A 137,202-nucleotide genomic window follows, 5' to 3' on the forward strand; every position below is an offset into this window, starting at 1 on the left:
TTCTTAGGGGTGCATAAGTGAATGAAAACTTTTTTTCTCAGTGCCAGTACTATGGTGGGCTGGGAGGGGAAACTTTTACATGTAGTAGGCAGGTGGAAAAGTGGGAGTAAGCCACAATGTGACCAGAAGAGGGTTTTCTGAAGACTAGAGATACAACTGCACATTTCAGTGCTCATGAACATGCACATCAACCTACTAAAAGCTTAATATAGGTGGTCGTGGAACCTATTTAGTCTCAAACTTTTTTTTTTTTAAACCACCAATGGAACCCTTCTTTTTTCCCTTACATAATTAGGAACACTTCTCAAGACTGTCCTCATACACACTTTGAAAATGGTGTTCTTGTTCCCTTCTCACAACAAAACCTGGCTCTTGATCAAAAACCCTCAGTTGCATTTTGCTTTGTCACCCTCTAGAAGGTTCCCTGCAGCTGAGCTGGTTGGTGTAAGGTAGTAGAGATGGATGAAGCTGATGCTACTGTGTGAATGGGTAACTTAGGGTAGCCCAAAGTTTTGAATTCAATTTTAATCAGTCTTAAAGGGTTTTACTGGTCCAGGGACTTTTTGAGAATGAAATTAAAATTGGGTTGAAACTGCAACTGTGTGCCAACCTGTCACACAGGTGATGGTAAAATCCTGTCTTCCCTAAGGAATCCCACTAAACTAAAAAGAAACGAATGAAACACATACATACACACAAAAGCAATGGAGCACTAATAACACAAGAGGCACTAATCCTTGCTTTATTCACGCAGTAACATTGGACATTGAGAACTGTGTGGGCGTAGATACAAAAGAAGGAAGATGGCAGCATAAACAGTTGAGCTCATCAGGGCAGTGGTGGCAGCTCAGCCAATGTGGTCACCTTGGGCCCTACTGGGTCAAGGAAATACTCTGCTCCCTCCACCACTTCATGGCCAAGGTGTTTTACACTAGGCCTGTCCTTTAAAAATTAAGGGTCACAGTGATTGAAAACAACATGGTAAGACATTCAGGGCTGAGTTGACTGCTCCTGGGGCCACAAGACCACGAGGAGAACAGCATTACGCTCTTATCCTCAAGTGTGTACAAGGGAGATCACAGCAGACACATGAAATGATCTTTCTCCCTGTGCTGAGCGGAGAAATAACCTTTCAGCCAAATCCTCAGGAGGCAGAACTGGAGGCACCAAGAGTACCACAGGCACCATCACCTCTTGGTTTCTCATGGTCACGCTGAAAAGCTACTTTTAATATAGAAAACAGAAACATTTGTAGTGGGTGTTTATCAAATCCAGAACAGACGTTGGGAAAAAGAACTGCTTTCTCTAGCATCATAGTTTAGACTCAGTTCTCTGAATGCTGGTTATAAGACTTACTTAAAAGCTATTATGTTTCTAAGATTTTATCAGTGGCCAATAAGAAAATTCTGAGGAGGGGAGAGTACCTAGCACCTTGTATTCCTTCACGTGGTAACAGCTAGAGGACTTGGCAGTGAGGTAGCAGCAACAATCCTCACATAATGAAAAGAATTCAAATCTATGCAGTTGTTTGTTGGACACTGAAAACAGGCTGTCCTCCCAGATCTCAAGCTCTAACCACCCCCTTATGTGACACTTTATATCAAGAGAAGCTGAGAAGAAAAATAGCTGCCCAGCTGAACCTGCCAATGTCCAGTTTCTCAGGATGAGGATAAAGAGACCTCGCCAGAGCCCAGGCACAATCTTCTTCCTGAATTCATTAAGCACAATTTTTATAGAAAACTGAAGGACAAACCAAATTGAAAGAATCACTGTTATAATAACTTTAATTTATCTTGCATTTTACATAAGTCTATGAACGATTTTAAAAAAGCACCGCCTTACCCCATCATGTTTTTCTGACAGTTGTTAAAGTAGGCAATGAGTATGTCAACAGCTTGAGCATCAGCATCTTGCAAGGATTTCAGACCAACCAGCCACACGCCAAAGAACCTGGCAGCTTTTCTATCTTGTTTTTAATACAGTGGTATATCCACTCTGATGGTAAACCTGTCCAGCCAAATCTCCACAACACACTTTGCAAAATCAGTGGTGGTTAGCCAATTAGTTAGCTTTGGCACGGAGCTGTGCTCGCTTGCCTGTGACAGCCTGGAAGCCGGTTTTGATGCTGGCAACAGAGCATCGAGAATGACAAGTTTCGCACTGTAAGAAATAGAGTCGGGTGTCCTTTTGCAGGATTGTGTCCGGTGATCGGCACGTATGACAGGTAACGTATTCCTCTGCAGGAAAACATACAGAATTACCTGGTGGTTGCAGTGCACCAGAGGTTTCTTCCCTCTAAAACATCCTCTATAATGAACTCCACAAGCCCAGTCTGGCACCCAGACCAGGAAAAGCTTTATCTTAACTTAGATATTCTAGGGGTAAAAAGACACAAACTGTTTGCTATAATGCTTTACGTACTAAACCACGGGTTGAAAAAAGACTCCAGATAACCTGGAGGCAGGGATGCTTGCCAGATGCCATTCCTGGTTCTACAGGAGAGCCACTCAGAACTCATTAACTTTCCTAGTTGGGAATAGACTGGTCAATTTTAAGTGATTGGGAAGATGATAAAGGCAGGCAAGGCCTGAATGCAAACAGATTTCCCTGACTTGGCCTTCAGCCTAGAACTAACCAGCAGCTTGATCTGCTGGGCTTTAAATCCAAACCCTTCTCTCTACCCCTAAGCAGCTTCCAAGAGTCCCCTTGCTGTCCAATCCTCCCATATTTTCCCTCAACTCTGAAGGCCAGCCTTTCTAGCTTCATTAAAAACCTTTGGATCTCCCCCTAAATATTACAGTATCATTGAGAACATTTTAGAGTGATGTAACATAATTATACACTTACTGATATATCTTCTCAAAACATTTTCTATCTGTTTCTGTTGGAATCTTCCTTTGATTACAAGTTGATTATTACCATCTATAGAACCACTATGAGAAAAAAAGAGTATCTCTGTTATTGTTTCCTATAAAAAACCAAATTCCAGGACTTTTATACACTTAAATTTCAAATATATTCAATGGCATAGGACAAGTTCTAGGAGTAGTGCTATATTACCTGTTTTTTCAAAATTTAAGTAGTTGGTGCCTGATAACCTACCCGTATTTCCTAACATTAAATCCAATTTCAACCAATTAAGTTTCCACTGACAGATTTATGATTAAGTCTAAAACAAATTGATTCCTTAACTGTGAGATGGTTCATTCATTGAACAAAGGAAAAACACACTTCTCCTGAATGTATACCATGTACAAGGCAGGTATGGGGAGGGGGTCTATAAATATAAAAATAGGAAGGGAGCTGTATCTCTAAAAATTCCAAGCACCAAATGTCTTGATTCAGTCACATGGTTGATTAAAATATCCTAAAATGGGTTGTGGTAGTAGTTGTTCAACTATGCCAACGTATTAAAAACCATTTGTACATTTAAATGTGTGAATTTATCCTATAAAGCTATTACCAACAAAGAAGAACAGATGAAATCCCAGGTCACATATTGATCAATGGTGCTTAAAAACTTTGAAAAGAAGCTGCTGACAAGCACTTTTGATAAGGTAAAGCTCTGGGCTACACATTATCATTTGTTACAAATCACACTGAACAACAAAATTCATCCAGGTAGCATTAAATTTATATTTGTTTTGTATCTCATTATAAAACTGACTTTTGTTAAGAACCTCTCCTGTGATTCTCCTTTAACTATAAGGCTTTATTATCCTCCATGGACTGTAACCCTTAATCTCCAGGCTACGGTGACTCCAATGCTTGATGTAGGAAATTTTTTCCATTCACTGTCAAAAGAAATTGAATTTTCTCAACAACCCCATAATATTTAGCCCACTGACCATAAAGTTCACTGGTCACAACCTATTATAATACCCCACCTCTACAAAAACTAAATTATTCTCAGAAGCAGGACACTGCTAGCTTTTATTCCTTCAGTTAATGCAAGTTAAAAATAATTTACATTTAAAACAATTCTTCTACAACAGAACCTACATATCTACCACTAGTCAAATCACTACTTAACCCCATAGCAAGTGTAGCCAATTCCAACAAACTGAGTTTTAAGTAGACTTGAGTAGGGAGAGACCAGAACACCTTAGTTATCTCTATAAGCCTTTTAAGAGCTCAAGCTCTAGAGAAAAGCAGCTAAGTTTACTATCTTGACTATATTATTAACTAGCTTATGTGACCAACTACAACTCAATGAACCTGTTAGATGGGTGGTATTAATTTCTATTTAAAACTCATAGAACTATTTTAAAGACTGAGATAGTACCCAAAAAAGTGCTTGGCACAGAACCTGACATACAGTACGCACTAATTATGTGTTATCATCATCATGCTCCAGGTCTACATTATTTTTAAAGGGACTTCTGGATTCCTAGTACTTATGGCCATATTCATTGGAATGGGCTCCATGGGATACTGGTCTCCCTGAATGAGGATGGACTGGTTCAATGCCTTCAACATGTGAGCCCTGAAGACAGGGAAATAATTATCAATCTCTGTTTCCAATGTTTTCTCCTGAGTCACTCAGCCTATTTCTTTGATAGCCTATTCACAATTTAGAAGATAAATTCTGACATAAGAAAATGGTTTCCTCCAAAGTCTAATATTTGCTCCATAAAAAGACACAAAAATTCTATAATTAATGACAGGAACACCAGCAGGCATTTAGACAAGCCACTGTCAATGCTGTTCACTATTCCTAGCACCTAATCTCTCAGGAATGATTTCCCTCCCTGGCCAAAAAGTTACTGTTATCATTATGTGAATTTTTTTCTAAGGGTGTGATGTATCCTTTTCAAGTTATGAGAAGTTCCTCTGAAACATCCAGTACTACTATATATAATTTTATATAAATGTGAATATAGTTTCTTACCTTGTACCCAATTCAGCCAATAAAAATGCAAGAAGATGTTTGGGCTGACGATGTAATCTGAAAAGAAAGTGGAATATATAAACTTTATCCTTCATTAGATATCTCACCAAATGTCAAAAAAATCCTGTTCACTGTTTTTATCTGTAATTACTCAACTATTTGGTGAATTTTAGTGCCTAGTTCATCAAACCCTGAAATAAAGATATACAGATACCATTTATTTAAATTTTAAAGCCTATAAAGCAACACATTATTTATAAATACATATGTATAAGTATCTAGAAACATGTTCAGAAAAGGTAAACACCAACCTTAGAGGTTCCCCTCTTTTTCTGACAAGGACGGTGGTGAAGGGATCAGAAAGAGATACATGGATGTCCTTGATTGTAACTATAAAACTCTCTTTAAAGAAGAAAGATAGCTGAAGCATATTTGTCAAAAGGTCAAAACACACCAAACCTAGGCAATGGGACATTTAGCTATTTATTCTAATCCCTACAGATTTCCCTTTTGAAAATTTTCATTAACAAAAAGGAACAATAGAGAAATACTTCATGGTAGTACAAGAGCAGGAAAATTGCAAACAGCTTAAATATTCACCAACTGGGAAACAGTTATCCAGTCTATCCTGCTTTTAGAAAAAGGCAGGTCTCTATATACACACACAAAAAAAGTACACAGGAAAAAACAAATACAAAGCAATACCATTCATTATTTTCAACTTTTTTTTTTTTTAAAGAAAAGATTGATTTATTCATGAGAGACACAGAGAGAGGCAGGGACATAGGCAGAGGGAGAAGCAGGCTCCCTGTGGGGAGCCTGATGCAGGACTCGATCCCAGATCTTCGGGATCACAACCTGGGCCAAAGGCAGATGCTTAACCACCGAACCACCCAGGCATCCCAGTATTTTCACTTTTGAATTCTATCCACATGGGGGGTGCTTGGGTGGCTTAGTTGGTTAAGCACCTGACTCTTGCTTTTGGCTCTGGTCATGATCTCAGGGTCCTGGATCAAGCCTGGTATTGTCAGGGAGTCTGCTTCCCCCCTCCCTCTACTCCTCCCCCAAGCTTGTGCTTGCTAATAAATCTTTTAAAAAAAAAATTCTAATCACTTGGCATTGTTTGAACTTGTTCTAATAACTAGGTACTACTATTACAATCTTAAAGTTATTCTTTCCCAAAGTGTAGTGAGTGAGGATTGGTGAAAATATAATAGAACAGGTAAGCTCCTACATTGCTAGTGGGAGTATAAATTGGTACAAGTTTGTTGGAAAGCAGTTTGCCACAAAAATAACCCATTCCTTTTAACTCAGCAATTCCATCCTGGGAATTTTTGCCCTAAGGCTCTATTCTGAGTTACTGTCAAGATACATATATCAGGATGTTTTCTGAAGCTCTGGCACTAATCATGAAAACACGAAAGCAACTATATCGAACTAAGGAACTGTTAGAGTATGTTGTGTTGCTACTAAAAACATTTATGAAGACTATTTAATGACATGGGAAAAAGTTTTGTGATATATCGAAAAAATCAGATTAAAAACCAGTATGATTCCAATTTATTTACAAATATCTACATGCATAAAACTACCTAAACATAAAAGTATTAAACTATGATAAGAATGTGGACTTACAGAGCTTTCATTTTCTTTAACATGTCTATTTTCTAGTTTTTCTAAAATAAGAATATACTACTGTTGTCATCAGCCAAAAAATCTAAAACATTTTAAGTAATGCCTAAAATGAAAAAGTGATTATCTCAAGGTGGCTGAATTTTTAGTGATTACTCTTCTTTATTCATCAATGTCTTGCCTTTTATCTGCAATAAGCATGTTATCATTTATGAAACTGAGTAACAAACAGTAGAGAGAGAAGGTCAGTTGCCTTAAAGAGCCTGTCAGAAAAGATGCAGCTGAGCTGTGAGAAGTGCCAGGCCTAGAGAGTGACCTAGGAGTAAGATACACATGGAATGTGATGGTCATTAAGAAAGCTGAAATCTCATCGATCATGTCTTGGCAATGAGCATCCAAGGAAGAGGCACACCAAATTCAGCTGCTTTCCTGGAGCTCCCTTTTGCACTTGTTTGGCAGGCCCACCGCAGCCTGATGAGCTTTTCCACCTCCCCAGGCTCTCTAGGCTCCTGTCTGAGGACTGCATTCAACCTCCTCCCTCTTCACTCCATCTGGTTAGGATCCACTCTCATGGGTCAGCATGAGTTGGCTTCTCTCACCTCTGGATGCCTGATAAAACAAGCCCTAAGACCTACGAATAGAAAGAACTGACATACTTGAACTACAACCTCACTCAAACCAACCCTGCCACTTGTGTATTCTTTCTTTCTACCTGCAACAAAGTGCACAATAAGGACATTTCACATATACTGCACTGACAATCTGGTATTTGGGGTGGAGGATTCTCCATTAACCAACTTACAGTTTACAGATATCTGTAAAGTTGACAAAAGAAGTTTTCTTTGTTCCTACTCGGACAACCTGTGGAGGTTTCATGACAAATTTCCTTTTTTCTCCAGCAACCATATCTGGATTCTTTTCCCTCATAATGTTGAACACTCGATTCAGTAGCTATAGAAAAACAATTGATATTCACATACATTCTTATTAATAGGAGTATAAAGTTCCTACTTGAGTCACTCTGTTTTACCTTCAAGCAAAGCAAACATAATATTTTACTAAGCAGTAATCACTTCAGCAGCATGTATATACTTTTTACTAAACACACACACACCGATCATTGTATGTTCTGGCAGCACCTTAAGAGCAGGACTCAATCCTCAACCAGGATCTGATCCATTATGGATACTCACAGATACCCAGTTCAAAGTTCAATGAATGAATGAATGAATGAGCTCTACTAATTTTGCTGTTTCTATGGGAAAGTATATGATACGTGGAAAAGTAAGACTCAGGACAGCCCAAACTAACTTGACTTACTCTGGCCCTAAATTAGTTGCTCCCTTCCTCTATTGCTCTCCCAATTCAAAGAGGCTCCAGGTCCTCAGAAGATCATCGACTCAGATGGAATACTGAATACCATAATGACTGCTAAACTCTGGGCAGGCTGCCCCACTTAGGGGTATCAGGCAATACTGTGCACTGATTATGTTACCTCTCTGGGTCTGTTTCACTATTTGTTCTTTAATGGCCCTTCCAATTCAGTATAAAGATCATGCTTTTCAGGGGTGTCTGGGTGGCTCGGTTGGTTAAGCATCTGACTCTTGATTTCAAGCTCAGGTCATAATCTCAGGGTCATGAGATCAAGCCCTGTGTCAGGTTCTGCACTCAACAGGGAGTCTGCTTGAGATTCTCTTTCCCTCTGCTCCTCCCCTACACCGTGTACCCACTCTAATAAGTAAATATTTTAAAAAATACATAAAAAAAAATAAAATAAAATAAAAAAAAAAAATAAATAAAAAATACATAAAGATCTTGCTCTTCTTTGAATTCTAGTGAACACCTTAGCCATTTTTCATAACAGAATTTGTCTTACCTCCTCATACGTGTAGTCTCTTTCGGAGCCTGCCCAAGCAGGACCTGTCTGGTTACTGAATGAGATACCATCATCTTTTTTGCTGTCTTCATCTTCTAAAGCTACAGATAACAAAGACTGTAAGAATGAGGGGTAGGCAGTAACAAAGTGGGAGGAGGCAGATCTAAAGAAATGAAAGCTTCAAAGACATCTGTCGTCCCTCTCGCATAATAGCATTAAGGCTCACAACCTGTTACTGCCTCAAGACAGGGATGTTACAACTTTCATAAATAACCCTTAACAGAGACCTCTCTAGGAATTTGTGATAACAGATACACTGAGTTATTTCTTGATTTAAGAAACACAAGGTAACATAATGTTTAACATAATTAGCGGAAAAAAGCCCAGCTATTCTGAAGCACTTAAACATCAATATCCATAAAAATCCATCTGTTGATTACACTAGTTTTCTAACTCAGAGCTAATAAAACAGCACTTTTAACAAAAAAAAAAAAAAAAAAAAAAATTTAAACTTTAAAATCCAGTTACAGTAATTTCCCCAACAGCCTTAATTAGCATGTTTTTAGTGTAATCATGATTGCCAAATTCTTCCTCCATGAAATTTTGAACTGTCATTATCAAATTAGATACCTTTTCCTTTCAGCTTCCATTATCAGGCAGTAAAAATAAGAAGGAAAAAATAAGAAAGGAGCCTGTTCAAAGAGACTAGGCCAAAGTCTTGAGTAACCTAGAAATGAGCTGATGAGCCCCCATATTACCTTCATCTTTCTCTAGTATTTCATCCTCATCTGGGAACTTAACGTTCTTCTTTTTCTTCTTTTTATTGCCAAGCATAATGTCAAGGTCATCCTCTGGTTCAGCTGGTTCTTGGATATCACTTTCGATCTTAAGATCCTAAAAAATTGAGATAAGAATCAACATTTTGATACTACAACTATGTTTTAAATGATACGGGCTGACATAATTTTGGAGGAAAACATATTCACAATTATAGATCAGCAGTGTCTCTCACAGGAGAACCAAACTGGCTCAGAAAGTCTGTCATTTAGGAGCACGTGGCTCAGTTAAGTGTCTGACTTTGGCTTAGATGATGATCTTGGGGTCCCAGTATCAAGCCCCACATCAGGCTCTGTGCTGGGGTGGGGGGAGTCTGCTTGTCCCTTTCCTTCTGCCCCTCCCCCTGTTCATGCCCTCTCTCTCTCACATAAATAAATATTTTCAAAAAATAAATAAATAGGGGTACCTGGGTGGCTCAGTTGGTCAAGGGTCTGCCTTCGGCTCAAGTCATGATTCTCAGGGTCCTGGGATTGAGCCCCATGTCAGGCTCCCTGCTCAGCAGGGAGTCTGCTTCTCCTACTTCCTCCATTCTCTGTCTCTCAAGTAAAATAAAATCTTTAAAATTTTTTAAAAATAAAGTCATTTTTTTCAAAGATTTTATTTATTTATGAGACAGAGAGAGAGCACAAGCAGGGGGAACACCAGAGGGAGAGGAAGAAGCAGACTTCTCACTGAGCAAGGAGCCTGACTCAGGACTCGATCCCAGGACCCGGAGATCATGACCTGAGTGGAAGGCAGGCACTTAATCGAATGAGCCACCCCAGCACCCCCTCCTTCTTAAAGATTTTATTTGAGAGACAGTGTGAGAGAGAGAGAGAGCACAAGCAGGAGGAGTGACAGAGGGAGAAGGAGAACGAAGGCAGATACTTACCCAGTTGAGCCACCCAGGTGCACCAAGTCTGTCATTTAAACTAGAAATTCTTGGGGCGCTCCTCGGTGGCTTAGCGGTTGGGCATCTGCCTTCAGCTCAGGTGGTGATCCCGGGATCTGGGATCAGTCCCACATTGGGCTCCCTGCATGGAGCCTGCTTCTCCCTCTGCCTGTGTCTCCGCCTCTCTCTCTCTGCCATTCATGAATAAATAAATAAATTAAAATAAAATTTAAAAACTAAACTAGAAATTCTTTAAGACACTTTTTTTTAAGTAGGCTCCATGCCCAACATGGGGCTTGAACTCACAACTCTGAGACCGAGTCACGTGTTCTGACTGAGCCAGCCAGGTACCCCTCTTTGGGACACTTTTGTGTCATCTTTTCCTTTCTTGAATCCATCAACCTTGAGATCTTATAGTTATTGCCCATGTTTCCAGACCAAGCCACTGGTCAAAATCACCTGGGAATCTTTAAAAGATTCCCATATTGGGGCACCTGGGTGAGCATCTGACTCTTGGTTTGGCTCAGGTTGTGACCCTGGGGTCATGAGATTAAGCCCTGCGTTGGGCTCTGCACTCAGTGCAGTGTCTGCTTGAGATTCTCTCTTCCTCTCCCTGTCTCTCCTGCTCGTGTAGGTGCTCTTTCTCTAAAATAAAGTTTTTTAAAAAAAAGATTCCTTTATCTTCTGATTGACAATTTTTAGCAGGAACAGGATTCGGGAATATTTTAAGGACGTTTCTAAGTATTCTGATGCAATAAATGGAAACGTTTTTTTTCTTCCTGACACCAAATACGTGGTATTTTTCCAAAGCTATTGTCCAATTCTCATACTAACTAGGTGGCTTACAATTCAACTCAATTCTGACACTACCCGGGCTCAGTGACAGACCACCGGTTTAATGGCTCAGTCCCATAAGACTGTCCTTCTTTAGGGGTCAATGCAAGTACAGGGTCTCCATGTTTTACCCATACTTAGTCTTACTTGACTACAAATTCAGAACACCCCTCCCACCTCTGCCGTCATTTAATAATCTGCTAGAACGCCTGAGACTTGGAAAAGCACTTTACCTAACTATTACCAGTTTATTATAAAGGATGCAATTCAGTAACAGCCAAATGGAAAAGATGCACAGAAGAAAAGAGAGGGAGGCAGGTGCAAAGGCTTCTCTCTCTGGTTATACCACTCTCCCAACAACCCAATGTGTTCACTAACCCTGAAGCTCTCTAACCCTCATTGTTGGAGGATTTTGATGAAGGTTTCATTAGGTAGGCATGATTAATTAAATCATTGCCCATTGGTGACTGAACCCAATCTCCAGTCCCTTTCCCTGGAGGAGTGCATACGTGAAAGTTCCAATCCTCTAATCACGGCTTGATCTTTCTGACAAACAACTCCCACCCTGAAGCCAGCTATCCAAGAGCTCCCAGCCACTAGTCATCTCAAAAGGCACTTTTATCACTCAAGATGCCAAGGGTTTTAGGAGCTGTGTGCCAGGAACTGGGGACAAAGACCAAATATTTATTTTTTATTGTACCAGTCAGCCTGGCACCAGACTGTGAAGAGGTCTTTGGGCATAATTTCAATAGATGATGTCACAGAAGAGGGAAAAGGTAGAACCCAGAGAATTACAATCATCTGATGAACAGATGGAGACAAGGTAAAGCTTGATCTCAAGATTAGTTGCTATAGTTATGGATGTAAATAGGGTATTAAAATGATTCATACACACCCCAGAAGATCAGAAAGGTCCAGTCTCAGTCTCCAGTCTTCTAATTTCTCCATTCTTTCCCACCCTGAAGTCACTATTACCTATCAACATCTGTTTTTGCGTGCCTATGGACATGCAGAGAAATCCTGACTTACTCTGTAAATTCATAAATCTTAGCAGGAAAACTGGAATAAGCTAGGAGTAAATGACGCTCAGCCTTGAGATCCCAAATCCAGCTATGTGGCCAATGCCACATTTGGCCATCAGAAACCAATCAACTTGTGTATTAGCTGGATAACACATAAACAAGAAAGCAGGTATTAACTTAGTCTGTGGTACAAGCTCTTATGTTATGACTTCAATAGCAGAGAAAAAAGTAAGCACTTCTAAGAGCAGAGCTTATAAGTGACACTTTGACAAAAGCTACTAGAAGAACTGACCAATAAAACCTTGCTAACCAAGACCTTGTGTAGAGTATCTCTGATACGTCACGTTGTTACCCAGGATATTTAAACCTCATTTATTCAGTATAATCTGAACATGTCTTTCTCAATTTCCTTACAATAGTAGGAAGAGAAGAGAATCTCCAAACAGGGAGAGAGTAAGATAAATCCAGGTAAAATCATTTTCTTCTAAAGGACTCTAAATTATACCTGAACTAAAATAATCTCTGAAAACAGGAAAAACATCTCATTCATTTCAGTACCTTAGCAATTAACACACAATGCCTGACTCACTGCAATTATCAATACATATCTGCTGAATTAACCAAGTTATCAACATTATGACATTGTTTCCAAAACTGAATGAATTACTATATACATTTCCTGTTACATGTGCGATACACCTTATTTACTGGAGTTTGAGCAAATTATTTATCAAAGAAAAACTGGGGTAGAGGGCATAAAATGGGATACTAAGTACATACTAAGTATGAACTATGTATGTTCTCATGCTTACTCCTTTCCACTTGTATACACATAAAATTGCTATTATCCTGGATTTTATTTTTTTTAAGATTTTATTTATTCATTCATGAGAGACACAGACACACACACACAGAGAGAGAGAGAGAGAGAGAGTGAGAGAGTGGGGGGGGGGGGGCAGAGACACAGGCAGAGGGAGAGGCAGGCTCCATGCAGGCAGCCCAACATGGGACTCGATCCTGGGTCTCCAGGATCATGCCCTAGGCCGAAGGCAGGCACTAAACGGCTGAGCCACCTGGGGTGCCCCTATCCTGGATTTTAAAAATAGATGTGTGGGCTCTGCTCAAGATTACTGGGCAGAGTTTTTAAAATAGTAGCTCTAAGTAAGGCAATAACAGACTTTAGCTCCTTCTTGATCCATCCTATTTACCCACCTACCATCTAGTTACCTATCCTTGTTCAAAAGAATTTTGAGATATTTATATAGGAAACTGATCCAGTAACAGGACAATTGCAGGGCTTCATGTCCCTAAAAGACCAGAGAACCCCATAAAACCAGCCTACGTGCTCCCGTTCTACAAGCCAAAAAATCATCAGCCACAAACCATCATAAGCTGGGGTTCATTTTTTGCTGCTCAGAGGAACACGCATAAGTTTGTATACCTTCAACATACTACCAAAATTTTAACAGAAGAAACTGTAAGAATATATGCTCCAGAGGATTTCTCACTTATAGACTATATCTCTCCTCACCCAATCTGAGTGTGGTTAATGACCAGCAACATCATCATAATGGCATGCAATACAATGTGTAAAATCTCATTTATATTCCTTTAAACCATAATCCCTTTAAGACACCTAGTCAGACACAATCCCAAGAAAACGATCTTAACCCCGATCAAGTACTCAATAACAAAAGCAAAACTGTTAAGAGACAAGACACAAAGAGAAACATCAGCCATTAGCAACCTTTCAAGAGGTCAAATTTTACCTTCAATAAGAAAGCAATACTACCTTTACACCTTCTTCAGCTTCATCAATATCAAATATCTTTTTTGTTTTTTTCTTCTTTTTCTTCTGATTAAAGAAGTTCAAGTCATCTAAATCATCAGAAGCATCTAAAAAGATAGTTAAGAATAAAAATTAACAACTAGCAGAAGGTACAGCATCGCATCGAGTTAAACCAACAATTCAGCTATTAATTAGTCAAGTCATCAGAATAGAGTTTGGAAATCAGTACAGTGGTCTCTCTACAACCCAAGGTTATACGGTTCTTTTTTTTTTTTTTTGGTTATACGGTTCTGAAGAACACGATGGCAGGCCAAGTCAAGGCTTCACAGGAAAAACCTGGTTAGGGGAACATGTTGGGAATATTTATTTAGTAATCTGACCATACCATGCCTCACTGTTCCCATGCAAACTTAAGAGTTCTAACACAATTTCCAAGGCTCTCTAGTTTTATCTCTCCATTTCTGTCTACCTTCTCATCTACCAACTCTAATTCCTGGTTCCAGTCCAACTAAAATACTTCCACTTCTTAGTGTAGTATGTGTGGTCTCTTACCTAAGCCTCCCATGGGCCTTCTCGGATGGCTCGTATCTTCAGCTCACTGGATCTTGGTTAGAAGTAACTTCTACAAGAAGCCTTTTCTAAGCTTATCCTCCAACTAGGTTAGGTGCCCCCAAGTATCTTGATATAACCTCTGTTACTCCAATAGAGGTATTTACTGGCTTGTCTATCTCCCTACTGGCTACTAAAGCGCTATACTTTTTTCATCTAAAACTTAATGTTTAGCTCAGTGTTACTAAAATCATTCAATCGACAAAAGGCCTTATTAGGGCAGCCCCGGTGGTGCAGCGGTTTAGCGCCGCCTGCAGCCGGGGGTATGATCCTGGAGACCCTGGATCGAGTCCCACATCAGGCTCCCTGCATGGAGCCTGCTTCTCCCTCTGCCTGTGTCCTCTGCTTCTCTCTCTCTCTCCGAATAAATAAATAAACAAATCTTAAAAAAAAAAAAAAAGGCCTTATTAAAGTATATGACATTTGTTAAAATAAGCCTACAATTTGGAACTTTATCCACCATTAGTAATAATGGGTTTATTCAGTTAAGTCCTCCATTTGTCCTGCCCTATTGTACACTAGGGATATTTTAGGATCCTTCTGCTACAATGTTTTTCAAGGAGCTATTTATGAATTCAACTTATCTTATTACAATAATAATTTACTTTTCAAGTTTAACATGTACAAGACGTTTAGCGTATGGTAGATGCTCAATGTCAGTTCTCCCTATCACCAGCAGTGTCTTATGTTCAACAGACATAAATAATATTTACTAAATTATTTACTTCTAGTAATCAAATGGTGTCTATGTTAGAGCACAAGACGGAATACTAATGCTGGTGTCTAAATCCAAACATTTTAGGCTCTAATTTTAATCACTTTTATTACAGATTTTCAGATTTGCTAAGACATAAAACTGCCTATTTTGCTCCTATGTCTTTCTGCTTACACTCAAATACAACCACAATTAAAACTAGAGAAGAGATCTGACAGGTCAAACTGGAATAACCAGGCCAGGAATGATGAGGTTTGGTCATCTCTGCAACTTGTGGATTTGGGAGGAATTTCTCTGGAATAAGTCTATCATAAATCTGGCAAGATCCAATGCACACAGCCTGTTAATAGCCTCAACTTCACTTACCAGGCTGAGAGGTCACTGTATGCACAAAATCCAAAACCCTCATGGAAGAGAACCAGGTCTCACAGGACAACAGTGACTCTTCCGTATCTACAACTCACCCTTTTTCCTACTGTCCTCTTCATCAGCTTCTACATCTTTGTCCTCAGTTGGCTCTGGTTCTACTTCTTTTGTTTCTGAGGGCTGGGTTTCTTCCGTCTGGGCATCCCCTTCCTCATCTAACATAAAAGGCTTCTTCTTCTTCTTTTTCTTCTTGCTCATAGTAGGATCAAAAATCATCTGTTTAAAGGACAATAAAAAACAAAAAGGAACCAAGTAATTGTTTTTAAAGATATTCATATTCCAAATATGTTGTATCCTCAAAAAGTATACATTTGAAAGTAAAAGTGTATGATGCACTGAAGTCCCTTAAGAGGATCTTACACACACACACACACACACACACACACACACACACACACACACAAAGGCCATCCAACAAACTTCCTTATATTATTAAAGGGACGGGGAAGATGGGTGTGGTTTGGAAACATGCACATGCCTTTAAATTTGTAAGTTCTCACGAGATACAGCAACTTCACTTTTAAATTTCATGAGCAAATTTGGAGACTTTATAAATGCATCATGGAACCTGGGAAGGGACCTTAGCAATACCTTACACCATGTCCCCCACTTTATGGATGAAAAAAACCAATGCTTTGGCAGGTTACACTTTTTTTTTTTTGTTTAAAGATTTTATTTATTTATTCATAGAGACACACACACACACAGAGGCAGAGACACAGGCAGAGGGAGAAGCAGGCTCCACGCAGAGAGCCTGATGCGGGACTCGATCCAGGGTCTCCAGGATCACGCCCTGGGCTGCAGGCGGCGCTAAACCGCTGCGCCACCAGGGCTGCCCAGGTTACACGTTTTATTTAAGGCTGGTAACTTGGGGTTGCTATGCCAGGAGACTTGACCTGATAAAAAATTAAAACAGAAACAAAAACTTCTCTTGGCCACCCCCTGAAGTTCAGATAAGTCTTTAAGAAAATCCATCAGCAATCCTTCCTATAGCAAATCTCCGAGTAAGAGAAACTTCCATACAACCTTTTCCTTTGCTTTTTGTTTTGGGAACATTAAAAGTTTTCTTATTTTATTTTTTTAAATTTTTAAAAAAGATTTTATTTATTTATTCATGATAGAGAGAGAGGGAGAAATAGAGAAAGGCAGAGGGAGAAGCAGGCTCCGTGCAGGGAGCCTGACGTGGGACTCGATCCCAGGTCTCCAGGATCACACCCCGGGCTGAAGGTGGCACTAAACTGCTGGGCCACCAGGGCTGCCCAAAAGTTTTCTTAGTTATTTTAAATCTAACGTCCACTAGAGACATCCTCTAGAGAATAAATGAAAAACCAACTTATAACTTGTTTTAGACAACTTGTATACACTGATCACTTGGAAAAAAATAAAGATTGTTAATTCAGACACAACAGTTTAACAACATATAGGGTAGATTCCTGGTAGAATGGAAAGAGGTCTTTTTAAATAGAATTGGATTCAAATCCCAAGTATTTTTCTCTAAGCCCCTTACCAATCTTTGTCCAAATTCTACCACGCTTAAACTTAGCATTTTGTCCAATGGTCTGCTGTGGCAGAGAAGTACTTAAAAGCACAGGTCTCGAGCCCAACTGACTGAATTCAAATCCTGACTCTGGCACTTACTTGCGTTACTCCAGATAAGCTCTTGCCTTCTGCATGCCTGATGTGTAAAAAAGATAGCAGCAGCAGAACCAAAAACCAACCTCACAGGGTTACTGGGATTAAATGAGTGATTAAATATAAAACACTTGGCACAGCACCTGACACAAAAGTACTCAATAAATGTTAGCAATTATTATGATTTATATAATGCTTTATAGTTCACAAAGCATGGTATCTCTTCATTCCTATCACTGAAATTTCATTAAATCAGGGTGATCAAATTTCCAAGACATATGAAACTCTAAAAAAAATTCCCCAAATTGATTCTAATTAACTTAAATTTCTTTATGACTCAAGTACATTAGAGAAATTGAGCTACACTGAAACCAAACTGTAATCAAGTAGGGTCTGTAATCAAGTAGGGTAGTTATCATTCTCACCCAATAAAGGATCTGCAAGACATACTGGAAATTGATATAGCCTCATTTCAAAGATTTCCTCTCCTACCTTAACATAAATTTAATTGCATATCAAATGAATAATTCTGAAATGCAGTCAGTCTGAAGAACATTACTGAGCAAACTTAAAGAGTATATAAAAAAATAAAGAGGATAAAAGACAGGAGGAAGTTCCCCACTGCTAACCTACTGGGTCTTGGGTCACTGTACATGGAATGTTACAATCTATTTCAGGGATGTTATCTAGTTTATCCTCATTTCTGAAATATGGAGATTTGGCAAAAGGACAGAGAAAGCACACTAGGCACTAGAAATCTGGTTGTCTGGCAGGACTTAAAATTTATTGAATTTTTTTTCAAGTATCAAGTTCTCTGGAATATTAATTATCTTTTGACTTTTGTTCAGCAAGACAGACCAAAGATAGGAGGGATTCTCAAATCAGAGGACAGCCTCACAACTGTCTTCTTATCCTCTGAAAAACCATTTGTACTTAAGTCTACAGGGAAAGAGTCTGGTTGTAGCCTTGTAAGAGTAATAAACACGCAAGAATTATACACTGAAATAATTAACATCTCTCTCAATTACTGTGTCTGGGTACTTAAGACAAAGTCATTGCCTCATACACTCACACCACGTACCAAAGTAGAATCTAAAAATAAGGAAACCAGGGATCCCAAAGTAGGACTCCCCCCAAAATAAAGGCCAGGTCAGTCCTGAGTAAAAATTAAAATGCCCAATTTACAAATTATTATATTCAAAATGTTTTATGACATTGTTTATGACATTTTATGTCAGTTGCTGACAGCACATTTATGAAAAACCACTGAATCTCTTAAGCTATTTTTTCTTTTCTAAACCCACAACAAAGCTTTCAAAAACAGTTTTCCACTTTCCACTTCCCAGGTTGGGTTGGGTTGGAGAATGCCAAAATGCTTCATGAAAGTAGTAACCTATTCTCCTCCATCAAAATTTACCCTAGATGGTAACTTTATGGCCACACCACACCCAGGAGGCAAGTGTTAGTTAAAAAAGAACCTACAGAAGCAAGGTGAGAACAAATGCTAAATATGGCCATCTCTGGGTGATGGGATCCTGGGAGATTTTTATTTCTTTTTGTATTACTCTGTTATGTAAACTTTGTACAACACACATTCCATTTTTAATCAGAAAAAAAAAACTTTTTTTAAAGATTCTTTTGTAAAACATCCTACCATGTTGCGTGAAAACCTAATGGTTCTGACACCTTGTAAATAAATGGGGCCTGGTAATGAGCAGTAATCTTAGCTATTGACAGCACTTAAAATGGTCTGAAAAATAATGAATGCCTGCAGATTAGGGAATTTTTCCATAATTCGAGAACACTGCTTTTTAAAGGTCATGATTCCACTAGTTTAAAGAAAGTTATATTTTGGTGAGTTTCTGGCTTAATTACCAGGTTTAAAAAGAAATGCATGCAATTTATTTTATGTCAACTACACACCAATGAAGTATTTCAAGAAAAAAGGAAATGTGAAGAAAATAGAAAAAAATAACAGTAGGTTCCTTAACCCTCTATCTTAGCCTAGAACTTCCACTCTTTTTTTTTTTTTTTTTTTAATTTATTTATGATAGTCACAGAGAGAGAGGGGCAGAGACACAGGCAGAGGGAGAAGCAGGCTCCATGCACCGGGAGCCCGATGTGGGATTCGATCCCGGGTCTCCAAGATCGCACCCTGGGCCAAAGGCAGGCGCCAAACCGCTGCGCCACCCAGGGATCCCTAGAACTTCCACTCTTGGGGAGAGTTTGGCAGTTTATAAATCATTTCCACGTACAACTTTTCACTTGATTCTTACAAGTCTATAAAGTAGTCAGCTAGTTTCCTGCCTGTAAGATGAAGTTGGACTGACAGACCTGTGAAGTGCTAAGCTGCTTAATACTTTACTGGCTTTCAAAGCCCTCTGTTGGAATGCTGGTTCTGCCATTTTTGCTTGACAAAATCTTGTTCAACCTTCAATAATTTATTCACATTCCATTTCCTTCAAAACCTGGTCTCACTGCTAAAACTGAATCCTCCAGCTCCCCAAATCACTACGTTGAAATGGTCCTATTTTTTCTAACCGCTGTAACTATTAGTAAATCTCCCTTACAACAATTGTGAGTACTTTACCATAAACCCTATACACAGAATAGTACCTATTACATGGGCACTGTTAAAGGCTTACAAAATGGGGGATCCCTGGGTGGCGCAGCGGTTTAGCGCCTGCCTTTGGCCCAGGGCGCAATCCTGGAGACCCAGGATCGAATCCCACGTCGGGCTCCCGGTGCATGGAGCCTGCTTCTCCCTCTGCCTGTGTCTCTGCCTCTCTCTCTCTCTCTCTCTGTGTGTGTGACTATCATAAATAAATAAAAATTAAAAAAAAAAAAAAAAGGCTTACAAAATGGAGAGAAAAAACAAACACGAAACACTGCCACTCTCGGAAATTTTGAAATACAGTAGCCAGAGTAATGTCTTCGAGGTCAGAGCATGACCCCTAAGCAAGAACCACCTACTTCATTTAGACTCTGGGTTTCTCTCGGAACAGAGCTAGGGCCTCCTGGTTTCCTAGATGGAGGCAATACTGCATAGATCTGGAATTCTACTACTGGCTCTGCCACTTAATCTTTAATCACGGGCATCATACAACTCTCTAAGCCTCAGTTCTCTCATCTTTAAAACGGGAATAATAACAAATGATATCAATGTTATACCATTGTTACGAAAATTCAATGTTGAGATTTGAATCTCCTCCTCCAGAAAAAAATCCAAATTCCTTAATTTGGTCTTCAAAATCCTCCCATTTATTAGCCGCCACCTCCATTTCAACTCTAACCAAATTGAAGAATGTCCTTCCCGTGAGCACATGTACTCGCCTTCTTAACCACTCCCTTTACCCTGTGATCAGGCCCTTCCACTACTGTGGAACTTCTAAGCATCATTCAGGGTCTACCTAAAAACCAACGCTCGGGAAAGCCTCGTGGATTTAAAATCAAATTTCATTTTAAACCGTTTGATTTTACATAAACTGAGCAAATCTGTCTAAAAAGGACTTGAGAAAATTTCCTGAGGTACAAGCACGATGGTGGAAAAAGATCCAGCCAGTCGCAGCCCGATCTTCCCGCTCAGGTCTCTGTGAGCTCTCTGTTCAGGAAGGCTCAGGGTCCCCCGCCCTGAAACTTTCCGAGGTGAGTCACTTTCTGAGGCTGAAGGATCTTTTCCTCTGTCCTATCTCCCTCACCCCTCGGTCGTAAGAAATAATGCTCAGGATGAGGATAAGGGTGGATACCGACCAGGACAAGCCAGCCTGCAAAGTTTTTAACGAGGCGCTCCGCCGGAGCTGAGGAAGGCACGTCTCAGCACTCCCGGCGCCTGGTGAAGAGAGTTAGAGCCGCACTGTCAAATCGAAAGGAACGCAGGGGTCGCCGGCCCAAATCCCGTTCTTTTGGGGGCATTATCCCGGCATTCAAGCCCCCTTCTGGGAGGGCGACTCAACGAGCTCTCAATTCCGGAAACGCCGGCCACAGGAGGTCGCAGGCCTCGGCGTGGCCCGGAGGAGAGCCGGGCGCGGCCAGGCCCGCGGCCCTGAAGTCCCCACCAGCTCTACCGCTCCCAGCCGCCTAGGCCCGGCTGCCCCACATGGCGGCAGCCGGCCGCTAGGCCGCAGGCCCGGTCTCCCACACCAGGGTGGGTTCGGCTCTCCGCCTCAGTCCTTGGCCCTACAGCCAGGCTCAGGCCCTCACCTCGTCCCCGGACATGGCTGCGGCTCGAGTGGGCTCGGCACGGACGGGAAGTCGGACGGGTCAGCCCCAGGCCCCGGTGGCAGCACTGCTCCTGCCGACACCTCTCCTACCACCGCACTAGACTCTTGCATCAGCGAAAGGGAACGACACCCCGCCCTCTCCTCCCAAGCGTTGGAAATACGCCTGCGCAGAGCGTGCCTAGGCGCAGGCGCGCGGAGGAGGCGACCTGGAGCGCTCCGTCTGGCGCGAGTTACCAGGCGACGGCGCGGCGCGACGCCAGGCAAGCCGGGACTTGTAGTCCGCCTGGAAGAGGCGGGCATTTGGGGGACGGCCGCCCAGCTGTCCGTGCGCGTGCGCGACGTCTGAGGAAGCCGGACAGAGGGCTGGTTTTTGCCGGTGGCTGCTGTTACCTCAGTCTTTCTTGGCGCAGAGGTTTCCGCGCTGATATACACGGCTTGTGGTGTGAATTCGGGGCCATTTCTACTGGGTTAGGGTGGTGGGTGAGACGCTCAGTGATATGAACCCGTTAGGGCGTTAGTTTCCTTGCTACTACTCGACCACGCGCCCTTGTGATGCTCTAGTGCTTGAACTCAAAAGTTGGAAGTGGAGGCGCGCACGTCACTAAGAGGTTTTACTTAATGAGAAATTTAACGTAATATGCTGGATTCAGGCCTGGGAGGTCCGAAACCAAAAATGTCCTCTCAGTAGTCTTAAGGAGAGAAGATGTCCCCTGAGAAGAAATGGCCTGCCAGCAGTCTGTCAGGAAGCCTGAAAATACTTGTTCAGGAAATCTCTGCTTGAACACTGTGGGTGCACCATGCAATTAAATCCCCGTGAAGCATATATAGTAATAGCAGTTACCACTTAAGGGACTCTCACAAGTGTGGGTGGCTTCCAGCTGAAGACCACCTTAAACACCAGTAGAGTTTAACAAAGTTGGGCTTATTGTCTCCTCACAAGGAAGGAGACACACCATGAAGGACAGAGACATTTCAAGAAGAGGGTGCGGAGAGAATTTACAGGATTTGGGCTTATGTTAAGTAACTTCTAGGAGTGTTCAAGGAAGCAGGCCTTCTCTCTAGACTGGATGCTGTTAGGAAATGGAGGTAATTCAATGATGGGACATTTTAATAATTCCTCTTAAAGATTTATTTATTTTAGAGAGAGACTGAGCGGGCGAGCATGGAGGAGGAGCAGAAAGAAAGAAGCAGACTCCGCTGAGTGCACAGCCTGATGCCTAGATCCATTTCAGGACTCTGAGATCATGACCTGAGTGGAAATCGAGAGTCAGGCTTTATCACCTGCCCCACCCAGGTGCCCCTTTGATTCTTATCTACAAAAGGACAAGAACCAAGCTAAAGCTATGATTGATTATGAAGCAGCAGTACCTCATGTTAGCTAGGAAGGAAGAAATTTGTTTTATGTGCATGTGATTGGGACACGGTTGTTTGTTTGTTTGTATTCAGACATGATTATGGAGTGGTGGTTTTGTCTTAATCCATTCTGGTCAGTGTCTTTGATGTTGGTATTGCATGAAATTGTTTATGATCAACAGGCAACACCTACCAGTTGATGGTACCAGCCTAATTCCCATTATCAGAGGCTGTTTTTCTCCTTTTCACTGTGCTTCATATGACCTAAAAATGTGCTATGCTTTAGGCCTCAAAACAGCTATGTGAGACAATCCACAGATATTTAGTACTCCCCATTAGATACTAGTCCCTAATCTAAGCATGGCAGGTAAAATTAGGTCCCTGCCTCCAAGGAATTTACAGGTTATGAGAATACTTTATTGCCCCTTTTTCTAAATGAGGAAACTGTGCTTTCATGGTGTGGAGTAATTAGTCTAAAATCATACAGCTAGCAAAACAAGGAACCTTGTTTTGGGGATCTAACTCCAGACAATTCTGATGTCAGTGTCTGCCACTTTATCACCTTGAGAGTTTGCATCCCTAAGGAGGCTCTAGTGCCTCCTCAGTAATCTTCAGCTATTGATATCTGTTTATACCTGGGTTTCTCAACAGCAGCATTATTGACATTTGGGGCCAGTTAATTCTTTGTTGTTGGGGGCTATTTTATGCCTTTTAGGATGTTTAGCAGCATCCTTGGCCTATCATGTCAGTGGCACCTTACCCTCATTTTGACAATCAAATATGTCTCCAGACATTACCATATCACCCATGTTTGAGAGTCACTGGTGTATACCATTTATATCTTGGGTCTTTGAGAGGTAACAAATTTGAGGGGCATGAGAATCCCTAAATCACTTTGGGGAAATCTTAGAGAAATAGTGTGGCCTATTTCTCAGGTTCTGAAAAGCCTGTTCAACTAGAAAAATGAAGACTAAAACAAAGCATAGACAAATGAAATGGGGAGAAACAAAAGGAAATGAGAACAAATCAAAGTGGAGAGGAGCTCATAGGAAATCACCCTTACGTTATTCAGCTCACACAAAGACACAAAAAACCTTTTTTTTTTTTTTTTTTTAAGATTTTATTTATCCACGAGAGACACAGACAGAGAGAGGCAGAGACACAGGCAGAGGGAGAAGCAGGCTTCATGCCGGGCGCCAGACCTGGGACTCGATTCCTAGTCTCCAGGATCAGGACCTGGACTGAAGGTGGCGCTAAACCGCTGAGCCACCCAGGCTGCCCCAGACACAAAAAATCTTAATGTGGCCTTATAGTACCTCTGCTTCCTGTTTGAGAAATGCTATTATGCTTAGTAAATAGTCTTGGTCACTTTTCTGCAAAAGCTTTTCCTTTACAGCATGGTCCCAGGTCTGACCTCCCTGAACTGGCTACTTGCAAGAGACTCTTCAAAGATTTTAGACATCCCCCAAGGTAGTAGTTTGTTTTCCAGGAAAGCCAAGATCCCCTGGGAAGCTGGCAAAAATTACAAAGCTTTGATAGCTAAGTTTTTCTAGATTTTCCAAGAGATAGTTTTACTTAGACTAAACTAATAAGAACATCAACACAATCATTTGTATCTTCCTAACCTCTTTCATTAGGAACTTCTGCAAAATACATAGTCATCTATTAATTTTCTTCTCATTACAGTGAGAGAATCATTATGATTTTTCTGTTTAATACATACAGAAGGCAAGTTATAGAATCCACAAAAATGGTAAGAAATCCAGAAATAAACTATTGGAATCTTCATTTGGGGCTATTCTTGATGCTCAGCACCACTCCAGATCTTCCGCTGCTCAATAGTAAGTAATGATAATTCTTTACAGAAGAATATACTAAATTTTATGTTTTCATGGGCTTTAAAATAATCCATAGTTTCTTCTCTTGACCAATAAAATAGCAGGCCTATATAGGCTATGAATTAAATAAAATTAAATAGTGGTGATAGTATTGAACTGGAACCTAGATCTCATGATTCTTAGTCCAGTACTCTTTCTACTTGGTAGGCAAGCCCATATATCCTTGTAGTGATACTTAATTTACAGAGAACATAAAATATTATTTTTTTAAAGATTTTATTTATTTATTCATGAGAGACACACAGAGAGAGGCAAAGACAGGCAGAGGGAGAAGCAGGCTTCTCACAGGGAGCCCAATGCTGGACTCAATCCCAGGATTCTGGGATCACGACCTGAGCTGAAGGCAGATGCTCACCCACTGAGCCACCCAGGTGCCTCGAGAACATAAGATATTCTAATCTGCATAGAAGTCCAAACCTATGCAGCCCTTTCATCTGTTGGTACTCCATTATGTGGGATCTTTTAAGGGTTGGCTTTGGTGAAGAAAGAGAAAAGTCACTGAGATATTAATGAAGCATCTGGTAACTCTGAAATTAAATTAACCTTTAGATTGATATAGTAGGCAGAAGGCATAGTGAGGCTCCCACTAAAGAAGCCTTAAATAGAGTTAACCTTTAGGAACTAAATTAGTAGGAATGAATTCTTAATTATTTAGCCATATGTAAAAATGACATATGAGATAATATGTCACTGAGATTTAGGAATCACCAATTCTAAGCAATTTGACCAGGCTATAATATAATGAAAATACTGTCTCTATATACTGTCGTTATATTAATGATTCCCAAATTATATTTCCAACCCAAACCTCTCCACTGAGTTCCGGCCTCACATATCCAAGTACCTACTTTTCTACATTTGCTTATCTTATAGAAATCTCAAAGTCACTGTATTTAAAACAGAATTCTGCATATTTCTTACTGCACGTCTTCCTCATCTCATAAATTAAGGGCACTGCTGTCTACTCAGTTGCTGAAGTCAGAAACCTAGGGGTCGACTTGATTCCTTCCTTTTCCTCACCTTCTTCCTCCAGTTCATTATCAAGTCTGGTTGATTATGTGTCCAAAATAAATCTCAAATCCAACCACTTCTTTCTATCTCCACTGCCACACTATTTTGGTCTAGGTGACTATCAGGTCTTTCTTGGATACTACAACATTTTCCTCTTGACCTTTTCCTTCATTACACTTAACACAATTTGTCTAATTTATTGGTCAATTGTTTACTTGTGATTTTCATAATCTCACTTCACTTCTAGAATGTATATAAATTCCTTGATAATTTGTTGAATTAATGGATGAAAGTCCAATAGTGTTAATTTTTTTAAAAAATTTTATTTATTTATTAATGAGAGATAAAGAAAGAGAGAGGCAGAGACACAGGCAGAGGGAGAAGCAGGTTCCATGCAGGGAGCCCAACATGGGACTCAATCCCAGGTCTCCAGGATCACACCCCTGGCTGCAGGCGGTGCTAAATCGCTGCGCCACCAGGGCTGCCCAGTGTTAAATTTTTAATGTAATTGCTTACTTGGTGTAGTTGAAGTTGGAGCCTTTATTTAGTCATATATGGTAAAAAAAAAATTACTGAATCTAACATAATTAAAACCAATTATATTACAATATGTCTGAAAAAGTGTATTAGAATTGAAATGGTTTACCTGGAACCTAGAAAGAGAAGACTCTGCTTGGATTGGATTGGATTGGGTTTTTTTCTTCTTTTCGTACAAAGGAGAAATAATCTTTTTTATTATTGTTATTGAAGTATAATTAATATAAAGTGTTATGTTAGTTTCAGGTGTACAATGTAATAATTTGACAATTCTATACATAACTCAGTGCTCATCATGATAAGTGTACTCTTAATCCCTTTTATCTATTTTACCTGTTTACCACCCCCACCCACCAGTTTGTCCTCTGTATTTAAGAGTTTGGTTTTTTGTCTCATTTTTTTTTTGTTATTTCATTTAGTTTCTTAAATTTCACATATGAGTGAAATCATGTGGTATATGTCTTTGTCTGACTTATTTCATTTGGCATTATACCCTCTACGGCCAACCATGTTCTTGCAAACAGCAAGATCTCATTCCTTTCTATGGCTACTATTCCATTGTATATACCATGTCATTTTTTTAGTTTGATTCATAACTTTATGTATTTTAATTCCAGATAAATACCACATCTTTTTTTTTTTTCCATTCATGTATGGATGGACACTTGAGCTGCTTCCATAGCTTGGCTGTTATAAGTAATATTGCAGTAAACATATGGGTGCCTATAACTTTTGGAATTTGTATTTTTGTTTTCTTTAGGTAAATACCTAGTGGTGAAATTACTGGATCAAGTGATAATTCTTTTTTAATATTTAATACTAATATTTAATATATCAATATTTTAATATTGTTTTCTACAGCAGCTGTACCAATTTGTATTCTCACTAACAGTGCACAAAGTTCCTTTTTCTTTTTCTTTTTTTTTTTTTAAGATTTTTTTATTTATTCATGACAGACACAGAGAGAGAGGCAGGCAGAGACATAGGCAGAGGGAGAAGCAGGCTTCCTGCGGGGAGCCTAATGCAGGACTTGATCCCAAGACCCCGGGATCATGACCTGAGCCAAAGGCAGATGCTCAAACACTGAGCCACCCAGGTGCCCCAGTTCCTTTTTCTTTATATCTTCACCAATACTTGTTGTTTCTTGTGTTTTTAATTCTAGCTATTCTGGAAGATGTAAGGTGATACTTCTTTGTGGTTTTGATTTGCATTTCCCTGATAATTAGTGATGTTGAGCATCTTTTCATATGTCTGTTGGTCATTTGTCTTTGGAAAAATGTCTGTTCAGCTCCTCTGCTCATTTTTTTTTAAGGGGTGGGAAGGGCAGAGGGAGAGATAGAATCTTAAGCAGGCTGCACATCTATCATGGAGCCCGATGCAGGGCTTGATCTCACACGACCGTGAGATCTGGACCTGAGCCAAAATCAAGAGTTGGATGCTTAACTGACTGAGCCACCCAGGTGCCCCACTCTGCTCATTTTTAAATCAGATTATTTGTTGTTGTTGTTGTTTTTTTTTTTTGGTGTTGAGTTGTATAAGTTCTTTATGTATTTTGGATATTAATGCTTTATAGGATATATTATTTGCAAATATCTTCTCCCATTCAGTAGGTTTTCTTGCCATTTTGTTGATGGTTTCCTTCACTGTGCAAAACCTTTTTATTTTGGTTTAGTCTCCATAGTTTAATTTTGCTTTTGTTTCCCTCATCTGAATACTTAGAAAAATGTTTCTGTGGTCATTGTTAAAGAAATTACTGCCTATGTTTTCTTCTAGGAGTTTTATGGTTTTAGGTCTCACACTTAGGACTTTAATCCATTTTGAGTATATTTTTGTGTATGGTGTAAGAAAGTGGTCCAATTTCATTTTTTTTGCATGTAGCTGTCCAGTTTTCCCAGCATCATTTGTTGAAGAGACTTGTGTTTTTTCCATTGTATATTCTTGCATCCTTTGTTGAAGACTAATTGACCATATAAGCATGAGTTTATTTCTGGGCTTCCTATTCTGTTTCATTGACCTATGTGTCTGTTTTTGTGCCAGTACCATGCTGTTTGATTACTACACTTTTGTAGTATATTTGATGGCCATGCTTGTTTTCCTCCAGCAATGTTCAGGATAGAGAAATCATAAATCCAAAAAATATTGTTAAGCTAGCCATTATAAGGCACACTTGTTCTAGAGCACAAATACTTTCTTAGGCTTACCTGTGGCTGGAATGAAATGGATTTTAAAATCATCTGACTCTTTATTTTCTGGTCATTCACCAAACAATATTTTGATTATCAACTTAAATTTCCGTAATGAATTGCTCTGGATAGCAAACATAAATATTCTAGTCACCGAGAAAATATATTCCATGCTAGAATTTAACTCTGTGAGGGCAGGAAATTGTTAATCACATTTGTGTCCCTACAACCTAGGACATTGCTTAATACAAAGTAGATTTGTTCTATTTGATGAATAAATGAATATTAGTAAATTAGAATTACATTTATACGACATTTTCTTGTGAACTTGGTTATTGTGAGTCAGTCCTCAAGTATTTCTTCCATGAGAGATGCATTAGGAAAATCAGATTTCTGGGGCACCTGGGTGGCTCAGTGGTTAAGCATCTGCTTTTAGCTCAGGTTGTGATCCCAGGGTCCTGGGATTGAGCCCCACATTGGGCTCCTTGCTCAGCAGGGGGTTTGCTTCTCCTTCTTCCTCTGCACCTCCCTACTGCTTATGCTCTTTCTCTCTGCCTCAAATGAATGAATAAAATCTTTTTAAAAATATTAGATTTCTGGGCTTGAAGACCAAATATGAGATCTTGAACTCTAGTGCTTTACCACAAGTGTCTGTAAGACTCTATTTTGGTTAACCAACTGACGGCCTTTGATGTCTCCTTCTTGGTTCTCTTTGACTCCAGTTCATCCTCCATCTAGCCTGTACTTTTATTTTTTAAAATTCCATCTTATTGCTTCCCTGCTTAAACATCAATTAATTCTCTGTTACCTTCAGATTAATAGCTATCTACAGTCTACCTCTCCAGCTCTTCTACTACTCCACTCTCTGTCTCTACCTTTCTTGCTATTCCCTATCATGTGTTATAAGTTCCAGCCACACTAAATTACTTATTATCTCCTGAACATGCTGCTCCTCTGGCTGGAATGTCCATTCCTCTTCCCAGTGAGCTCCTGCCATCCTTTAAGATCTAGCTTAGATGTTACTTTTTTTTTTAAGATTTTATTTATTTACTTGAGAGAAAGAGCAAGATAGAGAGAGAGAGAGCAAGAGTCCAGGAGCAGGGCAGAGGGAGAGGGAGAAGCTGACCCCCCCACTTGCTGAGTAGGAGCCTGATGCGGGGCTAGATCCCATTACCCTGGGACCACGACTGGAGCTGAAGGCAGACACCCAGTCGACTGAGCCACTCAGATACCCCTAGATGTTACTTTTAAAGAGAAGCTTAGGGCACCTGGGTGACTCAGTGGTTGAGCATCCGCCTTTGGCTCAGGTCCCGATCCTAGGGTCCTGGGATTGAGTCCTGCATCAGGCTTCCCAGAGGGAGCCTGCCTCTACCTCCGCCTATGTCTCTGCCTCTCTCTTTGTGTCTTTCATGAATAAATAAATAAAATCTGAAAAAAAAATAAGCAGCTTATTGGGGTGTCCCAATATATGGTTTGTTGAGTGTCCAACTCTTGATTTCAGCTCCAGTTGTGATCTCAGGGTCTTGAGATCACGCCTATAGTCAGGCTCCCCACTCAGCAGGGAGTCTGTTTCTCTCCCTCTGCCCCTCCTCTAGCTCCCCCAGCTTCCCCAGCTTCTCTGGCTCCCCTGCCTCCCTTATCTCCCCTGTTCTCTCTCTGTCTTTCTCTCTCTAAAATAAATAAATAAATCTTTTCAAAAAGATGAAAGAAGCTCATGACTTCTCTAGAGGGTAAAAGCAATTTCTTATTTTCTACTTATCTTCTCTCATTACTACAGTCCTTATATATTGTAGCTATCTTTGAAATCATGGAGGGCAGGATCTATGTCTTATTCATCTTTCCTTGCTTCCTCAATGCCTCAGACATGTTTGTGAATGAAAGGACCCATATGGAGTGATAAGTATGAGTGCTAATAACTAGCTTGCAAGAGCTTTAGTTTCTTAAACATAATCTCCTTCCGAAGGGAAAATGGGAACTTCTCAACTGTATTCTATTTGAAACACTTGGGTATGAGCATAGTCTGGAAAGAAATGTGCTTTACATACTCTCTTTGTGAGTCACCATAAAGGAGATTATCAGTCTTCTTGACATATCAGCTGGCTCTTAGAAAGGACTGACTCAGTACACTATGTATACACTCAGCACCTTGAATTTTCATTACTCATTGCATATCTTACTTTCTTGCTCTTGAGAGATTTTGTAACCCCAATATGTGGCACAGTGTCTAGCACTTATAGGAAGCACAATAATTTATTGAAAGAATGTATGAAAAAAAAAAAAAGAATGTATGAATTAATAAATGAAATTTAAAAGTTAATTTCCTCCTCTCTTCTCTTGGATAACTTAAACCTTCCCTTTAAAAATGTTTATGAGAAAAAATAAAAATAAAAAATAAATAAAAATAAAAATGTTTATGAGGGGGGCAGCCCGGGTGGCTCAGGGGTTTAGTGCCACCTTCAGCCCAGGGCCTGATCCTGGAGACCCTCCCTGCATGGGGCCTGCTTCTCCCTCTGCCTGTGTCTCTGCCGTGCTCTCTCTCTCATGAATAAATAAATAAAATCTTTAAAAAAATGTTTAAGAGGGACGCCTGGGTGGCTCAGCAGTTGAGCATCTGCGTGCAGCCCAGGGCATGATCCTGGAGACCCGGGATCGAGTCCCACATTGGGCTCCCTGCATGGAGCCTGCTTCTCTCTCTGCCTGTGTCTCTGCCTCTCTCTCTGTCTCTCATGAATAAATAAATAAAATCTTTTAAAAAAATGTCTGAGTTGCCACCTGCTCTTTAAAGCCTTTTCTAATCATGCTCTGCTGTAATTTTATATAGCATATATTATTTAAAGAGTTTAATTTTATTTATTTTTTTAAAATTTTTTTATTTATTTATGATAGGCACACAGTGAGAGAGAGAGAGAGGCAGAGACACAGGCAGAGGGAGAAGCAGGCTCCATGCACCGGGAGCCCGACGTGGGATTCGATCCCGGGTCTCCAGGATTGCGCCCTGGGCCAAAGGCAGGCGCCAAACCGCTGCGCCACCCAGGGATCCCCTAATTTTATTTTTTTAAGCAATTTCTAACCGAGTGTGGGTCTCAAACTCACTATCTTGAGATCAAGAGTTGCATGCTCTTTCAACTGAGTCTATATTATTTAGACTATTCTATCTTGCATTTTTATTTATTTTTAAGTGCATATATCCTTTCTTTCCAGCTAGATTGTAAAATCCTTGAGAGCAGGGACTTTGTGTACTGTTGCATCCTATAGTAGTGTCTTAAATCTGGTAGGATTTTAATGCTGTAAGTTGTTGGTGATGTTATCCAGTGTCACTAGTGTCTTGTCATCTCAGAAGACTACAAAACTCTGCAGATAATTACAGAGTGAGACCATCTCACACCCATTAGGATAGCTATTATAAAAACAAAGCAAAACAAAAAACAGAAAAGGACAAGTGTTAGGATGTAGAGAAATTGGAACCTTTGTGCAATAATGTAAAATGGTGCAGCTGCTATACATAGCTGTTCTTCAAAACAGTATGATGTCCCTCAAAAAATTAAAATGACCATATCATCATATAATCTAACAGTTCCACTTCTGGGTGCATACCCGAAAGAGTTGAAAGGAGAATTTCAAAGAGATTTTAAACATCCATGTTTATAACAGCATTATTCACAATAGTCAAGAGTGGAAGCAACCCCGAGAGTCTGTTGGTAGATGGATGGAAAAACAAAATGTGTTTTAAAAAGGAAGGCAGTTCTGACACATATTGCAACATGGATGAACCTTGAGGGCATTATGCTAAATAAGCCAGTCACAAAAAGACATACTATATGCTTCCATTTATATGAGTACCTAGAATAGTCACTCTCATAGAAACAGAAAGTAGAATGATGGTTGCCTGGGGCTGGGGGAAGAAGGATAGGGAGTTGTTTAATGGGAGTAGAGTTTCAGTTTTGCAAGAGGAAAAGAGTTCTGGAGACTGGTTGTACAACAATGTGAACGTACTTAACTGTACACTTAAAAATGGTTAACATTGAGGCACCTGGGTGGCTCAGTCGGTTATGCATCTACTTCAGCTTAAGTCATGATCCCAGAGTCCTGGGATTGAGCCCTGTATCTGGCTCCCTGCTTGGAGGAGAGCCTGCTTTTCCATTCTGTCTGCCATTCCCCATGCTTGTGCACATGCTGTCTTTCTCTATCAAACCAATCAATCAAATCTTTTTTTTTTTAAAGGCTAACACTGCAAAATTTATGTTATTAAAAAGAAATAGAGCACTGAGCAGGAAGTCAAAAGACCAAGATTATTCTTAGTTGTTACCCAATGACCAGTGAATCTTGTGCAAGTGGCTTTTTAACTTGTGCCTTGATTTCTTCATCTTTAAACAGGAAAATAAAGCCTGCTTGGCTTCTGGGTTTGTGTGAGGACCAAACAGAAAAAATAAAACAAAACCACTGACTCTAAAGATAATTTTTTCAACAGTAGTCTTTCCAGTATTCCAGTGTCCCTGATCTCTTTTAATATTCATCACAAGTTTTCGCATCCTATTTTGTAACAAAATATTCCTAAAGATGCCTCAGCAATAACTTTGTACCACTTGAAAGGATATGTATACTGAACTCTTACAATTTGGGCTGCTCACCTTATAATTTAGTTCCAGGAACACAACAAATAAACAGCCTTTATGAGGACTATTGAAGACCTAAGATGCTAATTACCAATGTTGTTTAGCATTTATTGAGGAAATAGAAGCTCAGGATTTTCATGTGAGCATAAGAAAGCTGGTCACAAATTAGGGAGATATAAGGGTAACATCTGTCGAGTAGCTACTAAGCATCCAGTCTCTGGAGCAGTTTTGTTACATGTAAGATCTCATTTAATCTTCACAAAAGCCTTATTGGGTTAATAATATAGTACTTATTTTATAAACAGGGAAAATGAAGCTCAGAGAGGTTAAGTCATTTATGCAAAATCATACAATGATAAACAGATCTGTATGACTGAAGCTCATAGTCTTTCTACTCTGTTACACTGCCTCTCAAAATATATTTGAATATAGATATCAGTAATATAGTTAACAATAAATGATAGTTGTTTATTGTGTATTTGTACATTTATGTCAATTATCTTACTTGGTCATCACAAGTATGGTTGGCTGTGTAGGGATAATTGTCACTACTTTACAGATAATGAAACAGAAAATTTAACTTCCTAACATAAATCAACCAATTAATGACTATAACAGCACTTGAAAGTAGGTACTACAATTCTCAGACATATACTTTTTCCACATCAGTCTCATGAGCACAGAATTTTATATCTGAATTTTCTGGTTCTGACATTTTTTATGGAAGCAAAAGAGTGAGCATCTTGACAGCTTGACAATTCTCATTACACATGGACAGATTAAATACATCTATTCATCCCTATTCTCAAATCACTAAAACTACAGTAAATTAATATTTTTAAAGTTGTCAACCCACAAAGATAAAGTCCACAAGAATAATAAAGATAGTAGCAGATAAGCAATATTAACAGTTTTTTGGAAGATGGAAAGTTGAGCTAAGAAAACTAGATTCCAGGGACGCCTAGGTGGCTTGGCAGTTGAGTGTCTGCCTTTGGCTTAGGGCATTGATCCCAGATCTCTGGGATCAAGTTCTGTATCGGGCTCCCTGCATGGAGCCTGCTTCTCTGTGTGTGTGTCTCATGAATAAATAAATAAAATCTTTGAAAAAAAAAATAAAACTAGATTCCAAATGCTTGAGAGATATTTACTAATGATAGGTAAGCAGGCTCATATTGCAGAGCACTAGATTGTCAAGAATTGGAAGGAGCAAATATCACAGCAGCAGAGATATGTGAGGGGCAGAAAAGAGAGAGATTGAAGGTTTATATAAGAAGTTAAATTACCAGGTCCTTTCCTCATCCTGTTCAGTTAAGCACTACCCCTCCATTTCTTTGGCAAAACCCTGGGGTTTATTCTGTGAAAAAAATGAACTAGAGAAGCTCCAGACTGAGGCACTACTAATGATTATAGCTGGGGAAGCTATAATCTGAAGACAGAGATCAGATGAATTTCTATCTGCTGAATGATGAGCCTTGCTAAACCCTATTGCTAAATCTATTTCACTACAGGAATACTGACAGCAAAGCTTATATTCTCTAGGCAGGAGGGTAGAGATTTAATTTTGAGAGAAACTTAAAATGAATAAATCTAGAATGAAGATCTATAGATACTGATACTTGAGGATTCCCCAACATAACAAATAGGTCCTCACTTTATCATCCTACAATAATGCCCACCAACTGACAAACTTTTCCTATTAACAGTGAGCTTCCAAATATCTTTGTAGTGACTCTTAAATATGAAGGGACAGCAAAGGATCACCATTCAGATAGTTGAGATAAACCTTCACCAAGAAAGACAGCATCAAATAGAAATGGAAGAGAAAAAACAGAAACTCAGAAGATAGCAGAGACAATGTAGAGAGCAGAAGAATATATTTTTAAAAATAATAAGCATCCTCTGAGAGATAATTATAAGATAGTGTGTCCAGAAAGCAAAAGCAGGATGTTCCAAAAAAGAGCAAGCAGAGTAATAGACTGGGAAATTAAATTATTATAGCAAAAATAAACAAAGTAGTATTAATATATAAAATTGAGGAGTCTCCTGGAAAAGAGAACAGACAGAAGTGGAAAATAAGAGAGAAAAGATAATTGAAAGATGAATTCATAGGGTCATGAGGCTAATAGGAGCTCTAGAAACAAAGAAGTGCAGGGAAGAAAATTATCAAAGAAATTACAAGAAGATCTCTGATAACTGAAGGACATGAGTTGCCAGATTGACAGAACTTGCTAAGTACCAGCATAATGTAGGGAAAAACCCAAAACCAAAGCCACTATGGCACATCATCATGAAATTTCTTAACACAAGAGTTGAAGATAAAAAAATCTTGGTGATTAACGGTGTCTCAATGGCTTAACCGGCTACGCGTCTGTCTTCAACTCAGGTCATGATCTCAGGGTCCTGGGATCCAACCCTGCATTGGGTTCCCTGGTCAGCAGGGAGTCTGCTTCTCCTCCCTCTGCCCCTCCCTACCACTTGTGCATGTGCACTCTCTCTCTCTCTCAAATAAATAAATAAATAAATTTTTAAAAGATTTTATTTATTTATTCATGAGAGATACAGAGAGAGAGGCAGAGACTGGCAGAGAGAGAAGCAGGCTGCATGCAGGGACCCCAATGTGGGACTCGATCCTGGGACTCCAGGATCACACCCTGGACCAAAGGCAGGTGCTCAACCACTGAGCCACCCAGGCATTCCTAAAATAAATAAAATCTTAAAAAAAAACAAAAAAACCTTTGTTTTGTTCTGAGTCTTGTAGTTACACATGTTTTTTTTAGCTACACACCTTCTATTACCTTGATAATCATTTAAAATATCAGAGAGAGGGATCCCTAGGTGGCCTGCCTTTGGCCCGGGGCGTGATCCTGGAGACCCAGGATCGAATCCCACGTCGGGCTCCCGGTGCATGGAGCCTGCTTCTCCCTCTGCCTGTGTCTCTGCCTCTCTCTCTCTCTCTCTGTGACTATCATAAATAAAAATTTAAAAAAAATTTTTTAAATAAAAAATAAAAAAAAATAAAATATCAGAGAGAAAGGAGAAAAGATTTAGGGTCTATTCAGACCTGTTACATAAAATGCATTATAAATTTTCTTTATCAAGAAATCCTAGAGGAAATTAGAAAACAAAAACCTCTCAGATATTTGAGAAGAATAAAACCCTAACTATTTAGGCCATTTTCTTTGAGGTATCAGATTTAGTTTGGGGTGTCACAGATGCTACTCTCCCCAAAATGAGAGAAATAAGATGGAATGCTAGAGCATTGCTATCTTCTGAGTTCTTATCAGTGTTCCTGGTTGATTTTTTAAAATTATGAGTTCAATGATTATCATAGATCATCTGGAATCTCAAAAAGATGTTATCCTCAAGATTAATGTCATGATACATAAGTGTTATATGTGGAATTAGGAGATCTATGTTTTGTTTTTTTTAAAGATTTTTATTTATTCATGAGAGACATTGAAAGAGAGAGACACAGGCAGAGGGAGAAGCAGGCTCTCCACAGGGAGCCTGATGCGGGACTTGATCCCAGGACTCCAGGATCAGGCCCTGAGCCGAAGGCAGACGCTCAGCCACTGAGCCACCCAGGCATCCCAAGATCTATGTTTAAGTCCCCTTTTTATGACTTACTGGCTACATTACTGTTTCTGGTACTCCTATTTCTTCTGCTTACTCTGGAAAGTTAATTACAATGAATGATGTTCAAAAAGAACTGCTTCATGCTAAGTCCCTCTAAGACTAAACATGCTCTAGTGTATTGATTAAGGATTATTCAGTCTCTCTATTGAACTATATGAACTTCAAAAGTACCAACCACAGTTAACCTTTTAACATGGCAGGGTGTTGGGGTGCTGATTGCTTATGCAGTCAGAAATGTGTATATGACTTCAAATACTTAACTACTAATAACCTACTGTTTACTGGAAGCTTTAACAATAATATAAACAGTTGATTAACACATATTTTGTATATGTGTTACAGACTGTAGTTTTATAATAAAGTAAGCTCAGAAAAGAAAATGTTACTAAGAAGATCATAAGAAAAAATACATTTATAGTACTATACTGTATTTTTTTTTTCAGAGAGGGAGAGGAGTGGAGCAGAGGAAGATCGAGAATCTTAAGCAGGCTCCATGCTGGGCATGGAGCCTAACACCGGGCTTGACCTCATAACCCTGAAATCATGACTGAGTCAAAATCGAAAGTCAGGTGCTTAACCAACTGAGCCACCTAGGTGCCTCTATACTGTATTTTTTTATACTGTAGCTTATGTTGTCTGTTTATAAGATGTCATCTGTCAGTACCTACATCAATATTGTCTTATACACTGTAGATGTTATATGTATTAGTAACACTAGACATCAAAATTAAAAGATAATGTGAAAAATTCATATTTATTTACAAGTATAACAATTCATGCGTTGATAATGAAGAAGCAACAATATGATTGCTTCATGGTAACCTAGTCTATATACTAATGAATAAATTGTTATAATTTTTTTTCTTTTTTTTAGGGGGGGCGGGGAGAGGGAGAGAGATAATCTTAGGCAGGCTCCATGCCCAGTGCGGAACCTGAGGCAGGGCTCGATCTCTCAACCTGAAATCATTACCTGATCATGACCTGAGTTGGATGCTTAGCCAATTGAGCCACTCAGGCTCCCCATAAATTTTTAAAATTTTATATAGCATGCAGTATTACAGTCGTATTCACAATAAGGTATTAGAAAAATTGTTGTTGTTGTTTTTTTTTTTTTTTTTTTTTTTTTAAGAAATATTGTTTTAAAAAAAACTTACCTGACAGGTAAGTTAGGCTGTCACTTACCATGACAGGCTGACACGCAATTGTGAGCAAGAGAGGCATACTGTTCAGTAATACAATTTTTTGAAAGCAAAATTATGATAAGAAAACAAACATATTATTAATTTTATATTAAATATCACTTACTTCATGCCTGTGTAAGGATAGGCTATCTACTTCCATACAAATCTTGCACATGATAACCTACATGATGACTTAGCCAATAATGATGATGACACAAAAACATCTCACAGTTCTTTTTTTTTTTTTTTTTTTTTTTTATTTATGATAGTCACACAGAGAGAGAGAGAGAGAGAGAGAGAGAGAGAGGCAGAGACACAGGCAGAGAGAGAAGCAGGCTCCATGCACCGGGAGCCCGACGTGGGATTCGATCCCGGGTCTCCAGGATCACGCCCTGGGCCAAAGGCAGGCGCCAAACCGCTGCGCCACCCAGGGATCCCACATCTCACAGTTCTTATCTGCAGTTATATGTTCACACAAAGACACATACATACATACTGGATGAGTTTATTAACTGCACAGCAGGATGATTATTTACTATTTATTAAGTGGAAGTAGACCATCATAAAGGTATTCATCCTCATTGTCTTCATGTTGAATAGGCTAAAGAGGAGGAAGGAGAGGAAGAATTGGTTTTGCTGTATCAGGAGTGGCAGAGGTGGAAGTGGTAGAGGAGATGGAAGGGGAGGCAGGAGAGGCAGGCACACTTGGTGTAACTTTATGGAACTACATTGTAATTTCTATCTTGACTTTTTTGCTTTTCCATTTCTCTGAAAAATGTTTCTATATGGTACCAATTCTTCCTCCTTTGCTTTGATTTCAGTGCCCATATCATAGAAGGGCCCACGTCATAAAAGAAGTTGAAAGCAGTCATGAATAATCAGAACCCTTCTGCCATATTGTCTAATGTCAATTTGGTGTTAGGCACTGCTTACTCTACATCTTCTTCCTCATTGTCTGATACAGGTACAGAAGGACTCATCTCCATCAAGTTGTCTCTGTTAATTCCTCTGGGGTGGTATCTGTTAACTCTTGAATTTCTCCAAGATTCGTTTCTTGAAACCCCCCACCTTTTTTGCCATATTCACGATCTCTTTCATGATTTCCTTGACCTTTGAAGTCACACACAACACCTGGACACAGTTTTCTCTAGCAGGAATTTATTCTTTGGGGCTTTAATGACTTTCATGGCTTTTTCTATAACAACAGTGGCATCTTCAGTGGTGTAATTCTTCAGACTTTCATGATGTTCTTTTTATTGGGGTTCTCTTTCATACTGTTGACAATACTTTCTATAGAGTACTGTGTGTAATGAGCCTTAAAAGTCCTTATGACTTTCTGATCTAGAGGCTGAATTAGAGATGTTGTATTAAGGGGCAAGTAGAATACTTCAAGGCCTCGGGTGTTGAACTCATGGGATTCTGGGTGGCCAGCATTATTGTTCAATTTCAAAAGAACCTTAAAAGGCAAAAAAATAAATAAAAAATAATAAATAAATAAATAAATAAATAAATAAATAAATAAATAAATAAATAAATAAATAAAAGAACCTTAAAAGGCAGTCCCTTAGTAGCAAGGTACTTCCTGACTTTAGGGACAAAGCATTGATGGAACCAATTCAGAGAAAGGGTTCTTGTTGCCTAGGCCCTCTTATTGTATAACCAGAAGACTGACAATGTTCTTTATCTTTTCCCTTCAAGGATTGCAGACTAGCAACTTTATAGATAAGGGCAGTCCTCATCATAAACCCACTTGTGTTTGCACAAAACAGTAGAATTAATCTACTCCTTCCTGCCTTAAATACTGGTGCTCACTTCTTTTCCTTACTAATAAATGTTCTTTGTGGTATTTCTGTCCCCAGAATAGAGCATTTTCATTAACCTGATATGGCAGATATCCTTTCTCCTCAATGATTTTCTTAATGGTATCTGGGAACTTGTCTGCTGTTTCTTGGTCAGCAGAAGCTGCTTTTCCTGTTATCTTGACATTTTTTAGGCCAAATCTCTTTCTAAAATTATCAAACCATCCTTTACTGACATTGAATTCTCCAGCTTTAGATTCTTCAGCTTCCTTTTGCTTTAAATTGTCATATAATGACTTTGCTTTTTCTCAGATCAGAGTCTATAGATAAGTGCCTTTCTTCTAGCAATCCTGTACCCACATAAAACTATATTTTCTTTTTTTTAAGTAGTTTATTCTTTTCTTTTTTATAGATTTTATTTATTTATTCATGAAGACACAGAGAGAGAAGCAGGCTCCACACAGGGAGCCTGATGTGGGACTCGATCCTGGGTCTCTAGGATTACACCCTGGGCTGAAGGCGGCGCTAAACCACTGAGCCACCCGGGCTGCCCAAAACTACATTTTCAATACAAGATGAAAAGATATTTTTTCAGGACACCTGGATGGCTCAGTTGGTTAAGCAGCCAACTTGGTTTTGATTCAGGTCATGATTTCAAGGTCATGGGATCAAGCCCCCTGTTGGGCTCTGTGCTCTTCATGTAGTCTGCTTCAGATTCTCTCTCCCTCTCCCTCCAGCTCATGCCCTCTTTCTCTCTCAAATAAATAGATTCAATCTTTTTTAAAAAAGATATTTTGCAAAAAGCATAAGACTTTCATGCCTGCTGGCATAACTGCTGGCATAACAAATTTCCTTTTCTTTTTTTACAATATCTTTATACTGAATTCATTTTTCTTGAAATGGTAGCAACTGTAGCTGCAGACTTCAGTCTATGGCATGTATTAAGCAATTCAACTTTTCTTATAATGTCATGACTTTTCTCTGCTTCTTGGGAGCACTTCCAGCATCACTAGTGGCACTTTGTATGGGTCCTATGGTGTTACTCAAAAAGTTTACAGTATTGGGATCCCTGGGTGGCGCAGCGGTTTGGCGCCTGCCTTTGGCCCAGGGCGCGATCCTGGAGACCCGGGATCGAATCCCACATCGGGCTCCCGGTGCATGGAGCCTGCTTCTCCCTCTGACTGTGTCTCTGCCTCTCTCTCTCTCTGTGACTATCATAAATAATAAATAAAAATTAAAAAAAAAAAAAAGTTTACAGTATTGCACTAAACACAGTGAAAAATACACAAGAGCTGTGAGAGATCACTCTTTATTTACTAGAGAGATGAACTGTGCATGCAGAGTTGATTAGCATCATCTGGCATTTTAAGTGGATCCTTGCAACACTTGAGTTATTGAATATCAACAGGAGATGGCTACAGAACTATTATAGCAGTACAGTATGTACTACAGTTAATTTTATGGTGTTATAATACTGCAACTTTATGTTTGCTTACATTTCTTGACTGTGGATAGCATGTATAGTCTGTATGTGTGTAAGTTTTGATAAATTTTAACTTTTTATAAAAGATTTATGTATATTTTATGGTAGTAAATGGTAAAATAGACTAATATCTGCATATATTTTGTACATTTATGACATAATTTTTATTTATTTATTTAAGATTTTATTTATTTATTCATGAGAGACACAGAAAGAGAGAGAAAGGCAGAGACACAGGCAGAGGGAGAAGCAGGCTCCATGCAGGGAGCCTGATGTGGGACTCGATTCCAGGTCTCCAGGATCATGCCCTGGCCTGAAGGCGACGCTAAACCGCTGAGACACCCATGCTGCCCCATGTCATACTTTTTAATTTTTTTAAAATATTTTTAGGCTACATGGTTCATCTACAAGTTTTTTCAAATTGTCAAAAATATCAAAAAATTTTTCCAGCATGTTTATTGAAAAAAATTCATGTGTCAGTGGACCCACACAGTTCAAACTGTGTTGTTCAAAAGTCAACTATATATCTTTGTCTCTGAAATTTCCCCATATCCTATTATTACTGTTCTCTGCTTCTTTTTTTTTTTTTTTTGGTAAAGGTTTTATTTATTTATCCATGAGAGACACACAGAGAGAGGCAGAGACAAAGGTAGAGGGAGAAGCAGGCTCCATGAAGGAAGCCCAATGTGGGACTCGATCCCAGGACTCAGGGATTATGCCCTGAGCCAAAGGCAGATGCTCAACTGCTGAGCCACCCAGGTGTCCCTGTTCTCTGCTTCTAATAGGCATAATAGGCAACAAATCAGTGTTTCCACAGATTTGTTGGCTGGTATTGTGAGGAAAATGTTTGTCATTAAATGTTCCTGTAATTTCCTATTTAGAAAGGACAGAAAGTTCTATATGCTCCAGGAAAAATCCATTTTCATTGTTAAATTTAGGCTTAAATTGGAGCTAAACAATAAAGCAAAACCAATAATCTGTTTTCTTCCAAAGAAAGAGTTCCTTAATGATTTGCATTTTTATAAGAAAGCTTTTATCCGGGGATCCCTGGGTGGTGCAGCGGTTTGGCGCCTGCCTTTGGCCCAGGGCGCAATCCTGGAGACCCGGGATCGAATCCCACGTCGGGCTCCCGGTGCATGGAGCCTGCTTCTCCCTCTGCCTGTGTCTCTGCCTCTCTCTCTCTCTCTCTCTCTCTCTCTATCATAAATAAATTTAAAAAATTAAAAAAAAAATAACATGTTTAAAAAAAAAAAAAAAGAAAGCTTTTATCCAACCATAAGAAACTTGGAATCATAGGAAACAAATCAAGGGTCACTGGAGGGGAGGAGGGTGGGGGATGAGGAACTGAGTGATGAGCATTAAAGAGGGCATGTGATGGAATGAGCACTGGGTATTATATACAGCTGATGAATCACTGAACTCTATCTCTGAAACTAATAATATGCTATTATGTTAATTAATTGACTTAAATTAAAATTTTAAAATTAAAAATAAATTTAATTTTAAAAAGATTTTATCTAAAACACAGGAATACTCCACAGATTTGGTAAACTTAATTCTTATTCTTACATCTATCCAGTTCTTACAAGTATTAACAGAAGAATTTATGAAACATCTATACAAATAAAACTATGGCATGGAAAGATGAACCCTGATGAGGGATATATAAAAAGACTTTTTATGATCTGGAAAAGTATAAACAGAGTGAGACTCAATGTGTTCAACAATGCCTAGAGTATTAGAACTTTAGATCACCTTTGGAAATTTAAAATATACTTTAGAAAAGTAAAAATAAAATAAATATAAATAAATTTATAATACTATTATAATACTATAATATCTATTCATATATTTTAGAACATTATAATTTTTCAATTAAGGCTATATTATTATGGGTAATATTTATTGAATGCTTCCTTTTGAATACTCTTCTAAGATCCTTGATATATTTTTTATCACAAACAACCCTGTTAAATAGATATTATAATTATCTCCATTTTTACAAATAAGAAAATGTACTCACAAGACGAAGTAATAGGATGCCTGGCTGGCTCAGTCGTTGAGCATCTGCCTTCATGGTGTGATCCTGAGATCCGGGATCAAATCCTACATTGGGCTTCTTGCAGGGAGCCTGCTTCTCCCTCTGCCTGTGTCTCTCCCTCTCTCTCTTTGTGTCTCTCATGAATAAATAAATAAAATCTTTTTTTTAATAAAATCTTTTTTTAAAAAAGATGAAGTAATTAAATATCTTTCAGATATGATCTAATCAGCTCCTTGATTTTTTGTACATCCTTTTTTTAATAAAGATTTTATTTATTTATTCATGAGAGATATGTAGAGAGAGGCAGAGACATAGGCAGAGGGAGAAGCAGGCTCCCCACGGGGAGCTTGATGCAGGGCTTGATTCCAGGATCCCAGGATCACACTCTGAGCCAAAGGCGATGCTCAACCACTGAGCCACCCAGGTATACCTGTACATCCTTTTAACATGAGAACTTTTTTCTTTGTACAACAGCTATGTTATATTGCTAGTTCAGCTTTTGAAGATTTTTTTTTCAGTCTGGTTCTAACTCACCATTTTAGTTATATTTCCTGTCTTCGTGTTATACATTAATTTTGTAGACATGGATTATATGCTTTTCCCTAATTTGTTGATAAAAATGTTGAAGGGACAAGGTCAAGTGTGGTCCATTATTATAGACTTTTGTCCAGGTCACATGGTCCTTTTATTTAGGCAGTTGCAAATTTGACTAAGTGTACTTCTCAAGTAATACCTATTTCTCCTTTGTATCACCATTGTCACCATGAGATAATCTGTCAAATAAAAACTTGAAATCAGGCTACATCATACATAACTAAGGGAGGATGTGCTTTATCTGTTTGCTAGCCATATCCATGAAAGAAATGTAATTCATTTGGTATGATTTGTTTTAATTAACTCATGCTCATTTCTCTGTTACCTTCCTCCAAGTATTCACAAATCATCTGTTTAATTTTAGAATATTGCAAAGAATTAAAGTCACTAACTGGGCTGTCATTTCTAGAAATCGCTTTTTCCCTATGTATAATAGTTTAGGCCACCTTTACATTTTTCTGGATTCCTTATTGTCCTTGATTCCCAGTGATTACTGGCAGTAAATTCTACATTCTCACTGGTAAAATTTTTAAGAACTTTGGAATGAAATTCTAAACTAGAGGAATTGTGCTCCTTAGAAATGACCCAAGGCTTTCTTACTATCTTCTTTCCTAACTTGTACTTCAGTTTCCTCAGAGTGGTATGATACTCTTTCCATTTGAAGATTGTTCTTCTTGTTGGAGCCATCTGATTTGGTGGCTTTCTTTATTCTTCCACCTATATAATCACTTCTTGGCCTCTTTGTTTCTAGCTTCCTCTAAGTATTTCTTTTTAGGTTCCTACTTTCTCAACATACATTGCTACTTCTTTCCTATTAGATAACCCTTCTAAACAAAAAGTATCTTTGGGGCACCTGGGTGGCTCAGTTGGCTTAAGCCTCTGACTCTTAATTTCGGCTCGGGTCATGATCTCAGGGTCGTGAGACTGAGCCCCTTATTGGGCTCCAAGCTTAGTGGAAAGTCTCCTGGAGATTCTCTCTCCCTCTCCCCCCATGCACATGTGTGCACTCTCTCTCTCTCTCTCGAAAATGAAAAATAATCTCTCAAAAATATATTTTTAATTTTTTAAAATATATCTTTAAGTAGACCTATTCTTTTTGAGAAATCTGTTTTCCTTCTGCAAGGTCCCTTCTACCCTACCCAGTAGTCTCAGAAAGCAATAGTCTCTTTCTTCTCTGAAACTTTATAGTAACTTTACTTATGTCTGCCTTCTTTATATTATTTGTCATGTTCTTCCTAACATTAGAGTTATCTGCATTCATTTCCTATTTACTAGAATCTAAACCTCTAAGACAAGAACCAAATTTTACACATCTTTGTGTATTCCATTAAATTTAATGCCTGTACTTAATAAATGCTCAGGAAGTGTTTGTTGAATGAATGGAATGGACAAATGAATGAATGGAGTCCTATCCGCTGGCGTGCTGGAGCTTGCTCTTATATAGGCTTTGGAGTGCTAATTGTTAAATTTTCAGAAATTTTGCTAGAGGCTGTTCAATAGTTGGTAGCTTGAAAATCGAACTATTTACACCAGTGTTTTGTTGGGGGGAAATAGAGCACTTTTTCCCCCTAAAGAGCCAATTATTGTTAAAGATTTATATTATTAGCAAACATTTACTAGTATGCCACTGGTCCCATTCCTCTGTACTGGAAAACACTATATACCTCTTTGTGTTAAAATTAAACTTATTTATGAGGCACCTGGATGGCTCAGTTGGAAGAGCATGTGACTCCTGATCTTGGGGTCAGTCGTGAGTTTGAGGTCCATGTTGGGTGTGGAGGTTACTTAAATAAATAAAACTTAAAAAAAAAAACCTTAAACTTATTATGAAAAAAAGCCAATAGACTTTCTAAGCCATCTATTCCAGTTCCAACATTTTACAGATAAAGAAATTGAGGTCCAAGAAGTGAAGCAGTTTGTGCATGTCACCTAAGTAGTGGCAAAGGTGAAACTAGATTCCTGTTCTGCAGTCTCCTAATCATTTCTTCTTTTTATGCTACCACATTGACTTCATTTTTATGTTGTTTTTCCTTGCTTTGTTCCTTGATATAACCCCAAATAAGGCCATAAGTATTGTTCTAAACATCATTTTTAAGGGTGTCAGTGAACAGAATACAGCTTTCTCTTTCCTTTTGTTTCTTTTGCAGGCAGTTTAACACATTTGTTTTTGGAGAAATAGCAGATCCTGTTCCTGTTAGGCTAAGGAAAAAAAGTTTTGCCTTTAATGTTTCTTTATTGGCCAGTTAAAACATTTAAACATTGTTTTATTGAATAAAAAGAGATTTCATTTCATTAAAACTTACCACATGAAGCTTAGGAAGAAGTTTATAAACTTTTATTGCATACTTCCCAAGAATGATTGGGAATACCAGGCTGCAACAATTTTGTTTCTTCCACAGTGGCATATAATATCTTCTTCACTTATCTCCCTTGTATTCTAAAATTCCCACCATTAGTTTGACTATCTGGAATCAAGGTGTTTGTTAAAATACAGAAATGTGGGGCACGTGGGTGGCTCAGTTGGTTAAGCATCTCTTAGTTTCAGGTCAGGTCATGATCTCAGGGTCATGAGATTGAGCCCCTCATCAGGCTCTGTGCTTAGCACAGAGTCTGTGTGGGATTCTCTCCTTCCCCCTCTGCCTTTCCCCTTGTACATGCTCTCTCTCTCAAATAAATAAATAAATAAATAAATAAATAAATAAATAAAATAAAATAAAATGTGCAAATGTTATGTAAGAGAAAATGCACAAAAAACCATTATTAGAATTTTAGAGCAATAAAAACAAATATTTTGTGACTTTGATGGGATATGGGTGATTAAAGAGAGACCAAAGATAATGTGAAATTGTCTCTAAGTATCTGAAAGACAATCAAATAGAAAAGAATTTAGACTTAGTCTATGTGTCCCCAAGATGAGGACCAGTGGGTAAAATTTACAATGAATCAGGATTAGCTGAATGTAAAGAAGAATTTTTTCATAATCTCAATAGTACAAAGATAGAGTAGACTGTCGTCCTAGGTAATAAATTCTTATCATAGGTGGTGTTTCAATCAGAAGCTGCACGATTAGGAAAGATGTTGAACTCAAGATTCTTAAAGGATACTTTTATTAAATGATCTATAATATCTCTTCCAACCTTGACACTTTCTGAATCTGGTAGGTTCTGGGGGGGTTTGTTTGTTTATTTTGAACTCCAAAGAAACTTTCTACATAGATTAAAGATTTGGAGAAATGAAGGGGAATATGGGGAAAAGGCCACTCTGATATCTCTATACCTTCTATACAGTGAGGATAATAATACCTATCATTGTTTCAAATATTGAATGGGATACTTACTACCTGTTAAGTACTTTGTACTATGCCTAATATACTTGGCAGTGGTCAATAAAAAGTGAATGTATTAATCATGATGGGCTGGGTTATGATGGGCTGGGCTGTGATGACAAACAACACCCAAATTTTAATGATTCACAGTAGCAAGATTTATTTCTCACCCCAATACCGTGAACTGGCTGCAGCTTTGTTCTATACCATATTTACTCCAGGACTCACAAGCTCTTAAAGCTTCTACCCAGAACTCATACATGCTACCAATTTTATTAGAGCAAATCATATGATGTGTTGGTTTTCTTCTTTTTTAAATCATTAATTATGATTTTTAAATTTCTCTCTTTTTTATAAAAGATTTTATTTATTCATGAGAGATACACAGAGAGAGACAGAGACACAGGCAGAGGGAGAAGCAGGTTCCATGCAGGGAGCCCGATGTGGGACTTGATCCCAGGATTCCAGGATCATGCCCTGGACCAAAGATAGGCACTCAACTGCTGAGCCACCCAGGCATCCCTAAATTTCTTTTTTAATTGAAGTATAGTTGACACACAATGTTACATTATTTTCAGATATACAACAGTGGTTTGATAACTATATGTTATGCTATCCTCACCACAGATTATCAGTAATTACTGTAAGTGTACATGAACAAAATACTCCAATAAGAAGGTAGAGACTGGTAGAATTTATTTTAAAAATGATTCATCTATATTCTTTCCATAAGAGACTCACATTAGACCCAAATACAGTGAAAGGATGAAAAGAGCCGTTTTATGCAAATAGTAACCAAAACAGAGCCAGACCAGCCATACTAATATGTGTATGCATATCTATTAGGGACATTTGAAGTTAGTATAGTATGATTTATGTATAATACTTTGTGTCGTGCCCTGGGATATTACTAGATAAATCTTAATTTTATACACCTTAAAGACCACTCTATGATTGAACTTATGTATTTTGATTTATATCATCTTCACATGGCTATATCTCATCTAACGTTCATAAATAATAGTATGATATAATGCTTTTGTACAAGTAGAGATTCAGAGAATGCAGGAAGTGAAACTAACACTGAGGATCATAATTGAGTTGGGTCAGCAGGAATACTGGACATTATGTTCTGTCTTCTACTTCAGCTCTTGTTTAATATATACAGAGCAGTAGAAAAAGTGACCTGGTACCTTCAGCAAAGGCAAATCAGAAGGTATGGTGGTTTTCAAAATATGTCCACAAACTCTTTGAAATTCCTCCCTCAGAGGGGCACCTGGGTGGCTCAGGGGTTGAGCATCTGCCTTTGGCTCAGGTCATGATCCTAGAGTCCTGGGATTGAGTCTCACATCGAGCGCCCCACAGGGAGCCTGCTTCTTCCTCTTCCTATGTCTCTGCCTCTCTCTGTGTGTCTCTCATGAATAAATAAAATCTTTAGAAAGAAAGAAAAAGAAAGAGGAAGGAAGGAAGGGAGGGGAGGGGACGGGAGGGGAGGGGAGGGGAGGAGGGAAGGAAGGAAGGAAGTCAGTCCTCCCTCAGAAAGTAGAGCCCAATTCCTCTCCCCTTGAGTGCTAGACTTAGTCACTTGATTCTAACAAACACATAATGGCAGAAGTAACAATATGTTCCTTCTCAGATAGAGTCATAAAAGGCAGTGTGCAGCTTCTCCCTTGATCTCTTTCCTGGTTTACTCACTCTAGAGGAAACCAGCTGCCATGTCATGAGACACTCAAGTAACCCAGCAGTTAGACCCATATGGGGAGAGACATAGGCCCTTCACCAACAGTCAGTGAGGATCAGAGATCTCCTGCCAACAGCCATGTGAATAAGCCCTCTCGGAAGAAGATCTTCCTGCTCCAATTGAGCTTTCAGATTGCAGCCCTAGAAAATCTTTTGACTGCAACTCCACGAGCTAAACTACTCCCAAATTCTTGACCCACAGAAACTGTGAGACAATAAATATCTATTGTTTTTAACTGCTACATTTTGGAGTAATTTGTCATACAGCAGTAGATAACTCATATGTAGCCCCCTCTGTGTTCAACAGGCAGAATGTATAATCCTGCAGAGAGGGATACAGTAGGAGGAGAGACTGACTGGTGAACAGTAATAACCTACCACAGTAGCCAAAATATTAAAATCCAATCCTCTGCCTGTTTATTAGACAAATATCTGAAACAAGGAATAAATCTTATCACCTATGCATATTTGCTCTCTTTTCACTATTCTGTTGTCCAGTAAATTCCAAAATCAGCAAATAAAGGGATATTTTAAGTCTGGGATCTGATACCTACTTCCTACTCCCTTCCCCCCTCTAATTCCTGAAGTTAGAGGATTGTCACAGTCCACTCTTCTTGCTTTTGATCCTTCCTTAGTCCCAAACAAGCCTTTTTACTTTTATTGTTCAAACCTAGTCTCTAGATTGCAGCTAAACCATTGCCTTTTCCTCATCTTTCACATCAGTGGTTTTCTTACACTGTTGTTATTTCTCAGATTGACTTCCTGGCATTCTGGCCATCTGTATGGTATTGCATTGTTTTAGTTTTAGATATTCTAGTGAGTGTGAAATGATATGTCATTGTGGTTTTAATTTATATTTTCCTATTGGCTAATAGAGTATTAGTTGAGTATCTTTTCTTATGTTCTTTTGGCCATTCATATATTTTATGTTGTGAAATGTCTATTCAGTTGTTTTGTCCATCTTCTTAAAATTGAGGTGTAAAAGTTTTTGTAATGTGTTCTAGATAGAAGTCATTTGTGAAATATATGTGTTGCAGATACCTTCTTCCAGTCTCTAGCTTGCCTTTCACTTTTTTAAGTGTATCTTTTGGAAAGCAGAAAGTTTTATCCTTTTATAAAGTCCAATTTATCAATTTTTTCTCTTATAGTTAGTGCTTTTATGTCTTCAGAAATCTTTGGCAATATCAAGATTGCAACGTTTCCTTTTAGAGTTAGCAATATATATTTTAGATGTCTCTTTAGAAGGAAGCTAACCTTTAATATGGGCCTATAATATACCAGGCCCTTTCAATACCTAATTGGATCTATAATGTGATTGCAGTTTTATGTATTGTTGAATGTATCAATAATCTTAAATTTCTTTATATGTGATATGGAGGTATATAGAAACAACTGATCATGTTATAGAAATTATATCTCTATTTAATAACAGACCTCATATTGACTACATTTGTGGTGGACAAGTAGAGGACCAAAAACACTGGAGAAGTTGCTCAGGAAGGTACAGGGAGAAGTTAGGAAGATAGACAGGCAATTATATAAAAAACAAACATACGAAATCCTAAGCTCTGAAATTGCAAATGGAATCTGGAAAGAATGACAGTAATAAAACCTAACCCTCTGACAAGGGGTAATCTAGGGATAGTAAGTAAACCTTATGTATTCCCAGTGTGACAGGTTGAAAAAGTTTCTACAGACCTGGATTCTAGGATGAGAGCCTTGAAGACTATACAGCATTAGTTGAGATGATCACTGGCTAGGGCCCACAGAAATACACTGCTCTCTTATTCCTTTCACTTATGCTTGATTAGTCCTGAGTCTGGCTCTGAAAAGTGAAAGGAAGGTGAAGAATTCATACTACCAGTATCTCCTCTACCCTTCATTGGGGTTGTATACTATTAAAGGTCAGAGAGAGAGGTGAAAAAATGGGATCCAATACCCTGGTAACCTTACCTTCCCTCCAGGTAGATCTAAGTTTTTTATATCCTGACTCTACTACTCAGTTTTATTTTTTTTTTTTTTTTTTTTTATTTATTTATTTTTTTTGTGATAGTCACAAAGAGAGAGAGAATGAGGCAGAGACACAGGCAGAGGAGAAGCAGGCTCCATGCACCAGGAGCCCGACGTGGGATTCGATCCCGGGTCTCCAGGATTGCGCCCTGGGCCAAAGGCAGGCGCCAGACCGCTGCGCCACCCAGGGATCCCCTACTACTCAGTTTTAAAAAGAGAGCTACTCCTCTCTTTTCCTATCTCAAGACCTGGAGTCCTTCATCCCCACTTTCAGGATTTTTCACTAATACCTTATTCCTTTCTGCCTAGTCCCAGCATTCACACAGAGACAGCTTGGAATAAGGAAAGCAATGGCTGGTTTACAGACATTGAAAACTCTCAACCTCAAGCATGGCTTTGGCTATTGTTTGTTCAAGTTTTTCAGAATGGAAATTTTTATTGGTTTTCTGGTTAAAAGGAAATAAAGGCTCATAAAAATGAAACAATTTGGAAATAAAATACGAAAGCCCTCCAGAATTTTTATTATGCATCTACAAACACACACACGTTTTTATAAAACAGGCATCATAATATGCATTCTACTGTATAATTTTTTCCATTAATAAATTGTAGTTTTTCTATGTCAGTACTAACAGATCTTTCTTCTTATTATTAAAACTGCATAATAAAGAAGGGCTATAAATTCTGGAAAAATAGGGATGCCTGTGTGGCTCAGAGGTTGAGTGCCTGCTTTCAGCTCAGGGCATGATCCTGGGATCAGGGATCGAGTCCGACATCAGGCTCCCTGTGAGGAGTCTGCTTCTCCCTTTGCCTATCTCCCTGCCTCTCTCTCTCTCTCTCTCTCTGTCTCTCATGAATAAATAAATATTTTTTTAAATTCTGGAAAATAGGCAAATGCACATAACGATTAATTTTTTATATATTACAGTATCATAACAGGATTCATTCAGTGTGTTGTCTTTCATTAGCAAGGTACACAGTTCAGTGAGCTGTATAAACTGCAATGAACATGGTTCATAAATGCAGTATTTCCATCAATCCCTACATATGCATATGAAGCATGTTGCCTCAGTTAATTGTGTCATCGGTTTCACCAAATGAGCCTGTCCTCTCTGTTGTTAAACTAGAAGTAACCAAGGGGGTAAGTGTCTGATTTTTTTTATAAATCTGTTTCTAGACTCTGTGGCCACTCTCTATGTCATTGTGTGGGTATATTGTAGTTTACTTAATCCTTTTCTTTTTAACTCAACAGAAAACATTTAATTAAAAATAAATATTTAGTTTGCAAGGATACTTTGTAATCATATTTTATGCTTCATTTCACTTGCTCTCATTTAAACTTAATTTTAGAGTTCACTACAACTTTCAATTCAATTCTGAGATTTTTTTTAAATTGAAGTATAATTAGCATACAATGGTATATTAGTTTCAGATATACAACATATTGATTCAACAGTCCTGTACATTACTCAGTGCTCACCATAAGTGTAGTCACCATACAGTGTTATTACAATGTTCTTGATTATATTCCCCATGCTATGCTTTTCATCTCTATGACTTACTTATTTTATAACTAGAAATTTATACCTCTTTTTTTTTTTTTTTTTTTATGACAGGCACACAGTGAGAGAGAGAGAGAGAGGCAGAGACACAGGCAGAGGGAGAAGCAGGCTCCATGCACCGGGAGCCCGACGTGGGATTCGATCCCGGGTCTCCAGGATTGTGCCCTGGGCCAAAGGCAGGCGCCAAACCACTGCGCCACCCAGGGATCCCTGGAAATTTATACCTCTTAATCTTCTTCACCTATTTCACCCATCATCCCACCTACCTCTCCTCTGGCAACCACCAGTTTGTTCTCAACACCAAACAAACAAATAATTTGATTTAAAATGGGCAGAGGAAAAAAAAATAGGCAGAGGACCTGGGTAAACATTTTTCCAAAGAAGACATACCAATAGCCAACAGACAGATGAAAAGATGCTCAACACCACTTATCATCAGGAAAGTACAAATCACAACCACCATGAAATATAACCTTAACTCAAAGTGGCTAATATATTAAAAAAAAATAACAAATATTGACAAAGATGTGGAGAAAAGGGAGTCCTCTTGTACTGTTGGTGGAAATGGAAATTGGTGCAATCACTGTGGAAAAGAGTATATAGGGTCCTCAAAAAATTAAAAATAGAAATGTCACATGATCCAGCAATTCTGCTACTGGGTATTTATCCAAATAAGCCAAAACTACTAATTCAAAAAGATATATGCACCCCTATGTTTGTTGCAGCATTGCTTACAATAGCCAAGATATGGAAGCATCCCAAATGTCCATCAATAGATGAATGAATAAAGAAGAATATGTGTGTGTGTATATATATATATATATATATACACATACAATGGAATATTACTTGGTCATAAAAAGAATGACATCTTGCCATTTGTGACAATATGGGTGGCCTAGAGGACATTATGCTAAGTGAAATAAGTGATTTCACTTATATGTGGGATCTAAAAACAAATGAATAAACAAAAAAACCTGACTCTTAGCCAGTCATATATATTTTTTAAATATTTTATTTATTTATTCATGAGAGACACAGAGACAGAGAGAGAGAGAGACAGAGAGAGAGAGGCAGAGACATAGGCAGAGGGGGAGAAGCAGGCTCCATGAAGGGAGCCTGATGTGGGACTCGATCCCAGGACCCCAGGATCACACCCTGTAGCCAGTCATATTTTAATGGACATCTAAGTTTCTGGGTTTTTTGGAATTATGAATAACAATGTAGTGAACATCCAGATTCATGTATTATTATGGACTTATCTGATTACTTCATTGAAATAAAGAAGTAGAATTGATGGGTCAAAATATATGACATTTAAAATTTGATAAGTTATTGCCAAATTGCCTTCTACAAAGGTTGAATCAGCTTACCTTCCCATTAACACTTGAATCAGCTTATATTCCTATCATCTTTCCCCACAAATCCAGCAACACTGGGTATCACTAATTATTTAAAATTTTGCCATCATAATAGGTAAAAACTGATGTCCTATTCTATTAAGTTTATTTGTCAATGAAGTTGAGCATCTGTTTGTGGGGGATTTTTGACAAATTTACTGGTCATTTGTTATTTCTTTTTTTTTAATAAAAAAATTTTTAAAGATTTTATTCTTATGTAATCTTTACATCCAACGTGGGGCTTGAACTCACACCCCAAGACCAAGGGTTACTTGCTCTACTGACTGAGCTATCCATCCCATTTGTATTTCTTTATAAATTTTCTGTACATGTCCTTTGCCCGTTTTTCAATTTTAAAGTTCAATTTCTTTTTCTTTCTTTTTTTAAAGATCTTATTTATTTACTTAGAGCAATAGAGAGTACAAGCAGGGGGAACAGCAGAAAGAGGGGGAGAAGCAGGCTCCCCGGTGAGCAGGGATCCCAGCTCGGGGCACAATCCCAGGACCCTGAGATCATGACCTAACGGAAGGCACGCACTTAACCAACTGAGCCACCCAGCCCCCCTCTTTTTAAAAAAAATATGTATTTATTTGTCAGAGAGAGGGGCAGGCAGAGGGAGGGGCAGGCTGCCCAGCTGAGCAAGGAGTCCGATGCAGGACTTGATCCCAAGACCCTGGGATCATGACCTAAGCCAAAGGCAAATGCTTAACCAAATGAGCCACTCAGGCATCCTGGTTCAATTTCTTTTCTTGGGGATTTAGGGAATGTCTTATAGATCATTGCAGTAACCATTTACCTATATACATGTTGCAGGTATTTTCCATAGTTTAAAATTTTTTAAGGGTGCCTGTGTGGCTCAGTTGGTTAAACATCCAACTTTTTATCTTAGTTCAGGTCTTGGTCTGAGGGTTGTGAGTTCAAGCCCTCCATTGAGCTCCATGCATGTTGGGCATGGAGCCTACTTTAAACAAAAAATTTTTAAATGCTATTAAGGTACATTTTTCCACCCAGAATTTTTTTCTGTATCCAAATCTGTCAATCTCTTCCTCTATGGCTTATAGTATTTTTTTTTTTTTTTTAATGATAGTCACACACAGAGAGAGAGAGAGAGAGGCAGAGACATAGGCAGAGGGAGAAGCAGGCTCCATGCACCGGGAGCCCGACGTGGGATTCGATCCCGGGTCTCCAGGATCGCGCCCTGGGCCAAGGGCAGGCGCTAAACCGCTGCGCCACCCAGGGATCCCCGGCTTATAGTATTTGTATCATTGTTCAGGTTTAAATAGTATGACCAAGAGTTTTTGTTCCTCATTCCTTTTACTCTACTTTCTATATAAATTAAATATGGAATCTACTTTTTTTTTTAAAGATATTATTTATTTATTCATGAGAGACACACAGATTCAGGTTCTAATGGTGTCTGGAACATCAAATAGCTCTTAAAAATAAAACTGGGGGGGATCCCTGGGTGGCGCAGCGGTTTAGCGCCTGCCTTTGGCCCAGGGCGCGATCCTGGAGACCCGGGATCGAGTCCCACGTCGGGCTCCCGGTACATGGAGCCTGCTTCTCCCTCTGCCTATGTCTCTGCCTCTCTCTCTCTCTCTCTCTCTCTGTGTGACTATCATAAAAAAATTTTTTTAATTAAAAAAAAATAAAAATAAAACTGTGATGGATTGAGTGTGAATTAGTCAAACAGGGATTAAATTTCCCTTGAAAAAAAAATTTCCCTTGAAATACATATGGATTTAATAATTGGCAGGAAAGTTCTTTGTAATAAAAAAAAATGTTTAGGAGAATGTTTGACATCTTTTTTTGAGAATGTTTGACATTTTAGAGAAATGCAAAATTTTGCTATACTATACTGTTTCAGCTTATAGATTCCCTCTGAAACACTGATATCACAGTCATAGGCCAAATAGTCCCAATCAGGACGTGAAAAAGTATAGAAATTTCTGTATTTAAGAAATTTTAACTTAGTCTCTATTTTACAAGAATTTCAAACACCCTAAACTTATTTTGATGGAAGAAACTTCTTCATACCTCCCCTTTGGAGTTCAGAGTCTAGAAGAGGAGTCCATGTACTAACAAATGAAAGTGTCCACACACTATTCCACACAAATATGTGTCTGTTGTATGGTGCAGAGAAAAGGATGTCCTAACGATACATGCTACCTAAAGCAACCTAGAAAGGGAGTTCAGGTAATGCTGCACCTGAGCCCTAAGAGAAAAGCTGTTCACCTGCTGAATTAATAGGGACAGAGGGGTTGCATGTGTAAAGATTCAGAAGTGGGAAGACAGCTTGGAATATATAGGAAACTGCAATTAATTTGAGATACCAAAACATAATACAGGAGAGGAACACAACGAGACAGGACTGCAGGTACAGTCAGAGGTCTGACTAAAGAGGAGTTGGGGGTCCAAGAATCTTGGGTTTAGTACTGAAAGATCAACATTTTGACTATTATCATAGCAGCTCTGCACTTATATATTTTTTAATCTCACCTTTTTCTTTTTCTTTTTTTTTTTTAATCTCACCTTTTTCAAGGCATAATTTCTATACAGTAAAGTGCACATCTTGGTGACTTGACAAATATATACACTTCTATAACTACCACTACTCAATCTATAGAATTTTACTATTACCTCAAAAAATTTCTTTGTGCCCCCTTCTCAGGAGCAGCCACTATAGATTTCTTTCACTATAAATTAGGATCTTTTCTAAAGTTTTAATTAAATAGAATCACATAATATATGCTTTTGTGTCCAGCTCCTTTTGTTCAGCATGATGTTTTGAGATTCATCCATGTTATTATTTATAAAAGTAGTTAATCTTTTTTATTGCTGAGATTTCATTTATATCCCACAATTTGTTTATGTAGTCACATACTGGTAGACATTTGAATACTTTCCAGTTTCTGGCTATTACAAAGCTGCTGTATATATTTGTGTATAGGGTTGTTTTTTTTTTTTCTCAGAAGAAAGATAATCTTTTTTTCCCTTTGGGACGTAAAACTGAGATTATGTAAGCTTGAAGATGCTGCACCTTTCTCCCCTGGTGGCATAGAGGAAGTCTTTCTATGATAGAAAAGATTAAGAAAAATGCATAGGGAGAAATGGGAACAGGGGGAGAGAGAAAGAGAATCCCTACATACTCCAGGAATTACTTATGCCTGATAGGAACACACACATTTAGACAGAATTGGAACTTGTCAGAACCTCATAAAGAAGGAAATGGAGGCTAGAGAAGGACACAGTGGAGACAACTGGAATTCATGAATCATGTTCTCAATGTCCTGAATTCCATAGTGTCAGCCTTTTCTTTGAAATTAGACATGAAAACTGCCAGCCAGAGGCCTTGACACAGAGGGATAAATGGACTTCTCACTGTGAAGTAAGGAGATCACTAAGGCAGGGGAGGTGTTTCCCTACCACTCTCCTCTCCACCCATCCTCAATTCAGTTTAACAGATATGTATATATTTTTAAGATTGATTGATTGATCTGAGAGAAGTAGGGGGGAGGGGAGAGGAAGAGGGAGAGAGAGAATCTCTAGTAGGCTCCCTGCTGAGCACAGAGCCCAACATGGAGTTCATTGCATAACCCTGAGATCATGACCCAAGCTAAAATCAAGTCAGATACTCAAATCTACTGAGCCACCCAGGTGCCCCTCAACAGATATGTATTAACATCTGCCTGTGAATGGACTAGTGTGATGGAGTTTGGGGACATAAATATACCCTCTCTCCCTTCACAAGACCTCACATTAGTAAAGGAGGGATAACTTCAGCCTAGAGGTGAGGGCAGTAAGGAGCCAAATCTTAGAGAATAAAATGAAAAAGAGATAAGAGTGCTACAGGCAGAGGTATAGAGACAAGAAACATTTAGTGTTCTAGAGTATATGGTCAAAGGGGAGTAGCCAGAAATAATGCTGGAGAAGGAGTTGGGTCATAAAGGATCCTGAATGCCACACCAAAAAGTTTCCATTTTATGTTGTAGGCATTGGGAAGTCGTATTCATTTTTGAAAGATGCCATAACAGGGACGACTGGGTGGCTCAGTGGTTTAGCACCTGCCTTAGGCCCAGGGTATGATCCTGGGGACCTGGGATCAAATGCCGCATTGGGCTCCCTGCATGGAGCCTGCTTCTCTTTCTGTGTCTCTCATGAATAAATGGATAAAATCTTTAAAAGGAGAGAGAGAGAGAGAGAGAGAGAGAGAGAGAGAGAGAGAGAGAAGCCATAACAAAGTACCATAGACTGGGAGACTTAAACAACAGGAAGTTTATTTTCTCACAATTCTAGAGGCTAGAGGTCCAAGATCAAGGTATCGACAGGTTTGGTTTCTTCTGAGACCTTTCTTTGGCTTGCGGTTGGCTGTCTTTCCCCTCTCTGTCTTCATATGGTCCTCCCTCTACTTGTGTTTGTGTCTAAATTTCTCACTTAAAAAAAATATTTCATGTATCTATTTGACAGAGAACAAGCAGGAGGAGAGGGGAAAAATAGGCCCCCCACTGAGCAGGGAGCCCGAGGCAGGGCTCATTCCCAGGGCCCCAGGATTATAACCTGAGCTGAAGGCAGAGGCCCAACTGACTGAGACATTCAGGTACCCCTAAATTTCCCCGTTTTGTAAGGACATAAGTCAGATTGCATTAGGGCCTAATTTTAACTTAATTACTTCTTTAAAGACCTGTCTCAAATACAGTCATATTCAGAGGTACTAGAGGTTAGTAGCGTTTTTAGGGGACAGAATTCAGCCCTTAAGAAGCCATTGAAAGATTTTAAGTAGAGAAGGGCATGAACATGGGCAGCCCGGGTAGCTCAGCGGTTTAGCGCTGCCTTCAGCCCAGGGCGTGATCCTGAAGACCCAGGATCGAGTCCCACGTCAGTCCCACAGGCTTCTCCCTCTGCCTGTGTCTCTGCCTCTCTCTCTCTCTCTCTCTGTGTCTCTCATTAATAAATAAATAAAATCTTTTAAAAAGAGAGAGAGAAGGGCATGAACAGATCTCTACTTCAGCAATGTTACTGGTAATAGTATGGAAGATGGACTGAAGAAGGATAAGACTATAAAGGTATAAAAGCTTATTAGGAGGCTTTTGGAGTTATCCCAACAAGAGTTGATAAGGGCTTGAATTAGAGAGCCTATTTTCAGACTGCTATTCAATTAGAAGACAGATTACCTGTGGATAGAGTGGCCTGTGAGTAGTTGATGACTCTTCCCACTAGGACAAATTCTACTATGTAAGATGTTTATGCACATAAGCTTTGAAGGAGAAGGGTAGGTAGAATGAGGCAGTAGGAAGTTCCATAAAGGATTCCTCAACCATATGGTTTTATAAGGTTCCCTAAGTTTGGATCATATTTCTTTAATCGTTACTGTTTCTATTCATATTCTTAACTCTTCTTATGCAGATTTATTTTTTATGTGGGAAAAAGACCAGAAGTTATAGAATTGAGGTCCTACTTGGAGCTGTAATTCTGGCAGTTACTAGGGAAGTAACCTTGGAAAAGTCATTTTATCACTCTGAACTTCAGTTTCCTTTTATGTAAAATGGAATGATAATAATATCTGGCTCACAGGTTTGTTGAAAGAATTAAATGAGATCATGCATGAAAAATATTTTCGAAAGAGCTGTACACTTGTTATTTATTCTACTTGGTACCCCTAAAGGATATTTTTATGTCTATAGGTGGGAGTGGGAAAAATAGAGTCTTTACAGAGCATAGTGATGGCTTTGATTTATTGAGTTATCTGCTATGAGCTTTAGATAGGAGCCCTAGAGTGTCTTTCTTCTGGAAGAGAATCCCCAGGTCGTGGAGTTGTTGGGCAGTAGTTATACCAACATGTGAGAAAAATATGACTCTTCTCTGGGCTATTTGGATCTGATTACCAGGAAAGAAAAAAAATGCAGTTTGTTTTCAGCAAATGCTAGAATTTGGGGGACATGTTTAATATCACTAAAACAAAGGGAAAGAAGCAAATGGACAAAAGCAGATAAAAAGAGGTGAGAGCCGCAGAAGGAGTATGAAAACAAAAAGCAAAATTAAAAAGAAACTAAAAAAGGAAAAAAACAAAGACTTTCCAGATTTCTTATTCATGTTTCATTTCTTTAAGTAAAAGAACCTCAATCATAAGGAAAGGAAATATTCTTTTTAATATAATTTATGTATGTGTCTGGTCAATGTCAACTCATTAATAATACTATTGTTCGCAAGAAACAATTCCCGGAAATTTTGACTTGGGTTTTTAAATATATAATAATGAATATTTATGTGTATATACTTTCTACAGTGCAAACATAGAATATATATATCCCTTGATGTAAGATTTTATTTAACTTTTTTAAAAAAGGATGATTTACCCCAGGACAGAATTATGTCTCTGATAAATGTTTTGAAGTGAATAAAGTTTTAAAAACCCAAAAAAATAAAAAAGACTGTTTAGTTGATCAAATATAATGCTTCTAAAAACCATACTGCAGAGGGGAATGTTTCTTCAAAGAAGTCTGACATGTTTTCACATAAGAAAACTATACTTAAACTTGAAACCGAATACTAACAAGCCTCCCTGATAATCCACCAAGTTCTTAAGTTCTTATGGCAAGAATTGGTTACCGGATGAGGAGCACCTGGGTGGCTTAGTCGGTTTAGCATCTGACCCTTGATCTTAGGTCAGGTCTTGATCTCAGATCTTCAGTTCAGGCCCCACACTGGGCTCCAGGTTGGATGTGGAGCCTACTTTAAAAAAAAAAAAAAAGAAGAAGAAGAAGAAGAATTGGTCACCAGATGAGATCAGGGATCCATTTGTCATTCATTCAAAGGTATATGTTGAACATGGGGCTTTTTGTCGAGTGATAGGTATAGAGTGGTTGAATCAGGCATAATACTTGCTCTCATGGAGCTTACCTCTATGTGGGAGACCTAAACAGTAAATAAATTATAAATATATAAGCAACATATAATTACAAATTGTGATAATTTTTATGAAAGAAAAGAACACAGTGCTATGGATGAGAATTACAGTGGAAACTTGAATGTGGATGACTGAGGAAATGACATTTAAACTGAATCTCAAAAAAATAAAAATAAAAATAAAAATAAACTGAATCTCAAAGGATGAGTGAGAGTTAGTTCTGAAAAGAATGAAGAGGAAAGTAGTCTAGACAGAGGTAACAACATGTTTGTAGCCCTGAGATGAAGATTTCTTTGGGGGTTCATCAAAGCAGGCTTGTATGGCAGATCTTGGGAGTCTAGTGCAGGTAAAGCTCAGTAAAAAAATAAGATCCTCCTTTTGTTTTCCCATCCTTATAGTTCATGTTGACTAATTGCTAAGTATCTTGGGTATGGTCAAGGCTAAAATAACTGCTAACATTTGAAACAGAGGTACTCATGAGACCAGGGCTAATTCCATCTCTGGTGAGGACAAAGATTGGGAGTAGGGATCTAACTTAAGAATTGTTCTGTGCTGGCTCAGCCTATCAATAATCAATGTTGTGGTCGGAAAAGCCTTCTGGTTCTTATTATGATTGCAAAATGCCCTTCAGAAACAACCATCAGGAAACTGAAAAAATAAAAGTTTATTACTTATAGAACCTGGAAATTGTACAGCACACCTAGGGCCACACAGGAAGGTTTTGCTTAGAGAGCATACTGGCTTGAGGTTCTGCTTTCACTGGGGTCTTCGTGGGTAAGGGCTTAGAATTCACAGGCTCATGCATTCCTGGTGAATGTAAAACATAAGAATGATAGTTTATTTTTTTATTTTTTACAAAAAATTTTAAAAAGATTTTATTTATTTATTCATAGAGACACACAGAGAGAGAGGCAGAGACACAGTCAGAAGGAGAAGCAGGCTCCATGCAGGGAGCCCGACGTGGGACTGATTCCAGGTCTCCAGGATCACGCCCTGGGCTGAAGGTGGCGCTAAACCGCTGCGCCACCGGGGCTGCCCCAAGAATGGAAGTTTAAAGTGTAGGAAGAGAAAAAACAAGTGGTCCAAATGGTCAGTTGTCAGAATCAACCAAGATGTCTAAAACAAAAGAGCCTCAGTTTTGGGGATATAGAGACAGCTTGGCTTTTTATCTTGCTGTGTGGTTGGCAATGTGTTTAATCACAATAGCTGTCTTTTATTTATTATTATTATTATTATTGAAATATAGTTGACATACAATAATAGTTTCCATTGTATAACATAGTGATTCAACAACTGCATATATTATGAAATGCTCACCTTTACCATATTTCCAATGCTGTACTTTCCATCCTTGTTTATTTTTTAACTGGAAGGTTGTACCTCTCAAATTCCTTTCATAGGAAAAAAAAAAAAAACTAAGGCAAGTTTATGGAAGCCTTGAATATTAGGCTAATGAGTTTTAAACATGGTTTGTAGACAATGAGTAGGTATCTGCTGTTTCTGATCCCTTCTTTTTTTAAAGATTTATTTGTTTATTTTAGAGAGAGAGAGAGAGAGCAAGTGAGGAGAGGGAGGGGCAGAGGGAGAGAGAATCAAGTAAACTCCCCGCTGAGCCGGAAGCCCGACACAGGGCTCTCTATCCTAGGGCCCCCAAGACCATGACCTGAGCCAAAATCAAGAGTCTGGCGACTTAAGTGACTGAGCCACCCAGGTGCCCCTCTGATCCCTTCTTAAAATTCAGATTCTAAAGAACCACCAGCTTTCTTTATATCCCGCCTTCTTCAACAAAACTAGAAAAGGTATTAATCTTTTTTTAAAAAAAAGATTTTATTTATTTATTCATGAGAGACACAGAGAGAGAGAGGCAGACATAGGCAGAGGGAGAAGCAGGCTCTATGCAGAAAGCCCAGTGTGGGACTCGATCCAGGGATCTCCAGGATCATTCCCTGAGCCTAAAGCAGATGCCCAACTACTGAGCCACCCAGACATCCTGAAAAGGTAATCTTTATACTTGGTGACTAATGACCTACACTTGAGGTTGCTTCTTTTAATATTTGCATTTTAGCCAGCTTCTGTAACTTTACGCCTCTTCACCCCAATAGTGAGATCAGTGGCAAAAGAAATGTTAGAAATCAGAAAGTCAAACCACAAAATTCCACATTCACATTCTTCCCAGGTTGACCAAACTGGAACCCTCCAAACTTGTTCCCTAGAACCTCCTGGGTCAGAGGAACATGTGTCTTCCTATTCCTCTATATTTGTTGGTTCCTCTGCTTTCTGTGGCATGAGCAGTCTCCTCCAGGGCCCTGCCAGCTACTCCTCTGAGAGGAAAGCCTAGGAAAAGCTCTCCCTCTTCTGCCTTTATGTGTACTTTCCCTCCCTCTGTCCAAGTCTCCAGTGTCTATTTGGTGCTATTTTAATTAACATTTAATGACATATTCATTCCACAGTCTTTTTTAGCTGGCATCCTGTAACAATATCTAGTTGCCACCTCTACTACCTAGACTAGTAGTAAGGAGATTTTTAAAAGAGCCTTGTTGGAATTAATCCATTTTCCATAGAGCACTATTACAGTACCCAATTAATTGGCAATTAATTATGAATGCAGTCATATGACTTCAGCTTAACATGGATTTACACACACATCATGCTTTTATACTTATTTCTAAACAACCTCCTGTCCACTCTCAATTTATACCAGAACCCCACATGGAACTCTTCTAGTCACAGTTAAAGTAGCAACTTCCCAACTATATTCCATTGCCATTTCTAACTTCTAGATTTAAATGCCCTCTACAGACCCCCTTGAACCCCAACTACTAACATACCACTTTTTCCTTTTTAAAATTTAGAATCAATTAATTAACATATTGTTTATTATTAGTTTCAGAAGTAGAGTTAAGTGAGTCATCAGTTCCATACAACACCCAGTGCTCATTACATCAAGTTCCCTCCTTAATGCCCATCACCCAGTTACACCATTCTCTCATCCATCCCACCTCCAACAACTAATGTACCACTTTGAAATCTGCCTGAAAAATGTCCAACTTACCATTTCCTTCCCTGTTATACAACTTAACACATGTGTTCCCACCATATTCAGGCCCTTTTCAAGTCTTCTTTACAACTGTTTCTAAGAAAGCTTCTATCACCTATGAAGCATAGAGCCTTATATATTCTGTTGTTCTTATTGTCACCTCCATTCAAATGTTAGGATAAATACCAGTTAGGACAAAAACCTAAAAGACAATTATATTTTAATTATCTTAACCCTAGACAGACTAAAATAAGTCACAACCCATACATAAATCATGTATAATTGGGAGAGAAAGGTCTAGTTTTAGCACAAGAAGAGAGGCAGCAGAGCAGCCCCGGTGGCTCAGTGGTTTAGCACCGCCTACAGCTCAGGGCATGATCCTGGAGATCTGGGATGGAGTCCCACATCAGGCTCCCTGCATGGAGCCTGCTTCTCCCTCTGCCTGTGTCTCTGCCTCTCTCTCTCCTCTCTGTGTATTCTCATGAATAAATAAATAAAATATTTTTTAAAAATCATGAAAAAAAAAAGGCAGCAGAGAAAAGGATAGGATTTTTGTCACATCCCTAGATTTAAGCTTCTTTTGCTAAAACTTCATAAAAGCATATGTCAAGAGAATTTAGACCATGATTGTCCTGGAAGTTGACAGCAGGCTGCACTTCATTCTGGGCAGCTCACATCTGGGAATTAACATTGGAAAAATGTCTTTGTCTTGTCCCTCTTCTTCCTCACAGACATCTGGAAGGTCACCAGTGACTTTCAAATTGCTAGAAGACAATTTTCTGTCCTTATCATAACTGACCTTTCTGGAACATTGGACACTATTGTATTGTCTCCTTCTTGAAATTCCTCTTGGACAGGTCTCTCTTGGCTCTCTTCGTTCTTCTCTTTGTTCCCTCAGTTTCCTTTACTGACTTCCTTCTCTGCAGCACTTTAAATATTAGAACACTCCATACTTCTATTTTCCACTCTCTTTTTTGTTTGTTTTCAGTATGTGCTCCCTGGATGACAGACTCTGTAGCTAGGGCACAGGGGTACAAGAGCAGCTGGCTCTAGGGCTCCCAAACAGACTAGGTTTGACCACTCACCACTGACAAAATCCAAAGGGTGAAACACAAATGGTGGTAAAACAAGAAAGGAATATTTCAGCGAGGCCAGCTCCAGGAAGACAGCAGACTAATGTCTCCAAAGTGCTGAAAATACTTCCAGGTTTATATGAGGAAAATGTGAGACAGAAGACATTGGGTACCTGCAGGTGAGTGGTGAAGGTCAAGTTGTTCTTTGTCTGGGGGTCAGTTATGGGCAGGAGTTTTGCTGGCTCAGGGCAGTCCTTATTGCTTGAGGGAATAGTTTTGGTTCCCATTAGGGGACACTTTGCCCTTGGGGTCTTTAGCCTGAATTAAGAGATCAGTAGGAGAGAAGAATTTAACCAATTAGAAAGTTTGTGGTCAAAATGGAAGTAGATGAAGTCCTCTTTCAACTCTATATTCATGCCTCTGAAATCTCCATCTCTAACTCATTTATTCCCTCTGAGCATGAGATGGATATATACAGCTATCTATACCCATAAAGACCTCATCCTTAATTATACCCTAAACCAAGCTCTTTATCTCCCTTATCCTGTCCAGCTCCCAGTCCATGCTTTTGTTCATGAATCCCCCAACTTGGGAATGACACCACAATTCAGACTGTCAGCATTCTCCATTCCTTCCTTTCTAATTGTGTATCAAGTCTTGTTTATTTTATTTCCATGGTATGTTTTGACCCTAAATCCTGCTATTGGAGAGAACCCACATGGAGCTCAGCAATCTCCCTGAACTAAGAAGATGGAGCTAGAGATCCAGGGTGGCCAAACCAGCTAGAATTCACAGAGCAGAATTCTGAGAAGAGGGCTGCACAAAGAGCACTCCAAAGATCTACAGAGAATCTCCCTTGAGTCTTCAGCTAAATACTGATTAGAAGGAAACTACCTGAGGCTGGGTAAAGTACCATAGGAAAAGAACAAAGAGAATAATCCTGATTCTGATTGTAGGGGAGAAGGATTTGCTCTCTGATGGAAATGTGCTGCACACATTGGAAAAAACCAAGATGTTAATACTAAATTATAATAATAATAATAATTATAATATTAACAACCATGTAAAGGCTACTATAAGAGTACCCAATTTTACCTAGTAGTAGTCAGGAAATATGTGTTTTGGAAAAAAGTCTCAAACACTGGAGATACTGATTTAAGAGTCATCAATTTGTGTATGGGAACTGAAGCCCAGAGAGTGGGTGAACTCACATAAAGAGAGTGTATGAACTTACACTTAAAGAGAGTGAACTCACTTAAAGAGAAGTTGCAAGAAAATAGTGAAGTCGTTGTTGTCATCATCATCACCATCATTATCATCCTAACCTTTACTGAGTGATTTTTACTATATGCTGGACATAGTGCCAAGAAATTCATATGCATTATCTCATTTAAATTTCACAAAAGCCTTACAAGTTTAGGCTCTGGAACCTTTGGCAATGGTAACATTTAGAAGGCTGACAGATTAAGATGCTTTCCATTAAGTGGATCTGAAAAGAGAGCCATCAGAGAAACAAAACAAGTTAAGAGTTGGGATCCCTGGGTGGCTCAGTGGTTTGACAACTGCCTTTGGCCCAGGGGTCCCATGATCGAGTCCCACATTGGCCTCCCTGTTTGGAGCCTGCTTCTCCCTCTACCTGTGTCTCTGCCTCTCTCCTCTCTCTGCCTCTCATGAATAAATAAATAAAATCTTAAAAAAAAAAAAAAAGGAAAGGGAAGATGTCATAGAAGCCCAAGCAGAATCATGCTTTGGGAAGAGAGAGGTCAGCAATGCCACATGCTGCAAAGATACCAAGGAATCAGGGTGCCTGAGTGGGTTGAGCCTCCCTCCAACTCTTGATTTGGGCTTAGGTCATGATCTCAGGGTCATGAGATTGAGCTCTGCAATGAGGGTCAGGCTCCATACTCATGGAGTCTGCTTGAGATTCTCTCTCTCCCTCTGCCCTCTGCCTCCCTACCCCATCCACACTCATGCTCTCTCATACTCTCTCTCTTTCAAATAAATAAATCTCAAAAAAAGAAAAGAAAGGGGAGTGGTGGGGAAAGGGAGAAAAGAACAATAGAAAAGACAGACTGAAGAGCTTAGCCAAGTGTCTTATTTCCAGAAAGAAGGTAAGAATAAAAGAGAGAGAAAGGATGGGGCCAAGAGGTCTAATGGAAGAGTAGGTCTTGAGCAGCGGGAGGGACTCCTAGGTTGAAAGAAAGGAGAAGCAGAAGAAATAGAAGTTAGGGGAGTTTACTACTGAGGGTTCTGTTTTGGTCTTAAAAGTAGGAGGCAAAGTCATCTGCTGCAAATTAGGTGGGCAGGGGGCTGGAAGAGAGCAAGGAAAGTTTGTGATGTTGGTCAATAACTACTTAAATTCAAAACAATGTATCTGATCTTCTGGAGACTCTCTGTGGAGACTTTAATCAGAGCTGAAAACAGCAGGAAATATATCCTAATAGCTTCTCTTCTTCTGCAAAAAACTTGTACCCAGACTCTTTAGACGGATCCCTGCCTAATAAGATTTTTGTTATAGGGTTTTCTCTGTGGAGGGGGACAGGAAAAAGTGATATATAGAGGAGTAAAAATCATGAATATAGGTAGAGCAAAATCATGAATGAGTGTTGAGTTCTCTTTAACTTTTTGATACATATTGAGATGATTATATAGTTTTATTTTTTTAATTTTTTTAATTTTTATTTATTTATGATAGTCAGAGAGAGAGAGAGAGAGGCAGAGACATAGGTAGAGGGAGAAGCAGGCTCCATGCACCAGGAACCCGACATGGGATTCAATCCTGGGTCTCCAGGATCGCGCCCTGGGACAAAGGCAGGCGCTAAACCGCTGAGCCACCCAGGGATCCCGATTATATAGTTTTAAATTACATTAATAAATTTTCTTTTTTAATTTGAATTTTAGTTAGTTAACACAGAGCGCAATATTGGTTTCTGCAGTAGAATTCAGTGATTCGTCACTTACATATAACACCCAGTACTCATCACAAGTGCCCTCTTTAATATCCAACGTTTATCTAGTCCATTCCCCACTGACATAAAGTTTCTAATGTGGAACCATTCCTGTGGTAATATCCTTCTTGATCATGAAATTGAATTTTATTTGTTTATATTTTATTTGGGATTTTTGCACCTATGTTCATGGATAAGATTAGCTTGTAATTTTTTCTTCTTCTTTTACTGTCCTTGTATTTTTTACCTTAAAGGGTATGCTAATCCTATAAGCTAGCATGATGTATCATCTTTAACAACTTTTTTTCACCATTGCTTCTTGCACTCCCCTATTTCCTTTTTGGTTCCTTTATTCTGGTTTCAGTACATTCCTTAATAGTTCTTTCAGTAAGAGTATTTTGGTGGTAAATGTTCTAAGTCTCTGTAGGTCTTTAAATATGTTTATTTCACTTTCACTTCTAAATTAGTTTGTCAAAGTATAGACTTTTAGATTTACCCTGTCCCTGGACACCTCTGGACTTCATCAGTTCTAAACCCACTTTAATGTTAATTTCTCAGTTCAACATTCCTGAACTACATAGATAGTATGAATTTGAAACATGTGGCTAATGTAGTGCATGCTTGGAGAAGTAGTTTCTCTCCAGTATCTATTTCCTATCCACAGTACTGGTTTATGAGCCATAATTTCCTTGTGACCCCAGGGTGCCAGAAATAAAGAAATAGGGGTATAACTACTTTGGAAAAGTTTGACAGCTTCTCAAAATGTTAAATATAGAGTTACCATATGAACCAGCAATTGTACCCAAGAGAAATGAAAACACATGTCCACATAAAAATTAACCAAGTATATAGTTCACAGTTCTGCCACTAACTAGCTGAATGAATCACTTAATTGCTCTGGGTTAAAGGTTTTTTTTAATATGTAAAATGAAATATATATATTATATATATTAAATTATATATATTTTAATACATAAAATAAAATATATATTATATATTAAATTATCTCAAAGAGCTCTTCCAATAATAAAATTCTGTGAAATGGAAATGGAAATTAAATTGGAGATGCATTGCTTAGTAAAGGTCTCCCATAGTCATATGTGCACAAGGATAGAAGATAGAAAGCTTTAGCATGCTTATTTATCTCATTTGTCCTTAGAGAGAGGGCAAAAGTCTCCCTGGAATATCTTTCATCAGAGGAGCTAGAGAGCTCCTTGGCTGGTGAAGGAAATGACACTGTAAACTCCAGAATGCTGTCTGCACAGCTTTCAAGTCCAAAGGGAGGACTATACAAGTTAGTAGAAAGAAGGTAACTTACAGAGGGAAGAAAATTCTTTTATGTGCATCATGCTCTGTGCTAATTTTTTAAAAATATTTTGTTTGACAGAATGAGAGAGAGAGCACAAGAAGCAGGCAGAGTGGCAGGCAGAGGGAGATGGAGAAGCAAGCTCTCTGCTGATCAGGGAGCCCGATGCAGGACTCAATCCCAGGACCCCAGGATCATGAGCTGAGCTGAAGGCAGCCACTTAACCGATTTAACCACCCAGGTGCCCAGGTGCCCATGCTAATTACTTTCTATAGCTATATCATTTATTCTTTATGTATCATGTAGATTTACTGGCCCTATTTTTAAATGTAAATTTTTTTTAAAGTTTATTTATTTATTTATGATAGTCACACACACAGAGAGAGGGGCAGAGACACAGGCAGAGGGAGAAGCAGGCTCCATGCACCGGGAGCCCGACGTGGGACTCAATCCCGGGTCTCCAGGATCACGCCCTGGGCCAAAGGCAGGCGCCAAACCGCTGTGCCACCCAGGGATCCCTTAAATGTAAATTTTTGAATAGAGGGAAAACTGAGGCTCACAGAGTTTAAGTGATTTGAAAGCCCATATGGCACTGATGAAATGGCACTGATGAAATCCTAGTTAAGAAATCTGTTGGTCTGGAAAACTGTGTGGAGGTTCCTCAAAGAGTTAAAAATAGATCTGCCCTACGACCCAGCAATTGCACTGCTGGGGATTTACCCCAAAGATACAGATGCAGTGAAACGCCGGGACACCTGCACCTGGATGTTTATAGCAGCAATGGCCACAATAGCCAAACTGTGGAAGGAGCCTCGGTGTCCATCAAAAGATGAGTGGATAAAGAAGATGTGGTTTATGTATACAATGGAATATTACTCAGCCATTAGAAATGACAAATACCCACCATTTGTTTCGATGTGGATGGAACTGGAGGGTATTATGCTGAGTGAAATAAGTCAATCGGAAAAGGACAAACATATGGTCTCATTCATTTGGGGAATATAAAAATTAGTGAAAGGGAATAAAGGGAAAGGAGAGAAAATGAGTGAAAATATCAATGAGGGTGACAAAACATGAAAGACACCTAACTCTGGGAAACGAACAAGGGGTAGTGAAAAAGGGAAGTGGGTGGGGAGTTGGGGTGACTGGGTGATGGGCACTAAGGGGGGCACTTGGTGGGATGAGCACTGGGTATTATGCTAAATGTTGGCAAATTGAACTCCAATTAAAAAAAAAAAAAGAGGGATCCCTGGGTGGCACAGTGGTTTGGTGCCTGCCTTTGGCCCAGGGCGCGATCCTGGAGACCCGGGATCGAATCCCACATCGGGCTCCCGGTGCATGGAGCCTGCTTCTCCCTCTGCCTGTGTCTCTGCCTCTCTCTCTCTCTGTGTGTGACTATCATAAATAAATAAATAAATACATACATACATACATACATACATAAATACATACATAAATAAATACATAAATAAATACATAAATAAACAAATAAAAGATAGATGGATAGATAGATAGATAGATAGATAGATAGATAGATAGAAAAAGAAACCTGTTGGTGGTGCCTGGCTGGCTCAGTCAGTAGAGCGTGCAACTCTTGATCTCAAAGTTGTGAGTTGAAGCCTTATGTTGGGCATAGAGCTTGAAAGGAAGAAATAGAGAGGAAAGAGAGGAAGGAAAGGAAAGGAAAGGAAAGGAAAGGAAAGGAAAGGAAAGGAAAGGAAAGGAAAGGAAAGGAAAGGAAAGGAAAGGAAAGGAAAAGGAAAGGAAAAAGGAAAGGAAAAAGGAAAGGAAGGAAAAAGGAAAGGAAAAAGGAAAGGAAAAAGGAAAGGAAAAAGGAAAGGAAAAAGGAAAGGAAAGGAAGGAAAAAAGGGAGGGAGGGAGGAATCTGTTGAATTCTGGCTGTACCAGAGATCTGTCATGGCTAAGAGATGTTTCAAATTATCAAACTGTTCCGAAGCCATGAACAGGAGGCCCCTACATAGCAGACTTAACTCCAGGGAGACCCAGACAATGCCTGGAATTCAACTGCACCAAATCCTTTTGGTGTCCAAAATTAAGTTTTGTGCATTTTAATTTCAAGCTGCTTCCATATTATAAATGTAATAGAAAAGTAGCCTTAAAGCAAAATAAGTCACACCAGGGAAACTCCTGCTGAGTTAACACTCTGGGAGGTAGAGATCCTTGAGTCAGAGGAGGCCAAGGAGCAGGAGAATTTAGAGGCCCTTTAGCCTTGAAAGTGCTGTAGATCTGGGAGGCCAGATAAAGTAGTCTGAGGGGTGGCGCCACAGCTTGAGGTTATTAACAGCCCAGTGTTGCATAAAAAGGAGTGGGAAGGCAAGGGATAGCTTTGGTCAAGCTACCAAAGTCACCAAACCAAAGCTTGGTCTCTGATTTCACTGACCCTTCCAACTCAGCAATTTTCACAGGTAAGTCCAAAGGAGAATTGCTTCAGGAATTGGACAGTTTAACTCTCTTCTGCTAATAGAAGGATATCATCACTAAAATCTGAAAGAAAAAAAAAAAATCTGAAAGAAAATGGACCAATGGTGATGACATGATTTACTAATGAGGTCAACTTATTTTTCTATAAGGAGCTTGGCAGAAATTCTCTAAAACAATAGACAACCCCCAAATCCTTTATATCTAACTTTGAGATCTGGGGTGGCATTTGGCAGCAGTAAACTTCCTCATTATGTTTAACTTGGATTGAAAAGCAAAATGTGTAGTCTTTGGAAATGCACTGATTAATGAATGAAGGGAACAAAGAGGAATCAATTGCTTATTTAGATGTTGCTATTGATGATCCACAATTAGAAGGGGAGTCAAATAAATAATTATAGCCACAGACATTTGTTCTTTGTTAGAATCTAGGCATAGAGCCTCAGCACTAAACTAGGGTGAGCAGAAAGATTCATTGGTAGAAGATTTCTGAAATCTTTTCCATAGCTGACTTATATCCTTTCAGAGAGGAGTTTGTTTTCAATCTTTGTTTTCCTTTGGCATCTAAAGGCCCTTCTCAAAAGAAAAGTAAATTCCCTGCTCCGGACTAGGACAAAGTATGTAAGGTTTGTTAGTTTCATCTCTGCAAGGCTGAGTGTCTAATGATGGTGTTTTTACCTTTTTCTTAGGATAGCCTTGAATTTCCTAAACTGACTTTGAGAGACTCCGATTTTTTTTTAAAGATTTTATGTACTTATTCATGAGAGACACAGAGAGACAGAGATATAGGTAGAGGGAGAAGTAGGCTTCCCATAGGCAGCCTGATGCAAAACTCGATCCCAGGACCCCAGAATCATGACCTGAGCCAAGGCAGAGGCTCAACTACTTAGCCATCCAAGTGCCCTGAGAGACTCAGATATTGTATTTTATAAATATTAGTTACAGATTTTATCTATCACTCATGTTATCTGTGCAAAATCAAGAAAATATATTTGAATGGATACAAACTTAGAGTACCAGTCCCTATGGCAGATAAGGAGTGATCCTTGATTATTTAAATACAAGGCACACCTGGAACACTTTATTATGAGGGAACTAACTCAAGTTGTTTCACCACTTGAAAATGGGACAGGACCATTGCAAGAGTAAAGAAAGTTATTTTTCAAAAGCCAGATCTCCAGATTCAAAAGAGGAGAAAGCATTATTCTTTTCAAGGTTCAATCCTTAGAACTGATTCTACTTTGCTGGTTTATGGCATTTCCATACTTTGCCTATACTTTAGGCTGAGCCTGGATCGGTTGGAGGTGGGAGATAAAGGAAGTACCTTTTGGAAAACCTGTCTTCCTCTTGGGTTCCTAGGGTCATATTTGCATGATTTGTTCTAATAATACCACTTTGTTCTAATACCATTTTATTCAGTCAGCCAGCTCCAGGTATTTATTGAGCATCTATTATGTATGCCGTCCTATCCTAGGTGCCAGAGAGGATGCAAAAAGAGAAATCTTCAGCAAAATTTACAAAATGTAAAAGGGTTTACACTTGTAAAGGAAGTTAAATTGGCCTTTGAAAATTCTCTTCTTGGTTTTGTTGATTTACATCTAGTATCTAGTAGCCCCAGTTTTAGCTCCCACATCCCATGGCTGATTTACTATCATACATCAAAACTTTGGTTCCCAAAAGTTTAGGACATATACCGGTGATAGTACATGAGATGACACTGAATTTAGGTGGTAAATGGACAAGCATAAAATAACAAAGAATTACATCATGAGAAAATAATTCCTTTGCAGTCCTCTTTCAAGCCTAGATTACCTGTGGAAGAAATTCTCATTGGGCCTAATAGGTCATGAACATAATCCAACACTTACTAATCTCCTTTTCAACCAAAAAAAAATAGACCTCAGGCCTGAAGTTTTTTTTTAATCTGGCAACAGTAGCTATTTAGAGCTTAATGACACTGCTTTGTTCATTTTATTTTCTAGGATTATAATCTTTTTGTGACAAATGAACTGATATGATATAAATTTTCTTCTCCTCCTAGCCTGCAGCCCTTCCTCAGCTGAGGCTGGTAGACTGCTGCCTTTGAGACACACAGAAGCGGAGAGACTACCTCTGGAATGGGCAGGGAAACCTTTGGTAGAATTGTCTGATCCATTTTTCTGGGGTTATCCCTGCTTCTACAGACAAGCTACCTTGTCTACCTCTGCTTCTACAGACAAGCTACCCGCAGAGCTTCTGTCAGCTTTGCCACTGTCTCTCCACAGCCTGTCTAACTCAGAGTCACAGGCCAGCTCTGCTTTTAACCAGGAGTCTAGGCAAGAGTTTCAAGTCCGTTTAGGATTCCATTCGTCATGTTAACCCAGAGCTTCGAGTCAATAGCTGGGAATTTCCTCTGTGACACCGTGTCGGGGGGAAGTGCTGAGTGCCACATCGTGCCCATCCAATGGATTGAATCTGTTGCAGCCTTGCATCATCACAATCACCCCTGACTTTACCAGGTGCTTTACAGAACTCCCCAGATGAGAACTGAGTAAGGTATAGATATGAAAGCAGTTGGTAAACTCCAAAGCCCCAGAAAAATATATAAGACAATTCTACCAAAGGTTTCCCTGCCCATTCCAAAGTTTAGTCCTTGAATCTCTGTCCTTTTCTTTATTCCTGTTCTCCTTGGGCAGTTTCATCTGTTCCCCTGGTTTTAATTATGGTCTATATGTAAGTAACACCCAAAATCTGCATGTCTAGCTTATATCTCTCCCCAAAATGTTAGCTTTTATTTTGAACAGATTCCTACATATCTCTATTTCTGTGTATCCCAGAGATACATTAGAGCAAACAGAACTCACCTCCTTCCTCACTAAACCCTGCTCTTCCTCTGGAATTTAGCATCTAATTGGTAATACTGTCAGCCACACAGTCACCTGAGCTAGACACTGGAGAGCCTTTCTTGATTTTTCCTTTGCTTCACCCACTTCCATCCAAGGCCCTTAGATCTGTTGTTTCTTCCCTAAACTCACTAATTCAGGTGCTTATTTTTCTTTCCCCTCTATGATTCTGCTTTAAGTTAGAGTCTTTTCTCTGTTCTCCTTGTCTCCAGATGTGTTATGTCAATCTCCCCTCCAGACTTCTGCTAGTGGATTTGTAAAATTAAATCTGACCATATGTATCCTCCATTTGAAACCTTCAGCAATTCTACAGGATATGATCCAGGCTCCTTGATCTAAAATGTGTAAGGCCCTCCCTGTCTGCTTCCTCTGACCTTAGAGTCCCTCCTGTCCCTACAAAGGTAAGGGAATCTCATCATCATCTTTGGAATGGGCATCTCATCATCATCTTTGCTATTGCTGGTCTTTCTGTCTTAAATGGGGTCTCCTTCTGTTGTCAACCTCCTGCCCCTACATAGATACTATTCATTTACAATTCAGCTCAGACATCACTTCTTCTAGGAAGGAAGCCCTCCCACTCCCTGGCCCATTAGGTGCTTACATATCTTATATATATCTCTACATGCATCTCATTCATTAACGTTATTTATAATTTCTCATAATTACACTATACTTATGTGTCTGTTATCCTGAACTGTAAGCTCTTTGCAGACAGAGACAACACCTTTATATCCTCCATTTCTAGTATAGTGCATGACATAAACTAAGTCCCTAATTGTATGAATGATTGAATATCATAAAAGTATTCTTAGGTTTAAAAAATGTCTTTGATAATAGAAACGGAAAAATTGTTTTAACTAAACCTCAATTACCTGATGTTCTCGTGCTCCAAATCCCTTAGCATTTTAGCTAGTGAACTGAATTAATTTTTCTGAATATATTTATGCCAAAATTACATAGTGACATTGCAAAAAGACATTCTTAGACATTTCAGTGCTCGATTTGGTGATTACAGATCTTGGCTTCTCCTCTTGTCTCCATACTGCTGGGTCTCCAAAGAGCTCCAGCTGGAAGAGACACAGACATCTCAGATATCTCTTCTCCCCAAACCAAGTAGGGGGCAGAGCTCTAGTATGGCCACCTGGGGGCAGTGCAGACTTGCAGATGGGTTTCACAGCTGCGCTTGGGGAGTCCCAGTCCAAGTAATCCCAATTTTGTGTGCCACTCTGCCTAGCAACCTTTCCTCCCACTTCCAGGGGACGTCCTTGGCTAAGTGTACCTTTGACTCAGGCTCCCATTGAATTGGTAAGGGAGGGACTGGAATAGTCATGTTCATAGAGCAGTATGCACACCCAAACACACATATCCTGAAACACTTCCAGCTTTGAACTCCTGAGAGGCAGGTTAAGAAATCAAATTGGAGGTTTCTTTGAGCCAAGAAACCTAAATACTTTAAAGGAAGGGGTGAGGCTGGTGTTAAATACTGTTAACAGGTAAAGCTTTGTCCCACAACATGTGGATCATGGAAATATCACATTTCTTTAGTTTTCTAGATTAAATATCCTTGGCTTCCATCCACCAGTGGGTAGAAAATCCAACCTTGGTCCTTTTTCAGGGGCTTATACGTATTTGGGGAAACTCTCTAATCAGTGCCTGCCACCCTTTGAGCTCTCTGCCCAGAACAATTGCCTATTCTAGGACCTTTTCTCTAAGCCTAGCTGGGGCACGGAGACTTCTGCCAAGGCTCCCAAATAGCAGTGCCTTTGCTCACCTCCCTGAGCACATGATCCTCCCCACTCAAGGTTCTACCATCCCAGAGGTCTGTGGGAGAGTGGGAGCAGGACCTGGCTGCACAAGGAGACTGCCGTGCCCTTTAGCACCATTTACTCCAGAGCCAGGCTCAGGAGATTCTCTCTTCTTTGTCCTCCTCTAATCCTGAGTGCTTCTTTTTCAGTAAAAACAGCTTTCTCACCTCTGAGACTTTGAACTGATTTTAAAAACAAAAAGCCTGTTAAATTTTTTTGTTTTCCTGAAGTGAGAAAAGTCCTTGATCTCCAGAACAAAAGGCCCTGGTCACTCTTTTGGAATGGGGAGTATAAAGAAAGGTAGAAAATATTCATTCTTTCACAAAGAAAAAAATGGCTGATACCACAGAAAATACGACCATTAATTCCTCAAGCAGGTTAGCCTGTCAAACACTGAAAAACAGCCTGTCTCATACTTTGTTCCCAGAATGTAGGGCATCTCTAGGAAGAGGCAGTAAGCCTCTTGGTATGGAGATCCATACTGATACTATACCAGCCTCAGACTGGGTAGTGTTTCAAGTTGGAAGTAAGCAGCAAATTTAGGCTCTGCCATCTTCTGCTAGGTCCTGGGTTAACTGGGGAGGGCGGCACTGGTACTCCTAGGTTCCAATTCCTGGGAGCCAGTCTGGTTTAGGCCTTCTCATGTCCTGATCTGAGGAAGGAGTTTGAAGAACCATGAGAGAATTACCCCAAGATCACATCTAACCCTTGAATAATTAGTTGGATAATGAAATAATAGAAGAGAATCCCTTTGGTCATTGATTTCTTTTGCATAAATTTTTATCTTAATAATTCATTAAAATATTGTTTTATTGATTACCAAGATTTTTTGCACCCTCTTAAATTTTAAAGATTTTATTTATTTATTTATTTATTTATTTATTTATTTATTTTTATTTTTATTTTTATTTTTATTTTTTTTTAGGTAATCTCTACACCCAATGTGGGGCTCAAACTCACAACCCTCAGATCAAGAGTCATGTACTCCAAAAACTGAGCCAGCCAGGCACTCCAGTATCCCCTTAAATTTTACACCCTTGATGTGTGTTTTGCTTATCTCACCCTAGTCTGTCCATTGGCAGCTGCCCTTGCCTTAGCTACCTGGAGCACTTGTAGCTTGGGGGAAGGTATGGAGTGGCCTAGAACTGGCTAGGCATGAGACCTCTGGTGGGACACAATCATCTCATCCTGACCTTGGGTCAGCATTGGGGGCCCAATATTCTGGCCTAGCACTTTTCCCAGACCTTCAGCTGGACTGTATTGAGGCTTTACCTGTGAGGTACAGTGAGACCTCTAGGCATCAAGCCAAGAGTTCTTTGACTGATTTTTCTCATGGATGGAGAAAATTTGCTACCATACCACCATTCATCAGGAGTCATATAAGATTACTACAGAATCTAGGTTATTCTGATATCACCATGTTCTTTTTTTTTTTTTTTTTTAAGATTTTATTTATTTATTTGACAGAGAGAGCCAGAGAGCACAAGTAGGGGGAATGGCAGAGAGATAAGGAGAAGCAGGCTTCCTGCTGAGCAGGGAGCCTGACACAGGACTCCATCCCAGGACCCTGGGATCACGACCTAAGCTGAAGGCAGATGCTTTAACCAACTGAGCTATGCCCCTAAGCCCATATTCTTTAGCATGGCCTATAATAAGACCAGCCTTTCACCATTTCATTCATGTTTCTAGCTTTATCTCTAGCCATTTTGCTATGCACACTCTGCGCTCATCTCAGGGAACAACTTGATTTGCCTCCTGTTTTCCAGGTATAACAAATACTTTCGTGCTTCCACGCCTTTGCTCATGCTTTTTCCTTGCCTGGAATATCCTTTTTCTTCCTCTCTGCCTGATGAATTCTTTACTTATCTTCAAGACTCAAATCATATGTATCTCTCTAGTTTCCCCTGAATGTTCCCCTTACTGAATTCCATAACACTCCTGATAGACTCTGTCCCATTTTCATGTAGCAGTTTTTTCTGTGTTTCTTTATCAGATGGTGAACTCAAGGAAGTGAATGGCTTGAAAACTTAAGGAAGAGCAACTCCTAATTTTACTTCCTCTTCCCATCCTCTTCGACCTATGAGTTAATTCATCTTTGTATCCTCAACTCTTAGCACAATGCTGGGTACACAGGGAGTATTTAAAGGTTTATTGACTATGATGAAAGCTGGAAGGCATCAGACAAAATGTGGTTATTATTTTATTTTCACTTTCTATTTCCCCTTCTCAGAAGATTGGTTACTGGTCCCAATTTCCTCTCCTGATCATTTCTGTTCTTCCTGGCCATATGTATACCATTCCAATTTTACCTAGCTTTCCTTGGCTAGCTCTCCCAATCCTAACTCTCCACTCATTTATTTCATTATTCAGCACATATTGATTGAACATCTGCTGCTCTGCCGACACTATTCTAGGCACTGAAGATGTAGCAGTGAATAAGATAGATGGGATATTTTCATAGAGCTTACATTATGGTTGTATAACTCAGACCAAAACAAGTAAACAAATAAGATACAGGTATACCATGGGGATATTGAAGGTTTGGTTCCAGACTATCATGATAAAGGAGTATCTCAAAGCAAGTCAAATGAATTTTTTGATTTCCCAGTGCATATAAAAGTTGTGTTTACTATACTATAGCCTATTAAGAGTGTGTTATGTCTAAAAAAATGTACATACATTAATTTAAAAATTTTTTTTTTACTAAAAGGATGCTAACCATCATCTGAGCTTTCAGCTAGTCCTGATCTTTTTTATTTTTTAAGATTTTATTTATTTATTCATGAGAAACACACAGAGAGAGAGGCAGAGACACAGGCAAAGGGAGAAACAGGCTCCATGCAGGAAGCCCGACGTGGGACACAATCCTAGGTCTCCAGGATCACGCCCGGGGCTGAAGGCGCCGCTAAACCACTGATCCACCCGGGTTGCCCTAGTCCTGATTTTTTTACTGGTGGAGGGTCTTGCCGTGATGTTGATGGCTGCTGACTGATCAGGGTGGTGCTGAAGGTTGGGGTGGTTGTGGCAGTTTCTTAAAATAAGACAACCATGGGGATCCCTGGGTGACTCAGCGGTTTGGCGCCTGCCTTTGGCCCCGGGGCGCAATCCTGGAGTACCGGGATCAAGTCCCTTGTCGGGGTCGGGTCGCGGCATGGAGCCTGTTTCTCCCTCTGCCTGTGTGTCTCTGCCTCTCTCTCTCTCTATGTCTATCATGAATGAATGAATAAATAAATAAATCTAAAAAAAAAAAAAAAAGACAACCATGAGGTTTGCCACAATTGATTCTTCCTTTCACAAACAACTTTTCTGTAGCATACAATGGATGCTGTTTGATAGCATTTTATCTGTAGAATTTCTTTCAAAATTGGAGTCAATCCTCTCAAACCCTGCCACTGCTTTATCAACTAAGTTTATGTGATATTCTAAATTCAGCAATCTTCACATCATCCTCACCAGTAGTTTTCACCTCAAGTAACCTCTTTCTTTGGTCATCTGTAAGAAGCAAGTCCTCATCCGTTTAAATTTTATCATGAGATTGTGGCAATCCAGTCATACCTTCAGCTCCATTTCCTGTTCACTTGCTATTGCCACCACATCTGCAATTACTTCCTCCACTAAAGTCTTGAACCCCTCAAACCATGGTTTGGAGTCAACTTCTTTCAAATCCCTGTTAACATTGCTATTGTGACCTCTTCCATTGAATCACAAATGTTCTTAATGGCATCTAGAATGGTTAATCCTTTCTGGAAGGTTATCAATTTACCCATATCCATCAGAGCAGAGGGATTACCATATATAGCAGTTATAGTCTTATGAAATGTATTTTTGGGATCCCTGGGTGGCGCAGTGGTTTAGCGCCTGCCTTTGGCCCAGGGCATGATCCTGGAGACCCGGGATCGAATCCCACATTGGGCTCCCGGTGCATGGAGCCTGCTTCTCCCTCTGCCTATGTCTCTGCCTCTCTCTCTCTCTCTGTGTGTGTGTGTGTGTGTGTGTGACTATCATAAAAAATAAATAAATAAATAAATAAATAAATAAATAAATAAATAAATAAATAAATAGAAATGTATTTTTTAAATAATGACTTCAAAGTTAAAATTACTCCTTGATCCAAGGGCTGCAGGATGCTGTGTTAGCGGGCATGAAAACAACATTAATCTCATATATCTCCATCAGAGCCCTTAGTGATCAGGTGCATTGTCAATGAACAATAATATTTTGAGGAGCCCGCGGCCGGCGCCGGGCGCCCCGCAGCGCAAATAAAGCCTCCGCGCGTGTGAAAAAAAAAAAAATAATAATAATAATATTTTGAAAGGAATCTTTTTTCTGAGCAGTAGGTCTCAACAGTGAGCTTTAAATATTCAGTAAACTTTGTAAATAGATGTGCTGTCATCCAGGCTTTGTTGTTCAGTTTATAGAGCACAGGCAGAGTAAATTTAGCATAATTCTTAAGGGCTCTAGGATTTTTGAATGGTTGGTGAGCTTGGCTTCAACTTAAAGTCACCAGCTGCATTCACCCCTATCAAAAAAATCAGCCTATCCTTTGAACCTCTGAAGCCAAGCATTAACAGAATTCTCTACCTATGAAAGTCCTAGATAGCATCTTCTTCCAATATAAGGCTGTTTCGTCTAAAATCTGTTGTTTACTGTAGCCACCTTCATGAATTTATCTTAGCCAGATCTTCTGGATAACTTCCTGCAGCTTCTACATCATCACTTGCTGCTTCACCTTATACTTCTATGCTATGAAGACGCCTGCTTTCCTTAGAACTTTTGAACAAACGACTACTAGCTTTGAACTTTTCTTCTGCAGCTCCTCACATCTCTCAGCTTTCATAGAATTGAAGAGAGTTAGAGCCTTGCTGTGGATTAATCTTTGGTTTACGGAAATGTAGCTGGTTTGATCTTCTGTCCAGATCACTAAAATTGTCTCCATATCAACAATAGGCTGTTTTGTTTTCTTATCATTTGTGTGTTCACTGAAATAGCACTTTTAATTTCCTTCAAGAATTTTTCCTTTGCATCACAACTTGGTTAACTGTATGGTGCAAGAGGCCTAGCTTTTGGCCTATCTCAGCTTTTGACATGCCTTCCTCACTAAGCTGAATCATTTCTAACTTTTGACTTAAAGTGAGACATATTTGATTCTTACTTTCACCTGAGCACTCAGAGGCCACTGCAGAGTTCTTAATTGGCCTAATCTACACATTGTCGTGTCTTGGAGAAAAGGGAGGCCTGAGAAGAGGGAAAGTGATGAGGGAATAGCCTGTTGGTGGAACAGTCAGAACACACACATTTATCAGTTAAGCTTGCCATCTTTCTGTTTGTTTGTTTGTTTGTTTGTTTGTTTGTTTGTTTGTTTTAAAGATTTGGTTTATTCATGAGAGACACAGAGAGAGAGGTGACAGAGGGAGAAGCAGGCTCCCTGCAGGAAGCCTGATGCACGACTCAATCCCAGGACCCTGGGATCACGACCTGAGCCCAAGGCAGATGCTCAACCACTGAGCCACCCAGGTGCCTCTAAGCTTGCCATCTTATATGAGCATGGTTGGTGGTACCCCAGAATAATTACAACATCAAAGAACACTGATCACAGATCAACATAACAAATATAATAACAAAATTTTTAAAATATTGTGAAAATTGCCAAAATGTGACACAGTCTCAAAGTGAGCAAGTGCTATTGGAAAAATGAAACCAATAGACTTGCTCAATGCACAGTTACCACAAATCTTCAACTTGTAAAAAATGTAATATCCACAAAGTACAATAAAGTGAAGCACAATAAAATGGGAGTGTGCTTATAATATCAAATAATGATGAGTTCTAAGAAGGAAATAAATGATGTGACAGGGAGTGAAGTAGGGATCACCTGAAAGAGGTTGGTCAAGTAAACTCTCTCTGAGGAGGAGACATTGAAATCTGGAGGACAAAAAGAAGACAACTAATAAGATAAAGGGGACACTTGACGTCTTTGCTAAATAAAAAAAGGAGAAGGAGAAGAAGGAGGAGGAGAAGGAGAAGCAGAAGAAAACAACTATATGGGGATCTGCTTAAAAAAACATTCCAAGTATAAAGGTCAGTAAATACATGGGTCCAGAGACAAAACCAAATAACTGATTACTATAAAGCATTATGTAAATAAACAAAATGTTACCTTAAGGTTTTTCTTTTTTTTTTTTTTAAATTTTTTTTTTAAATTTATTTTTATTTTATGATAGTCACAGAGAGAGAGAGAGAGGCAGAGACACAGGCAGAGGGAGAAGCAGGCTCCATGCACCGGGAGCCCGATGTGGGGATTCGATCCCGGGTCTCCAGGATCGCGCCCTGGGCCAAAGGCAGGCGCCAAACCGCTGCGCCACCCAGGGATCCCTCCTTAAGGTTTTTCTTAGCCTGTCACCATCCCTTCACCCCTTTCACATAAGAGTATCTGTGATCCTTCTGAGAAGTGATTAACTTCCCCTAACCTTCATCTTCCTTACCACTCAAATCATAGAATTTACTTCCAGCGAATCCCATTGAAGCTCATCTGAAGTTAATGTGACTGCAGCTGTCTTGGTGACTGAAGCACCAATCTGTGGGATTATAAGCTTTGTGTGGTCCTTTATGTTAGATGATACTCCCTTTCTTATCTCTTCCAGAAGTACTAGGTCCTACTCTTCCATCTTCAGGGAGGGTCATCTCACCAGAAGACTCAGATGTTAAGTCCAGGGGTAGTAGCATCGAGGGGAGTAAGTCAGTTCTCTGGACAGAAACCCACAGGTGCCTAAACTTGGAGTCCATCTCTTTGAGTCCCAAGAATGTCTCCCCACCCCTACAGCCATTCTTGGTACCCTTCCTTCACTGGCTTTTATGCCCAGCTGGTGAGAGAGTCCAAAAGAGATGCCAGAGCAGCTGCCTAAAGAGGCCAGAGGGCTTCCTGCCACCGGAGACATGAAATGCTTTTAGTAAGCCAGGAGCCAGAATCAAAACCATATGGTTTGCTTTGCAGTAAAGATCACAGGGCCTGAAAAACTAGAGGAAAGAGGGCCAGCCAGGAGACAAGCGTTTTTGGGGGTAGGGGGAGGAGCTTCCCCTAATCCTGACAGCTCTGTACTCAAAAGTACAGCCCTCCTGCCAAGGGGCCTGCTGTCCTTGGACTTCTGGCCCACTTGGACTCTCCTCAGGCCCAGACTGGTGAAAGAGCAAACAATAAAGGCCGGAAGAATGGGACTACTACTCCTTGAAACATCAGGAGCCTCCTGACCAGATGTCCCTAAAATGGAAACTGTCCCTATTTGTTTGTCTCTAATAAACTAACATATTCCACATCTTAAAAATATTTCAAAAGCAGCCCTTTATCTGCTGGCTTACCATGTGTCTAAACAGATTCAAGTTTTCTAAGAAGGGGTCTTAGATTTTTCCAAGCTGCTCCTGAGAGAGAATCCACAGCATTAAAAAGAAATTCATGCTAATAACCCCTTCTAAAAGGGTAGACTACATGAACCGAGTGTGGCAAGCCTGGATTTGGATCTGCTTGCGACTTTTTTTTTTTTTAAGATTTTATTTATGCATTCATGAGGGACACAGAGAGAGAGAGGCAGAGACATAGGCAGAGGGAGAAGCAGGCTCCTCATAGGGAGCTCGATGCGGGACTCTATCCCCAGACTCAGGATCACGCCCTGGGCTGAAGGCAGATGCTCAACTGCTGAGCCACCCAAGTGTCCCTGCTTGTGACTTTAAATGCTTTTGTTAGTTCCAGTGGGTTTCTGTCCTTACTGAAATAGGAGCAGGGATTATTTATGGACAAGCTGGGGAGGAGGTGCTGCATGTCTGGAGCTAGGATAGCCAAAAGTGTCTTTTCCTTTGCAGACCAAGACCAACGTACCTGAGAAAAGGTTGAATCCTAATTCTTGCTGTCCTCCCACTACATCCCTGCTCCCCTATCCAACCCACAGCTTCAGTGGCTCCATGCAAAGAGCAGCATTTGTGGGCAAAAGTCTATGTTCACATGTCCCCGTGTGCATGCAGAAGAGTTTGGGGCAGATGCCTTTGCTTTAGGCCCAGAATGACCCATAAATGGGAGGAACATTCCAGGCAGCCCTTTGATATAAGAAAAGGATAGACTCTCAAGTGTCTTAGAATTGATAGCCTGCTCCATAAGCCTCTCCCATAATCTCTTCACCCAGGGCAGATCTGCAATATGCTGGGTCGTGGAAGAAAAAGCAGAAGCAAACAATTAATAAACATTGGATTTTCCTAACTTTCTTCTACAGCTATTTCCTTAGCTGGGAAGGGAAACAAAGAATCTATTAAAGAGAATGGTTCTCCTTCTGGGCTGCTGTTGAAAGTCAGTGTTATGAAGTTCTCTGTGATGAGCAATTTGAGGGTAGGACTTTGTCTTAAACTTCTCAAAGTTGCAAAGTTGACCCCTTCCTTGCCTGCCAGACCTCCTGACTTGCTCCACTGTATTTTAAGGTCAGAGCAGGGAGCAAGCTCCTGAAGCCATTGGGCTCCAAACATGCCCTTGAATGCTAGCCATCAAAGACATGGCTTAGAAACTTCAAACATGCATCCACAGGAGATTTAGAAAAGCTGGAGCCAAGCCTTTGCTCATCTTCTAGCATTATTTCTTATTGCCCTTCAGGGACTATACACAGAACCCAAGGGACTGGCTATTTGGGTGACTTCAGTGAGGGCATTGCTAGCTACGTTCTGGTCAGCCACAAAAATAGGATTAAATTAAATTTCAGACAAGCTTGCAGGAGTATATGAGACACTGCTGGGTTGGCAGGATTCTTTTAAAGCTTTTGACCCATATAAGTTATGTTTTTATTTTCATATGTTTTGTATTTTCTTGTATAGACCCCATCTTATTTAAGCTTCACAATTACACTATGCTTTGGAAAGGGAAAGTATGATAGGTGTTAGATAGGTGAGAAAACCGACACAAAGAGATTATATGACTTGCCCAAATTTACCTACCTCTGTTGCCAGAATCAAGACTAGAACACCAATTTCCTGACTTCTGGTTCAATGTCTTTTCCGTTCCACCTTAAGAGCAAATATCTTCCAAAAAGTTGCGTTTAGACAGGAGTACTTGGCAATCATTGGACTCCTTGGCTGGGTTCCCATTGTAATTATGGGGTCTTCCTTTTTCAAGGCAGAGTTCTCCTTTGCCACAGTGTGCTCCCCTAGGTTCATACGCTGTTCATGTATGCTGAGCCCCACCATCACATTACATACCATTATCTCAGTTCACTCCCCAGTATCTCCATTGAGGATATGATTTACCCACATTACAGATAAATAAGCTGAAGCACAGAGAAAGCAGACAAAGTAGCTTAAAATCCCAAGGCTTGTAAGTGGCAGAGCTGAAACCAGGTCTTCTAACATTTTAGTCCTCTTTCCTCTATACCTTAGGTATCCAGAAACATGAGGCATAACTGGAATCAAACATAGATCTTCTCCTCAAGACATGAGCTTGTTTGTGGACTTTGCCTGCATGAGTCATATTTTAGGGCTGGGACACCACACAATACAGTAGAGAACCTCCAGTTTCTCCAGAAGTAGCAAATACTCCTTCCACTGGGTATCCACACAGAAATATGTGAGCATGCTTATGTGGCATGTACTGCCCACCTCCCCCTGCCAGGGGTTTGGTCACAACTATAGCATGTTGACGGCCTGTTTATTTTTTTTTTTTTTTTAATTTTTATTTATTTATGATAGTTACAGAGAGAGAGAGGCAGAGACACAGGCAGAGGGAGAAGCAGGCTCCATGCACCGGGAGCCCGATGTGGGATTCGATCCTGGGTCTCCAGGATCGCGCCCTGGGCCAAAGGCAGGCGCCAAACCGCTGCGCCACCCAGGGATCCCTGACGGCCTGTTTAAACCAACTTGCAGTAACTTGCAGCATAGTATTATTCCCTGGCAGGCTGAGTCATTGAGCCTCTGCAGACTTTGGAAGAGAGAATCATTAGCTGAAACATTGAAGAGCCAGGGGGTCCCAGAGAAGTATGTAGTAAATTCCATCCAGATGTTGGGATTAGTTTTTTTTTCTTTTTCTTTTTCTTCCCTTTTTTTTTTTTTTTTTCCTTCTCCAATCACATTGAAAGAGCGAACAAGTTGTTTTCACCTTATCAAGCAAGGTGAGAAGAACATTGTTGCCTTTATACTTGGGTGGGTCTGCACCAAAGAATCAAGAGGGCTAACAATCGGTGTAACTCCGGATGGCATCTGAATGATCAAAGAACACTTTGTACACATGAAGAAATTATACAGATAGGTAAATAATATTGCAAATCCTTCAGCAAAACCCAATTAGAGGTCTCCAAGTCCATTCCAACTTACAGCTTCCATACCACTTACCTCTGGCGTAGGTAGCCTGTTTTGAAATTTTCCTAAGAAATTATGGCTATGCAAATTGGTGCAACAAATAGCTGAATGTGTACATTGCTGTTAGGGAAAGGCAGACCTAGCCATAAGTACTAAATTTTATCTCATGGCCTGGCAGCTTTGTCATACTTTATGGCTAATAACCTGGTCATTAGGAACTCAAAAAGTCCTCTCCAGCAGTCCAGGACCTACTGGGGTTAACTTTTACTGTAGGGCTAGGATGAGGAAAAACAGATCTTCCCAAGCTGCAGCCCCAGTTGATATCTCCTTCACCCCACACCTGAGCTCCTGCTCCCTGGAGGAGAAACTTGAGTAAAGACAGCTGTGGTAGCAAGAAAGGGTTCTTCCTGGCAGTAGCTGCTTCTGACATCAGGGACATGGGCACCAAACTAAAAAGCAGTGCTGAAAGAGGACCAGGAAGTAAATGACACTGGGAAATGGGAAACAGGGATGAAAGGACCTGACTTTCCTCCCTTCAAAAAGGTGTGCTTTGCAAGGTTCACCTTTTCATCTGGACTGGTGAGTCTTAAGAATTTTAGTCCTTAGACTATTTGAACAGAACAAGAGTCTTACCTGTTTAGTAGATTAAATAAATAAGCCAGCAAACAAACAAACAAAAAAAAACATTTTTGAGGTGTTTTTGCTGAATTCCTGTCAATTATTTGTAGCTCCCTTTAAACATGCTTGTTTTGGTGCTTTTAAGTTTTGATTGAAATCCGCAGTGGAAAAAAAAAAAAAAAAAAAAAAAAAAAAAAAAAAAGAAATCCGCAGTGGAAAATATGTTTCAAAGAGGGGGAAAAAAAAAAACACCCAACACACTTCTGCGCTTTGCATTTTGACCCAGCCCACAAAACAATTGGAAGAATCTTTGCAGACCCACCAGAGATCCCTGGATTCACTTGGAGAATCATTGATCTAAAAACAACATTTTGATTTAAGAACCCTTCTTTTGATCTGGAATTATCTGTTATTGACCACAGAGAGCTGCTACTGACGATTCCTGGGACAGGGCCCTGTATAGTGAGAGGTGAGCCCCAGTGTGGGAAGAAGAAATCTCTTTCTCTTTCTCAGCAGATGTTTTGGTATGGTACGATACTATGCTTAGTATATCTGTGGACTCAATTTCTTCTCTTCTCTCTTCCTCCTTCCTTCCTCCTTTTCATCTTCTTCTATTTTTTGTTTTCTTCTGTAGTAAAAATTTTCTCAAGCTGTTGGTGCCTAGATGATTTTGCCTGGCACATTTCACTAATTGGAGTTTCGGAATCATAGTTTCTTATTTGGGTGCAGAATTTTTCTAAATATTTAAGCACCTAAATTATGTAAAAGCACCTGGCCACTGCTCATGCCTTGTAGCCTGGTAGGTGAGATGGTACCAGAGAAGAGAAGGCTTCAGGTCTCTACCCTTCACTGTGCCAGAACTTAGAGCTCTATTGAGATACATGTAGGAAAGAAGAACCTTCATGGAGGGAGCGGCCATGTTGCAATGAGCCGACAATAGGGACAATATGAAAAGCAAGTCCAGGGAGTAATGGAACCATACCCTGGAAGCATGAAGTTAAAATTTTCCCAACCAAGCTGAGCCCTGAGAATGACATAGTCCAAACTGCTCTGAAAATAAAGGAAAAGACTGACTCACATTGAAGGTAAGGAGAGTGTCTGCGTCTCCTCTGCTTAAACCACGGGGATCTCATTAAGGACCGGGACACTAACACCGATGGCTTCACTTTGGGTACAATTCTCAGCAGGAAGGTCTCATGCAAAGGTAATTACCAGGAATGGGGGGCCCTACTATAGCCTTTTGATTTGGTCACTCAAATATCCTGTCAGACAGATGTAGAAAGGAGATTGACCCTTACCTCGAAGTAAATTGTAGGTTGAAGTATTTGGTTTCAGTATGTGTCAGGTTGAGGCTTTGAAAGGCAGACCTGTGGTCCAGGAAACCACATACAGGATTTTATGGCTTTGGAGCTTTGAAAATTCAGCGATATAAGGCAATGTATAACCCAGATTGAGACAATTACTTTTAATTGGCCGTTTTACTGGCGAGTGCAATAACGCCCATTTTGTGTAAGTGGCTCTGGGTTAGAATGTAACCTTTCTGGGGAAAGGGCTGTTTCTGGTTCTTCAAGACCATCTGGAGGAATCTCAAAAGTTAAAATAACAAAACTTGTCATCTCTTGGTTTATACTGTGAATGTTTCTTTCTTCCAAGCACTTCTGCATGTAGGTAAGCATTCTAACCGAAGATGCCATTACAGTCTAACACAGGGAAGCAAAGAAGCCAAGTGTTCAGAGTTGGGCAAAAGAGGTAAAGAACCAGAGCCACACAAGTCAAAAAGAGAGAAAAGCTCTTATAAAAGATAAATAGAAAATGGAAACCAAAAAGACCAGATTTGGGGGGGGGGGGAGTGGGGGTGAGAGGAAGGGCCCACAGTGTCATCTTTGATTGAACTAAGAAAGAATGCAATTCAGAGAGGAAAATATACACAAAGAAATAGATTATGATTTGGGAGAAAACTGACTTCAGTTGGATAGGGAAGATTTATTCAGATTTTGGGGAGGAAATTGGAAAGAACTGTAAAGCTAGAGCCTATCCTATTTAAATACCTACGTCGCTGGGTCTGGGGTCCTAAGTAGTCCCTCTAGCCCTTAGAGGTCTATGTGTTGATCATAGAGCAGCTGTCTTGAGGAAAAAGTAGAAAACTGGGGTGTGGCAGAGGGTGGAGAGTTTTATAAGCCCCTCTAATGGCCCCCACAAGGCAGGATTCAGCCATAAATTGCCTGCTATAGCCACCAGTTCTGTCTCCATCTGTTCCCCAAACCCATGCTCACAGATTCTTTTTTATATTCAGGTGTTTTTAAAAAGAATCAGCTTGAAGCAAAAGTACTAAATTCAAAACATTCTAAACCACAACTTGAATCTTGTTTAAAAGATGAAAGAGTAAGAAGTGTAACTCTATTCACTTGTTTAGAAATAGTCGTTGCAGACAGGATCCCAGGCGTTAGGTATTTTACTCTCCCCTTGGTTTATTCTGCTTTCAGGTGCCATCAGGCTTCATTCAATAGTCAGTAATTGGGCTTTTAGAGGGGAGAAAAGTGATTATTTAAAATTGTCTCCTTGTGTTCTACAGCTGCACCATTTGACATTTGCTTCCAGGGCAGTGTACACAGTGATAACTGACTGGATACCTGCTTTAAGTCAATTCAAATAAATTAAGAGGCCATCCCCATCTTTGCCATCTGTAAATTAAGGACACAGAGAAATACTCACTGGACCCTAGTGAAGGCAATCATGGCTTAGAGCCTAGACTCAGAGTGGCCAGGTGGCCTGGCTCACAGGAGTGGCAGGTCCTGGTTCACAAAGCTCAGGATCAGAAAGTAAGGACCAGTTTCTGGTACTGCATGTACCCCTGACTGACTGTGAGGCTTTAATCTAGTCATTGACCTCGGGGCTACCATCCTTCTGTGCATCCAATGAGAAAATGAAGACTAGCTTCCCCTACTTGCAAGGATGCTTATGGATAAGATGACAACCAAAAGTATCTGCCTTAGCTGAGGTAGAGAGAACTGGATCAGAGAAAGTACATTGTAGTAGCTGATTTTATCACTTCATTGCTTAATTTTTTTAAATCCTCATCTTCCCCTTCCCTGGGCTCCTGAATGGTCTGGAAATATTTTGTTTTCTTTTAACTGAAGTTTTCATTGAAAATTTTTCTATTTTTATTGAACAAAAAAATCTTCACCATGTAAATACACCCAGAAAACCAGAACCTAGATACAGAAATAGGACATGCAGTACCTAGGTGGCTCAGTTGGTTCCTCTTCTGACTCTTGATTTTGGCTCAGGTTGTGATCTCGAATCATGAGACTCAGCCTCTATGTTGGGTTGGTATTCTGGGCTCAGCACTCAGTAGGGAGTCTGCTTCACTCCCTCTGCCCTTCCCCCAGAGCATGTGCATGTATGCACACCCTCTCCCTCTCTCTAAGATAGATGGATAAATCTTTTAAAAAAGAAAATAGGGGGATCCCTGGGTGGCTCAGCGGTTTGGCGCCTGCCTTTGGCCCAGGGCACAATCCTGGAGTCCTGGGATCGAGCCCTGCGTCGGGCTCCCGGCATGGAGCCTGCTTCTCCCTCCTCCTGTGTCTCTGCCTCTCTCTCTCTCTCTGTCTATCATAAATAAATAAATAAATCTTAAAAAAAAAGAAAATAGAAATAGGACATTATCAGCACCCAAGGTCTGCTTAAGCCCCTTTAAGTCTCTTCCTTTCGAAGGATAACCATTAATCAACTTCCAACACTGTGATTAAGTTTTGCTTTGGGGATGCTTTATATATGTGTGTATGTACTTTATGTACTTTTTTAATGTGTGACTTCTTTTGCTTACTATTGGTTTGTAAGATTTATGTTATTTTATGTTGCCAAAATTTGTTTATTCTCGTTGTGTAGTATTTCATGAATTAATATGCCATAGTATGTTTATCCATTCCCTTATTGGTGGATGGTTAGATTTCCAGTTGAAGACTATTATGAACAGTGCTACCAGGAACATTCTTGAACAGTTTTTTGATGAATATATGAGTACATTTCTATTGAGTTATCTAGAAGTGGAATTGCTGAGTCGCAGAACATATGTCAGATACTGCCAGTTTTCCAAAGTCATTTTCCAAAGTCCAAAATAATTTTACACCCCCACCAGCCATATCTGAGACTTGTTTCTTTTCTATATCCTCATAAACACTTGTTATTGTCTCTCTTTTACATTTAGCCATTTTAGTGGGCATATTGTGGAATACTTTTGTTTTTAATTTTAGTCTTCTTTAAAGAATGTATTTCTTTAAAGATTTTATTTATTATTTGAAAGAGCACAAGTGGGGGTGGGAGCAGAGGGAGAGGGAGAAGCAGACTCCCCACTGAGCAGGATGCCTGATATAGGGCTCCACCTCAGGAGCCTGAGATCATGACCTGAACCGAAAGCAGACTCTTAACTAAGTCACCCAGGTGCCCCTTTTTAAATTTTCTTGATGACTAACAAAGTTGAACATCTTTTAATATATTTATTGGCCATTTGGATATCTCATTTTATGAAATATTCGTCTTGAGCCTGTTTCTTCTGTTCGATTGTCTGACATTTTTATTGATCTATAAGAGTTCTTTAAATATAGATATTGGGACGCCTGGGTGGCTCAGTGGTTTGAGCATCTGCCTTCTGCTCAGGGCGGGGATGGAGTCCTGCATCAGGCTCCCTGCGAGGAGCCTGCTTCTCCCTCTGTCTGTGCCTCTGCCTCTCTCTCTCTCTCTCTCTCTCTCTCGAATAAATAAATAAAATCTTAAAAATATATGTATTATAGATACTTGTGTACATATTGCAAATATCATTTCCCATAATGCTGTCAAATTATATTGAGGCTTGAGGCAAAAGGAAACATCAGAAATACTGATACTTTGTTTAAATTTTTTATATTTTCTTCATCGTGAGAGTTTTTTGCATTAATTATGATTTTTAAAAATATTGCATTAACATCTCATTTGTCTTGATTACTTATTTTCGGGTACCCCCCTTAAAAATTTGTGTCTAGGCCAAGTACTTCACTTGCCTCACCCTACTCTTGGCTCTTATCCCATTCTGTGTCTTGTATTTTCACTCTCTTTATAGTGTTATTTGTTGAAAAGGAGTTCCTAATTTTAATGAGGTCCAATTTTTCAAGCTTTTCTTTTATAGTTAACATTTTTTTTAATTCTGTTTAGGACATTTTTTTCTTACCTAAATTTTAAAGATATTGTCTTATGACTTCTAGACAGTGTTGTCCAATAGAACATTCTGCAATGATGGAACTGTTTTGTAGCTGTGCTGTCCAATATGGTAGCTACTAGCCACACATGGCTTTTGAGCACTTGAAATGTGGCTAGTATGTCTGATGCACTGAATTTTAAATTTTATTCACTTTTAATTAAATTAATTAATTGTAGCTAGAGGCAATATAGTCTGACAGTGCTGTCTACATGGAATCAATTTGGGGGTATGGCTTAATGTCAGATTTCTACTTTATAGATATCCAATTGACTCAGTATCATGTACTGAAAAGACTGTTAATTCCTCACTTTCATAATTAACCATTTGTTTATATGTAGATCTGGTTCTGGAATGTCCATTTTTTTCTGTTTGTCTGTTAGTCTGTCTTTGTGCCAATTCCATACTGTGACAATTATTATACATGATAGAATAATTTCTTTTCTGGTGCTCCCCAAGATTGTATTGACTATTCTTAAACTTTTGCATTTCCACATAAATTTTAGGATAGATTTTCAAATTCCACCAAAAAAAAGGTCCTCCTGCGATTTTTATTGGGATTGTATCATATCTATATATCAATATGGGAATCTTATATAGTATATAGCCCTCCATTCACTGAAATCTTATTAAGATTTTTTTATAATGTTTCATAGTTTCCTTGTAGAGGTCCAGTATATCATCCATTGGATTTATTCCTTATTATTTTATATTATGGTTATATAAGTGGCATATTTAATGTCTAGTTTTTTTGTTTTATTAAGTTTTTAATTTTAATTCCAGTATAGTTAACATACAGTGTTATATTTGTTCCAGGTGTACATGTAGTGATTCAACAATTCTGGATATGATGAAGTGTCCATCATAAGTGTACTCTAATCCCCATAACCTGATTTCACCCAACCTCTCCACCTCCACCTTCCCTCTGGTAACCATCAGTTTGTTCTGTATAATGAAGAGTCTGATTCTTGGTTTCTCTCTCTGTGTGTCTCTTTTCTTCTTTGCTTGTTTGTTTTGTTTCATAAATTCCACATATGAGTGAAATCATATGGTATTTTTCTCTCACTGACTTATTTTGCTTAGCATTATGTTCTACCTCCCTACAGATTGTTGCAAATGGCAAGATTTTATTTTTTATGGCTGAATTATATTCCATTGTATATATACCACATCTTCTTTATCCATTCTTCCATTGATGGACACTTGGGCTGCTTCCATAATTTGGCTATTGCAAATAATACTGCAAAAAAATTAGAGGCTCATGTATCCCACTGAATTAGTGTTTTTGTATTTTTTGGGTAAATACCCAGTAGTGTGATTACTAAATCATAGGATAGTTTTATTTTTAACTTTTTTGAGGAACCTCCGTACTGTTTTCCAGAGTGACTGCTGCAGTTTGTATTTAGACCAACAGTGCACAAGGGTTCCTTTTTCCCCACATCCTTTCCAACATGTGCTATTTCTTGTGTTTTCTATTTTAGCCATTCTGACTGGTAGAGGTGATATCTCATTATAGTTGGATTTCTCTGATGATGAGCATCTTTTCATGTGTCTTTTGGCCATCTCTAGATCTTCTTTGTAGAAATCTCTATTCATGTCTCCTGCCTATTTTTTAGTTGGATTATTTGTGTTTTGAATTTTATAAGTTACATATTTTGGATACTAATTCTTTATTGGATATGTCATTTGCAAATATATTCACCCATTCCATAGGTTGTCTTTTAGTTTTGCTGATGTTTCCTTTACAGTGCAGCAGCTTTTAATTTTGATGAAGTCCCAATAGTTTATTTTTCCTTTTATTTCCCTATGCCTCAGGAGACATATTATGAAAAATATTGCTATGGCCAATGCCAGAGAAATTATTGCCTGTGCTTTCTTCTAGGACTTTTATGGCTTCAGGTCTTACATTTAGATCCTTAGTCCGTTTTGAGTTTATTTTTGTGTATGCTGTAAGAAAGTGGTCCACTTTCATTCTTTTGCATATAGCTGTCTAATTTTCCTAATACCATATGTTGAAGAGAGTTTTTCCCATTGCATATTTTTGCCTCCTTTGTCAAAGATTAGTTGGCCATATTAATTGTGGGTTTATTTACATGTTCTCTATTCTGTTCCATTGATCAGTGTGTCTATTTTTGTGCTAGGACCATACTGTTTTGATTACTATACTTTTGTAATATAACTTAAAGTCTGGAATTATGATACCTTCAGTTTAGTTTTTCTCTCTCTTGCTTTGACTATTTGGGGACTCTTGTGATTCCATATAAATTTTAGGATTGTTTGTTCTAGTTCTGTGAAAAATCCTGTTGGTATTTTGGTAGGAATTGCATTAAGTCTGTAATTTGCTTTCAGTAGTATAGACATTTTAACAATATTTGTTCTTCCCATCCATGAGCATGGAATGTCTTTCCATTTGTGTTGTCTTCAATTTCTTTCATCAATGTTTTAGTTTTTTTGTTTTTTGTTTTTTAAGATTTTATTTATTTATCCATGAGAGACAGACAGAGAGAGAGGCAGAGACACAGGCAGGGGGAGAAGCAGGCTCCACGCAGGGAGCCAGATGTGGGACTCGATCCCGGGACTCCAGGATCACACCCTGGGCCGAAGGCAGGAGCCAAACTGCTGAGCCACCTAGGCATCCCAACAGGACACACTCTAAAATGAGTAAACTACTCTCCCTCCCTTATGTCCCAGGTGTTTTGCACACTACTGCTTTACACAGTATACTATATTCCCTGGGTTGTTGTCATTCCCTGGGTTGTTGTCATGTGGTTTCTTTAAAGGGGAGTATTCAGCTTCCTATCACCCTCCAGACTTCCAGAAGCAGCCACTGATTTTAAAATTCCAGGTTTTAAGTCCCACTGATTGTAAGACCTTATGAAATTTGGCCCATCACTTTCAGAGCCAAATGTTATGGGGACTTGTCTTCTCTGTGTGGGTGCTCTGGTGTGATAGTCTTTTTCTCCCTTCTCCATGTACAAGGCCCACCCCCACACACACCTGTAGTTTTCTTTTTAAAAGATTTTATTTATTTCAAGCAGAGACACAGGCAAAGGGAGAAGCAGGATCTCTACAGGGAGCCTGATGTGGGACTCGATCCCAGGACCCCGAGATCATGAGCCAAAGGTAGACGTTGAACCACTGAGCCACCCAGGTGCCCCTCTGTAGTTTTCTTGTAGTGTCTTTGTCTGGTTTTGCTATCAAGGTAATACTGGCCTCATAGTTAGGAGGCCAGTATTCAATTTTTCTCTTCAATTTTTTGGAAAAGTTTGAGAAGGATTGGTAGTCTCCAATGTTTGGTAGATGCACCAGTAAAACTATCAGGTTCAGACCTTTTTTTGATGGAAGATTGTTTATTACTGATTCAATCTCCTTACTAGTTATAGATCTATTCATATTTAGTATTTGTGATTTAGTCTCTGTAGGTTTCATATTTATATGAATTTGTCCATTTTATCTAGGTTATCCAATTTGTTGGCATACAATTGTTCATAGTACTCTCTTAAATCCTCTTTCTTTTTTTAGATTTTTATTTATTTATTATTTATTTATTTATTTATTTATTTATTTATTTATTTATTTATTTATTTTTAAAGATTTTTTTATTTATTCATGATAGACACACACACACACAGAGAGGCAGAGACCCAGGCAGAGGAAGGAGCAGACTCCATGCAGGGAGTCTGACATGGGACTCAATCCTGGGACTCCAGAATCATGCCCTGGGCGGAAGGCAGGTGCTTAAACCGCTGAGCCACCCAGGCTGCCCAGATTTTTATTTATTTATTCATGAGAGACACAGAGAGAGAGAGAGGCAGAGACACAGGTAGAGGGAGAAGCAGGCGCCACACAGGGAGCCCAATGTGGGACTCAAACCCAGAACTCCAGGATCATCACACAGGGAGCCCAACGTGGGACTCAGACCCAGAACTCCAGGATCATGCCCTTGGCTGAAGGCAGGCGCTCAACCGCTGAGCCACTCAGGCATCCCAATCCTCTTTATTTCTATAGAATTGGTGGTAATGTTCCTACTTTCATTTCTGACTTTAGTAACTTAAACTCTCTCTCTTTTTTCTTATTCCCTCTAGCTAAAGGTTTGTCAATGTTGTTGATCTTTTTGAAGAACTAACTTTTGGTCTTGTTAATTGTCTCTATTGTTTTTCTATTTTATTTCTCTGCTCTAATCATTATTATTCACCCCCCCCCCCTCCCCTTTCACCACCCCTAGTTCGTTTCCTAGAGTTAGGAGTCTTCATATTCTGTCTCCCTTTCTGATATTTCCTACCCATTTCTTGAACTATAATCTCCATGGTAACCACAAAGAAAACAGCTATAGAATAACCAAAATGATATGGAAAAAAGGAAAAACAAAGTTATAGTACTTATATACCTGAGTTCAGAATTTATCATAAAGCTACAGCAGATTTACAATAAAAGTAGATAGAAATAGATTAATAAACAGTCCCCGGTGTCTCTACCTCTCTCTCTTCTTTCATGAATAAATAAAATCTTTTTAAAAAATAGAGACTTCAAGATCCCACACTCAATAAATGATAAAACCAGACAGAAGATAAATAAACAGCATTTTAAACAACACAATAAATCAATGAGATCTAATAGACATATACAGAGCACTCTATCTAACAAGAGCACAGATATTCTTCTCAAGTGTACATAGGACATTTACCAGGATAGACCCTTTGTGTGTCTTTATACATTGTGTGCCCCAAAACATAAACTATTAATTCTTTCCAATTCATTAGTATCTTAAAGTATGTAGAAAAGAAAATGCAGAATTATAACCCAAAGTTACACTAATAGTAGCTTTTAGACTAATAATTATTTTCAAATGTCTCTTAAATCATCTAGAAGACAAAGAATCACAAACCATTGTCACAATAGTATTAGCTTTTATAATACCCATGCATTTATCCTTATTGAAATCTTTATTTCTTCATATATATATTTTTTTTTAAAAGATGTATTTATTTATTTATTCAGAGAGAGCGAGAGAGAGGCAGAGACACAGGCAGCGGAAGAAGCAGGCTCCATGCAGGGAGCCTGACGTGGGACTTGATCCCGGATCCCCAGGATCACACCCCGGGCTGCAGGCAGCGCTAAACCGCTGCGCCACCAGGGCTGCCCTATTTCTTCATATATTTTAAAGATACTGTCCCCTGTCTTGTCTTTTTACCCTGCAGGCCTCTCTTAAGCATTTCTTGCAGGGTAAGGTCTAGTAGTAACAAATTTCCTCAGCTTTTATCTATGGAGGAATGTCTTTATTTTTACTTTTGAAGGACAGTTTCACCGAATATAGGATTCTCAGCTGATAGTTTTTTTCTTTTAGTACCTCAAATATATCTGCCTACTGTCTTCTGGCCTTTAAAGTTTGCGATGAAAAATATGCTAATTATCTTGTTGAGGATCCCTTGTATGTGATTAGTAGCTTCTCTCTTGCTAATTTCAAGAATCTACATTTGTCTTATCTTTTGCAAATTTGATTCTTTTTTTTTTTTTTTTTTTTTTCTTTTTTTTTTTTTTTCATTTATTTATGATAGTCACACAGAGAGAGAGAGAGAGAGAGGCAGAGACACAGGCAGAGGGAGAAGCAGGCTCCATGCACCGGGAGCCTGACGTGGGATTTGATCCCGGGTCTCCAGGATCGCGCCCTGGGCCAAAGGCAGGCGCTAAACCGCTGCGCCACCCAGGGATCCCTGCAAATTTGATTCTAATGTGTTTCTTACCTGACCATCTTCCTGAAATTCTCTAGAATTTCTAGATAGAAATTTCTAGATAGAAATCCTTTATATTTTGTAAATACAAATCTTTTGCCATGTAATATATGTATTGGAACATCTTTTTCTTGGATGGTTGCTTGCTTTCTCATTTTCAAAATGGTGTCTTTTGATGGGCAAAAAAAAATAATTTTCGGGATCCCTGGGTGGCGCAGCAGTTTGGCGCCTGCCTTTGGCCCAGGGCGCGATCCTGGAGACCCGGGATGGAGTCCCACGTCGGGCTCCCGGTGCATGGAGCCTGCTTCTCCCTCTGCCTGTGTCTCTGCCTCTCTCTCTCTCTCTGTGTGTGACTATCATAAAAAAAAAAAAAAAAAAAAAAAATTTAATTTTCTTAAAGTGCAGTGTTTCACTTTTTACCTTTATGGTTCATACATTTTACCTTATGCCTAAGAAAGTTTCGCCTATTCCATGGTTGCAAGGATATTCCTTTAGCACTTTTGTGGTTCTAGCTTTTACATTTACATTTATGATCCATCTTGAATTATTTTTGTGTATGGAATGCAGTAGGGGTCAGAATTCTTTCCATAGCGATATTCTGTTATTTAAGCACAATTTGTTAAATAGACTTACCTTGCCCAATTGAGTTGATTTGGTGCCTTGGTATATGTCTGTGTCTATTTCTAGTCTTGACTCTGTTAATTAATCTATTTCTATCTACTTTTATTGTAAATCTGTAGCTTTATGATAAATTCTGAACTCAGGAGTATAAGTACTATAACTTTGTTTTTCCTTTTTTCAATATCATTTTGGTTATTCTAAGTTCTAGGTCCTTTGCATTTCCATCTAAATGTTAGAATCACATTGTCAATTTTTTCAAAAAAGCTTGCTGAACTTCAGAGATAATTGGAGGTTCTATATGATGTTATATCCCTCCAGAGAAGATTTACTTTTATTTCTGTCAAATATATGGGATAGGGCCTGAATACCTTCATCCAATAAATGTCTGAGAAATTAAAAGCTGACCTTCAGTCCTTATGAGAACTGATCTACTTATAGTTCATCTTTATCTCTAGGGTAAAGTCCTTTGTGGTCCCAGTTGAAAGCCTGGGGTGTTTACCAGAGCCCTTCTCTCTTCTCATGCTCTTTACAATAATTTATATCTTGCCATTCCTGGCAGGAAAATTGCTGAAAGCTCTTTTCACCTTCTCAGGGCTGTTTTTGTTTTTGGAATCAGCAATTATCTTCAGGGTGAATTTTCCCCAAACACCAGCTCACCTTTTTTAGCTTCTCTTTTCTTCCAGATCTTGGACCAGCAAATTATCATTGCTTTGTTAGCTCTTGTATGTCTTCAAATTGGTTTTTAAAAAATAATAACTTGGGAGCACCTGAGTGGCTCAGTCAGTGAAGTGTCTGCCTTCAATTCAGGTCATGATCCCAGGGTCATGGGATTAAGCCATCAGGCTCCCTGCTCAGTGCGGAGTCTGCTTTTCCCTCTGCCCCTCTCCCCTCTATTTGTGCTCTTTCTCTCTCATTCTGCTCTCTCTCAGATAAATAAAATCTGGGCAGCCTTGGTGGCTCAGTGGTTTAGCACTGCCTTCAGTCCAGGGCGTGATCCTGGAGACCCGGGATCAAGTCCCACATCAGGCTCCCTGCATGGAACCTGCTCCTCCCTCTGCCTCTCTCTCTCTCTGTGTGTGTCTCTCATGAATAAATAAATAAAATTTTTAAAAAACAATAAAATCTTTACATATAATAAATAATTTGTTCAACTTTCTTAATTATTCTCAGCAAGATATTTGTGTGTAGCATCCTAACTAGTCAGCCTTTGCTAGAAGTAGAACTCTCTGATAATACATTTAAGTATATACATGTTAATTAAAATCAACTTTGTTTAAGAATATATTTTCAGATTTTCCTATTGATTCTGGAGATAATTGGCAATTACCTAGAGGGATGAAAATTGCTAGCATGGAAGTTTGGCTTCCGCATATTGGGGGTGGGGAGGCATCTACTATAGGCCCTCAGACCAGAATGAGTGCCACAAACAGGATTGATGTTTGGAGCTACTCACCAAAACTACTTGATATGCCTTATAAATTTTCCACTTACCTACCCTCCCCAGAAAATGGGAGGTTGGAGATAATATCCTCTTGCTCATTACCTTTACTCAGTCCCACTGAAGCAAAGTAGTATCACCCATTCATCATTTTTCCATTGTGAGCTAAAGCAGCATCTAGGTTTTGTAGCTTGATAATACTGGGGCGTACTCCTATTTGCTTTTACATGTTGTTAGTAGAATCTGCTCACTGTAGCTTAATCCAGCAACTTCTCACTATACTTCATTTAACATGGGATATCTGGTAGATGGAGGTGAAAGCAGCAAGAGGAGAGGAGAATGTGCCCTATTTGTGATTTTAATTTAAGCCTCTGAAGTTTCTCAAATCAAATGGAAGGATAATTGGAAGCCTATGGCTCTTGCACACAAGATGTACACACAGAGCCATATAGATGTCCATATATACACATTCCCAAATAACACATACTACACACTCAAATGTATATAAAAATATACTAATAGTTGTTATGGAATAGGTGGCATGAGAACAGGAAACCTAACTGTAGACTTGCTAATATCTTGTAATCTAGTAGGTATTGTGTGACCCAGGTAACCCTCTTGAGGAAGGACAGGATCAAAAAATAAGAGTTAACTTTGCTTGATGCTTATTATGTGGCAACTACGGTGCTAAGACACCTTATATATATTATATTCAGTCCTCATGATGATCCTACAGAATACATACTGTTATTTCCATTTTTATTTATTTATTTTTAAGAGATTTTCTGTATTAGAGCACAAGCAGGGAGAGGGACAGAGGAAGAAGCATACTCCCCACCAGCAGGAAGCTTGACACAGGGCTCGAGCCCGTGATTCTAAGATTATGACCTAAGCAGAAGGTAGACACTTAACCAACTGAACCACCTAGGTACCCCCTGTTACTTCCATTTTTAATGTAGGGCTCTAAAAGGGCATATCAAAAGGTAAATAGTGCATTTGCAGAGCCACAAGTCTAATAAGCTTCGGAGCCAGGCAAATCTAATTCTGCCTGGCTCTAACGCCTATTCTCTGAAAGTATGAAAAAGAGGCAGAAGTTCTTACTTAAACAATTAGACTATGCACAAATTTCTAAACAAAAGTATAATTAATGAATTTGTTTATTATTTCTGTCACAGTGGCTATCGGTATTAATCTCAATTAACAAGAGTCTGTTGAACATTTACTAAATGCTCAGTAACTAGAGTTTGATGGAAAAGGGCAAGGTTATGAGTATGTACTGAGAGGAGCAAAGCACAGAAATGTTAACATTAACAAACTTTTTCTGAACACCTAAACACTGAGCTTGTTATTCACAATACAAAAACAACAAAGTTTCCACCCTCTGAAGTTTGCCGCCTTCAGAGGTCATTTATGTGGCATCTACATGAACAGAATCTATATAGATAACACAGAAACAAGTAAGCCTGGACCTTGTCTCATGAAATTCACAGTCTAAGGGTGAGTCAGACTCACAAACAAGCACTTTCAATATAAGATGTTGAGTTAAAAGTTAACACCAGGGTCTCATGGGAGCATGGAGAAGGACATTTTAGCTTAATATGGGCAATCAGGTGAATGGGAAGAAATGAATCCTGAACTAACATGGAGGAGGCAGAATGAATGCATCTGAAACATTTAGCAAGGAACAGTGACAGTATCTGTGTTCTAAACGGAATGATACTGATTATATGGCACTATAGAAAGCCAGTGAATATTCCTAACTGAGCTGTTTCCTGAATAACTTCAAAGAGGGAGTTATCAGACTACTAGCCTTTCCCTCTCTTTGCTTTTGCAACTCTGAAAGCCAATTCTCTACTGTGGGGAACTTTTCTTCCCTTCCTTTTATCCTTTCCTGTTTTTTGTTTTATTTTTTACTTAATAATAATGGAGGCCATAAGAGCTTAGGAATATCTGTAAATAGAATATGATACTTGATTTGTAATATTATATATATATAAAGGGAGGGCATCGAAAGGAAACAAATGCCAACTACTGAGTCAGTTGGCTCACATTTATTGGACCCCTATTCTGACTCCTCATACCATGCTTTGGGAACGCTGAAATAAATCTGTCCCATGGGTTGAAATGAGCAGGACATGTGTATGGGCAGTAAATGTAAAGCATGTATGCAATAGTGGGAAAACAAGGGCAGCCCTGGTGGCGCAGCGGTTTAGCGCTGCCTGCAGCCTGGGGTGTGATCCTGGACACCCAGGATCGAGTCCCACGTCAGGCTCCCTGCATGAAGCCTGCTTCACCCTCTGCCTGTGTCTCTCTCTCTGTGTCTCTTATAAATAAATAAAATCTTAAAAAAAAAAAAGAAATAGTGGGAAATCAAAATGGGATACCTGTAAAATGGGATACTTGTAAAGGGCCTGGGAAACAAACGGAGGAGTTTAGACTAATATGGTTAATACCAAGAGTCCTTTTAGGCTTTTGAGCGGGAGGATGGGGGGTGGTAGGTGGGAAAGATTTGAGAGAAAGAAGACTGCTGTCATACAGACTAACAAGAGGCTGTGTGTGAGTGTAATTCTGGTGATAAGGATCTCTAGGGTGTGGCAGCAGGAATAGAAAGGAAGGGAACATTTTAAAGAATGGACAGGGTTTGTAGTTATAGAGAATGTTCATGTGTAGGATATCTGTTTTTACCTTAGAAATGACCACTTACAGCTTATGAAACCTAAAAGAAGTAGGGTTGGGAATGGTGGCTACAGAGAGGGAGAGAAATGAAACATAGGCTACAGACAGAATGAAGCTATAACTGCTGTGATCTGCAGCTTGTAAGTCTTCCTGTGAGGTTTAGGACTCAGGACCTGTGAAGTACTTTTTCAAAAACTGGTTAAGGACTCTGAGAACCATTGTTTAGAGGACAGTGTTTATCAGATTGAGCAACTCTGAAACTAGACACAGAGTAGCAGGCATTTTAGAACACTTAGCATGCAGAAAAACTTGTGAAAAATAGGTTTTAAAGGCCTAGATCCAGGATCCCTGGGTGGCACAGGGGTTTGGCGCCTGCCTTTGGCCCAGGGCGCAATCCTGGAAACCCGGGATCGAATCCCACATCGGGCTCCTGGTGCATGGAGCCTGCTTCTCCCTCTGCCTGTGTCTCTGCCTCTCTCTCTCTCTCTCTCTCTCTGTGACTATCATAAAATAAATTTATAAATTTATAAATAAATAAATAAATAAATACATACATACATACATACATACATACATACATACATGCCTAGATCCTGAGATCCTAACTTGTAGGTCTAAAGCAGGGCCCAGGGATCTTTAGCTCTGAAGGTGATACTAATTCAAAAGATGCTCAGGAGAAACAAATGTGAGAAACAATTGGGAAAAGATACACTGCCTCCCCAAGAGGTTTGGGCTGGTATTTGCATGTATGCCTTCTCAAGATCCATGTGACTTCCCCACATCCAGCTTCAGGATGGCCAGACTCTTCTTTCTGACCACAGCCACTGCTCCATGAAATAGAAGGAGGTACTTATGTTCCAAGAGACTGGTGTAGACAGGCCTATTGAGAGTCTAAATGCATGTAGACGTCAAAAGAGTTTTGAAGAATGATCATCATAACGTAGTAATGAATCAGAAACAACCAAAAAGGACTCCTGGGATTATCCTGCTAGGACTTCTGAAATGAAATGATGTAAAAGGGTGGTAGAGTAGCCTCTATGGCTCCCACACTGCCTAATCCCAGTTGAAATTGTACAACCAAGATGGGCTGACAGTCTTTGGAACATAGTTTTCTCAAATGAACCTCAGAGGCAATTTAAAAAATAAAAAAATTCATTGGGGTTTAGGTGGAGATTATGTTAAACTTTTATATTAATCTGGGGACAATTTTTGTTTATCATAATAATTCTTACCATCGAGGAAAATAGCTTGTCTTCCCACCTATTCAAGTTTTTCCTATGTCTCTCAGTAGAGATTATAGCTTTTTTCATATATATCCTCGTAATTGCTTAAATGTGTTCCTAATTATTTTTGTAATTCTGCTGTGAATGACATATTTTTATTTTGACATTACTGTCTTTGTATTTTTTTTGTTTTTTTTTTAAGATTTTATTTATTTATTCATGATAGACATAGAGAGAGAGAGAAAGGCAGAGACACAGGCAGAGGGAGAAGCAGGCTCCATGCAGGAAGCCCGACCTGGGACTCGATCCCAGGACTCCAAGATAGTGCCCGGGGCCAAAGGCAGGCTCTAAACCACTGAGCCACCCAGGGATCCCCACTGTTTTTGTATTTTTTTAAATTGGAGTTCAATTTGCCAGCTTATAACATATCACCCAGTGCTCATCCCGTCAAGTGCCCCACTCAGTGCCCATTACCCAGTCACCCCAACCCCCCCACCTCCCTTTCCACTACCCCTTGTTTCCCAGAGTTAGGAGTTTCTCATGTCTGCCACCCTCTCTGATATTTTCTACTCATTTTCTCTCCTTTCCCCTTTATTCCCTTTCACTATTTTTTATATTCCCCAAATAGATGAGACCATATAATGTTTGTCCTTCTCTGATTGACTTATTTCACTCAGCATAATACCCTCCAGTTCCATCCACATTGAAGCAAATGGTGGGTATTTGTCGTTTCTAATGGCTGAGTAATATTCCATTGTATACAAAGACCACAGCTTCTTTATCCATTCATCTTTCTATGGACACCGAGGCTCCTTCCACAGTTTGGCTATTGTGGACATTGCTGCTATAAACATCGGGGTGCAGGTGTCCCGGTGTTTCACTGCATCTGTATCTTTGAGGTAAATCCCCAGCGATGCCATTCCTGGGTCGTAGGGCAGATCTATTTTTAACTCTTTGAGGAACTTCCACACCATTTTCCAGAGTGGCTGCACCAGTTCACATTCCCACCAACAGTGCAAGAGGGTCCCCCTTTCTCCACATCCCCTCCAACATTTGTTGTTTCCTGTCTTGTTAATGTTCCCCATTCTCACTGGTGTGAGGTGGTATCTCATTGTGGTTTTGATGTGTATTTCCCTGATGGCCAGTGATGCGGAGCATTTTCTCATGTGCCTGTTGGCCATGTCTATGTCTTCCTCTGAAATTTCTGTTCATGTCTTTTGTCCATTTCATGATTGGATTGGTTGTTCCTTTGCGTTGAGTTTAGTAAGCTCTTTATAGATCTTGGATACTAGCCCTTTATCTGATAGGTCATTTGCAAATATCTTCTCCCATTCTTTAGGTTGTCTTTTAGTTTTGTTGACTGTTTCTTTTGCTGTGCAGAAGCTTTTTATCTTGATTAAGTCCCAATAATTCATTTTTGCTTTTGTTTCCCTTGCCTTCATAGATGTATCTTGCAAGAAGTTGCTGTGGCCAAGTTCAAAAAGGGTGTTGCCTGTGTTCTCCTCTAGGATTTTGATGGATTCTTGTCTCACATTTAGATCTTTCATCTGTTTTGAGTTTATCTTTGTGTATGGTGTAAGAGAATGGTCTAGTTTCATTCTTCTGCATGTGGCTGTCCAATTTTCCCAGCACCGTTTATTGAAGACACTATCTTTTTTCCAGTGGATAGTCTTTCCTGCTTTGTCAAATATTAGTTGGGCATTACTGTTTTTAAGTTATTGTTGGTTAATACAAACACTATTGATTTTTGAATATTTATTTCGTAACCACAATAGATCTATAGCTACTTTAGAACATATGTCTCATATGTCTTCCTTAATTTCCTGGTTGACCCTTTTATCTTTTAGCAGGATGGTCCTTAACCTCCATGTGTTTGAGGTCCTTCCAAACTTCTTGTTGTGATTTAGTTCTAATTTCAAGGCATTATGGTCCGAGAATATGCAGGGGACAATCCCAATCTTTTGGTATCGGTTCAGACCCGATTTGTGACCCAATATGTGGTCTATTCTGGAGAAAGTTCCATGTGCGCTTGAGAAGAATGTGTATTCAGTTGAGTTTGGATGTAAAGTTCTGTAGATATCTGTGAAATCCATCTGGTCCAGTGTATCATTTAAAGCTCTCGTTTCTTTGGAGATGTTTTGCTTAGAAGACCTATCAAGTATAGAAAGAGCTAGATTGAAGTCACCAAGTATAAGTGTATTATTATCTAAGTATTTCTTCACTTTGGTTAATAATTGATTTATATATTTGGCAGCTCCCACATTCGGAGCATATATATTGAGGATTGTTAAGTCCTCTTGTTGAATAGATCCTTTAAGTATGATATAGTGTCCCTCTTCATCTCTCACTACAGTCTTTGGGGTAAATTTTAGTTTATCTGATATAAGGATGGCTACCCCTGCTTTCTTTTGAGGACCATTCGAATGGTAAATGGTTCTCCAACCTTTTATTTTCAGGCTGTAGGTGTCCTTCTGTCTAAAATGAGTCTCTTGTAGACAGCAAATAGATGGGTCCTGCTTTTTTATCCAGTCTGAAACCCTGCGCCTTTTGATGGGGTCATTAAGCCCGTTCACATTCAGAGTTACTATTGAGAGATATGAGTTTAGTGTCATCATGATATCTATTCAGTCTTTGTTTTTGTGGACTGTTCCACTGAACTTCTTCTTAAAGGGGAATTTTAAGAGGCCCCCTTAAAATTTCTTGCAGAGCTGGTTTGGAGGTCACATATTCTTTTAGTTGCTGCCTGTCTTGGAAGCTCTTTATCTCTCCTTCCATTTTGAATGAGAGCCTTGCTGGATAAAGTATTCTTGGTTGCATGTTCTTCTCCTTTAGGACCCTGAATATATCCTGCCAGCCCTTTCTGGCCTGCCAGGTCTCTGTGGAGAGGTCTGCTGTTACCCTAATACTCCTCCCCATAAAAGTCAGGGATTTCTTGTCTCTTGCTGCTTTAAGGATCTTCTCCTTATCTTTGGAATTTGCAAGCTTCACAATTAAATGTCGAGGTGTTGAACGGTTTTTATTGATTTTAGGGGGGGATCTCTCTATTTCCTGGATCTGAATGCCTGTTTCCCTTCCCAGATTAGGAAAGTTTTCAGCTAGAATTTGTTCAAATACATATTCTGGCCCTCTGTCCCTTTCGGCGCCCTCGGGAACCCCAATTAAACGTAGGTTTTTCTTCCTCAGGCTGTCGTTTATTTCCCTTAATCTATCTTCATGGTCTTTTAATTGTTTGTCTCTTTTTTCCTCAGTTTCCCTCTTTGCTATCAACTTGTCTTCTAGGTCACTCACTCGTTCTTCCACCTCGTTAACCCTCGTCGTTAGGACTTCTAGTTTGGATTGCATCTCATTCAATTGATTTTTAATTTCTGCCTGATTAGCTCTAAATTCTGCAGTCATGAAGTCTCTTGAGTCCTTTATACTTTTTTCTAGAGCCACCAGTAGCTGTATTATAGTGCTTCTGAATTGGCTTTCTGACATTGAATTGTAATCCAGATTTTGTAACTCTGTGGGAGAGAGGACTGTTTCTGATTCTTTCTTTTGAGGTGAGGTTTTCCTTCTAGTCATTTTGCTCAGTGCAGAGTGGCCCAAAGCAAGTTGTATTGGGAAAAAGAGAAAAAGAGAGGAGAGAAAGAAGGAAAGAAAAGAGAAAGAGAAAAAAAAAAAAAAAAAAAAGGGAAGAAAAAGAAAAAAAAAAAAAAAAAAAAAGAAGAAAAAGAGAAAGAAAAAGAAAGGAGAAAAAAAGGGGGGTGGGGGAAGGAAACAAATCAAAAAGCAAAACAAAACAAAAACAAACAAACAAAAAAAGAACCACCGGGGAGTATCTTCTGATTCTGTGTACTTTAAGTCCCTTGGCTTCTCCTGGAAGTTGTCGGTCTAGCTGGTGTTCTGGGGGAGGGGCCTGTTGTGCTGATTTTCAGGTGTTAGCAGTTGGGGGAGCTGCTGTGCCCCTGCCTGGTGCAGGGCTCGGTGGGGGTTGTTTACCCCGTGAGGCCGCAGGAGGAACAGCCCCAGTGGCGGGGCAGCTCTGGAAACCTGGATTCAGCTCCGGCAGGAACTCCGTCTGCAGGGCCTGGAGGCTCCGGGCGGGGCCGCTGATCTGCTCAGCTCGGGGCAGGAGCGTCCTTGCTGTCCTGGGCCCTCCCGGCCTCTGCCTGTCCCGGGGGAGGCGGGATCCTGGGCTGTGTCCCGGCGCCCTGTGCTCCGGAGCCTGCGCTGGTGGATTCGCGCTCCCGCCCCGCAGCCCCCTCCGCGGAGCCGCCGCCGGAGCCCCTCCGAGCTGCTCCTGGAACCGCGCAGCCCCCTCCGCACGGAGCCTCTTCCTCTGCCCGAGCCCCTCCGAGCTGCTCCCGGGGCCGCGCAGCCCCCTCCGCGGAGCCGCCGCCCGAGCCCCTTCAGCTGCTCCGGGTCCCGCCGGGTCCCGCCGTGCGCGCTGCAGCCCTTAGGGAGCTCGGCGCACTCTCCTGGGCGCGCAGTTGCTGTTACTGTCCCCGGGAGCCCGAGGGCATCCCCGCCCTCCTGGGTCCTGCTCCAACTCCCCGCGAGCCCCTTTCCGCCCGGGAAGGTCGGTGCAGCTCCTGCTCCTCCGGGACGGGGCTCTCCTGTCCTGGGGACACTCGCCCCGGCCTCAGCCCGGCTCCTCGCGGGGCCCCTCCCCCTTGGAGGCCTTTGTTTCTTTACTTCTTTTTCCCCGTCTTCCTACCTTGATAGAAGCGCGAACTCTTCTCACTGTCGCATTCCAGCTGGTCTCTCTTTAAATCTCAGGCCGAATTCATAGATTTTCAGGATAATTTGAAGGTTTTCTAGGTAGTTTGGTGGAGACAGGTGATTTGGAGACCCTACTCTTCCGCCATCTTGCTCCTCCCCCCACATATGTCTCATATGTCAACTGACCATATAAGCAAAAACATTCTACTGTGTACTATGTACATAATTTATATTAACTAAAGTGCATTTTCTTGGGCCATTATGAATATAGATTTGGTATCATCAAGAAGTACAATTAAAAAATATTATCATAAATTGTCTGCAAGACAGTGCCATCCAAGAAAGCAACAAAATTTGATTTTAAGACAAATGACAGCTTTGGCAATAAAGGAACAATGTCCTCACATTGGCAAATTGGCTTATAATTTATCAAGTTTGAACATTTATGCAGAAACTGATAGTATTAGTAAGACAAGTGCCTTTGATAATAACAGCTACCATTTATTGAAAATTTACTATATACCAACCATTAGGATACACATTTTATATTATTTCAACAACTCTAATAATTAGGTATTATTTTCATTTTCCGAATGAGAAAACTGAAGCTCAAGGAGCCTGTCAGTGGTTATATAACTAGCTAATTACAAAGACAGAATTTAAACCCAAGTTGTCTAACTCCAAAGTCATGCTTTTGACACTTGATTACTTCTCCTAAGAGGTAGAATACTATAAATTCATCAATTACACTGGTGATAAGAGTTTAGAATAGTACATACTTGACTCTCATAGATGGTTAAGAACACAGCATACTTCTGTTCAGGACCTTAATTTTGTTACATCAAATAGAATGAACACAACCAACCAAGATGGAATAACTGGTACTGAATTTACCCTTCCCCCTGAAACAACTAAAAAATGGGACAAAATATATGAACAGTGGTTTCAATGGACACCAGGTTATGAAACCCAGTGATCGCTGAAAGATGGAAAATAAGTGAAGCTTGCAATTGTTATAACTTAATGACTGGAGAGTTTCCAGCCCATGGTGCAGAAACTGAAGAAGGAACTAGAGAAATGTTCAGAAGATCCTCCTAGGATATACAGCACCGTATGAAGAAACTACCTGAGGCTGGGGAAAGATCCACTGAAAAGGATTAGCAGGAAAAAATACCAATGATCACACAGGGCTGGGACTAATACCTATTCCCACCATTCAGGGTAGAAAACCTGCATAATTCACAGAGCATCAGGAAGAATATTCAGAAGGGTTGTGCCTGAACACTGGGGGGAAAAGTAGTCCTAAAGGCTGCCTTAGTCCAGTCTAAGAAAGCCTAGAATCAAGAGTTTGAAGAACAGGGGTGCCTGGGTGGCTCAGTGGTTGAACGTCTCTGCCTTTGGCTCAGGTCATGATCCTGGGGTCCTGGGATCAAGTCTGGTTATCCAAAAGAAATTACCACACATTTAAAAAGCAGAGAATAGGGACGCCTGGGTGGCTCAGTGGTTGAGCTTCTACCTTCGGCTCAGGGCGTGGTCCTGGAGTCCTGGGGTTGGGTCCCTCATTGGGCTCCCTGAAAAGAACCTGCTTCTCCCTCTGCCTATGTCTCTGCCCCTCTCTCTCTGTGTCTCTCATGAATAAATAAATAAAATCTTAAAAAAAAAAACAGAATATGACCTATAATTAGGATAAAAACCAGTCAATAGAAACCAACCCAGAAATGATACATATGATAGGATTAGTAGCAAGGACATTAAAATAGTTATTTTTACTATATCCTTATGTAAATAAGCTAAAGAAAGGATTGACCGTTTTATTTTTTTTTAATTTTTATTTATTTATGATAGTCACAGAGAGAGAGGCAGAGACACAGAGAGAAGCTGGCTCCATGCACCGGGAGCCTGATGTGGGACTCGATCCCGGGTCTCCAGGATCGCGCCCCGGGGCCAAAGGCAGGCGCCAAACCGCTGCGCCACCCAGGGATCCCGGATTGACCGTTTTAAATGGAGACATGGAAGATATAAAAATGACCCACATCAAATTTTAGAGATGAAAAGTGTACTGGATGAGCCAAACTATTTTCTTACTCACCATACAGCAAGCAACATGTGCATTAATTTTTTGCCTTCATTCTTGCTCTCATATTCACCAGGGACAACATGGAGGACCCAAATAGATACCTGCAAGCATAGTGAGATGTTTTACATTAGAGGAACAATGAGCTTGAGAAACCCACTGTTGTATTGCAATATCTACAGTTTATTTTACTTATATATCATGTAATATTTTATTGCGATATAGTTGATATATAGCATTATATTAATTTCAGGTATATGACATAATGATTTGATATTTGTATATATTACAAAGTGATCATCACAATAACTCTAGTTAACATTCATTTAGTAACAGGATGTTTTTCTTATGGTAAGAATTAAGATTTACTCTCTTAGCAACCTTCAAATATGCAATATAGTATTATTAACTCTAGTCTCATACCATAGATTAAATCTCCTGACTTATTTATTTTATAACTGAAAATGTGTATCTTTTTTTTTTAATGTGTATCTTTTTATTCAAAGATTTAATTTATTCATCTTTTTGATGGCACAGAGAGAGGGAGGAACAGGCTCCTCACAGGGAGCCTGACCTGATGTAAGACTCTCCCAGGACCCAGGATCACACTTTGAGCCAAAGGCAGACGCTCAACTGCTGAGCCACCCAGGCATCCTGGAAATTTATATCCTTTGACTACCTTCTCCTACTTTACCCCCCAACTCCCACCTCTGGCAACCACCAATCTGTTATCTGTTTCTATTAGCTTTGGTAATCCACTATAAGCAAGCGTGCTTTTTGTTCTAGGGAGGGATCACCTCATACTTTAAGGTTGCTTGCTACAAAGACAATCCTGAGAAATAGCCTGGATATAGAGCTGGGTAAAGGTAAAGAATACCTTGCACTCTTAGAATACTCACTCTATAAGATGAGAAGAAGGAGCATAGGAGACCCATGCAGAGTTTATCCCAATAACATCCACCCTCTGTTCTGTATCATCTTGGCTTCTGGTGGATTTTCACATGAATAAGCCATTCTCTTCACCACTTTGATTAGTTTGATGGATAGGTGCTATAACCAAATCCTTTCAGTTTATCTCACTCATATAGCATAGGCTACTGTCAGCAGGTCTCCCAAGCAGCAGGATGAGGCCAATCGGCAGCATTAACCTCAGCCATGTCCCCCAGGATTCCAGACTCAGCCAACTATGAATAAGTCTCAGAGAAGATCAAGAGGTCATATTTCAGATAACCAGAATGTAGCCTAAAGCTATTCTCAATCACCATTGGCCGCAACCAAGGCCACTTGGACATCAGAAGAGGCATATGATTTTTTACCAGTCAGATTGAAACATGGCTATGCCAGTCTGCGGGTTTGCACACATATGCAGGGGGGAATGGGTTATCATCCATCTTTGGGAGCTGATGTTGATAGCATCAGGCACAAAAGATACAGTGTCAGAGCATGTCCGCATGTGGTTTTTTTTCTTGTTTTGTTTTCATAGCACATGAATAGGAAAGACAAGCCCAGCAGGAGGTGAGATTGCCAGCCTGATAGCAGTCTGCCTCACACAAACCATATGATTGTTTTGCCAGGTTGTAGTGCTAAATCTAAAGGACAACATTAATTGAGCCTCACATTTCCTAGGACTTAAGATGTTCCTTCTCCAGTTGCTAGGATTGTTACTCTCCTTCCTTAGCCACAAAATCAGTATGTCTTATTGCTTTTCACCTTTCTCCAGTTCTTCCTACTCACACTCTTCATTTCAAACAGTCAAATGTGAGTGAGACAGGGCATTTTGAAAAAAAAATTGATGGAGACACATTATGTCCCCACCTTCACCTTACCCTGCTCAGGCAGCTGCAGGAAGATTTTGTGAGTAGCACACACATTGTTCTCATGATTTAGGACCATGTCAGTCTGACCAGAGAATCCAGATGGCTGAACCAGAATTATGTTTGAATACCCCAGACATCCTTTTGACTGGGCTATCCCCAAGAGGGTATAACAACCAGGCTGACCTGAAGCTGCTGTTGGCAGAAAGAAAGGCACATAATGCCCAGGAATAGTCATGCAGAACTCCTGAATTTCAAAAATAGGTCTAAATAACTCTTCATCCCATTCACCCTGATCATTAACCAATAAGCAGCTAAGAGGAGATTATTCCTTTCTAGAGAAAGTCACATTCCAAAACCAAATCTCCTTTCTAAGGCATATGGACCAGGAGAGTTAAGAGAGGTAAGAGTCAGAAATTGTTTTGAATTGATTTTTTTTTAAAGACCATTCCATGACCTCTTCTATTCAGCATTGTACTAGAGGTTCTAGCCAGGGTAATTAGGCAAGAAAAAGGTAAAATGCATCCAGATTTGAGAGAAAGAGGTAAAACTATCTCTATTGACATGATTTATTCCTATATGACATCATTTTGTGCATAGGAAAGCCTAGGAATCCACAAAAAACTATTAGAACTAATAAGCGGGCATCTGGGTGGCTCAGTGGTTGAGATTCTGCCTTTGGCTCAGGTTGTGATTCTGGGTCTCCCTCTGCCTCTGTCTCTGCCTCTCTCTGTGTGTCTCTCATGAATAAATAAGTAAAATCTTTTTAAAAAGTGAAAGTGAAAAGATAACCCACAGAATGGGACAAAATAATTTGCAAATCATTGATCTGATAAGGATTTTTATCCAGAATATATGAAGAACTCAACAACAGAAAGACAACCCTGTTTTAAAATGAGTAAAGGGGGGATCCCTGGGTGGCGCAGCGGTTTGGCGCCTGCCTTTGGCCCAGGGCGTGATCCTGGAGGCCCGGGATCGAATCCCATGTCGGGCTCCCGGTGCATGGAGCCTGCTTCTCCCTCTGCCTGTGTCTCTGCGCCTCTCTCTCTCTCTGTGACTATCATAAATAAATAAAAATTAAAAAAATAAATTTAAAAAAAATAAATAAATAAATAAAATGAGTAAAGGGGGGATCCCTGGGTGGCGCAGCGGTTTGGCGCCTGCCTTTGGCCCAGGGCGCGATCCTGGAGACCCAGGATCGAATCCCACGTCAGGCTCCCGGTGCATGGAGCCTGCTTCTCCCTCTGCTTGTGTCTCTGCCTCTCTCTCTCTCTCTCTGTGTGACTATCATAAATAAAAAAAAAAAAAAAAATGAGTAAAGGGGGGATCCCTGGGAGGCTCAGCAGTTGAGCATCTGCCTTCGGCCCAGGGCATGAACCCAGAGTCTGGAATCAAGTCCCACATCGAGCTCCCTGTGAGAAGCCTGCTTCTCCCTCTGCCTATGTCTCTACCTCTCTCTGTATGTTTCTCATGACTAAATAAATAAAATCTTTTTTTAAAAAAACGAAGCCAAAACAGACAACCAAAAGTCCATTTATGTCAAAACTCCTTTTCCTTTCTAAATGTTCAAATTTTCAGAGTGAATGCCCATTTTGGCACATTATATTGGCCAAGAGGAAAGCTCAGGCTAATATTTTCAATTGTGGATGAATTTGCTCCACTTCAGCAACATTGGACATTTGTTCTGCCATTTCCATTGAAGAGATGCTAGGAGAAGGGCACGCTGGAAGCATTTTTGGTTTCATTTTGGAGGACTTTGTGGGATCAGAAGATCTTGACCCACTCCAGAAACACTTGCATGAGCATCTGTTTCAAAACTTTTTCTACTTTCCCTTGGAACTAATTCATACATAGTCTTAAGATTTGTTCGGCTCTGGGGCACCTGAGTGGCTCAGTTGATTAAGTGTCCAACTCTTGATTTTAGCTCAGGTCATCATCTCAGAGTCATAAGTTCGAAACCCACATGGGGCTCTGCATTCAGCATAGGATCTGCTTGAGACTCTCTCCATCTCCCTCCCCCTTTGCCCCTCTCTCTGCTTGTGCCTGCACATGTGCACGTTCTCTCTCTCTCTCTCTCTCTCTCTCTCTCTCTCAAATAAATCTTTTATATATAAAAAAAGATTTGTTCAGGGCAGCCCCAGTGGCTCAGCGGTTTAGTGCCACCTTTGGCCAAGGGCCCGATCCTTGAGTCCTGGGATTGAGTCCCACATCGGGCTCCCTGTGTGGAGCCTGCTTCTCCCTCTGCCTATGTCTCTGCCTGTCTCTCATGAATAAATAAATAAAATCTTAAAAAAAAAAAAAAAAAGATTTGTTCAGCTGTATTTCCTTGGTTCTGCCTTGATCGTTTTCTGCAGAAAATTTCATTTGACATCAAAGCCTCTTCCCTTCCGTCTGCTGTAAAGTTGTTGAGAGCTGTAGCAGACCATCAGCCTAGCTTTAGGCCATGCTTAATGATTATAGAACACACCCAAGTCAAAGAAATTTGGAAAAGCAGAAAACAGCATTGTCTGGAGCAAAGAAATGGGAGAGAAGTGGTTTCTGGCGGACAAAACAAAACCAATGAAGTCCCCACTAATATCTTTGTTGAGTGAAAAGCATTAAATCAGGCTGAAGGGAATGATGTCAGGGAATCAAAGTAATCATTTTAGCAGCTCCTACAAGCATTGTATTCCTTGTACACTGTAGGAATGACTATCTGGGAAGCCTGGACTCTGACCTCTGTTTCAGTAGGACATGGAGACGTATTTCACGCTGACAAGCAACAGCCTGGATGATTTGTGTCTTTTTGCTTCTTGAGGAGAAACACAGCCTTAATTAAGCCTTCTCTCAAATTCTGACTCAGGGCCCTTTAGGCAGATCCTGGGCCTGCCACATGGTTTTGATCTCAGAAATAGAGTCCTGAGGCAGGCTGTCTCTACCTAAGACCAAAACCACCATTAGAATATTATTCAGGGGATCCCTGGGTGGCGCAGCGGTTTAGTGCCTGCCTTTGGCCCAGGGCGCGATCCTGGAGACCTGGGATCGAATCCCACGTTGGGCTCCCGGTGCATGGAGCCTGCTTCTCCCTCTGCCTATGTCTCTGCCTCTCTCTCTCTCTGTGTGACTATCATAAATAAATAAAAATTAAAAAAAAAAAGAATATTATTCAGTTTAGCCTCTGTTAGGCATAAAAATTAGACTAGTCAATTCAGTCATAGTAGTCAAATTTGTATGTATAAAAGCAGCCCAAGAGGTCAAATTGTTTTTGATATTGTTTAAAAATTATTCTGATGCTTGTTAAAATGATAAAACTTTATTCAAGACTGTTTCAATAAGGATATTGCAGTAAGGGATGAAAATCAGGCTCAAATCCTAATACAGCAAAGATAGTTGGGGATGTATAGCCATAGAGCATAGTGAGGGTTAGTGGATGGAAAATGACTAAAAAGACATATCACGGATAGGGGGAATTCTTGCTAGCCAGACCTAACAAGATTCTTGCTAAAGGTAGCCATATACATCAAAGGTGTGGGATGAAGAACTTGATCAGATATCAAGGATGAGGAGATTCTCACTAAGTCAACAGGATTCTTGCTAAAATTACACTAGGCAGACCAAAGACAGGATGAAGGACCAATATTGAGGCCTAGTTGAGAGGCCTCAGAGAAGTCTAAAGTTTGGTCGGAGAGTCTTTTTCAATATCCACAAGCTTTCTTCTCTCCTTCCCCATCCTTTCCCATTCTGCTCCTTCAATCCCAACAGCTACAAAAGAGAAGTCTCTACTCTCTTCCCCTGGCCCTTCCCTTATACTTCCCAGACTCCCTCATTATTGAAAAACAGAGCTTGCCAGACTCTTAGAACTCCAGGTTCAGCATCTCAACTAGCAGATATGTCTCTGACTCATTCCAGTTCCTGACTGCTAGGGTCAGTTTACTCCCTGGTGAAAGAGTGAAGGCCCTCCCTGCTTTGGGAAACTTGCTTCCCAGATGTGGCGACGTATCCCTGACAGGCTCACTGGCTGCATTTGTAGTCTCCACTCCTGTGGGGAGACTTGTCAGTAGAGGAGGAAGAGCAAATGGCTAAGCAAACATATCACCCTCTCCTTAGCTGGAACACTTTTTTTTTTTTTTTTACGATTTTATTTATTCAGGGGAGATACAGAGAGACATGGGCAGAGGGGGAAGCAGGCTCCCTCTGGGGAGCCTGATGCAGGACTTGATCCTGGGATTCCGGGATCACACTCTGAACCAAAGGCAGACACTCAACCACTGAGCCACCCAGGTGTCCCTGGCTGAAACATTTTTAATTAATCTGGCAGTCAACAACTTTCACTGATGGAGCACTGAGTATACAAAACTGAAGGAGCTCTAAAAGCAGGGCTTGAAAAACAGGGTAAATGCTGTTTTGTTTGGTTTTATTTATTTCTAGTATAGCAAGCTGGACTGGGCCAGGATGGCAGGCCCCCAAACCAACAAGTTTGTAGTATTCCTCCTTTCCACATTAGGAAAAGGTTCCAACCTTCTTGTGTGACTCAGGTCAGGCAGACTTGGGATTGATGTCTCTCTGTGTACTCACGATTTCTGTCCTTTGGGCTAGTCTGGGTTTCAGATTCCTCAGCTATGATGTATAGTTTATTAAGAGGATTAAATGTATATAATGTGCCTAAAGCAGAATTTGGCATATACCTGGTATTCAATAAATGGAAGCTATTATGGTTCACATCCTTGCCTTTGTCACTAATTAGCAGTTTCAGTTGTCTTGCAGTGGAAAGAGTAACACAGTGAAAGAAGTTCTAGTCTTGCCTCTTACTAGTTCAAGTGTCTACTTAGAGAACCCCTTTCCTACTCTCAACCTCAGTTTTCTTATCTGTAGAACCAAAGTGATCAATAAAATTTGTATTACATGGCTGTACATCACAATCGCCTGAAAGCTTATTAAAAATATGTCTCCCAGTCTCCATTCCTGGAGATTCAGATTCAGTGAGGTTGGACAAGATTTGGGTTTACTTATTGTAAAGCCTCACCAAGAGAATGGATAAATGAATGTGATATATTTACAGTGAAATACTAATCAGCGAAGAAGAAGGGGGAGGTGGGGGAGGGAGAAACTACTTATGGATGCAACCTCAAAAATATGTTGAGCAAAAGAAGAAATAAGTCCCACACAAAAGATTTCATTCAATATGGTTCTATTTATATGAGTACAAAAACCAGAAAAATTGATCTGTGGTGGTTGGAGTGAGAATAGAGATTACCCTCTGAGGGGTAAAAATAGGTTTTGACTAGAAGGAGGCATGAGGGAACTTTCAGGAATGAAAGAAGTATTATATACCTTGATCTGAGTAGTAGTTACATAATGTATATATAAGTTAAAATTCATCAAGTTGGATACTTAAAATTTGTGCATTGTATTGTGTGTAAATAAATTATCTCTTATTAACACAGTATTGTGAAAAAAAAAAAAAAAAAAAAAAAAAAAAAAAAAAAAAAAAAAAAAACACAGTATTGTGGGCATGGTGGCAAAAACTCCCCTGATAATTCTAATGCATAGCCAGGCTTAAGTTCCTTGGACAAGATCCCTAAAGTCTCTTCCAATTCTAAGGTCCTAAGATTCTTATATCACCATCTTGGCCCCCTTTCCAGGCACTTTTATCCACAAAGTAAATGGTCTCTTTTACCTTTTTTGGTCAAGCACAAGATCAAAAATATTAAGAAAAGCCAGAGTCCTAGCCTAGCACTCAAATAAGGGATACTGATGAAACCTAAGAGTTATCTAAGCCCCAGTATGATAGAACAAAGGCCAAGGAAAAGACATTGAATCACAATCAGATTTGACTTGTAACCTGTTCTTGTCCTGTTGGCCTGAAGGGACCAGCAAATCTAAAGATTTTTTGTTGTTGTTTTTCTTTGCTACCCATTCATTCACTCAGTCATTCACCAAATATTTATTGAATGTCTACTGTGTGCCAGGCATTGCTTAGCAAAATCAATATGACAACAAAGTCCCTATGCTCTGGGAGATTAAATTCTACAAACGAGGGATGCCTGGATGGCTCAGAGGTTGAGTGTCTCCCTTCGGCCCAGGGTATGACCCTGGAGTCCCAGGATCTAGTCCCACATTGGGCTTACCGCAGGGAGCCTGCTTCTCTCTCTGCCTATGTCTCTGCCTCTCTGTGTGTGTGTCTCTCATGAATAAATAAATAAAATCTTTAAAATAAATAAATAAATAAATAAATTCTACAAACAAAGGAAAGCCATTATGAAGATAAACATAGATAATTGGTCATTTGTAAGAGCTATGAAAGAAATGGATGATAGGATAGACAGAAACTGGAGAAAGGATGCTTTCAGATAAAGTGGTCAAAGAAAGAGGTGATGTACAAAGGTCTAAAACTTGCCAATGATCCAGCCTGGTGAAATACTGAGGGAATCAAGTTCAAAGCCAAGGAATGAACATTTAGGGTTAAGAGAATGACAGGTGTAAAGTCTCTGAGATAGGAAACAGTTTAGCATGTTCTAGGAACAGAAAGGAGTACGATAACATCTAGAATACAGTGATTAAACAGAAGACTCTATCAGATGAATCCAGAGAGAGTAACAGGGCTTTGCAGGAAATTTTGATTTTATTTCAAAATAAAAGCTGTTAAAGGAAGCTGTTAAAGGAAGCAGGGGGTGATGTGTGATTTGAATCATGCCCCCCCATCCTGTCCCCAATCACTCTGGCTACTATTTGGGGGAACAGATGAAACAGGACAAGAAAGGAGGCAGGATGTCAATTAAGAGACATTCACAGTTGTCTAGGCAACAGTGTGGGTGGCTTGGCTTAGGGTAGATTTGGTTGGCAGTTCAGCAGGGATGCTGAACCTCTGGGACTGGGTTAACCAAAGATAGAGCAAGAACTAATTATGAGATTGGTGAATTCCTCATGATCCTTTGGCTTTGTCTTTCTAATGTTTTCCCTACGTGTTATGGATGAGGTTGATTAAAGAGGATCCCTTGGAATGTTAGGCTCAGTCCCTTAAGTGACTTTCTTCAGGTCCTTTCCATTAGTCCCTTCCTCCCTTTTGGTGTCCCATCCCTACCCTCAGCAAAATCTGCTCTCTTGAAACCATGTCCCAAAGTTCTCTTCACCCTTCTTTCTTTGCTTCTCCTTCTCTTGCCCTTCTCAGAGGTATGCCTAATCCTGGAACACAACTGTCATAGGAAGAAAGCTCCCATGGTATTAAAAAATATTTGTTGCTTGATTGGCTATTCTAGGACAAAGCTAAGTAGGTAAAACATATTGATATATCATAAATTGCCATCACTGATAAGCCTAAGGGAACCTTAAGGAATGAGCCTATAACCCTAATGGAGCCTCCTAAGTTCAGCACAGCGAGGCACCTGTCATGGATACATATTGTCTGTTGCTCAGATGGGTCAAAGATATGTGGGATGGTAGGATCCCTATGCAACCACTGAACATTTGGTGTGGGGAATCTAGATAATGACGAATGACAGATATTTCTCCCCTGGCTCTGAACTTCAGTATTTGGTATAGCTCATTTGGCTGAGAAACAAAACCATAACAAAAATTGTGCATTACCTCTCCCATATCAAAACAGTAGCTGATGAACCAGAAGGGTAAAAGGCTTTGAGAGCTTTCCAGGACAGAGAAGGGGTAAAAGGAGGATATGCTATGAGAAAGCCCTAAATTTGGTAACAAGAGCAGTAGGTGCTGAGAGCAGACTGTACCTTGAATCTGAGGCACAAAGACAGAAGAGGGCCCTACAAATTCCATAGCCTCATTGTCACAAATCAAACATAACTCTTCATCCATGTTCCTTAAATCCTTTGACGTTATGTCAAGTTGCATTTAGTATTTATTTCTATCATCTTTTCTTTTTTTATTACAATGTAATAACATTCTTGAAAAATTCACATACAGGGCAGCCCGGGTGGCTCAGTGGTTTGGTGCCACCTTCAGCCCAGGGTCTGATCCAGGATGGAGTCCCACGTCGGGCTCCCAGCATGGAGCCTGCTTCTCCCTCTGCCTGTGTCTCTGCCTCTCTATGTGTGTGTCTCTCATGAATAAATAAATAATATCTTTAAAAAAAAAATTCACATACAGAAGTACATGAAGAAGTGCATGTCTCAACCTCACTCCCCAGACTCAATTCCACTCCTAAGAAGTATTCATTATTAAAATTTTAATGTGTAACCTTCCACTCTTTTTCTTTGCATATGTAAGCATATTTACATTTGAGGAAGTTTTGATATTTGTTCACAAATGGGACTATAGTGTTTATATTCCTTGGTTTGCTTCATTATTACATTTCTTTATTTTATACCAGTGCTGGAGTGATATGTCCCTTCCAACAAGCACACTTTCCCAAGTATAGAACTCAATTATTTGCCTAAACAGAAAAAAAAAAATTGACGGTATCCTCTGTTCTCATATGCCTGTGGCTCTGGGTGAGCCCCATTCAGGTTGCAAAGAAGGGGCTCTGAGCTTTTTAGGGGCCAGAGGCCCCCCTTATAGATCCAGAAATAGCTATGGACCTTCTTCCCAGAAAAAAATGTGCATATGGGCAAAGGTTTGCAGACAGTTTCAAGGCTAAGATTCCCTCCTTTAATTTCCCTTTCTTCCCAAGTATATGTTTTGTTCCAAAAGATTGATCAGGGGCATATCTGCCTCCAATATCACTGGCCTTTATGAAATGCTCCTCCATGGTAAGCTTCTACTAAACACTACTTTGCCTCTGGTCACTTTTTTTTCTCCACAAAGATGAGCTTCACTCAAACTCCCATATCCCTGGCAATTGGTGGTTGGCAGGACTGGTAGAGGCCACTATTACAACCAACAGAGCCCAATCGCGTTCCCAGCAATGCCAACTTGCTGGCTTCCCAGAAACCCTGGTTTTCCTCATTGATGCTACTAGCAAAACCCCAGCAGGCTATCAGGGCTGTACTTCATTAACAGCTAGTATGGTCAGCAACTAATATTGTTCTCTCTTTTCAAGAAGACTCTGGGGATCCCTGTGGCTCAGCAGTTTGGCGCCTGCCTTCAGCCCAGGGCGTGATCCTGGAGTCCCGGGATCGAGTTCCACGTCAGGCTCCCTGCATGGAGCCTGCTTCTCTCTCTGCCTCTCTCTCTCTCTCTCTGTGTGTGTGTGTGTGTGTGTGTGTGTCTCACAAATAAATAAATAAAATCTTAAACAAAAACAAAAACAAAACTCTGCTGCCTTCGCCTCTTCCTCAGTTCTTATCTCTCACTATACCTCTGTCCCAATAGGTGGTTAGCCCTTCCTCATCACCGGGAAATTACAATCCTTTCCTTTGCTTTGGGGACCAAGGCCTTGACCCAAGAGGATTAAGAGATCAGGCTAAGTGCCATAGCTAAGGGGATGTTTGCAGTGCACACTGAGTGTGCACTCTATACTGATATACTGTCTACTCATCTTATCATACTCAGAGATGATCCGGATACTGTTATCTCCCATATTCCCTTAATAAGAGCCTTTATACATTAGTACTTGTTTGCTCGTGCAACATACATACATACACATGTACACACACACACACACACACACACACATATCAACAAGACTCCTGAGGTACACAGCCAATTGGATTTTTTTTTTAATTTTTTTTTTATTCATGAGAGACACACAGAGAGGCAGAGACACAGGCAGAGGGACAAGCAGGCTCCATGCAGGGAGCCTGATGTGGGACTTGATCCTGGGTCTCCAGGATCACACCCTGAGCTGAAGGCGGTGCTAAACCCCTGAGCCACCTGGACTGCCCAGCCAATTGGATTTAACCATGGCTTTCCATGCCCTCTTTTCCAGAGTTTAATCAGATCCACTCATATTTTTTATGCATTTGCAAATCCTTCAACTCTTAAGGATACAAAAGTGGCCTTCACAAAATCTTTGTACAACTGTTTAACCTGTTCCAAAGCCCAGGAAGCAAGAATCAGAAATCACTGATTCATAGAATTTTAGAAAGGAAAGTTCTCAAGATTCTTTCATTCATTAAATCTTTAGTAAGTTTCAACTCTGCACCTCATAATGTGTACTAAGTCATGTAGTCCTATCCTCTCTTTTTATAGATGAGAAAGCAGAGGCCCAGATGAGCCCAGGGTCACACAGCCACTTAAATAGCAGGTACATCCAGGTGGCCTGACTCCCCTTTCTGGATTCTTTATATCCACCATGCTGAACAGAAACTCATTTTAAATCCTAAACAATAACTTAAAGCAGATGATGAGTATAAGGGAAGGAATTGTCATCAGTGATACCACAGATCAAAAAACAGTCTTCGGGATCCCTGGGTGGCGCAGCGGTTTGGCGCCTGCCTTTGGCCCAGGGCGCGATCCTGGAGACCCGGGATCGAATCCCACATCGGGCTCTCGGTGCATGGAGCCTGCTTCTCCCTCTGCCTGTGTCTCTGCCTCTCTCTCTCTCTCTCTGTGTGACTATCATAAATAAATAAAAATTAAAAAAAAAATTTAAAAAAAAAAAAAAAAAAAAAAAAAAAAAAAAAAACAGTCTTCACCACTAGAGAATGGAAGGACAAATTACTCTTGAGAAACATAATTGCACAGGTAGTCATTGCTGTCAGCATTATTATCCTGTATTAATAGCAGAAAGTGTGTGTCCCACGTTGAGTAGTAACATCAATGAGGGTTTGTTCAGATCCATAATCCTTTACCTGAAATCTCCCTTCTTTCCTTCTCTTTCTTGCTCTCCCCATCTCTCCTTTTCTCTCTTCTTCTTTCATCAGCTCCCCTTTCCTGTCCCAAGCCTGGGTATCCTCCAGCTCTATTGGGATACTTATAAAATGGAGTCAAAGCACCACCCCCAAAGAAATACAAGGAAAGCCAGAGGGCACAGCCTCTTATCAAGATCCCTGGCGGTTTAGCGCCTGTCTTTGGCCCAGGGCGCGATCCTGGAGACCCGGGATCGAATCCCACGTCAGGCTCCCGGTGCATGGAGCCTGCTTCTCCCTCTGCCTGTGTCTCTGCCTCTCTCTCTCTGTGTGTGACTATCATAAATAAATAAAAATTAAAAAAAAAAAAAGACCCCTGGCCCATCAGCCTGACTGCCTTCTCTGTTCCACTCAGGCCTCCAAGGATGAATATCTTCCGCCTACTCCTGGCCACCCTGCTGGTCTCCCTGTGCTTCCTCACTGCCTACAGCCACCTGGCTGAGGAAAAGCCCAAGGATGACAGGAGCCTAAGGAGCAACTCCTCTGTGAACCTTTTGGATTTCCCTTCTGTCTCTATTGTAGGTGAGTAGCATGACTTGGTGTCTAGTCTCTGGACTCTGGCCCATGAGAAAGGGCTACAGGATGTCAAACATACTCTCCAGGCTAATATCAGGATTCACTGACATACGTCAGAGCTCCTTTGTGCTTATTCTTCAAAGTAATCCTACATGAATAAAGTATTCCTTGACTCATATGGTTTGGAAAAGCCCTGCATACCACCAATCTAATACGCAGCTTCACATGTTAGAGGCTCGGAGAAATCCAGAAATCAAGACCCTCTGTGAATTTGGTTTAACATAGCATTTCTAAAATAAATAAATAAATAAATAACATAGCATTTCTGAAACTTATTGAATCACAGAACTGTCAACAGTAAAAATTTTTGAAAATGCTGCAGAATATAAACAAGTGTGGGATGAATTAGTCCTTTCAGTGTTGAGGACTGAGAATGACTGCTCAGGGGAAAACATCAGGCACATTAGAGCCTGGCATTAAACATCTTCTAGTTCAACTTCATCTGATAAAAATAATAGTAAGAGATATACTCTGTGTGCTGGGCACTGTGAAGTGAGTACTATTTTTATTCCTAGTTCACAGTTGAGGAAATTGAGGCTGAGCAAAATTAACTGACTAACATGAGATCACACAGTTCTTAACTGGCAGGGCCAGAATTCAAACCTGGGTGTTTTAAATTCCAGAATCCAAATTCAAAACTAATATCCCTCACTGCCTTGCCTCTCACTAGGAAAAGATAATATTCTAGATGTATCGGGAAGTAACTATCACCTTTGATCAACCTTGATGTGCCAGACTTCTCACTTTATAAACATACCTTGTTTATCCTCAAGACAACCCTGCAAGGCAGACATTACAGGACCCTATTTGCAGATGAGAAAACTGGGCTTAAGGATATTAAGTAAGTTGCCTAAGCAAACACAGCTGTTATATGGCAGAGTCAGGATTCAAATCAGGTGCCTGGCTCCATAGGTCTGACAAATGAAAAATAGGAATACAGAAAACACAGGTCCCGTCATGTACATGATACTGAGTCCATGTTTCAGGGCCTTCTTGGATTTCCCCTTTGCCCTCCTTCAGAGGACATTTTTCTTTCAGTCCCTGGCTCCAGGTCAGCAGCCAGTCTAGTAAGAACCTGTTGGCCTAAGTCTCAAGTTGTGATTCATCCAGCCAACCCCTCTTATCCCCCACCCTGAGACTTCCTGGAGCCCCTTCCCGCTCCTCCCGCTTTACTGCAGCTCGTGGCCTCCAAAAACATCTGGCTTTGCTCCTTCTGTCTCTCTTTGAAGCACTGAACAAGAAATCCAAAAAGATCAGCAGAAAAGAGGCGGAAAAGAAGAGATCTTCTAAGGTAGGACTGTGAGTTTTCATTGTGGGGGTGGGACCGGACTTAAAAGGAATTCTAGCTAGGAACTAAATGAGAGATTTTCCAGCCTTCCATGAACAAAAGAAGCTGAAAGCTATCTAAAGGCTTCTTGGCCTCAAGCCCTGAATCAGACCTCCACAGAAGCCCAGAGAGCTAAGGTTCACTGAGCAAAATAGTTTACCTGCTAAAAAGCATCTTATACAAGCTAGCCCTCTGACTGAAATGCCACCATCACTCATTCTTTTGACTGAATGCAATGTCTCCTAAAGTTCAATTGTTTCAGAACCACTTCCCAAATTTTTTGAAGGCTTTTATTTTTAAGTAATATCTACACACCCGGTATGGGGCTTGAACTCACAACCTCGAGATCAAAAGTCACATGCTCCACCAACAGAACCTGCCAGGGGCCCCCACAATTTTTGCTGTAACTGAGTTTCACTTATTTATTTAACATATTTGTTTAAAACTAAAACTTAAAATATATATAACTATGATAGAAAATCAATATCACTTGCCATAAATAGAAGGTAACTATAAGAATAAGTGTAATGAAAATAAAACATTGTTAGTGGATTTTAGCTGGATGGGGTTGCCTGGCAAATGCTCTAAATCTCAGGCTTGTTCTCTGTGTTAAATATCAGATTAGAAAGTTTTGGGAAAGCATTAATGATATATTGGCACCAAACGAGCCTTTAAAGTTGAAGGAAACTGAAAAGAATGCTTTCTCACTGTGTGATTTAATGTCATTTAATACTCATATACCACCTAAAATCATACTACCATGGTACAGGTTCCCACGATGTGGGAAATACTGGATTAAGGCATTGTTGAAATGCACACATTATTCCTGTCTTAGACCTGGCACTGTGTGATCTTGAGAGTCTCTGCTCCTCTGTAGACCTTCTGTAGAGTAAGTAGATGATTGACATATAAGAATACATAGTGAGGGGATTCCTGGGTGGCACAGCGGTTTAGCGCCTGCCTTTGGCCCAGGGTGTGATCCTGGAGACCCGGGATCGAATCCCACATCAGGCTCCCGGTGCATGGAGCCTGCTTCTCCCTCTGCCTGTGTCTCTGCCTCTCTCTCTCTCTCTGTGTGTGTGACTATCATAAATAAATAAAAATAAAAAAAAAAAAAAAAAAAGAATACATAGTGAGGAAAATATTTGCATACCAGGTATGGGGAGTATAGAAGTGAACAGAGAGATATATCCCAACTGTCATGGAGTTTACATTCTTGTGGGAGAAATAGGCAAACAGCAAGTAAACCAATAAATAGGTAAAATAAATTCAAATAATGAAAAACATTGTAAAGGAATTAAAGCATGGTAGTAAAAGTGAAGGGAAGAGTGTTCTCAGAAGCCCTCCCAGAGGAAGCAACACTTAAATATTGAAAAATTCAGTATCTCAAGCAGCAATAGAAATACAATGTGAGCCACATATATGAATTTAAATTTCCTACGAGCCATATTAAAAAACATATTTAAAAAAGTTTTAAAAAGTATGTGTAATTAACTTTAGTAATATTTTATTTAACCCAACATATCCAAAATATTACCATTTTAATATGTAACCAATATAAAAAGTTAGTGAAATATTTTACATTTGTGTGTGTGTGTGCTAAGTCTGAAACTTGGTGGTGCATCTTTACATTCACAGTACATCTCAATTCCGATACTAATTTTTAATAGTTAAAGTCAACTGTAGTTCTAACAAAAACAATTGTGTTTTTTTTTTAAGATTTTATTTTTATTTATATTCATGAGAGACACACAGAGAGAGAGAGAGAGAGGCAGGGACACAGGCAGAGGGAGAAGCAGGCTCCACTCAGGGAGCCCGACATGGGACTTGATTCCAGGTCTCCAGGATCACACCCTGGGCGGAAGGTGGTGCTAAACCACTGGGCCACCGGGGCTGCCCCCAAAAACAATTGTTTAAAACTTTTTCACATGGGTAGCCCGGTGGTGCAGCGGTTTAGAGTTGGCCTTTAGCCCAGGGTGTGATCCTGGGGACCTAGGATCCAGTCCCACATCGGGCTCCCTGGGTGGAGCTTGTGTCTCTGCCTCTCTCTCTCTCTCTCTGTGTCTCTCATGAATAAATAAATAAAATCTTTAAAAATAAAATAAAATTTTTTCACAGTTTCTATTTTAAAATGTAAATTAAAATTTAAAAAAAAATTGAAGATTCAGTTCTTCAGTTGTACTAGACACCTTCAAAATGCAGTAGCCTCATATGGCTAACGGCTACCTGCATTGGAGCACAGCAGAGAGTGGTTTCAGGAAGGTGGCTGGCCACTTTCAGAGGCTCTGCAGCAGGAACTTAATTTCCTGGTGTTGGGTGCAGGGAACCAAGGCACTGTGGTCAAACTCTGCTCAGAGAAGTGGGCAGGGCCAAACCAGAGGGCCTCGAGAGCTAAAGTGAGGTTTATGGTTTATTCCAAATTCAAAGAAAATCCACTGAGGGCTTTAAGCCAGTGTGGTTGCCATCATAGGTCTTCAGAGGGGCCCGTTTGTTTAGTGCAACAGAGGATGGACTCTAAGTGGGCTAGAGGGCCAGCAGTCCAAAGATAGTGGCCTGGCCCAGGGTAGCAAAGTGGTGAAGAAGTGGGTGGATCCGGATTTAATGTGAAGGCAGAACTGATGAGAAATTGGAGACATGCTGCAAAGGAAAAGACAGAGGTAGTAAAAACTCTAGAACTGAGTAGGATCACCTAGGGAGAAAAGTGGGCCGCGCCCAGCCAGGTAAGTAAGTGTTCATGGGTTTGGAGGCAGGGGGTGGATGACTGGGAGAAGCAGGGACCCGCTGGGGTCCCCTGTGGTCATGAAGTCCAGCGGACAGTCGGGAGCGGGTGGGGATGTCTGGTCTGGAGCCTCCATGGACAGCCCAAGGAGTTCCGAGACAGACGTGAGGACAGGTGGGGTGGACGTGGCCGGCTTGGGCAGCCCTGGCGTTTCCCTGCAGAAAAAGGCTTCGATGAAGAACGTGGCTCGTCCCCGGCCCCCGCCACCCACCCCCTGCGTGGCCACTCGCAACAGCTGCAAGTCCCCGGCGCCCGCCTGCTGTGACCCCTGCGCCTCCTGCCAGTGCCGCTTCTTCCGCAGCGCCTGCACCTGCCGCGTTCTCAGTCCCAGATGCTGAGCGCGCCCAGCGGCCTCCAGGGGGTTGGCTGATTATCTAAGAAGTACGGCTTTGGGGATCCCTGGGTGGCTCAGCGGTTTGACGCCTGCTTTTGGCCCAGGGTGCGATCCTGGAGTGCCGGGATCGAGTCCCATGTCAGGCTCCGGCGTGGAGCCTGCTTCTCCCTCTGCCTGTGTCTCTGCCTCCCTCTCTCTTTCTCTCTATGTCTATCATGAATAAATAAATAAAATCTTTAAAAAAAAAAAAAAAAAAGTATGGCTTCCTGGGACCGGCGTGGGTGTAGTGACTTAGGTTGGGGCGGAGCTTTCAGGAGATGGGACTTTGAGAAGGCTTGGCTTGGGCAGGGCTAAAGTCTAAATAGATGTAGGCTGCTCCAAGGTGTGTGGCTCTTTCTTTAAAGGACTCCAAAGAACCTTCTCCCTTCCTCCCGTCCCCTTCACAACACAAGACCCGTGTCCTGCGCATGCTTGTCTCCTGGGCCCAGGCCCTAGGGCTGCACTCCCTTCAAGGGCTTCTCCCCTGGAAACAAATGTTGCTCGATCCCTTTAAACGTGGGAACGCACGAAACTACCTGTCAGGAGCTACTATGAAGGGGCGCACGTGAATTGTGCCTTTTCACAATATCAGCTTTATTCAGTCATAAAGCAAGGTTAACGTAATTATAAAGCAGTTTCTGTATTCTAGACTCAGTAACATCTCACCACGCGTTTAACTTGACTTCTTAAAGGTCACAGAAAGCAAAGCACAAGACAAGTCACACAACAAACAACGTAGAACGGGGTAGGAAGTTAAGGAACCAAAGATGAAGTTCAATCTGTGAGTGGGCAGTTAAGGCCATCGACCAGTCTAGGGCAGCTCTTGGCACTTACTGCTTATTATGTTCAAGCATAGCATAACAAGAAGGATCTCTGATCTCCTCCAGAGATCAACCAGGCAGAACCTTTAGTGGCAGCTGTGTTTTTGAAATGGTCAGACATAGAGAAGTCAGTGTCTGAGGAGTCTGACAGTTTGCTGCAAATACCCTCTCTTTTTAAAAGGGATTTAATCAGTCTTGAAGCTTTGCAGACCTTCTTTGTTTCTATTGGTTATCACTCCTCAGTGTGTCAAAAGCTGGTGCTGGTCTCAGTGATACCTGGTCTTAGCTGAAATGCCCTTAGCTGCTGGCATCGTTGCTTGTCAGTCCCCTGCTTGACACAGTCCCCTGCTTGACATGAATGACTCCACCTTGCTTTCTACATTCCACCCTGTGATTCCTCATGACAAATCTGTAAGGGTCATGCAGGAGTCAAATATGTCTTAAACCAGGTCACAGTAGTAGTTTGCTAATGTGGAAGAGGTAAATACAAGTCATTCAATCAGGGCAGCCCTGGTGGTGCAGTGGTTTAGTGCCGCCTGCAGCCTGGGGTGTGAACCTGGAGACCCTGGATTGAGTCCCACGTCGGGCTCTCTGCATGGAGCCTGCTTTTCCCTCTGCCTTTCTCTCTCTCTCTCTCTCTCTCTCTCTCTCTGTCTCTATGAATAAATAAATAAAATCTTAAAAAAACAAATCATTCAATCATGTTTTCAATGAGAATCAAACAAAATCAAAAAAATCTCAAACCACACGAAATGTCAATTGACATCATAAAACAATGATCACATCAAATCCAAACAAGTTAGAGACATTAGGCTGAATCAAATAAAGCAAAATTAAGTAAGGATTAAATTTTAAGACTCCAATTCAAAGTCACCTCTAATAAAAATAAGTCAAAAATAAGAAAAACTAAATCTAAATTCTATTAAGGTAAGTTAACAAATCAGCAAAGCAGTCAAATCAATGAAATAAGAATCACATTGCCAACCATAGGCAGATAAAAATCCAAAAATACATACGGAATCTTCAGTATAGGGTCTTGGCACATCTAGAAAAGAACAGTGAAGGTATAGTTAAGCATGGTCTAGGGATCCCTGGGTGGGTCAGTGGTTTAGTGCCTGCCTTCGGCTCTGGGCATGATCCTAGAGTCCTGGGATTAAGTCCCACATCGGGCTCCCTGCATGGAGCCTGCTTCTCCCTCTCTCTCTGTCTCTCTCTCTCATGAATAAATAAAATCTTTTTTTTTTTAATGGTCTTTTCATGATTTTTCCTTCTTAAGCCTGAGGGTGCATATTTTAATAGCATGTTTAATAAGATATATAACAAAAAATAATAGCTAAAAGCAATAAAGATTTCCTTAATGGATTCCCAAGTATGTGTAGAGAGAGGATTTCTTGAAGTATTTTAAAGGGTTACAGTCAGACCATGAGCCAGAACAAATCATGTGTCTGAAGGGTTTTGTTAATTGTAGAAATGGGGACACCTGGGTGGCTCAGCAGTTGAGTGTCTGCCTTCAGCTCAGGCCGTGATCCTGGAATCCCAGGATCGAGTCCCGCATTGGGGTTTCTGCAGGAAGCCTACTTCTCCCTCTGCCTATGTCTCTACTTCTCTCTCTCTCTCTCTCTCTCTCTCTCTGTGTGTGTGTGTGTGTGTCTCATGAGTAAATAAATAAAATCTTTTTAAAATACTTTAAATTTTTTAAATTCTAGAAAGGATGATTTATTATATAATTTTTGTATATTCTTTTTCAATGCTAAGTGTTAATGACTGCTAAGGCTGCTTGAATGGCCTGTGCAGCATGCTCAGAGTGAGTTAGCTTGTTTGGTCAAGGTTTTATGGGCTGCATTTGAACCCTTCTAAGTTTTCATCTAAAAGCTTATCAATTTTGTTCAATTTCACCCAAGGTATTTCTGTTATTTTAGTATAAGATGTTGAAAAAACTTTATATGAATATTCTGAGACAAAGGTAACCATTTTGGCAACATTGCTAAATGTTACACTAATAGCATACACAATCATACACAATCATTGTCTATGATTTCCATATATCATTCATTCTGATTAAAGAACATGACCTCTGAGGGACACCTGCATAGCTCAGTCAGTTGTACAGCTGACTTCTGATTTTGGCTCAGGTCATGATCTCAGGGTCTTGAGATAGAACCTCACATCAGGCTCCACACTCACTGGTAAGTGTGCTTGAAGTTCTCTCCCTCTCCCTCTGCCTCTTCCTCTACTCACATGCATGCTCTCTCAAATAAATAAATCTTTTTTAAAAAGAAGATTATTAGCACAAATTATCCAGTTAAAGTGTCCCATGTCCAAAAGTAAATTTTCAGTAGATGTTCTTGTTAAAGGAAAAAGATTGGCATTGATTTCCAGCTCATGCCAGGTATAATACCTGTTATTAGACCATTGAAATACCATCTCTTTGGATAGTAAATATCCATTAATCTATGAGGGTATTTGTGTTGCCAGAAGTGCTGTGTTATAATGCATTCGTTGTGGTACAGCATATGTGTCATATGCTAATAAACTTTGGCCCACTCTGGATTATAAGAGGCCCTATAACCTAAAATGTCCCAAGCTATTGCCTGAAGTTCCATCCTTAGAGAGTCTTTGAATCTATGAGAAACTGAGTGCAGCATTATATCTTTAGAAAGACCCTGGAAGCAGAAGGACCTAAGATACTGGGGAGAGAGAGGGTGGAGGTGGAAGCAGAGTCTTCGAGAAAGGATCAAGCAAGGTCAGGGATCACGTGGAAGCTTGAGGGACAAGGGCTTTGAATGACATCATCTACTTTGCCTTGCATGGCTGGAGGCATTCCTGCCACAGGGGAGAAAACCTGAGCTGTCACCTACCAGTGCTTCCCAGCAACTGGAGCTCTTCCAACAAAGAATAGACATATGCAAGAAAAGAGGAAGCAGAAAACAACTGTGGCCTAAGAAGATGATTTTTATTTATTTTTTTAAAGATTTTATTTATTTATTCATGAGAACACACAGAGAGAGAGAGAGAGAGAGAGAGAGAGGCAGGGACACAGGCAGAGGGAGAAGCAGGCTCCCTGCAGGGAGCCCGATGAGGGACTGATCCCAGGACTCCAGGATTATGCCCTGGGCTGAAGGCAGACCACTGAAGCCACCCAGGCATCCCAATGGTTCTAGCTTCAAACAAGGGACAATGGTCATGGCCCTCTGGACCATAAACTCTGTAAGAGAAAATCCATACTGGACTTGTTCACCATAGTATTCACAGCAGCTGGCACAATGGCAGCGCATAGTAGGTGCTCAATACACATTTGCTAAATGAGTGAATGGGTAGGTCTTCCATATATTTGTCTAGATTCAGCAGCCAAGTGATTTTGTCACTAATGGAGCAGATCTTTGGCTTTGTATTCCTGGTCTCACTCCTAGGGGCCAAATGGTGCCTGGTTGGTGAGCAATGTCTGGAAAACACAGGAGCAGCAGCTGCAATATGTTCTCAACGTTCTCATTACTGATGACATTTACTCAGTGGCAGCTGCAGGACAATGAACAAAACATTCTTGCCCTGTGGGTTTGTAGCCTAAATAACAAAACAAAATAAGCAACTGCCAGCTTTTCTGTGTATGTGTATTTCTTGTCTTTTTAAGATATAGGAAGCTTTATTTTCTCCGATTTATGAGAACAGCAAAAATTATTTCTCATTTACATACAAGTAAATGGAAGCCCAGAGAAACACAGAAACTTACTCAGCATGCAGGTTTGTGTTATCAGCCTAGCCTGGAGTGTCCACCTTTTTTCTTGTGCTCTATCCAGGTGGTTCCTGTCTATCCAGTCAGGGTCTGGGGTTTGCCTCCTCCATTCTATACGGACTATGTCACTACAGGCACAACCTGGGTCTCTGGTTGGGAAAACATCCTTGGAAAGGAAGAAGTTTTAGGGAATTTGAAGGATGGAAGGTTCCAATAGACGAGTGGGCCATGGAGGTGGCCTCACCTGTGCTCATCCTTGAGCCCCACTACTCTCATATCTAAGGACAAAGATACATGGTAGTTATCAGAGATGAGGCAACTGCTCCACATTATTCTGTCTCATAGCCTCTCTCTAGGATCTTTCTTCTGCACAGGCCTTTAAAAATCATCTTGAGGCAGCCCAGGTGGCTCAGCGGTTTAGCACCGCCTTCGGCCCAGGGCGTGATCCTGGAGACCTGGGATGGAGTCCCTCATCGGGCTCCCTGCATGGAGTCTACTTCTCCCTCTGCCTGTGTCTCTGCCTTTCTCTCTCTCTTTCTCTGTGTTCTCATGAATAAATAAAATCTTTTTTAAAAATTTAAAAAAATAAAAGAACCTAGAACCATTAGCATATGTGGTTTATTCCCTCAGACTCTGAGTTCTCACTTCTGTTGTCTCAGATCCCTGGTTAGGTATTTATATACCCAAGTTCTCCTTCCACTTGAGATCCCAAGATTCTTCCATCTTTTCAGAATTCTTCCTCAAACCTTCAGGTCCTGATAGCATGGTTCTGAGCTTCTGCAAAGCCCTAACTGAATGACCAGAATTGAAACACATCTGTAGCTCAGACTTATTCTGAGTTCAGAATTCGGAAGATCTGCCCCTTCCCAACTTAACACAGCATTATTCACTCATTCTCCCTTCTGCCACCCATACACACATCCTCTTTCTCTCTCTCATAACACGTAGGGTGACCTCTCTCCTAAGAAGATTTGTTCTACTTTTATGGCTGTTGATTCAGAATAATTTCTTCCTCTAGGGCATCGCCTTAAACTTGAGCCCAAAGATCTAACGATATAGCCTTGGACAAGTCAATCATTGACTTCTTGACACTACTACCACTTTCCCATTTGCAAAATGAAGAGAAAATCACTCAGTGTTATTATTGCAAACAACAGAAATAATTCTGCCTAGCCTAAGCAAAAAACAAAGAGGGGGCAGTAATCTACTGGACTGACCTGGAGATCTCAAATAATCAAAGGATAAGCCATATTCCAGGCCTCAGAAAGGACAGCACCCTGAGGAGTGCTAGGGAGCAAGGTCAAAGAGAACCAGCAGACAAGGTCTTCAGGGCAAGACCAAAGGATGGGTCAGTTCCAACCACTTACGTTCTTGCATGGGACCACTTGTAATTTCAATTCTCAGGAAAGAGGATCTGACTGACCTGATGTGGTGCCCAGGAACATCTGGTCCATTTTGATTAACAGTCCAACAAATCCTGTTTGTAAGGTAGGAGGGGTAATTCTCCAAGAGGAAAATCAAAGACTTGCCAGGGGGCAAAATCTGCAGCTGGTCACTATGAGAGAGCTGGACTCCAGATTTATCCTGAGAATATTTCCAGCCCCAAAAATTCTGCAACATAATCTGAAGCAACAGTTTTCTTTGCTCTAATTTTATTTATTTTTTAAGATTTTGGAGATCCCTGGGTGGCTTAGCGGTTTGGTGCCTGCCTTCCCGCCCAGGGCATGATCCTGGTCCCACGTAGGGCTCCCTGCTTGGAGCCTGCTTCTCCCTCTGCCTGTGTCTCTGCCTGCTTCTTTCTTTCTCTCTTTCTTTCTTTCTTTCTTTCTTTCTTTCTTTCTTTCTTTCTTTCTTTCTTTCTTCTTTTCTTTCTTTCTCTCTCTGTCTCTCATGAATAAATAAATAAAATCTTTAAAATAAAATAAAATCCAGTGCATAGCACATTGAAACATACAAGTCTTCACTACATCTTCTAAGAGTCTTCAATGTTTTTATTTTTAAAAAAGATTTTAGGGCAGCCCTGGTGGCTCGCAGTTTAGCGCTGCCTGCAGCCAGGGTGTGATCCTGGAGACCTGGGATGGAGTCCTGTGTCGGGCTCCCTGCATGGAGCCTGCTTCTCCCTCTGCCTGTGTCTCTGCCTCTGTGTGTGTGTGTGTGTGTGTGTGTGTGTGTGTGTGTCTCATGAATGAATAAATGAATAAATACATAAATAAATACATAAATAAATACATAAATAAATAAATAATTTTTTAAATAAAATAAAAAAGATTTTATTTATTTGAGAGCACAGCATGGTAAGGGGCAGAAGGAGAAGCAGACTCCCTGCTCAGCAGGGAGCCTGATGAGGGTCTCAATCCGGGAGTCCTGGAGCAAAGGCAGACACTTAACCAACTGAGCCACCTAGGTGCTCCAAGTCTTTGTTTTTTTTTTTTTTAAGATTTTATTTATTTATTCATAAGAGACACAGAGAGAAAGAGAGGCAGAGACACAGGCTGAGGGAGAAGCAGGCTCCATGCAGGGAGCCTGATGTGGGACTCGATCCCATGTCTCCAGGATCACGGCCTGGGCTGAAGGCAGGCACTAAACCACTGGGCCACCTGGGCTGCCCCTTTGATGTTTTTTAAAAGTAGAAGTTGAGGGGATCCCTCGGTGGCTCAGTGGTGTGGTGACTGCCTTTGGCCCAGGGCATGGTCTTGGAGACCCGGGATCGAGTCCCACATCAGGCTCTGCCTGTGTCTCTGCCTCTCTCTCTCTCTCTCTGTGTCTCTCATGAATAAATAAATAAAATCTTTAAAAAAAAAAAAAGTAGAAGTTGAAGCTTATGGTTCTACAGAAATAATATTCTTCAAAAACCATGCTCAGGTCCTCAAACACCTTCTGGGATTATGGACCATAGGCCAACCTAATTGGTAATCTTTGGCTCCTTCTTATAAGATCCTTCCTCTGTTTGAACAACCACAGATACAGCATCTCCACCTACTGTTACAAAGCTACCTCCTAGTCATACAATAGAAGCTTTACAGAGCATTTTAACTGTAGGAGCTAATTTCCATGTGTGAAGGGGACAGGATAGGTGAAAAAAAGAATTAGACTTTAAGTGAGTTTTATTTGTAGTAAATTTCAGAGTAGCCTGAAATAAATTTAATCATCTCTTTCTTTTTTCCATGCACTAAATATATTTACCACGGGATATGGGATGTGTATGTTGAAGATGTTGAGGGTGGGGAGTGAATGTCTTTTGTTTTAATGGTAAAAATCGCCAAATGCTTATGTTCACGGCAGAAAGCTTTCTCTTGATGGCTTGCAGAGAGACAGTAGCTGTTGCCAGCTCTCCAACTGGCTATGGGAGTTGTAGAATCTGGGAGGCGGCACCACCTAATGGTGATAATGATGATAATGGTGCCTTCTTATTGCCAAGGGAGCTTCATTCCTTCAGAACCTAAAGGTTTCCACACCCTCCAGAACTCCTCTAGAATTCCTGGACCCAATGGCTGCATAAACTGCCAGAGAAATAATAAATTACTAGAAAAACTAATTACTAGAAAAATTACTAGAAAAATTAATTAATTACTAGAAAAATTACTAGAAAAACTAATATGGTGATGATGATAAAAATAACTTTCCAAGTCACCAAATATGATATGGTGAGATCATATTTGCAAGCCATTGGGTGAGCTGATTCCTCCCCAAATCAGAAAGTAGAGCCTTGTGAGTTGGGGGGAAGTTTTATTTTTCTTCTCTCTAACAAAAATTCAATCTCAATGCAACTTATTTTTTTAATTTTTTAAAAATTGTAATTCCAGTATAGTTAACATGCAGTGTTATATTAGTTTCAGGTGTACACTATAGTGATTCAACAATTCTATATAGTCCTCGGTGCTCATCAAAATAAGTGTACTCTTAATCCCCATCACCTGTTTTACCCATCTTTCCACCCACCTCCACTCTGATGACCACCAGTTTATTTTCTATAGTCAAGAGGTTGTTTTGGGGATCCCTGGGTGGCGCAGCGGTTTGGCGCCTGCCTTTGGCCCAGGGCGCGATCCCGGAGACCCGGGATCGAATCCCACATCGGGTTCCCGGTGCATGGAGCCTGCTTCTCCCTCTGCCTGTGTCTCTGCCTCTCTCTCTGTCTCTCTGTGACTATCATAAATAAATAAAAATAAAAAAAAAAAAAATTAAAAAAAAAAAAACCAATGCATTTATTAAAAAAAAAAAAAAAAAAAAAAAAAAAAAAAAGAGGTTGTTTTGGGGGTTGTCTTTTTTTTTTTAAGATTTTATTTATTTATTCATGAGAGACACAGAGAT

The 137,202-nt window shown here is 40.1% G+C and overlaps 2 protein-coding genes and 1 long non-coding RNA gene across 8 annotated transcripts; 2 read left to right on the forward strand and 1 right to left on the reverse strand.

The window, feature by feature from the left end:
• Positions 1-721: 721 nt before the first annotated feature.
• Positions 722-21,510, reverse strand: EIF2S2 (eukaryotic translation initiation factor 2 subunit beta). Of its 2 annotated transcripts, XM_038572036.1 has the most exons (9): positions 21,335-21,507; positions 15,541-15,718; positions 13,756-13,859; positions 9,158-9,293; positions 8,400-8,500; positions 7,326-7,474; positions 4,892-4,948; positions 2,848-2,933; positions 722-2,237 (listed from the first exon to the last, which is right to left on the reverse strand). In XM_038572036.1, the coding sequence occupies exons 1-9, from the start codon at positions 21,347-21,349 to the stop codon at positions 2,062-2,064; spliced, it is 1,002 nt and encodes a 333-aa protein (XP_038427964.1). In that variant the 5' UTR covers positions 21,350-21,507; the 3' UTR covers positions 722-2,061. The 2 variants fall into 2 exon arrangements, with proteins under 2 accessions (XP_038427964.1, XP_038427965.1); XM_038572037.1 differs by lacking the exons at positions 722-2,237; positions 2,848-2,933 and adding an exon at positions 3,694-3,794 and having other exon boundaries at positions 21,335-21,510.
• Positions 21,511-21,631: 121 nt separating this feature from the next.
• Positions 21,632-52,435, forward strand: LOC106557714. 5 transcript variants are annotated; one of them, XR_005377776.1, is made up of 4 exons: positions 21,632-21,794; positions 22,481-24,548; positions 51,727-51,899; positions 52,375-52,435. It is a non-coding gene; the product is annotated as an uncharacterized LOC106557714 (long non-coding RNA). The 5 variants fall into 5 exon arrangements; XR_005377775.1 differs by lacking the exon at positions 52,375-52,435 and having other exon boundaries at positions 21,632-22,440; positions 24,433-24,548; positions 51,727-52,368; XR_005377772.1 differs by lacking the exon at positions 52,375-52,435 and having other exon boundaries at positions 51,727-52,368.
• Positions 52,436-87,387: 34,952 nt separating this feature from the next.
• Positions 87,388-128,559, forward strand: ASIP (agouti signaling protein). The gene is given in 4 exon segments (NM_001007263.1): positions 87,388-87,518; positions 123,644-123,810; positions 125,094-125,155; positions 128,132-128,559. Coding segments are annotated over 3 exon segments (396 nt in total). The 5' UTR covers positions 87,388-87,518; positions 123,644-123,653; the 3' UTR covers positions 128,309-128,559.
• The last annotated feature ends 8,643 nt before the right edge of the window (positions 128,560-137,202 follow it).

The sequence above is a fragment of the Canis lupus genome, chromosome 24 (assembly GCF_011100685.1).
Source record: "Canis lupus familiaris isolate Mischka breed German Shepherd chromosome 24, alternate assembly UU_Cfam_GSD_1.0, whole genome shotgun sequence".
In the NCBI taxonomy this organism is placed as follows: Eukaryota; Metazoa; Chordata; class Mammalia; order Carnivora; family Canidae; genus Canis; species Canis lupus.

What these genes read in the sequence shown, in the direction of transcription:
- EIF2S2 (XM_038572036.1), bottom strand. An exon ending in AGAGGACAGTAGGAAAAAGG is followed by an intron (nt 13,860 to 15,540) that starts GTGAGTTGTAGA and finishes CTATCTTTTTAG; the next exon opens with ATGCTTCTGATGATTTAGAT. An exon ending in AAGCTGAAGAAGGTGTAAAG is followed by an intron (nt 9,294 to 13,755) that starts GTAGTATTGCTT and finishes TCAATTTTTTAG; the next exon opens with GATCTTAAGATCGAAAGTGA.